At 48.1% G+C, this 141,445-nt stretch overlaps 1 protein-coding gene across 1 annotated transcript; it reads right to left on the reverse strand.

The window, feature by feature from the left end:
• Positions 1–14,772: 14,772 nt before the first annotated feature.
• On the reverse strand, positions 14,773–107,782 carry LOC142312310 (uncharacterized). The gene is made up of 7 exons (XM_075351239.1): positions 107,612–107,782; positions 107,431–107,528; positions 107,140–107,233; positions 83,049–83,933; positions 74,656–74,677; positions 66,625–66,642; positions 14,773–15,941 (listed from the first exon to the last, which is right to left on the reverse strand). Exons 1-7 carry the CDS (start codon positions 107,742–107,744, stop codon positions 15,233–15,235), a joined length of 1,959 nt encoding a protein of 652 aa, XP_075207354.1. The 5' UTR covers positions 107,745–107,782; the 3' UTR covers positions 14,773–15,232.
• Between the last annotated feature and the right edge of the window lie 33,663 nt (positions 107,783–141,445).

The following is a 141,445-nucleotide window of genomic DNA, read 5'->3' on the forward strand; positions in this document are numbered from 1 at the left end:
GAACGGGGCGGAGCTGTGTTCACATTCAGAAAAAAACTACATATAACTGAATAGGATAACTGAAGTGAGCACTAATATATATATATGAGTGCAAGCCAAAAATACATACTATATATAAGAATAAGGCTGCACATCAAACTTAGATATGGCTTGCACTCATATATATATATTAGTGCTCACTTCAGTTATCCTATTCAGTTATATGTAGTTTTTTTCTGAATGTGAACACAGCTCCGCCCCTTTCGGCCATGTTTTTTCCATCTCCTATATAAGAAAGTCCTTAGTTACCCCTCTCCACCCATAGCAGTTTTTAATTGCAATGAGATGACACACAGTTAGGGTCACAGAGCTAGGGACCCCAATATAGAGATGTACCTTGACGAGGTTTTGGGGCTCAGTTACATTGATCAATGCGATTGCTAAATATCTCCTTTTTCCTAATATTCATAGCAGGTATGCAATTCATTATTCACATGTTCAAATTAGCAAGTAGCATTTTTCATTGTATATTCCAACATTTTTCCATATGCTTGAGGCATTATACCATTATCTAAGTTTGATGTGCAGCCTTATTCTTATATATGGTATGTATTTTTGGCTTGCACTCATATATATATATTAGTGCTCACTTCAGTTATCCTATTCAGTTATATGTAGTTTTTTTCTGAATGTGAACACAGCTCCGCCCCTTTCGGCCATGTTTTTTCCATCTCCTATATAAGAAAGTCCTTAGTTACCCCTCTCCACCCATAGCAGTTTTTAATTGCAATGAGATGACACACAGTTAGGGTCACAGAGCTAGGGACCCCAATATAGAGATGTACCTTGACGAGGTTTTGGGGCTCAGTTACATTGATCAATGCGATTGCTAAATATCTCCTTTTTCCTAATATTCATAGCAGGTATGCAATTCATTATTCACATGTTCAAATTAGCAAGTAGCATTTTTCATTGTATATTCCAACATTTTTCCATATGCTTGAGGCATTATACCATTATCTAAGTTTGATGTGCAGCCTTATTCTTATATATGGTATGTATTTTTGGCTTGCACTCATATATATATATTAGTGCTCACTTCAGTTATCCTATTCAGTTATATGTAGTTTTTTTCTGAATGTGAACACAGCTCCGCCCCTTTCGGCCATGTTTTTTCCATCTCCTATATAAGAAAGTCCTTAGTTACCCCTCTCCACCCATAGCAGTTTTTAATTGCAATGAGATGACACACAGTTAGGGTCACAGAGCTAGGGACCCCAATATAGAGATGTACCTTGACGAGGTTTTGGGGCTCAGTTACATTGATCAATGCGATTGCTAAATATCTCCTTTTTCCTAATATTCATAGCAGGTATGCAATTCATTATTCACATGTTCAAATTAGCAAGTAGCATTTTTCATTGTATATTCCAACATTTTTCCATATGCTTGAGGCATTATACCATTATCTAAGTTTGATGTGCAGCCTTATTCTTATATATGGTATGTATTTTTGGCTTGCACTCATATATATATATTAGTGCTCACTTCAGTTATCCTATTCAGTCTCTCTATGACACAGTCGGGGCTACTTGCCTACCTCCTATCCCGCTTTTCCACGTCCACTCCTCTCTTTTGTTCAGTGCACTCTTCCTGTGCCGATTGGCTGTTAGTATATATATTTGATTCGCCACTTCTATCCGCCCTCTCCTTGACACGTTAGGGTTACCCGCCCCTTCTATGACACAGTCTGGGTTATCCGCCCCCTCGATTACACGTGGTATTTGTTATATATTTCCTTCTGAAGTTAATACTCTTACATTCATACTTAAATGCGTGCTTGACTCCCATATATGTTTAAACCCTATATATGAATTTGCTGCAATATATGAAATCTATCTAGTTGGTCTAATCTGTCTTTTCATGCTGCATTTCCACGCCCACTCCTCTGCTTCTGTCCAGTGATTTAGCGGTCGGTTTATGACGCTTTCTGACACACTTTCCCCACGTGACTTATTACATGCAGAACTGACAACGCATGCGCACAGATTCTGTGCTGATTGGTTGCTAGTGTATACTTAATTCCAGGAAATCCCTAATGACTCCACCCCCTGAAGAAGACGCAACGAAACGTGCGCGCGTCGGGGAAGGCGTCACGTTACCCTGAGGAAGCCGAGCTCTCTTACCTATTAGGTGAATTTATTATACCACTATTTAGTGTTACTGCGTGCCGATTCTGACACTTTTTCAATTATGTATGTTTTTTCCTATTATTGGTTGACACTGTCTTGAGCCGTCTCCTCTATGAATTTCACCTGCTTTTGAGGCTTCAGGTTTAGTGTCTTGTGGATTTTTTACTATGATGGTTATCTTGCTGGTTACTATCAGCTGTATAATCATCAGCTGATCTCACTCTAATTCTAGTGGCATGACCTCTGGCCACAACTTCTCAGCACTTGACACTTTAGTTGTGTATTGTGTTTACTTATTTTTTCATCCTGCCTGAATCCTTCTACACTAACCCCTTTGCCTCATATATTTTGTACCATATTTATACATATATGCAGGTTTTCTTGACGCCCCTTTTCTAGTCAATAGCTGTGTTTAATTATGTGTGCCTTTTTTATCATGTATTAATAAAGATATAATATTCTGTGACTATTTTGTTCAGGTTTTTTCTTTTTTGGTATAGTACACAATCATGGGGAAGACTGCTAATGTAGCACCCCTGAGCCATCAGGTGCTACAGGGTATTGCATCTAGTCACAGATGCAGTACTAACCCCGGGGTCCTGGAAGACCAGTGCTGGTAACAACACCCAAACAAACACACAAATCAATGCCTTTTCCCCCCCAGACTGGGTAGCAGGCTAGGGATGGACACAATGGATGGCCACCTAGGGGTGGGACCTATCCTGTCCACTAGTCAACAACTCGGCAGGAGGACGGGTCAGTTAGTGGAGTTGAAAGGAGACAGACTTTGACTTACGGATGGGAGAGTGTAAAAGTGACCTGTCAGGCTCAAGGCGTGTGGTTGCCGGGAGAGTACGGTGAAGTACTCTCGGGACCAAAGTACCGGCGGGGTGCAGAGCCCTAGTTCAGGAAGATGCTTCAGGCTCACCTGATAAATCTGCCCTGTGAGGGGACCATCAAGGACCTCACCGAAGTTAATGTCCGGGGCACAGCAGCAAAGAGGGAACCTGGGAACGGGGACAGAGGTCTGACCCAATAGAGGCTCAGGCTGCCTGATATACGGGTCAAGACCGAGAGACCAGGAGGGGACCCAAAGACGCTTCACTCCACGGGGACCCACCAACCACAGACAGGTGCATGGAACTAAAGCTCACCAGGTCACCACACCGGCACTGGGACCAAAGGAACCAATTGTTAAAAACCAGCACAAGTCGGGTTGCAGCTTCACTTCAGTGAGTAAAGAACGAGTTGCATTGCAGCCCCTTGTGTTGTCTTAATACTTGCTGCACGCCAGTATCACCAATGTACACTATACTACAACCACCATCATTTCCCCCTGGGGCCTAGCCCTACTTGCGGAGGGCCATAACATCCGAGCTGCCAACACCATCAGCCCCAGCAGTGAGAGACTTTGCAACGGTAGCTTCTCCCTTATAGCCGTATACTGCAAGTGGCGTCACAAAAATATTTTTACTTTATTTCCCTGTAAGTACCCCTTTTTAAAGCGACCCCCCCCAGGGTCACGGAACTGGGAACCGGCCATTACACCTGTGACACTTCCCCGTGATACAAGGCCCGGGACCGAATACCGCAAAGCCCTGGGGTGCGTCACTGACTTGACAGATGTCCAGAAAGTAGTCATTGGCAGAGTCCACATGGAGGGTAAGCCAAAAAAGGTCATTGCTATAGAAGCTGGCTGTTCACAGAGTCCTATGTAAAAGCATTTTGATGGAAAGTTGAGTGGAAGCAAAAAGTGTGGTAGAAAAAGGTGCACAAGACTTTTCATTCGGCAACAACATTTCCGAGCTTAAAATAATTTTTTTTAGTTGGTCTTATATAATATTCTAATTTTCTGAGAATTACTTTTGGGCCTTCATTGGCTGTAAGCCATAATCATCAACATCAACAGAAATAAAAACATGAAATACATCAGTCTGTGTGTAATGACTCTATATAACATATGTGTTTCACTTTATGTATTGAATTACTGAAATAAATTAACTTTTTGCTAATATTCCAATTTATTTTATATTCTAATTTATTTATTAAATGAGAAGGCGACCGGCTATATTATTACTGGCCAGTATCTACCACATAAGTGTTGTGACGCTCAGGAGTGCTGGTTAGAGCTGATCGGACTGGCAAAAAAACGGGATCGGCAGATCACTGCTCAATTTAAAGAAAAAACTCTGATCCGCTCCGGAATCTGGTGCCCATATAAGTCAATGGGGACCAGAATCCGGAGATTAAAAATGTTTGTAGAAGGGATAGAGGGGTAGGAGTACACGCGGTGTACTCATCCAGGCTGTGTCATGGCGGCAAACTCCTTCCGGATAACCCTTTTCCCTTCTGGAGCCGACAATTCAATATTCACTGTTTTGCCCGCCCACCGGCGCGTGTAATTGCTTGCAGTTATAATTATCAATGTGAGAAGGGGACCACCCATTGTGATCTCCAGGTACATAATTTGGAGCCGTATAGAAAAAAGAGAAAAGATATACCATATTTTTCGCTTTATAAGACGCACTTTTGTTCCCCCAAACTTTATATATATATATATATATATATATATATATATATATATATATATATATATATATATATATGTGACGCCCTGGGCAAGCCAGGGGTCACAGGTCAAAACACCACCACACCCTACACCCCGGTTAGGAACACCAAGGCTAACCAAAAATCCTTGTTGCCTTCCTCCAGGAGCTGGTGTTCACACCAGGGGGTGGGCCAGGCGGTTGGCTCCGCCCACCGAGGAGTTCACAGCTCTGGAGGCGGGAAAACCAGGCAGATCAGAGTTAAGTTAGGGAGGTGAAGGAGTAAACAGTGAAGTGGTAAAGGAGGACAGTAAGAGTGGTGACAGAAAAGGAACAGTATGTAAAGCCTGAAGTGAGTCCGGGTGTGTGCCCCGGACAGTGACAGCAAGGTCAGCAGACGGCGGTGATAGTCTGCAGGGGGACTGCTCGGAGGTTGCTGGAAGGACCGCGGACGGGTGGTGACCCGGCGGTCTGGAGCAGTATACGAAAAACAGTCAGCACCAGGGCAGTGGCCTTTCGGATCCCGGCAAGGCTAGGAGTCGCCATAATTTGCCAAATCCGTCAGTGAAGGGGACAACTGTCTCCCAACAACCAAGTCCCGATTGAAGGCAACAGTCCAACCGTAACGGAGAGACACTGCCACCGCCAGGGCACCAGTTTCTCAGGGCCAGCGCCTGCGGGCAAAGTAGGGCTCCTCCGGCCCATATCCAAGCCGGGGAGCGGGTTACCGGTGGGAACCCATCGCAACCATCATCATCTTAGGTGCAGGACAAAGGGACCGTCACCGTCAACTACTGGGGAAAAGCAAGTGCAGCCGTCCGTGGGAACCGTCTTTCCAGCCGTGTGTTTTACCGAGAACTGTGTCATCGTCTCAGGCTGAGTGAGTACCACAGTGCCGCAAGGCACAGCGCTGCCCCCGCGTCCCTGTGGCCACCAAGCCCTGCATCTCCCACCTCATCACTGGGCCCCGGGACAACCAACCTCCTACCCACGGAGGGGAGGACTAACATCTAGCTGCTCCATACCATCACTCCCGGGATCCCCACACAGAGCAGCGGTGGTGTCAACAAATCACCACAACCGTGGGTGGCGTCACGGACAATAAACAATCCCCACTCCCAATCACCCCTTTCACTCACGGGCGAGGAGCGCCGCTCGAGACCCCCGGGATCCGGCCCACCGCTCGAGCCACCACAGAGCAGCAGCAGCCGGACCCGAGCAGTGGGGTGAGCGCAGTGCTGACACCCTCCACCCCGCCCACGACATATACACATTGCAGGGTCCAGGGGAGGTAGGGGCAGCTCTGGAGCGCAGTGAACGCTGTGGCGGCAGCATTTGATCTCCTGCTCCCGCTCATATAATATGCACAGCCGCTGTCCATCTCCGTGGTGTTGAAACTGCACCGCAGTGATGGGCTGGGGAGCGGTGCATATTATATGTCTCTGCGCCCCCCTGTGATCACACATGCCCCCCTGTGTTAGATATGACCCCCATGCTGCTGCTCATTCTAAAATAAAAAAGCTTTACTTACCCCTGCAGCGTTTCTCACCGGTCTCCTGCTTCCACTGTGATCAGGCAGGCAGAGATCTCAGGCTGCTGTGCCGATCACATGACCGCACCGAGAACCAGGAAGTAAGGAACAGAAGCACGGAGGGAGACAGGAGGGAGCTCAGCGCTGGAGGAGGTAAGGAAAGAGTCTTTTATTCTACTATGGGCAGCAGCAGGGGGGCGATATCTAACACAAGGTGACTTGTGCAATCTATAGGGGCCATGGGCAGCACTATGGGGGCGATATCTAACACAGGGGGACTGGTGCGATCTATATAGGGGCCATGGGCAGCACCAAGGGGGCGATATCTAACACAGGGGGACTTGTGCGATCTATATAGGGGCCATGGGCAGCACCAAGGGGGTGATATCTAACACAGGGGGACTTGTGCGATCTATATAGGGGCCATGGGCAGTACCATGGGGGCGATATCTAACACAGGGGGACTTGTGCGATCTATATAGGGGCCATAGGCAGCACCATGGGGGCGATATCTAACACAGGGGGATTGATGGATTTTTAATTGGTTTTAAGTTGTCCGTCTGTGTGCTCCTGCTGCTCCTTGAGCCAGGATTTGTCCACATTATTCTAAATAAAGTTTTTCCACTTTCTCAAATTGTTTGGTGATTCCTTTAAGGTATATCTTCTCTCTTTTTTCTATACGGCTCTAATTGCTTGCAGTTAGACGCGCCCTCACCCTGAGTGGCAGCGTGTCAGCTGACTGCAACCAAACACAGGTGCCTGGACAGCTGGTGGGCAGGGAAAGCAGTGCAAGTGTCTGTGGGTCAGTATGGTGAGCGTGCATGTAGACAGAAACACATGCGGCCCGCTCCTGTCAGATGAGTATGCAGCTGTGCCGGTGATGCGATGTCAGACTTGTACAAGTCTGGCATGACATCACCCGGCATGGCCTGCCATTCTCTGAACATGAGCGTGCATATACCTAGAAACACATGCACGCTCCTGTCAGAAGAGTGTGCGGCTGTGCCCGTGATGCGATGTCAGACTCGTGTGAGTCCCTCACAAGTGTGACTCCGGCCTAAGCAAAAAAACGCATGTGGCTTTTTTTCATTGAAATAATTAGAATAAAACAAACAAACAACCTGCGGTCTCCCCTAATTTTGATACCCAGACAAGATAAAGCCAGCTGGGGGCTGGTATTCTCAGCCCACAGCCGCCCCGGTATTGCCGCATCCATTAGATGTGGCAATCCCGATGCTTTACCGGCTCTTCCCGTTTCCCTGGTGCGGTGGCAATTGGGATAATGAGGGGTTAATAACAGCGCACAGCTGCTACTAAACCCTAGGTTAGTAATGGCACAGGCATCTATGAAATACCTGCATCACTAATTTGTACATGAAAGTAAATAAGCACAAACATAGAGAAAAAATCCTTTATTTGGAAAAAAAAAATGCAAAACCCACCCTCCTTCACCATTTTTTTAACCCCAACACCCTGCAGGTCCGACGTAATACACACAACGTCCCACGATGACGCATCCAGCTCTGCTACATCCCACAGCTAGCAGCCATACAAAACGACTGCCGGCTGTGAGTGTAACCTATGAATGAACCGCGATGAGCGATGACTGCAGGCAGATGCTGTCATAAGCTGGGGGCGCGTCTGACTGCAACCAATCACAGACGACAGGATGGTCGGTGGGCGGGGAAAGCACGGAAAGCTGCGCAGTACAGGAAGTAAATGTGCAACCCGGAAGCAGTTTACCGCCATGACACAGAGTCTCGAAAGTACGAGACTCTCACTTAATTCTTGTTTTTTTTATTTTACTTTTACAGTCCGGATCCGCTCAGCCCTAGTGCTGGTACTTTTTTTTTTTTTTTTTTAACTATATTTTTATTCAAATTTTTCAATAACATAACACTGGCATAAGCGAATTCAGCATTGTAAATTCAATTCAAAAACATTACATTGTCATGTTTGATCATCCCAAATTCCATACCAGTTTTTAAAATCAATAACCGTAACATGGCAAGGTAAAGCAAAGGAAAGCAGCATATTTTGAGTTCAGTGTTTACAGTGTGAGGACCACAATTGACTGGAGAGATGGGTGGGTCTGGCCACCTACATACCCCACAAATGGGTGTGTTTTACATGTGTCTGACAGGCCACATGAGAGATTTAATGGAGTCTGTTTGCCACAGGGGGAGAAACTGCATCCAGCAGGGATAGTGCTGGGCTGTAGGAAAGAGCTTCTGGGAGAGGTCCTGTGTAGAGACTGACAGGAGTCAGTGTATGGAGGGCTGCAATGTCCTGGAAAGAAACCTGTGGTCAAGGTAAAGATCTTGGAAGCTGTGTGTAAATACTGGCCGGGGCAAAGGGGATACTAATGTTAAGAACTGTATCTAATTCACTGTGGATGATGCTACAGTTAAACAGACTTGAACACCATGTATGTTCCTTTAAGCCAGATGAGGCCTTGTGTTTATGTTGCAAGAGCAGTATATGTGACTTTTTAAATAAAAATCCTGAACTTCTTAAAAGAGACAGTGTTCCTGAGTCGACCTCACATCGCAGCAAAGTGAGTAAAATCCCCATTATACAGTGTGTGAACTGTTTGCAACATCACATTTTGTGGCTTGAAGCGGGCAAATGCAGTGAGGCCGGCGCAACTGGGTTTTTGGGTTTTTTTGCACTTCTGGCTAGGCAACAGTGTATGTCCTGGGTGAAAGGATTGTTGCAAACCCAGTCTGGGTTATCTGCAGAGATGGAGGCGGCGGTGAAAGCGCCTATGGAGGCCGCTCAACAGCAGCACTTCTTTAATCAAGAGACTACCGGGCGGCAGAAGGAGGCTACTCAGCAGCAGCGCTTATTTAATCAAGAGACTACTCGGTACAGGAAGATTCTACTCAGCAGCAGCAGGAGGCTATCCGGCAGCAACAGATATTTAAACAACAATAGGAGGCTTATCAGCGGCAGCAGGAGACCAACTAGCTGCTGGTACAGCATCTGATGACATCACAGTCTGCAGGAACTCAACCGGTAATTCACGATGCCAGGAAAGCGGTCAGTATGGTGGTCCCCAAAATGGAGGCTCAGCAGCAGTCGTCAAAATGGCGGCAGCAACAGCAGGAGCTGTCAGTCAGCTGAAACAAGGAGTCAGTAGACCAGTTTTTGCGTTCTCTTGTAGGGCCAGTGCGGACACTGGGTGCCCAGGGAGAATGTGTGGAGCTGTATGAACTGGGGCCACAGGATGTACCCCAAAAGGGGTTGTTGCCCAAAAGGGTGTGGAGTCCCAAAAAAAGGTGGTTGCCCAGGAGGGGAGCAGAGTCCCAAAAAGGGGTGGTTGCTCAGGAGGGGGGAAGAGTCCCATAGGCAGGGGACGAGGTGTGCATGCTACACATGCCCGATCTGCAGTGTAGTTTGTCCACTCGACGAAGGGTCAAACGGGTGTTCAGTGGAGGTGAATGGAGAAAGGTTGACTGGACTTTTTGACTCAAGTAACTGGGTGACCCTTATGAGGACCATACCCTATATTTATTATAATGCCCGAAATGAATGTCCGAGTTAACTACATTCATGGGAACACTACAAAATATCCAATGGCCAGTGTTCTTTAAGATGACAAAGGAAAGAAGGACATTTGACATTGGGGTAGTCCCGGACTTATCCTCTCCAATTACAATTGGCTGAGATGTGGGGTGTTTCTGGAACTTACTATGGAAGGAGGGTTATCCTTCTGGTAATATGGTATGTAACAAAGAGTTAATAAGTCCCAAGGTTGACAGTCCTAAGTTAGGGGTGACCAAAGAAAATGGTGGAAGTGCCCAATTTAGAGACTTAACGTTTAAAGAAGTGAACAACAGTATTACTGAACGTTATGTGGTAGCTCCAGGAAAGGGGCACACACAAAGTTAGGTGGCGGCTTGTTGTTCCATGACACCAGGGGACGTGATAATGACTCCATGGTTAACCCTGACTCTAATGCGGTATAAAGTGAATGCAATGCATTTAGAGGTAGGGAATCCTCTGTTAGATCGATGCTGAGGGACACAGTCAAGAAACTCTATAGCTTTTGTGAGAACCCAGAATCAGTCCAGACAGTAGATACTGTACAGAGCAAGAGAATCTTACTACCGGGATAACCGTTGGGGTGGGGAAGGTCTAACAAAGAGGTGACTCAAAGAGATGAAGTGACTGAGTCTGACAGAGCATTGTTCACAAAGAATAATTTGGTGACAGTTACAGACTATTTTCCAGGGGCTGAACCTCAAAGTCGACAGAGAAGGATCTTTCATCTAGTATATCAAGTTGCCAAAGCCCACAGCTTTGGGCAGAGGGGAAGGGAATGTGAGAAGGCGACCGGCTATATTATCAATGGCCGGTATGTACCACATAAATGGTGTGATCCTCAGGAGTGCTGGTACTTTTAGTGCCACATATTTTGCTGTAGTGTTCATAGGGTTAGGATCACAGGTGGCTGGAGATGGGTGGGTGTGGCCACCTACATACCCCACCCATGGGTGTGTTTGACATTTGTCTGGCAGGTCACATGAGAGATTGAATGGAGTCTGTTGTTTGACACAGGGTGAGAAACTGCAGCCAGCAGGGATAGTGCTGGGCTGTAGGAAAGAGCCTCTGGGAGAGGTCCTGTGTAGAGACTGACAGGAGTCAGTCTAAGGAGGGCTGTAATGTCCTGGAAAGAAACCTGTGGTCAAGGTAAAGAGCTTGGAAGTCATGTGTGAATACTGGCCGGGGCCAGGCGGACACTAATTTTAAACATGTATCTAATTGACTGCGCGGCATACTACAGTTAAACGGACTTAATACCATGTATGTTCCTTTAAGCTGGATGAGGCTGTGTATTTATGTTGCAAGACTGGTTTATGTGCCCGTTTAGATAAATCTGCTGGACTTCTTAAAGAGACAGTGTTTCTGAGTTTACCTCGCATTGCAGCAAATTGAGTAAAATAACCAATATACAGTGTGAATTGTGTGCAACATCACAATATATACACATAGATACACACATTTATACAGCTATATAGACACACCGATGTGTCTATACTGCATACTACTATATGGGTGGCACATACTACTGTGTGGGGGCACATAATATAATATAGTATGGGGTGCATAATATAATATACAGAGCTGCATCCTACTGTATAGGGGCACATAATACAATATAGAGGCGCATAATGCAATATGGTGCTGTATCCTACTGTATTGTGGCACATAATACAACATGGGGGCGCATAATACTATATGGGGCGCATATGTGGGACGCATAATGGAATATGGAGGCGCATAATACAATATGGCACTGCATCCTACTGTATTGGGTTGCATAATACAATGTGGGGGGGCATCCTACTGTATGGTGGCACATATTATATTGGGGCACATAATACTATATGGGTCTGCATACTACTATATGGGGGCAACAAATCCTATTTACAAAAAATAGCCATAAAATACTAATATAAAAACATTTTATTAATGACAAAATTAAAAATGTATAAGGCAGGTATATATATATAGTCAGAAAATAACCAAGGAAAATAAGTCTAATAGTTTTAGCAGCAAAAAACATTTTCTATAAAAAAGAACTGTAAAGATCTAAGGACTACTGGCCACGATATAGACACAATGCAAGGTAATATAATTAGACCCAGGTAAATAGAAGATGTTCTCTCACAGCAGAAACAGACAATGACCTCCGTTAATCAAACAGTTGTTTGATATGTATCTTATTTTCTGAGTGATCACTTGCTTCTTGGTCGTTAGGGTACAGTCTCATTAAACAACGTACCAGCAATTCCGACCACGATACGACCTGGTCAGGATCGCTACATGGTCGCTGGTGAGCTGTCAATCAGGCAGATCTCACCAGCAACCAGCCACCAGCGACTCTGCGCTTGGTAACCAAGGTAAATATCGGGTAACTAAGCAAAGCGCTCTGCTTGGTTACTCGATATTTACCTCGGTTACCAGCGTACACCGCTTAGCGCTGGCTCCCTGCACGCGTAGCCAGGGTAAATATCGGGTAACTAAGCAAAGTGCTTTGCTTAGTAACCCGATGTGTACCCTGGTTACGTGTGCAGGGAGCCAGCGCTAAGCGGTGTACACTGGTAACCAAGCAAAGAGCTTTGCTTAGTTACCCGATATTTACCCTGGTTACCAGCGTACACCGCTTAAACAGAGTCGGTGCTCGTTGGTCTCCTGCCGTCAAACACGCCAATGTGTGCTGCACAGCGGGAGAGTAATGAGCAAAAAATGAACCATAACAGTGTGTAACGATCAGCGATTTCACAGCAGGGGCCAGGTCGCTGCTTAAGCCTGCTTTACACGAGTCGATCTATCGTGCGCTAGCACGAGCGATCGTACCCGCCCCCGTCGTTTTTGCGCCACGGGCAAATCACTGCCCGTGGCGCACAAACTCGTTTAACCCCTGTCACACGCACTTACTTTCCGGATGACCTCACTGTGGGCGACGATAATGCCATTTAGTGATAAGGCTATAGTGCCAGTAATAATTATTATTTGCAGCACATTGATAATTGCCATCTGGAGATCAGAATCAAGACTCCTAGTTGCAATGTAAAAAGAGTGACTGATAATGAAATTATAATGCTTTAGTAGAATTTAAATTACCGTAAGTAGAGATTTTTGACAAACTTCCCGACGTTCACCGAATGTTTTGAACCCCATTGGATTCAATGGGAGACCAAACCTAATGCAGGCGTCACATATACGAGTACGAGCGATCGTAAGCGCCCCCGTCGTTTGTACGTCACGGGCAATTAGTTGCCCGTGGTGCACAAAGTCGTTAAACTGCCGTCACACGTATTTACCTGCTGAGCGACATCGCTGTGGGCGGTGAACATCCACTTCCTGAAGGGGGAGGGACGTTCGGCGTCACAGCGACGTCACACAGCGGCTGGCCAATAGAAGCGGAGATGAGCGGGACGTAAATATCCCGCCCACCTTCTACCTTCTGCATAGCCGGCAGGAGCCGCGGGACGCAGGTAAGCTGTGTTCATCGTTCCCCTGGTGTCAAACGGAGCAATGTGTGATGCCACGGAAACGATGAACCACCGGCGCCATTTTAATTAAACAATTTTATGAAACCTAGCAATGAGTACACGACTCACGATTTGTGAGCGATACTGCGTTGCTAGGAGGTGTCACACGAGACGACATCGTGTACGATGCCGGATGTGCGTCACGAAAACCGTGACCCTGACGATGCATCGCACGATCGGTCGTCTCGTGTAAAGCCCGCATTAGTGTCACACACAGCGAGATCGCTGATGAGGTCACTGGTACGTCACAAAACCTGCGACTCAGCAGTGATATCACTAGTGATCTCGCTAAGTACCCCTTAGACATGTTTATCCCTTTTACATGCTGTCACTTTTACTTTACCAACTGGGCTTATAATCTGCAAGCATAGAGTCGACTGTTTACATTGAACATCAGCTATTTACCTGGGTACACTGTAATTATATTACCTTTAATTCTGTCTATATTATGGCCAGTACTCCTTAGTGGTTTTTTTTTTATAGAACACTTTTTTGCTGCTAAATCTATTAGACTTATTTGTGTGCAGAACTGCACAATTTCTTGGTTATTTTCTCACTGTTTCTACAGTGGGGTTCATTTGGGTGATGGCAGGCAGGGAGGGCATATACCTGTGGGAAGATACCTGTGGGACGGTGGGATAAACACTACTGTCCTGATACTGTCATGCTGTCCTGTAATGCTGCTGTCCTGTTTCTCCGCTCTGGTATCCAGCGTCTGTTGTCCAGCTGATTGCGTCCTGCGCTCTGTTACTGAGGGCAGTTTCCACTTCTGTTGTGACCGTGTGGAAAAGTTCTTTTCCCTGAAGAAGGAGACAGTTTGGGGTCTCCGAAACGCGTAGGAATAAAATAAAAAGAATTATCTGTTTGACACCGATGTCTGTGGTCTTCAAGCGCGGCGAAAAACCTGTTTTTTCCTCCAGTTCCCTTTGATGGTCACAACAAGAGCAGAAGATGTGAGGGCGCATGCACCACCCTCACAGCGAAAGCAAGGAAAGCAAAACACGAGATCACACTATCTATACAAAGATGGTGCCGGAGATAAGCGCTATGTACAGGTGCCAACTCCGACGCCATCTTAGTGAAGATATTAGTAAAATTATTCTATAATAGAATTAGCATAAATAAAGTATAGGGGAGGAGGGACGGGCAGGGGGGGGCGGGAATCACTATCAAAACCCAACCCACCTATTAGCTATTCGGCAGCTCCTGACAATCAAAAAGCTGTGCATTTCACAAACTTTACTTGCTTGTATTTCAAAAACTATTTATCCAATCTGACAACTAAAAGTATGTATAGAAGCAGCATGATAGCGCCAGTATAGCACTGGCTTTAGTTTACATAGGAAAATCCTGGTGATTGGTTCCCTTTAATGCCATAATGAGGGAACAGGTTGGGCAACCTCAACCGCAAAAAGGAAATGGAGGAAGAAGAAATGAAGAACATTAGTTTGGATACTCAGACTTTATTGGAAAAAATGTTTTGGGTGTTAGGTTATTGGGACAATTTATTAAGTATTTACAATCCAAGTCCCCTTAGACCCTATAATATGTTTCATATAGTGAATATATAACAATGTGAAATGTTCGATGCACATGGAATTTTGCTTTTTATTTGATTTTTTTTTATTTTTAGAAAACAGACGTCTATTAGTAACTGTACATATTATAATTCTAATGAAACTTCTAACATGCTTTCCCTTTCTTGTTTACTTACTTGCCTTTACTTTTACTGTCAGTTTTGTGTTTTCTTGTTAAGTTTCTCAAATATATGGTTTCCTCCCATGTGAAATTTTCTTAGTGGTCAACAAATTATAATTTTCAAGTAAAACAACATTTGTCACCTTCTGCGTACCATAATGGCTTCTGCCCTTGTGAGTTTTGTGATATTTAAAGATGCCATTTGTGTGTAAAATATTTCCCTCATTCTGAATATGGCAAGGCTTTCTCCCTTGTGTGAATTTTTTTGTGTTTACCAAGACCTGCATGATCTGCAAAATATTTCCCACATTCTGAACATAAAAAAGGCTTCTCTCCTGTGTGACTTCTTAGGTGTCTAACACGAGTTGAGTCATCTGCAAAACATTTCCCACATTCTGAACATGAATATGGCTTCTCCCCTGTGTGAATTCTCTGATGTATAACAAGAGTTGATTTAGCTGCAAAACATTTCTCGCATTCTGAACATGAAAAAGGCTTCTCCCCTGTGTGAATTCTTTTGTGTTTATCAACACTTGATTTTTGTGTAAAATATTTCCCACATTCTGAACATGAATATGGCTTCTTCCCTGTGTGAGCTCTCTGGTGTGTAACAAACTGTGATTTACGGGTAAAACATTTCCCACATTCTGTACATGAAAAAGGCTTCTCTCCTGTGTGAATTCTTTGGTGTCTAACACGACTTGAGGCAGCTGCAAAACATTTGCCACATTCTGAACATGAAAAAGGCTTCTCGCCCGTGTGAGTTCTCTGATGTAAAACAAGACATGATTTATGTGCAAAACATTTTCCACATTCTGAACATGAAAAAGGCTTCTCCCCTGTGTGAATTTTCTGATGTCTAACAAAATGTGATTTTTTCTTAAAACATCTCCCACATTCTGAACATGAAAATAGCTTCTTCCCTGTGTGACTTTTCTGGCAACTAACAGAGTCTGTAGAAAATCTTTTCTGCCTTGTGTGAATTTTTTGATTGATTTTTCCAAATTCTGACGTTGAATATGTCTTCTTTACTGTAAGAGCACTTTGATTTTTAATGCCTCTTTTGTGACATTTATTTTTCTTAATAGTCTGTGAAGTATCAGAAGGTAGGAGTTGTTCAATACAATCAGATGATACATCTTTGTTGTGAAGGGATAATATATCTGGAATAGTGGTAATCACTTCAGTTATATCTTGTGTGATATCAAGGTCATCTGATTTAAACATTGAAGTTGTCAGCTGTGCCTCTAATCTTCTAATACTGTCATCTGCCAAGAATAAAAAGAATTTTTAATAATATATCAAATTTAAGGATATATAAATCATAAAATAGCTTGTAATGTTGTTACCGGCTTCTCCATATTGTCCTGCTTCCTTTCCCCGGAGGGCGCCCTGGCACACTTACCATCCCGATCGCTCAACAGTGGCTTCCGTGTCCTGCTGCCTTCTCCTGCACATGTCACACAGGACTCCAAGGGGTGCGCTTAGGGCACACGCATGTGTGACGCCCTGGGCAAGCCAGGGGTCACAGGTCATAACACCACCACACCCTACACCCCAGTTAGGAACACCAAGGCTAACCCAAAATCCTTGTTGCCTTCCTCCAGGAGCTGGTGTCCACACCAGGGGGTGGGCCAGGCGGTTGGCTCCGCCCATAGAGGAGTTCACAGCCCTGGAGGCGGGAAGAACCAGGCAGTCAGCTCAGGGAAGAGCTTGAGATAAGCTAGGGAGGTGAAGGAGTAAACGGTGAAGTGGAAGTAGAAGGAAGTGAAGTAGTAGTGGAGCTTAGGAGAGAAGCTGAAGTAAAGTGAAAAGTGACAGTGTGTAAAGCCTGAAGTTGGTCCGGGTGTGTGCCCCGGGCTGAGAGACAGCAAGGTCAGCAGACGGCGGCGATTGTCCGCAGGGGTGACTGCTCGGAGGTTGCTGGAAGGACCGCGGACGGGTGGTGACCCGGCGGTCTGGAGCAGTGTACAAGGAACAGTCAGCACCAGGGCAGGGGCCTTTCGGATCCCGGCAAGGCTAGGAGTCGCCATAATTTGCCAAATCCGTCAGTGAAGGGGACAACTGTCTCCCAACAACCAAGTCCCGATAGAAGGCAACAGTCCAACCGTAACGGAGAGACACCGCCACCGTCAGGGCACCAGTTTCTCAGGGCCAGCGCCTGCGGGCAAAGTAGGGCTCCTCCGGCCCATATCCAAGCCGGGGAGCGGGTTACCGGTGGGAACCCATCACAACCATCATCATCTTAGGTGCAGGAAAAGGGACCGTCACCGTCAACTACTGGGGAAAAGCAAGTGCAGCCGTTCGTGGGAACCGTCTTTCCAGCCGTGTGTTTTACCGAGAACTGTGTCATCGTCTCAGGCTGAGTGAGTACCACAGTGCCGCAAGGCACAGCGCTGCCCCCGCGTCCCTGCGCCCACCAAGCCCTGCATCTCCCACCTCATCACTGGGCCCCGGGATCACCAACCCCTACCCACGGAGGGGCAACACAACAACTTGCTGCTCCATACCATCATTCCCGGGATCCCCATACAGAGCAGCGGTGGTGTCAACAAATCACCACAACCGTGGGTGGCGTCACGGACAATAAACAATCCCCACACCCAAACACCCCTTTCACTCACGGGCGAGGAGCGCCGCTAGAGTCCCCGGGATCCGGCTCACCCCTCGAGCCACCGAGCAGCAGCTGGCCGCAGCAGCCGGACCCGAGCAGTAGGGAGAGCGCGGCGTCCCCTCCTCCGCCCGCGACAACTTGGCGTCACGAACAGGATCTTACCGCTCTGCCGTTGGGTAGAGGTGCGCCTTGTGTCCGCCGGAGGTATCCGGCTGAAAAATTTCAGAAGTCGCCATCTTTGGCGCGAAAAGTTCCCGCTCGAGCGTCTTCTCGAGTAGCAGAGGCGCGAAGGCCAAAACCCCGCCCCAATGGAGGAGGGGCCGGAAAGAAGCTAAGGGGGACGCGATGGCGGCTGAACGCATGTGAGGTGGCTATAAACGCAGGGACGCCAGGACCCTGTGGCCATCTTGTTGCTAGTTCCTGGAAAGCACGACTGCCGAGATGTCCGCTCCAATCAATAACAGCGAGACCCCCGCGCCCGGCACGGCGACATGGTTGAGGGACCGGACCGTCCCGCTGAGTAATCGTCTGGAGGCCCATATGCAACTCCTCCTGGAGGAGTGGGAGACCGACATGGCGGACGTGGTGGCTGCTATGTGGAGACGCGAGGTAGAAGAGGATTTGGAGGAGCGGGTAAGCGACCCACGCCCCTGTATTCCTGAGGGATCGGCCATTGGAGCTGAGGGGCCCGGCTGGCTTCCGCTCACCCTGCCTCTCTCCCCGCTACCCGTGATAGCTGCTGCCGCCCCGCCATTAGGCCCGCTACCTGCCCACCCGGTAGCGATACCCTGCCAAGCTGCCTCGGCGGGCGAGGCGGCTGCAGACGTCCAGGACGTCCCTGAAGTGCACCAGGGGGAACCGCTAGGACCGCGGCCCCTTAACAGCATGGTGCCAGAAGTCCCGGCAGTGACTGTGCCAGACCCCGAGCCCGGGACCGTGGCCTGGATGAAGGCCCGGGTGATTCAGTTCCACCAGCGTCAGCAGGAACAAATCCTCCAGATGATGGAGCAGTGGACCAGCGAGGTGGAGAAGCTGATTACAACTGCCCCGATGTACGGAGGGGAAATGGATGTAGCAGAGTCGACTGGTGACCCACGTCCCTATGTCCTACCAGGACCGGCCGCTGCGGCTGAGGGGCCCGGTCTAGTCTCGGCCTATGCATCACCCTTGCCGTTACTTATGGGGCGCCTCAGTGTAAGCTCGCCTAATCTGCTGCTCCGTGCTACCGCAGAAGGGTCTGAAATGCTGGATGCTGGAGACCAGGAGGCTGCGGCAGCTGGCGGCAACCCGCCTGACGCAGGAACAAGAGATGACGACTCCTGCCCCAGCCCCGGGTCCGCTGTTGAGCTTGAGGAGGCAATTGAGCGTTCCCGCTATGTAGGAGCCCCAGTGGTCTTCCATACCCCGCGTACCGGTGGAAATGGGTACCGGGTGCTCCTGTCACAGCAGGCATGTCAGTGCATGTTGGATATGCTGGTGGAGGGGGATGGAGCTGCTCTAGCTGAATATCCGGAGTGAGGGCAGCGGGGCACCGTTGTCCAGTCCCCGTTGGGACCACCACTGAGTTTATGTTGAAAGTTTTGCAAAAATGAAAGTGATGATAACCGTGAAAGTCACCTGATTTTACCGTGATTGAGAGAACCGGCCGTTGCCGGCACCGTTGTCCCCGTGGGGACCGTTTGAAAAGTTGCATAGGGAACTCTCTATGAACAGGCCCGAGAACTTGCAGGGCAACCACAAACGTTGGTGGGATGTAAATAAAAAAATCTTTTGTTGCCGCTACCGTTACCGCCTCCGGAGAGGCAGGTTGGAGGGAGGGCCCGCAGTAGAGCCGGCTGGGGCCCAGCCACCACAGGAACCGGTGGCTACCCTCTGGAGGGGAAGGACAGATCCCGCTCGGGTAACTTGTGCTGGACTTGGGTCAAGGGGTGCTGCCTGGGTTTTAGGGGCAGCATCAGGGCCAGGTTACTTGGGTGGGAGAGAGCGGAGCCGCAACCGTTAAAATGTTTGTTACCGTAACGTTTAAGAACAGAACCTCCCGATGTGGGATGAAGTTATAAGATGTAAATATGTTACCGTTTGACCTTTTTATTTATTTATTTTCAGAAAATAAAACCGGTGTTGGACGGGCAGCCCGCGGACGGTCTGCATTTTGCTAAGAGGGAATGTGACGCCCTGGGCAAGCCAGGGGTCACAGGTCATAACACCACCACACCCTACACCCCAGTTAGGAACACCAAGGCTAACCCAAAATCCTTGTTGCCTTCCTCCAGGAGCTGGTGTCCACACCAGGGGGTGGGCCAGGCGGTTGGCTCCGCCCACAGAGGAGTTCACAGCCCTGGAGGCGGGAAGAACCAGGCAGTCAGCTCAGGGAAGAGCTTGAGATAAGCTAGGGAGGTGAAGGAGTAAACGGTGAAGTGGAAGTAGAAGGAAGTGAAGTAGTAGTGGAGCTTAGGAGAGAAGCTGAAGTAAAGTGAAAAGTGACAGTGTGTAAAGCCTGAAGTTGGTCCGGGTGTGTGCCCCGGGCTGAGAGACAGCAAGGTCAGCAGACGGCGGCGATTGTCCGCAGGGGTGACTGCTCGGAGGTTGCTGGAAGGACCGCGGACGGGTGGTGACCCGGCGGTCTGGAGCAGTGTACAAGGAACAGTCAGCACCAGGGCAGGGGCCTTTCGGATCCCGGCAAGGCTAGGAGTCGCCATAATTTGCCAAATCCGTCAGTGAAGGGGACAACTGTCTCCCAACAACCAAGTCCCGATAGAAGGCAACAGTCCAACCGTAACGGAGAGACACCGCCACCGTCAGGGCACCAGTTTCTCAGGGCCAGCGCCTGCGGGCAAAGTAGGGCTCCTCCGGCCCATATCCAAGCCGGGGAGCGGGTTACCGGTGGGAACCCATCACAACCATCATCATCTTAGGTGCAGGAAAAGGGACCGTCACCGTCAACTACTGGGGAAAAGCAAGTGCAGCCGTTCGTGGGAACCGTCTTTCCAGCCGTGTGTTTTACCGAGAACTGTGTCATCGTCTCAGGCTGAGTGAGTACCACAGTGCCGCAAGGCACAGCGCTGCCCCCGCGTCCCTGCGCCCACCAAGCCCTGCATCTCCCACCTCATCACTGGGCCCCGGGATCACCAACCCCTACCCACGGAGGGGCAACACAACAACTTGCTGCTCCATACCATCATTCCCGGGATCCCCATACAGAGCAGCGGTGGTGTCAACAAATCACCACAACCGTGGGTGGCGTCACGGACAATAAACAATCCCCACACCCAAACACCCCTTTCACTCACGGGCGAGGAGCGCCGCTAGAGTCCCCGGGATCCGGCTCACCCCTCGAGCCACCGAGCAGCAGCTGGCCGCAGCAGCCGGACCCGAGCAGTAGGGAGAGCGCGGCGTCCCCTCCTCCGCCCGCGACAACTTGGCGTCACGAACAGGATCTTACCGCTCTGCCGTTGGGTAGAGGTGCGCCTTGTGTCCGCCGGAGGTATCCGGCTGAAAAATTTCAGAAGTCGCCATCTTTGGCGCGAAAAGTTCCCGCTCGAGCGTCTTCTCGAGTAGCAGAGGCGCGAAGGCCAAAACCCCGCCCCAATGGAGGAGGGGCCGGAAAGAAGCTAAGGGGGACGCGATGGCGGCTGAACGCATGTGAGGTGGCTATAAACGCAGGGACGCCAGGACCCTGTGGCCATCTTGTTGCTAGTTCCTGGAAAGCACGACTGCCGAGATGTCCGCTCCAATCAATAACAGCGAGACCCCCGCGCCCGGCACGGCGACATGGTTGAGGGACCGGACCGTCCCGCTGAGTAATCGTCTGGAGGCCCATATGCAACTCCTCCTGGAGGAGTGGGAGACCGACATGGCGGACGTGGTGGCTGCTATGTGGAGACGCGAGGTAGAAGAGGATTTGGAGGAGCGGGTAAGCGACCCACGCCCCTGTATTCCTGAGGGATCGGCCATTGGAGCTGAGGGGCCCGGCTGGCTTCCGCTCACCCTGCCTCTCTCCCCGCTACCCGTGATAGCTGCTGCCGCCCCGCCATTAGGCCCGCTACCTGCCCACCCGGTAGCAATACCCTGCCAAGCTGCCTCGGCGGGCGAGGCGGCTGCAGACGTCCAGGACGTCCCTGAAGTGCACCAGGGGGAACCGCTAGGACCGCGGCCCCTTAACAGCATGGTGCCAGAAGTCCCGGCAGTGACTGTGCCAGACCCCGAGCCCGGGACCGTGGCCTGGATGAAGGCCCGGGTGATTCAGTTCCACCAGCGTCAGCAGGAACAAATCCTCCAGATGATGGAGCAGTGGACCAGCGAGGTGGAGAAGCTGATTACAACTGCCCCGATGTACGGAGGGGAAATGGATGTAGCAGAGTCGACTGGTGACCCACGTCCCTATGTCCTACCAGGACCGGCCGCTGCGGCTGAGGGGCCCGGTCTAGTCTCGGCCTATGCATCACCCTTGCCGTTACTTATGGGGCGCCTCAGTGTAAGCTCGCCTAATCTGCTGCTCCGTGCTACCGCAGAAGGGTCTGAAATGCTGGATGCTGGAGACCAGGAGGCTGCGGCAGCTGGCGGCAACCCGCCTGACGCAGGAACAAGAGATGACGACTCCTGCCCCAGCCCCGGGTCCGCTGTTGAGCTTGAGGAGGCAATTGAGCGTTCCCGCTATGTAGGAGCCCCAGTGGTCTTCCATACCCCGCGTACCGGTGGAAATGGGTACCGGGTGCTCCTGTCACAGCAGGCATGTCAGTGCATGTTGGATATGCTGGTGGAGGGGGATGGAGCTGCTCTAGCTGAATATCCGGAGTGAGGGCAGCGGGGCACCGTTGTCCAGTCCCCGTTGGGACCACCACTGAGTTTATGTTGAAAGTTTTGCAAAAATGAAAGTGATGATAACCGTGAAAGTCACCTGATTTTACCGTGATTGAGAGAACCGGCCGTTGCCGGCACCGTTGTCCCCGTGGGGACCGTTTGAAAAGTTGCATAGGGAACTCTCTATGAACAGGCCCGAGAACTTGCAGGGCAACCACAAACGTTGGTGGGATGTAAATAAAAAAATCTTTTGTTGCCGCTACCGTTACCGCCTCCGGAGAGGCAGGTTGGAGGGAGGGCCCGCAGTAGAGCCGGCTGGGGCCCAGCCACCACAGGAACCGGTGGCTACCCTCTGGAGGGGAAGGACAGATCCCGCTCGGGTAACTTGTGCTGGACTTGGGTCAAGGGGTGCTGCCTGGGTTTTAGGGGCAGCATCAGGGCCAGGTTACTTGGGTGGGAGAGAGCGGAGCCGCAACCGTTAAAATGTTTGTTACCGTAACGTTTAAGAACAGAACCTCCCGATGTGGGATGAAGTTATAAGATGTAAATATGTTACCGTTTGACCTTTTTATTTATTTTCAGAAAATAAAACCGGTGTTGGACGGGCAGCCCGCGGACGGTCTGCATTTTGCTAAGAGGGAATGTGACGCCCTGGGCAAGCCAGGGGTCACAGGTCATAACACCACCACACCCTACACCCCAGTTAGGAACACCAAGGCTAACCCAAAATCCTTGTTGCCTTCCTCCAGGAGCTGGTGTCCACACCAGGGGGTGGGCCAGGCGGTTGGCTCCGCCCACAGAGGAGTTCACAGCCCTGGAGGCGGGAAGAACCAGGCAGTCAGCTCAGGGAAGAGCTTGAGATAAGCTAGGGAGGTAAAGGAGTAAACAGTGAAGTGGAAGTAGAAGGAAGTGAAGTAGTAGTGGAGCTTAGGAGAGAAGCTGAAGTAAAGTGAAAAGTGACAGTGTGTAAAGCCTGAAGTTGGTCCGGGTGTGTGCCCCGGGCTGAGAGACAGCAAGGTCAGCAGACGGCGGTGATTGTCCGCAGGGGTGACTGCTCGGAGGTTGCTGGAAGGACCGCGGACGGGTGGTGACCCGGCGGTCTGGAGCAGTGTACAAGGAACAGTCAGCACCAGGGCAGGGGCCTTTCGGATCCCGGCAAGGCTAGGAGTCGCCATAATTTGCCAAATCCGTCAGTGAAGGGGACAACTGTCTCCCAACAACCAAGTCCCGATTGAAGGCAACAGTCCAACCGTAACGGAGAGACACCGCCAGGGCACCAGTTTCTCAGGGCCAGCGCCTGCGGGCAAAGTAGGGCTCCTCCGGCCCATATCCAAGCCGGGGAGCGGGTTACCGGTGGGAACCCATCGCAACCATCATCATCTTAGGTGCAGGACAAAGGGACCGTCACCGTCAACTACTGGGGAAAAGCAAGTGCAGCCGTCCGTGGGAACAGTCTTTCCAGCCGTGTGTTTTACCGAGAACTGTGTCATCGTCTCAGGCTGAGTGAGTACCACAGTGCCGCAAGGCACAGCGCTGCCCCCGCGTCCCTGCGCCCACCAAGCCTTGCATCTCCCACCTCATCACTGGGCCCCGGGATCACCAACTCCTACCCACGGAGGGGCAACACAACAACTTGCTGCTCCATACCATCATTCCCGGGATCCCCATACAGAGCAGCGGTGGTGTCCACAAATCACCACAACCGTGGGTGGCGTCACGGACAATAAACAATCCCCACACCCAAACACCCCTTTCACTCATGGGCGAGGAGCGCCGCTAGAGTCCCCGGGATCCGGCTCACCGCTCGAGTCACCGAGCATCAGCAGGCCGCATCAGCCGGACCCGAGCAGTAGGGAGAGCGCGGCGTCCCCTCCTCCGCCCGCGACACATGCACCTACTCTTAAAAGGGCTAGAATGCCCTAACCCAGAAGTGCTTCTCAGCACATGGTTGAGAGGCACTAGGTATTTAGGCCATCTTCCGCTATGGGAGGTGCCTAGGCAACATGGTCTATCCTTAGAGTCGCACTGCCAGTGATCACATAGACCCATTAAAATCAATCGGCCTGCACACACCTCTGTGCGTTCACACGGAAGTGTGTCTGTGTGGAGCTCATGCGTGTACGTGTGCTCCATACAGCGACATGTCCATTTTTCTTCCGGTAGCACTGAGGTTACATGGAACGCACACGTCTTTGAAATACAATGATTTTTTAATACTCACCTATCTCAACAGTCTTCGGAGCTGCTGGCGCTTGCTTCCAGGTCTGTTCATTTCCGTTCATGCATATTCATTGCACCGCGGACCCGGAAGCAGCAGCGCCGGAAACAGCAGCACTAGGGACAGCAATTCCGGGGACAGGGGAGTAAAACGTTCCTGCTCTCTGTGTGCTATCAAAGATAGCACACTGAGAACACACGCGTGCCGAAATCAATGCACATGGATCACATGGATCAATGCATGGCAGCATTTTGCATGGATATGTGAAGGAAGCCGTATGCTGTGCGTGATAACACGTGTCTGTATCCTATTATCCGCTGTGTCCACTGTACCTGCTGCATCTGTAACCACAAGCATAATAATTTACCCTGACCATGGATCCCTCTGACTCCAATACTCCTTAGTTCAGAGGTATGCATCAAGAGATGGTCTGTCAACATGAACAAGACCGGATCCTGAACTACTTGGAGTCAGTGGACACCTGCTTGTCAGCCTTAACACCAATGTCTCCATCTGATACTGTTCAGGCTGTAGTCACCACCCTGGCAGCATATCCCGCTCCAAGCTTCGGTCTTTGTATGTTTGCTTCTCTTTGGTTTGACAGCGACCACAAGCAATGCAGGGGATTCATAAATCAGTGCTCTTTGGACTTTAAACCTTTGTATACCAGTTTGTTTTGGACCAGGCCAAAGTGGCCTTTATGATGTCACACTTGACCAGTGAGGCTCTTCCTTGAACCAATTGAACCAATTCATTATGGGAGAGAAGTGATCCTGTTGTCTTGGACCTGCAAACCTTCCGGGATGCGTTCCACAAGGTATTCAATGATCCGGGTCAAGTTTCCTCTGCAGCATCTTCACTCCTTAGACTTTGCCAGGTAATTCTCACCATAGGCCACTATGCCATCTGTTTCCGCATATTGTTGTCATGAATGTTTCCCATCATTAGGAGACTAGTGACAGGTTTGGGTAAAGGAGTTTCACTTACCCATGTGAGACTATAGATATTAACTTTGTTTTTCTTTCTTTTGGTGCACTAAGGGTTAATATCAGTTTTCGTTGCTAGTAGCTTCTGATTACCTCTCCTCATGTGCAGGGCGGCACGGTAGCTCAGTGGCTAGCACTGCTATCTTGCAGTGCTGGGTTCCTGGGTTCAAATTCCATCAATGATAACGTGTGTAAGGAGTTTGTATGTTCTCCCTGTTTTTGTGTGGGTTTCCTCCAAATTTCGATTGTGAGCCCCAATGGGGACAGTGTTGCTGATACATGTAAAGCGCTGCAGATAATGTTGGCGCTATATAAAAGATTATTATGTGCATCTGGTTTTTGACCACTCCAATCACCTTTAGTCACATGAACCAACAGTTATACAGAACCGCTGGTTATAGAGAATCCATACTTGTATACTTAACACTGAGGAGGAAGATTGCTCTTGTAGCCACTGGACCTTTGCTGCTTCTGCTGCTGGAGCCCCTTGTGTTGGTGAATCCCTGCTGGTACAAGTGTTATATGATACAGTCCTGGTGCATGTCTGCAGCCTAGACATTGGTGTTTATCCGTTTGTTGATCTTTCCTGGTGTTGTTTTAGTGCAGAGTTAGTACTAGTGTCTCTCTCCAACCATCTCACTAGTGAGGGCAAGTGCAGGGCTAGTCAGAGATTAGGTATGCTGCTCGGTGACGGGGGTGAAAAACCCCCCAAAAAAAACACATGTAGGAACTCTAGGGAGAACAGGAAATAGCAAATGGAAGACTGCCTTTAATACACGTGACGGTCACTATGAGTATCAGGTAATGCCATTCGAGCTCAGCAATGTTCTGGCGGTTTTCTACGAATTTGTGAACAAGATCTTCCAAGATCTACTCTACTTATGTGTAGTTGTAGCACCCGTCCCCACCAGGTCCCAAGGGGGGCGCTCTTCCCCTCACCTGCCCAGCTACAACGTCACCCCCACACGCACTCCCGCTCCCAGCCTCCGGCAGCGGCGTCCTTCCTCTTACCTGTCCCACGGCTCTGCAAGCTCTGCTCCTGATTCAGGTCCTGCTGTGGTTTCCTCTCACTCCTGGGTCGGGCGCTCTGCTCCAGAGGCTACTGCAGCTTCTTTCTGCCTCCAGGTCACACACAGATCTGCAGTAAGTGATCATAGGCTGCGCGTGAGGCCACGCCCCTTTCTTAAAGTGGTAGCGTCCCATTACCTGGAAGTGACCTCAGAGGTCACCTGTTACCTAAAGGGTATTTAAGTTCCTGTGCTATACCTGCTGTGGACGTCATACCTGTGCCATACCTGCTGTGGACATGTATTTAGTAAGACCTGGCTCAACTATAAAAAGTAGGGTGCCAGAAACAAAAAAACAAATGCTAGAAAATTAGACTAATTTCGGCACACCAAAAAGGAGAAAGGAGAAAGGTTCTTTGATCAATAACCCGCGTGATTTATTGTCAAAGTATATAAAGAAAAAAAAGTCCAACGTGTCGACCCTTCAGGGGTCTTTTTCAAGGACAATTTAGTCTATAAAAGGTAAGTATATAATTGTATTTTTCCGAGGAGGTATATGTTAAACTGTGAGTTATATACCTTAGGAATAGAAAAAGAAGTTCAACATGTAAATGGACAATGTCCTATCAACCATCCAATACCAATGGTGAAATATGAATCATAAATGATGGATGAGAAGAGGTAGTCACTCGGTCGCGAAGAAGAGTTGGATCCAGGCAAGTATGTAAATTATCTGGTAGGTTGATAGGTAACACACAAAAGAATAATTTCGATGTGCGCCTATAAACTAACGGGCCCGTTTTCCCTCTCCACGTTGACGCAGGCTCATTACAGCCCCCAATGTAGCAACAAAGTAGGAATGGTCCCGCACCACCGCATGCCACTCTGCGGTAACGCACGTGTGCTCGTGGAGGGCTGTAAATTACCGTGTCCTGAGTAGGGGTGCTCGTCCAAAGAAAGAATCCAAGTGCAGATGAACTGGAGAGAAGAATGAAGGACCGCATTCCATCCACTGTGCAGGAATAAGATTTATTTAGCGGTGCAGGGTAAAAAGCCGGAGACGCGCTGTGAGCTGGCTCCCAGGTAAAAGGACGACGGCCGTTTCGCCTAATCAGGCTTCCACGGGTCCATGTGTGGAGCTACACCACCACCCCTTATAAAAGGAGAGCTCACAGGTGCGTCGCTAGCCACATAAAATAACATGGAGAATGTTTATACATATTCAATACACGGAACATACCGTGCAATAATGTAACATAATAAAACATCAATAATACAGGATATTTGTATCCACAAAATAATAGACAAAAGAAAAATAAGTAGAAGACACAGAGGTAATAAGTATAGAGGAAATCTACAGGAACACTGAAAGATCAACGCGATCATTTAACCCCAAAGCCTCTTGTGCTCCATAATCAATAATCAGCCTGGCCTCTGCCTGTAACAAAAGTTGCTGAAGGTTGCCCCCCTTGGAAGGGAGGACAACCCTTTTCAGGCCGGCGAAACGCAAGACATTAGGGTTACCATTATGTTGTTCGCGGATGTGGGTGATCAATCTGGGAGAACCTTTTCCTGACGTTACAGAATTATAGTGCTCTCTAAACCTAATATAAAGGCACCTAATTGTTTTGCCTATGTAAAATCTGCCAGATGGGCAGAAAATCACATAGACAATAAACTTGGTCTTGCAAGAAATAAACTGGTGTACAGAATGAAAATGCGGACCAACCTGCAACGATTGGCCAGTAAGATGCAAGTTACAGAACCTGCAACTGCCACATCGGTAATTCCCCGGTGGGCAGCATCTGTCAAGCCACACCGCGGGGCTAGTAAGTCTATTTTTCACCAGTTTATTCCGCAAGTTACTACACCGTCTGAAAGTGACCAAAGGGTTAGCTTTGGTCATTTCAACCAAAGTAGGATCTCTTTCCAGGATATGCCAATGCCTGCATAAAGTTCTCCGTATAACATGCTCCAACGGCCCAAAACGAAAACTGAAGACAAATCTGTTCAAATCATTAACCCTCTTCTTAGAGGGGCTTACATGGTTAGGACGACAAACATCAGATCTAACCCTCTCAAAAGCAGAAATCAATTTATTCGGATACCCCCTTTGCTGCAGCCTTTCCCTTAACTCACATGACTGCTGGAGAAAAGTTTCCTCAGAACTATTAGCCCTACGTACCCGCAAAAACTGACTATAGGGTAAAGCCGCTTTAGTATGGAGAGGATGTGCGCTCTGGAAATGCAAGAGTGAGTTGGACGCCGTAGGTTTCCTAAACAATTGAGTGTGAATATTGCCATCCCTGATGGAAACCTCAATATCCAAAAAAATTGAGAGTATCTCCACCAAAAGAGGAAGTGAAAGACATATTCATTGTGTTAAAGTGCCACCATATCCTTAACGGCTTGAACCCCCAAACCCTGGGGGATGCGGGTATACAGGCTCTCCACATCAATTGATGTCAATTGAAATCCCTGCTGCCATGTTATACCTTTTAGCAGTGCCAGAAAATCACCGCTATCGCGGACATAAGAGGGAATATGGCTGAGTAACCGTCTCAGCAGCCAGTCCAGATAGTGCGATAAAGGCTCCGTTAAAGAGCCAATACCAGCCACTATCGGACGGCCTGGGGGATTATTTCTGCACTTATGAATTTTAGGTATACAATACCAGCACGCCCTCGTGGGGTAAGGGGGAATCAACTTCTCATCTTGCGCCTGTGAGAGGAAACCTAGGCTTACATATTTGCCCAAAAGCCGCGCCAAAGATTTCTTAAATTCATAGATGCGATTACTAGACAAAGGGGTATAGGTAGCTCTTTACAGCCCCCATTTACCCACATCATGGGATCCTCTTAGTTATTGATATACCTTCTACGGGCCACATATTTCCCTGCAGGCATATCTGCTTATGCAATTATCACACTAAACGCCTCTTATTTTATAGGTGCACATCTGCTAAAATGGGGAATCCGCGTGGTCCCAGCAGCGGCCCCGTTCAGGAAACAGCGGAGAAAAAAGTCATATAGGAAAAAACGGGTTTAATGCCGCACTAAAGGATCACTGATATCAGTAAGATGAAAATCTCTTTTTTTATTTTAGTCAATCCAACGCGTTTCAGAGACAAGGACCGTCTCCTTCTTCAGGGAAAAAAGAAAAAAGAAATCATCATTTCTTTTTTCCCTGAAGGAGGAGACGGTCCTTGTCTGTGAAACGCGTTGGATTGACTAAAATAAAAAAGAGATTTTCATCTTACTGATATCAGTGATCCTTTAGCGCGGCATTAAACCCGTTTTTTTCCTATATGACTTCTTTTGTGTGTTACCGATCAACCTACCAGATAATTTACATACTTGCCTGGATCCAACTCTTCTTCGCGACCGAGTGACTACTGTTATGATCCGGAACCATGGAAGACTACCACAAATCATTGGCAAAAAGGTGACAAGAGCATTGGCAACTAATCTGGCCGCCATCCCCTTACTAACCAACACAACTAGAAGTAGCCGAGGGGTGAACTAACATGCTGTGCACTGCGAACCCAGCCGGAGAACTAACTATCCTAAAGGTAGTAAAGATGAATAACTCTCTGCCTCAGAAAATAGACAAGAATAGCAAGCCCCCCACATTCAAAGACTGCGGTGATATAGGAAAAACACAATACACAGGTAGATGACAGGATTAGCAAAAGGTGAGGCTAAAATAGGAAAGGATAGGAAAGGGACTGATGGTTGCCAGAGAAAAACCCTGCAAAATACCAACTTCCTGATAGTACAAAAAGGCCCTCAGATCGCTCGATCTGAACTCCGTCCTATACCAGGCGCCCTTGTCATACCAATGAACAGAAAACAAGAATCATAAAGTCAACAAGCCACAAACACATGGACCCAAAGGAGCTATACTCCACACAGAACTGCAGGGAGTTCCTCAACAATCCACTAAGGGGGAAAATCCCTGCAAGCAAATAAACTGAAAATAACCACAGCAAAATGACAAACCCAGATAAACAAAAGAACCAGACAATAAATAAAGAGCAAGCACTTATCTGGGGAAGATGTGGTGTAAAGCAGGATCAAGCAGGCTAAAAATACAAAAAACAACTGACATCCGGCAACAGCCTGCAATCAGACCAGGACTTAAATAAGCAGAGAGTTAGGAAAGGAAACACCCACTGCACAACCCACCTGGTCTCTGTCCAAACCCTTCCTGGCCACCAGAGGGAGCCTCCCAGCAGCCAAGACATAACTATCATTCACAACAGTACCCCCCCCCCCCTTGAGGAGGGGTCACCGAACCCTCACCCATGCCACCGGGTCGCTCGGGATGAGCATGATGGAAGGCGCGAACCAACCTGTTCGCATGAATGTCAGAAGCCACAACCCAAGAGTTATCCTCCTGCCCATAACCCTTCCATTTCACAAGGTACTGAAGCTGACGCCGAATGCGACGGGAATCCAGAATTTTTTCGACCTCATACTCCAGATCCCCTTGTACCAAAACAGGGTCAGGAGGCGCTGCTGCAGGAACTGCCGGCTCCACATGTTTCTTCAACAAGGATTTATGGAAGACATTGTGAATCTTAAATGACGCAGGCAGAGTCAAACGGAAAGATACAGGATTAATAATCTCCGAAATCTTATAAGGTCCAATAAATCTGGGCTTAAATTTTAGGAGACGGAACTCTCATAGGAATATTTTTAGAGGACAACCACACCATGTCCCCTACTTTAAACCGGGGACCAACAGTCCGACGCCAGTTGGCAAACTTTTGGGCAGTTTCTTGGGACTGAAACAATTTATCCACTACCTGCCCCCAAATCTGCTGGATTCTGTCAACCACCGAATCCACCCCCGGACAGTCAGACGCCTCAAGCTGCCCTGAGAGGAACCTAGGGTGATACCCAAAATTGCAGAAAAAGGGGGACACCAACGTGGTAGAGCTAGCTCTATTGTTAAGGGCAAATTCAGCCAAAGGCAAAAACGAAACCCAGTCATCCTGATCCGCAGAAACAAAACACCGTAAATAGGTCTCCAGGGTCTGGTTAGCCCTTTCAGTCTGACCGTTGGTCTGAGGATGAAACGCCGAGGAGAAAGACCACTGAACACCCAATTTGCTGCAAAAAATCCTCCAAAACCTGGATACAAACTGCACCCCTCTGTCAGAAACAATGTTTTCAGGAATACCATGCAAACGGACAACATGTTGCAAAAACAAAGGCACCAACTCTGATGAAGACGGCAACTTAGATAGGGGAACCAAGTGGACCATCTTGGAGAATCTGTCACAGATCACCCAAATCACAGTCATTTTCTGAGAGACTGGAAGCTCTGAAATAAAATCCATAGAGATGTGCGTCCAAGGTTTCTTAGGTACAGGCAAAGGCAATAATAGCCCACTAGAACGTGAACAACAGGGCTTGGACCTAGAACAAACTCCACACGACTGCACAAAACGACGGACATCTCGGGACAGGGAAGGCCACCAAAAAGAGCGTCTCACAAGATCCCGAGTACTCCGTCCTATACCAGGCGCCCTTGTCATACCAATGAACAGAAAACAAGAATCATAACAAAGTCAACAAGCCACAAACACATGGACCCAAAGGAGCTATACTCCACACAGAACTGCAGGGAGTTCCTCAACAATCCACTAAGGGGGAAAATCCCTGCAAGCAAATAAACTGAAAATAACCACAGCAAAATGACAAACCCAGATAAACAAAAGAACCAGACAATAAATAAAGAGCAAGCACTTATCTGGGGAAGATGTGGTGTAAAGCAGGATCAAGCAGGCTAAAGATACAAAAAACAACTGATATCCGGCAACAGCCTGCAATCAGACAAGGACTTAAATAAGCAGAGAGTTAGGAAAGGAAACACCCACTGCACAACCCACCTGGTCTCTGTCCAAACCCTTCCTGGCCACCAGAGGGAGCCTCCCAGCAGCCAAGACATAACTAACATTCACAACAGACTACCTCTTCTCATCCATCATTTATGATTCATATTTCACAATTGGTATTGGATGGTTGATAGGCCATTGAGATATTTCGGACATTGTCCATTTACATGTTGAACTTCTTTTTCTATTCCTAAGGTATATAACTCACAGTTTAACATATACCTCCTCGGAGAAAATACAATTATATACTTACCTTTATAGACTAAATTGTCCTTGAAAAAGACCCCTGAAGGGTCGACACGTTGGACTTTTTTTCTTTATATACCTTGCCAATAAATCACGCGAGTTATTGATCAAAGAACCTTTCTTATTTTGGTGTGCCGAAAATGGTCTATTTATTATACCTGCTGTGGACGTCACACCTGTGTCACACCTGGTCCATACCTGCTGTGGACGTCTAAGGGACTATACCTGGCCTTAAAGAGACTATTGCTTCCGGTTCCTGGCTGCCGTGCACTTAGGCCCTTTAGAGGGGGCACCACACAGTCCCTGTATAGGGGTTCGCTGCTGGTCACTTCCTCAAGCGAGTCCGGTGCGCAGTCCAGTGGGTCCACCTCCGGATGCTCGCCGCCCCTCGGTGAGCGTAACAGTTTACTCGGGCCATGGACTCAACCGGGACCAAAGCTACCCCCCTGACTGACATGCAACAGGAGCTCTCTCGCCAACGAGAGACCCAAGCAAAGCTAGTGGCCCACATGAAGTCCGTAGAGTCCAGTCTGGCGTCCATGCAAACCTCTGGATCCTCTGACGGCCCCCAACTTGTCGAACTACAGAGGGAACTATCCCGCCAACACGAGGCTCAGAGACACATGGCCAAATACATGGCATCCATAGATTCCCATCTGTACGCACTGCAGAACCCGGCATCCTCAGCTACCCCTGAATCTGTGGGATTGTCGACATGCATGTACCCTTCCCGCCTGGCCTCTCCACCCATTTATGGAGGTGCCGCGGGTTTTTGAACCAGTGCTCCTTGCTCTTCGAGCTGTCACCTCTGCAGCGAGCGACTGACCACTCCAAGATAGCATTCATCACGTCTCATCTGACCTGTCAGGCTCTGGCATGGTTGAATCCGCTCTGGGAGAAGAATGACCCGACATGTCCGTCTTTTTAGACACCTTAAGCAAGATGTTCGATGACCCAGGCCGTCTCTCTTCCACCGCCTCCTCGCTCATGAGAATCCGCCAGGGGAATTTCACTGTGGGACAGTATGCAATAGAGTTCCGCACTCTATCCTCCAAACTCCGGTGGAACAACGACGCTTTGGTAGCTGCCTTCTGGGAAGGATTATCTGGAAAAATCAAGGAACTGGCCGGGATGTACCTACCACCTTGGAAGATCTGATCTCCCTGGCTACCCATATTGATCTCCGCTTCCAGGAGCGTGCCAGAGAAGTCACCCGTGAGAGGAGAACCTCGCGTCTCGCACCCACCTTCCAGCAACCAATGCTGCCTCCTTCCACTAGGCCTACTGCTCCGCACGAGCCCATGGAGGGCAAATCGTGTCAGAGTCCAGACTGCGACAGAGGAAACGGAGGGCAGCCGGAGAGAGCTTCTACTGCGGAAGCCGAGAAACTACTGAGCCTAGGGTTCATCGGAGAGGCCACCCTAGGTCACGCCAAGTCCTCTTCTTTTCTCCAAGAACCTGTATCCCTGTCCTGCGGTTCCATCCGGTTTTCAGAGTATGCGTTCTTGGATTCAGGCTCTGCCGAGAACTTTATCCAGCAGTCTGTGGTGGATCTACACCAGATTTCTATCCGATGTCTTGCTACTCCCATCAGTGTTTCCTCCGTGGACGGAAAACCGCTTTCTGAATCCATCCAGTATATTACGGAGATCTCTGAAATGCAAGTGGGATTACTGCACTCTGAGGCATTAGCCTTCCACGTGCCCCCTGGTATGGCTCATGCTCTGCTGCTGGGAAAACCCTGGCTTCGGTCACACAAGCCGGTATTGGACTAGGATTCAGGAGATTACTCCAATGGGGAGTGTCTTGCCAGAATAAGTGCCTGATTCCAGTGCATCCTCCGTACCTACCAGTCGAACCGGCCAAGCTTCCCGGGTTGCCCTCCGCCTATTGGTTCTACACCGATGTCTTTGACAAGAAGGAAGCTGAGAAGTTGCCGCCACACAGACCCTATGATTGTCCCATTGACCTTCTCCCCGGGACAAGTCCTCCTCGTGGGCGCATCTACCCTCTGTCGCAGGAAGAGACCCAAGCCATTTCAGACTATATAAAAAGGAGAATTTAGCGCGAGGCATCATCCAAAAGTCCTCCTCTCCTGCCGGAGCGGGCTTCTTCGTCGGGAAAAAGGACGGGGGTCTACGGCCTTGCATTGACTACCGCGGATTGAATAAGATCACGGTGAAGAACAAATACCCGCTACCTCATATACCTGAATTGTTTGATCGCTTTCGATGTGCCAAGATCTTCTCCAAGTTAGATCTTTGGGGCGTGTACAACCTGGTCCGGATTCGGTCGGGGGACGAATGGAAGACTGCGTTCAACACTCGTGATGGGCACTATGAATATCGAGTGATGCCCTTCGGACTTAGTAATGCTCCGGCGGTCTTCCAAGAGTTTATGAACGACGCCTTCTGTAATCTTCTTTACACCTGTGTGGTTGTGTACCTAGACGACATCCTTATCTTCTCACCAGATCTCCCTGCCCACCGAAGACATGTCCGTCAAGTCCTGCGGAGGTTGAGAGAGAACCGCTTTTATGCCAAACTTGAGAAATGCCTGTTTGAGCAGACCTCGCTGCCCTTCCTTGGCTACATAGTCTCTGATACCGAACTGAAGATGGATCCAGATAAGTTGTCAGCCATACTGAAGTGGCCCCGTCCGAAGGGTTGAAGGCTATCCAGCGGATCCTGGGATTCGCCAACTATTACCGGCAATTCATTCCACACTTCTCATCTCTGGTGCGTCCCATATCCTCTCTCACTAGCAAAGGGGAGAACCCGAAGAAATGGACCCCAGAGGCTGAAGACTCTTTCCTGTCTCTTAAACGGGCCTTCGCTTCTGCTCCAGCATTACACAGACCCGACACTAACAAACAGTTAATCCTTGAGGTAGATGCCTCCTCCTCCGGAGACGGTGCTCGGTTTTGGAGAGCAGTCTGCAAGATGATTGATGTTAAATTGGACTTCTCTTCTACCTATCATCCTCAGTCTAATGGCCAAGTGGAACGCATTAACCAAGTCCTGACGAACTATCTTTGCCACTTCGTGGACGAACACCACAGCAACTGGGTCAAACTCCTTCCATGGGCCGAGTTCTCCAATAACAATCACGATAGTGAGTCCTCCGCCGTCATACAAGCTGGGTCCCCGCTTTATGGGTTCCTTTGAGGTGCTCCAACGGATCAACGAGGTGTCCTACAAGTTGAAGCTACCATTTACGCTTCTCATCCCGAACTCCTTCCATGTGTCCCTCCTCAAGCCGGTTGTCCTGAGCCGGTTCCACAATGATCCTGGTACCTCGCCTCCTCCTGTCTGTGGTGACGATTGTCTATGAGGTAAAAGCCATCCTTGTGGCTAAGGAAGTCTGAGGTAAAACCTACTACCTAGGAGATTGGAAGGGGTTCAGTCCTGAGGAGAGGTCGTGGGAACCTGTGGAGAATGTTAATGACCCTCTTCTGCAGACATTCCTGAGGGGGGAGGGGGGTACTGTAGCGCCCGTCCCCACCAGGTCCCGAGGGGGGGCGCTCTTCCTCTCACCTGCCCAGCCCCAGCGTGGCCCCCACATGCACTCCCGCTCTCAGCCTCCGGCAGCGGTGTCCTTCCTCTTACCTGTCCCACGGCTCTGCAAGCTCTGCTCCTGATTCAAGTCCTGCTGTGGTTTCCTCTCACTCCCGGGTCGGGCGCTCTGCTCCAGAGGCTGCTGCAGCTTCTTCCTGCCCCCAGGCCACACGCAGATCTCCAGTAAGTGATCTTAGGCTGTGCGTGAGGCCATGCCTCCTTTCTTAAAAAGTGGTAGCGTTCCATTACCTGGAAGTGACCTCAGAGGTCATCTGTTACCTAAAGGGTATTTAAGTTCGCCTTTACTGACAGAATGCGCCCATGCAATGCTGTTTATAGTGCATTGCTAGTATCCAGGCCCCTGTGCACTATTCTAGTGCATCTTTGCACCCGCTACCCTAGCCTAATCTTTGTCTCGTTCTAATGCCATACCTGCTGTGGACGTCACACCTGTGCCAAACCTGTACCATACCTGCTGTGGACGTCACACCTGTGTCATACCTGGGCCATACCTGCTGTGGACGTCTAAGAGACTATACCTGGCCTTAAAGAGGCTATTGTTTCCGGTTCCTGGCTTCCGTGCACTTAGGCCCTTTGGAGGAGGCACCACACAGTCCCTGTATAGGGGTTTGCTGCTGGTCGCTTCCTCAAGGGAGTCCGGTGCACGGTCCAGTGGGTCCACCTCCGAAGGCTCGCCGCTCCTCAGGGAGCGTAACAGTAGTGATGTATCTGGACGACATTCTTGTATTTTCTCCTGATCTACCAATGCACAGGAGAGTGCATAAGGTTGTAGAGAGGCTGAGGGAGAATTGTTTATTTATTCACCAACTTCGAGAAGAGCCTTTTTGAATGGACTTTCCTTAGATTCCTGGGCTACATAATCTCTGACACTGATTTGAAGATGGATCAGGAGAAGGTGTGGGCTTTTTTCAAGTGGCCTTGTCCTGACAGAGTGCAGGCAATTCAGCAGTTCTTGGTTTTTGTCAATTACTACAGCCAATTAATTCCGCAATGCTATTCCCAGATTCTCCTCATCATGGCCCTGACCCGCAAAGAGGCAAATCTCAAGAAGCTGATAAATGCTCCATCACCCTCAAGCAGGCCTTATTATCGGCTGAGCGCAACTACTCGATTATCGACCGAGAATTGTTGACTATTAAGATGGCTCTGGAGGTGTGGCGATACGTACTGGCAGAAGCATGCATCCCGTTGTCATCTACACAGACCATAAAACTTTGACCTACATACAGTTGACTCAGAGGCTGCATCTGCACCAAGCCCGATGGTTGCTGTTCTTCGTCCGCTTTGACTTTGTTTTACGTTTCCAGCTGGCCAAAAAGAACATCAAGGTGGGTGCACTCTCCAGGTCCTTTCTACAAGCTAACCAGGAGGAAGAGCCTCAACACATTATTGAGCTCTCCAACATTTTCACGGTAACTCCAGTAAGCGTGTCTCAGATACCACCTGGAAAAACATTTGTGGCAGAGGTAGACAGGAAGCGTGTGTTGCAGTGGGGTTACTTCTGTAAGCTGGCTGGTGAGCAAAATACAACTCTGCTCATCTTGCAGCACTACTGGTGGCCAACGCTAAGTAAAGACATCATGGAATTTGTCTCAGCCTTTTTTTTTATATAGCACTAACATATTCCGCAGCGCTTTACATACATCAGGAACACTGTCCCCATTGGGGCTCACAATCTAAATTCCCTAACAGTATGTCTTTGGAGTGTGGGAGGAAATCGGAGTACCCGGAGGAAACCCCGCAAACACGGGGAGAACATAAAAATTCCTTGCAGATGGTGTCCTTGGTGGGATTCGAACCCAGGATCCCAGCGCTGCAAGACTGCAGTGCTAACCACTGAGCCACCGTGCCGCCCGCCTATCCTTTGTGTGGGCGGCACAGACTCCTAAAAAGCTTCCAAATGGGTGGGTGACTACTACCTGTGCTAGCCTCTCATAGCAACACATCAATGGACTACATCACCGACGTGGCGGTATCCTCTGGTTGCTCAGTCATCTGGGTAGTAGTAGACCGGTTCCATAAAATGGCCCACTTCACTCCGTTATCCAGTCTTCCTTCTAAACTCCTGTGCTCACCGAGCACTTCATCTAGCACATCTTCCACCTACACGGCCTAAAGGGTGCTTTACACGCTGCAATCTCGCTAGCGAGCATACCCACCCCTGTCTGTTGTGCGTCACGGGCAAATCACTGCCCGTGGCGCACAACATCGCTTACACCCGTCACACGGACTTACCTTCCCTGCGACGTCGCTGTGGCAGGCGAACCGCCTCCTTTCTAAGAGGGCAGTTCGCGCGACGTCACACAGCAGCCGTCCAATAGAAGCGGAGGGGCGGCGATGAGTGGAACGAACATCCCACCCACTTACTTCTTTCCTCACTGCGGCCTGCCGCAGGTACGAGGTTGTTCCTCGTTCTTGCGGTGTCACACATAGCGATTTGTGCTGCCGCAGGAACGACAAACAACCTCGCTACTGACCAGACAACGATTTTTGGTAAATGATCGATGGATCACAGACCAACGATTTGACTCATTTGGGATCGTTTAAGGTCGCTCATAGCCGTTACACGCTGTGATGTCGCTAACGACGCCGGATGTGCGTCACAAACATCATGACCCCGAAGATATATCGTTAGCGATGTCGCAGCGTGTAAATGGCCCTTAACTCTCCAAATTATGTCCAAGAGAGGCGTCCAATTCAAATCTCGGTTCTGGAGGGCTACCTGTAAGCTGCAGGATATCAACTTGCAGTAATTAGGGAAGGGAGGAGAAGGGATTAGGTGTGTAGATAAAATGTAACTTAGTTAAATTTTAAACTATAATATTTATTTATAAATTAGTCGCAATGTTAGTATTCTACTAGATTGGAGTGGACTTATACCTCATTTTTATGTCCTTATGTAAATTATTGCTGAACAGTATTTGTATGATGCTTATATTACATTTTTTAAATGGTATTGTCACTATCAGTGTTCTTATTATAATGCTTTAGTAGAGTTTAAATTTTCATTATCGGTCACTCTTTTTACATTGCCAGTAGGAGTCTTGATTCTGATTTCCAGATTGCAGTAACCAAAGTGCTGAAAATAAAGCTTTAGTGCCAGTAAAACTTATCACTAAATGGCATTATATTACAGTGCCTACAAGTAGTATTCAACCCCCTGCAGATTTAGCAGGTTTACACATTCAGAATTAACTTGGCATTGTGACATTTGGACTGTAGATCAGCCTGGAAGAGTGAAATGCACTGCAGCAAAAAAGAATGTTCTTTTTTTTTTTTTTAAAATTGTGAAAAAGTTTATTCAGAGGGTCATTTATTATTCAACCCCTCAAACCACCAGAATTCTGTTTGGTTCCTCTAAAGTATTAAGAAGTATTTCAGGCACAAAGAACAATGAGCTTCACATGTTTGGATTAATTATCTCTTTTTCCAGCCTTTTCTGACTAATTAAGACCCTCCCCAAACTTGTGAACAGCACTCATACTTGGTCAACATGGGAAAGACAAAAGGAGCATTCCAAGGCCATCAGAGACAAGATCGTGGAGGGTCACAAGGCTGGCAAGGGGTACAAAACCCTTTCCAAGGAGTTGGGCCTACCTGTCTGCACTGTTGGGAGCATCATCCGGAAGTGGAAGGCTTATGGAACTACTGTTAGCCTTCCACGGCCTGGACAGCCTTTGAAAGTTTCCACCCGTGCCGAGGCCAGGCTTGTCCGAAGAGTCAAGGCTAACCCAAGGACAACAAGGAAGGAGCTCCGGGAAGATCTCATGGCAGTGGGGACATTGGTTTCAGTCAATACCATAAGTAACGTACCCCACCGCAATGGTCTCCGTTCCAGACGAGCCCGTAAGGTACCTTTACTTTCAAAGCGTCATGTCAAGGCTCGTCTACAGTTTGCTCATGATCACTTGGAGGACTCTGAGACAGACTGGTTCAAGGTTCTCTGGTCTGATGAGACCAAGATCGAGATCTTTGGTGCCAACCACACACGTGACGTTTGGAGACTGGATAGCACTGCATACGACCCCAAGAATACCATCCCTACAGTCAAGCATGGTGGTGGCAGCATCATGCTGTGGGTCTGTTTCTCAGCCAAGGGGCCTGGCCATCTGGTCCGCATCCATGGGAAGATGGATAGCACGGCCTACCTGCAGATTTTGGCCAAGGATCTCCGCTCCTCCATCAAGGATCTTAAGATGGGTCGTCATTTCATCTTCCAACAAGACAACGACCCAAAGCACACAGCCAAGAAAACCAAGGCCTGGTTCAAGAGGGAAAAAAAAAAAAATCAAGGTGTTGCAGTGGCCTAGTCAGTCTCCTGACCTTAACCCAATTGAAAACTTGTGGAAGGAGCTCAAGATTAAAGTCCACATGAGACACCCAAAGAACCTAGATAACTTGGAGAAGATCTGCATGGAGGAGTGGGCCAAGATAACTCCAGAGACCTGTGCCGGCCTGATCAGGTCTTATAAAAGACGATTATTAGCTGTAATTGCAAACAAGGGTTATTCCACAAAATATTAAACCTAGGGGTTGAATAATAATTGACCCACACTTTTATGTTGAAAATTTATTAAAATTTAACTGAGCAACATAACTTGTTGGTTTGTAAGATTTATGCATCTGTTAATAAATCCTGCTCTTGTTTGAAGTTTGCAGGCTCTAACTTATTTGCATCTTATCAAACCTGCTAAATCTGCAGGGGGTTGAATACTACTTGTAGGCACTGTAGATGCGCTGTGATTAAATTACTTAAAGCTTAGTACCGGTATATTGCTATGAGCATTCACAGATGGCGCTGTGTGAATGTAGCTCGAGTGATATAATAGCGATGCACACCCTTACATGTGACTGCACGCCTCAATCTTACCACAATATAGAACTCCATCAGTACTCGTAGCTGAACGCCAGCCTTGAGCTATAAGTAGTAGGAACGCAACGCGCCCACATGTACTGCACTTCAACTGCCGCTTGGAAATTCCTCTAGAACTCCTACTGGCACTCGAGCTTCATTCATACAGGGCTATCGGTGAATGCTCATGTGACGCCCTGGCCGGGCCAAGTAGTCACAATGAGGGCCCCACACAACACCCGTCCCTCACAGGTGACATCAGCCAACCTTAAAACCCTAGTCACCCCCTTAGGGCTTGATAGGCATACCAGGGGGCGGAAACAGGCGGTTGGAAGATGCCCACCTAGGAGTTTTAGACAGCCCAGGGCGGGGAAAAGTCAGATGCGTTGTAGAGTTCAAGGAGAGTGGAGGTCAGGCCTGTGTCTGAGGCCTGAAGGAAAACTGACAGGTACCAGGGTAGGAGCCCTGGTGCCTTTTGGCTAGGAGGCAGATGGCGGTCTCCGTCTGCAGGAGCTGGAAAGACGGCTCGGTGGAACTGAGGTGGACCGGGACAGGGTTGTAGCCCGCCGGTACCGACCCGGGGAACCAACTCGGAAACCGGAGCACACAGGGGGGTACTCAGACCCTGAAGCTAGGTCCAGAAGCGACTGGAACTGGTTAATTAACTGATTGCGGCCAGGACTAGAGGTCCTGTCCCACCCAAAGTCCCGATCGAAGGCAACAGCCCACCAAAGGGGATAAGAGGCCACCGCCAGGGCTCAGAGATCCCACGGGTCAGCGTCTGCAGGCAAGGGCTCCTTAGGCCACATCCAGCCGGGAGCGGACTCATGAAGTTGCAAGCACAGGCAGTCCACCGTTCTAAAAAAGGTGCAGAAGAAAGACAGAGACCACCAGCCGGGTGGGGGAACCAGAACGTAGCCAGCTGCGGGCACCGACCACCATCACCTTGGTTTACCAGAGACTCGTGTGTTTTCTTAATAGTGAGTACACCAGTACCCTGCGGTCACCCATCTCCCATCTCCCTGCACCACCAACCCCGGGATCCCCCGGGTCCGGAGACCCTTGAGCCACCCACCAGAAGGTCCAGACCCGAGCAGCGGCAGACTGCTGGCACGGGGGCGGCACACCCTGAAACTTTGGCGTCATGAACAGGATACTTACCCATCCAGTTACCTTGTGGAAGTGCGCCTTGTATTGAAGTCAGCGGTGATCCGTTGAAAAATTTCCAGAAACTGCCATCTTGCCGCCATCTTTTGGCGCGAAGATTCCTGCCCAGGGTCTTCTTCCCTGTGAAAAGGGCGCGAAAGCTGAAGCCCCGCCCCGTGGGAAAAGCAAAGCGGGAAGTCGCAAAACGAAACTGGCCGGCCTGAAAGAGGAGTGCCAGAAAAAGGGGGAGAAGCGGGAAGATGTCCGAGCCTAACCCCGACGGCGGAGTGGCGCCGGCCGCTGTAGCGGTGGCGCCTGCAGATGCGCTTGACGACAGAAATATGGCGGCTCTCGCTCCAGTCGCAGGAACGGTGGACCCCTGGACTCCGGTAGCGACTCCCTGTGTAGCAGCTAGCGGTGACCCGCCTGCCACAGAAAAGATGTCGGCTCCGGCAGTCCGCCCGGCCGCAACGGGAACGGCGCCTAGCTGGGAGACGGATAACAGCGGCTCCAAGGGTGATATGGAGTCCATCTCGGAGGACGAAGCCCCGACTGCCGCTGGGGGTATGATAATACCGATCTGTGGATACTGCAGACAGCTAGGGCACTTAGCCGGTGCATGCCCTGAGAATGGCTGGTTTTGAGGGAGTTCGCCGCAAGTTTAAAAGTTTGCAGTTAAAAAGTTTTTAAGCAAAAGACCCGCTCCTGTTATCCTGACTCCTGACCTTTGTTGAACATCTCCAAGTTCCCCGGGAGATGCCATCCTGCATACAGGGTGGAAGGAAAGGAGGATCTTGTCTGACTTGTTCAACGCCACTGCGGTCAGAGCCCCAGAGGACGCCATCAGGGAGTCGGAGCCCTGGTGGAGGACGACAAGAAGTTGAGTTGGAGTGAGGACAGTTCCATTTACAGAGCCCGGTTTGGAGGAGCAATCGTACCCGCACTGCAGGCAGTGAAAGACAGGGTCTTTATGGACAGTGTTGCCCGTGGAAGATGGTGGCATTGGGGACCCGTGCAGCCCTGTGGTGGACCATGGGACGGTTGCCAGAGGAAGCTGTACCGGCAGTGAGTTGAGTGTTTTAAATGGACCACCCGTTTCATCATGCCGCAGTCTCCGGAGAGACTGGTTGGAGAAACGACCTCGGCCTACTCTGCCGCAGGCCCTATCACCATGGCAACTGGTGACTACCCTCCGGGTCAGGGGTCCCCTGGACGTGGGGCCTCAGAGAGAATGCCGGGTAAGGAACTTATTACCCGGCCCGTGTGGGCAACACCCGGACCTGAACCCGTTTCCTGGACTGGGGAAAAGGGGTGCGCACCAGTGCTTAGCGGTGGCACCAGGGCTAGGTTTGTTTGGGTGGGTTAAAGGGAACCTGTCAGCAGAAATTTCGACTAAAACCTCACAGATTCCCCCTCTGCAGCTCCTGGGCTGCATTCTAGAAAGGTCCCTGTTATTATAGTGCCCCCTTTCTGACCCAAAAAGAGAGTTTATATCGAGGTACCTTTTTGGCTTCTGATTCTCTAAATGTGTCATGGGGGCGGGCTGCCTGATGGCCGTTATTCTGCCCCCTGGTCCTGTATGCCGCCCCCATCGCTGATTTCCATACTTCTGGACGCCGCCCACTGCTCCAGCCATCCCCGCGCATGCCCAGTGCTCATCTCTCGTGGATGAGCACTGTGCCCAGTGTCACCGGTGGTGACGTGCGCGCAGGGTTTAGATTATGGGCGGTGCTGAGATGTTAATTACCAAGCAACCGCCCATAATCGCGGGACCGCGCATTCCCCCTCGGCCTGCTTCTTTCTGCGCAAGCTCGCTGCAGCTGAACTCCTCCTGATCGGTGTAGTCACTGCTCCGCGCTCCTCCCATCTATTTCCTGCCTCAGGGCAAGATGGGAAGGAGGTGACGTGAGTTCAGCTGCAGCGCGCTTGCGCAGAAAGCAGGCCGAGGGGGAATGCACGGTCCCGCGATTATGGGCGGTTGCTTGGTAATTAACATCACAGCACCGCCCATAATCTAAACCCTGCGCGCACGTCACCACCGGTGACACTGGGCACAGTGCTCATCCACGAGAGATGAGCACTGGGCATGCGCGGGGATGGCTGGAGCAGTGGGCGGCGTCCAGAAGTATGGAAATCAGCGATGGGGGCGGCATACAGGACCAGGGGGCAGAATAACGGCCATCAGGCAGCCCGCCCCCGTGACACATTTAGAGAATCAAAAGCCAAAAAGGTACCTCGATATAAACTCTTTTTTTTGGGTCAGAAAGGGGGCACTATAATAACAGGGACCTTTCTAGAATGCAGCCCAGGAGCTTCAGAGGGGGAATCTGTTAGGTTTTAGTCGAAATTTCTGCTGACAGGTTCCCTTTAAGGTGAAAAGGACCCGGTCCCGTCCCGTCTAATAAAAAAAAAAAAAAAGTTTCATGCAACGTTTAAGTAACCCGCCTCTCGTTAAGGGAAGAAAGCAAAAATATTCATGTTATGTAAATATGTTATTATAATTGTATATGTTTTAAAAATCCTTTTATCTTTTTGCAGTTAAACAAAATAAACCGGTGGTGGTCGGACAGCCCGCGGACGGTCTGTGTTTAACCAAGGGGGAATGTGACGCCCTGGCCGGGCCAGGTAGTTACAAATAGGGCACCACACAACACCCATCCCTCACAGGTGTCATCAGCCAACCTTAAAACCCTAGTCACCCCCTTAGGGCTTGATAGGCACACCAGGGGGCGGAACCAGGCGGTTGGAAGACGCCCATCTAGGAGTTTTAGACAGCCCAGGGCGGGGAAAAGTCAGATGAGTTGTAGAGTTCAAGGAGAGTTGAGGTCAGGCCTGTGTCTGAGACCTAAAGGAAAACTGACAGGTACCAGGGTAGGAGCCCTGGTGCCTTTGGCTAGGAGGGAGATGGCGGTCTCCATCTGCAGGAGTCGGGAAGACGGCTCGGTGGAACCGAGGTGGCCTGGGACAGGGTTGTAGCCCACTGGTACCGACCCAGGGAACCGACTCGGAAACCGGAGCACACAGGGGGGTACTCAGACCCTGAAGCTAGGTCCAGAAGCGACTGGAACTGGTTAATTAACCAATTGCGGCCAGGACTAGAGGTCCTGTCCCAGCCAAAGTCCCGATTGAAGGCAACAGCCCACCGAAGGGGATAACAGGCCACCGCCAGGGCTCAGAGATCCCACGGACTAGCGTCTGTGGGCAAGGGCTCCTTAGGCCACATCCAGCCGGGAGCGGACTCCTGAAGTTGCAAGCACAGGCTGTCCAATGTTCTAAAAAAGGTGCAGGAGAAAGACAGAGACCACCAGCCGGGTGGGGGAACCAGAACGCAGCCAGCTGCGGGCACCGACCACCATCACCTTGGTTTACCAGAGACTCGTGTGTTTTCTTAAAATGGTGTACACCAGTACCCTGCGGTCGCCCATCTCCCTGCACCACCAACCTCAACGGGTCCTGGGGCCACCATCCCTGCCCACGGAGGGGTTAACAACTTGCTGCACAACATCTCCCCCAGGTGCCCCGTAACTGCAGCGGTGGTGTCCAATATCACCACATACCGTGGGTGGCGTCACGAACCTAGTACGGCCCAGCCCGTACATATACGTCCACCACCCCCTGACCCTTTTCATTCGGAGTGTCCGCAGGATCCCCCGTGTCTGGAGACCCTTGAGCCACGCACCGGAAGGTCCCGAACCCGAGCAGCGGCAGGCAGCTGGCACGGGGGCGGCACACTCATAGCCATATACCGACACTTAAGCTATATGTAATTTAATCACAGCGCATCTATATGCACTGCATTATAATGCCATTTAGTGATAAGGCTATAGTGCTAGTAATAATTATTATTTGCAGCACATTGATAATTGCCATCTGGAGATCAGAATCAAGACTCCTAGTTGCAATGTAAAAAGAGTGACTGATAATGAAATTATAATGCTTTAGTAGAATTTAAATTCTAAGTAGAGATTTTTGACAAACTTCCCGACGTTCACTGAATGTTTTGAACCCCATTGGATTCAATGTGAGGCCAAACCTAATGCGGGCGTCACATATACGAGCACGAGCGATCGTAAGCGCCCCCGTCGTTTGTACGTCACGGGCAATTAGTTGCCCGTGGTGCACAAAGTCGTTAAACCGCCGTCACACGTATTTACCTGCTGAGCGACATCGCTGTGGGCAGTGAACATCTACTTCCTGAAGGGGGAGGGACGTTCGGCGTCACAGCGACGTCACACAGCGGCTGGCCAATAGAAGCGGAGATGAGCGGGACGTAAATATCCCGCCCACCTTCTTCCTTCCGCATAGCCGGCAGGAGCCGCGGGACGCAGGCAATCTGTGTTCATCGTTCCCGGGGTGTCACACGGAGCGATGTGTGCTGCCCTGGGTACGATGATCAACCGGCGCAAAGAAAAATAAACGACTTTTTAAAAATGAGCGACGTGTCAACGATACACGATTTGCGAACATTCTGCGTCGCTCGTAGGTGTCACACGGGACGACGTCGTAAACGATGCCGGATGTGCGTCACAAAAACCGTGACCCCGACGACATATCGCACGATTGACTTATGCGGGCGTCTCACGAGATGGTCTAAGAAAACACCATGTGGGGGGGTTCAAAAAGCTTACAAAATTATTTGACAGTGGAGCCCCACTGTTGTGGCACAGACATTAGCTTCTTAGACTATTGACATAAGAAACATTGAGGTGGATGAGAGACAGGTGTAGGGCTGGTGCTCCCAGACCCCTGCCAGTACAAACAATACAACTTGAGAGACCCATATAGTCTTTGCATAGCAGTCAGGTATGGTTTATGCAACACACAGGATGTGGCCCGGCAGTTCCATTTTTAAAAAATCAAGAGGTGGATGAGTGACAGGATTAGACCTGTTTTTGCCACACCCTGGCCAGCACAGGCAAGACACAACTTATAGACCCATCTTGTAGTCTTCACAACTCCAAAAATTAAAGGTCAGACAACAGGAAAAGTGTCAACATTGGGCACAGACTACAAATTGTAGTGGGACCGGCCCTGTAACAAGGCCTAAATCAGCATTTTCTACTTTCACCAGAGACAGCAAGATGACAGACAGGTGCAGGGCTGGTGCTCCCAGACCTCTGTCACTACACCTTCACCTTGTCTGCACAGTCTGCTACTGGGGTGGCAAAGTCATTGGACATCCATGACTTGTTCATCTTGATGAAAGTTAGGCGGTCTACACTGTCAGGGGACAGCCGGTTGCGCTTATCCGTCACTACACCACTATCAGTACTGAAGACATGTTCTGAGAGAACACTGGCTGTCAAGCATGCCAACACTTCAAAAGGCGTGACTGGCCACTTTTCCATTTTTGTACTCTTTTCTGCTGGAGAATGCGAAGGTCTAAAAAAAAATGTGTGCCAAACCTCACAGAAATTGCTTCTGCCATTTGAACTGCTGTTATATTTCTGTAATGATGAGACGTTCTCTTGGTTGTAATTCTAGAACTGCGATGCAAACTGTGCCTCAATGCTGTCTTGTGGAAAACTACTGTTAAGCTGGTCTACAAGCTTGTGTCGATACTACAGCAACTGCATCTCCCTTTCTGAGGGGGCACAACCATCTTGGATGGTACTCTGTACCATGGATCTAACAGAGTGGCAACCCAGTAGTCAGCACTATTTCTAATCCTAACAATACGGACATCATATTGTAGATATGAACGACTTCTGGCTGCACTATGTCAGATGATCCCATGAGGTCCAAGTCCCTGTTTCGATGGTGGCGGGGTGACGCTCAAGCTAGCCTCCTCTATTACATACCACCAACCACAGACAACAGAGACAGGATCAATATCTTCTTCATCTCCTGAGTTTTCTGCACCCATCACATCTGTTCCTCTGCTCCTGCAGCTTCACTAACAGTTTGTCTGTTACCATGAACCCGGCTCGATCGATGGACTATACCCTTCCATGATACTTGCCTGTGCGATGACTGTCCGGACCTTACAGAAAAAGAAATTCCATCTGCATCCTACTCCGATTCCACCTCTTCTTCTTGGACCACCACCTTCCCCAGCAGGCTATTCAAAGTATGTTCCAACTTGTATATGACGAGAATAGTGATGCACATGACGGCATTTTCAGCACCAGCCATATTTGTAGCCATTTCAAATCTGTGCAGGAGGGTGCTGAAGTCCTTCATCTGTGCCCACTCCGCAATTGTGATTTGCCCCACATCCGGACTCTTGTGTCCTAGGCTCTTCATTATGACATAGTGCACCCAGTCTCGTTGCTGCTGCCACAGTCGCTGCAATATGTCCACAGTGGAATTCCACCGTGTCAGCACAACGTATATCAACTGGTCAACCGGTTGACAGAAATACTTTTATTGTTAAGCAAGTTGATTAGCCGCTGGGTGCAAACGGTGGATGTGAGCACACAGCGATCGTGCCTTGTGCAGCAGCATATTCAGGCCAGGATAGTGATCTAGATATTGCTGTACAACCAGGTTTAGGAAATGAGCAATGCAAGGCACATGCGCGATGTCACCCAGGTGTAGGGCCGCCGCCAGGTTCGCACCGTTATCGCGCACAGCCCTCCCTCGCTCCAGGTTCAATGAATACAGCAATTGCTAAAACTCGGCCCGTATAGCATTCCACAACTCTGCAGCTGTGTGAATGCATTAGTCAATGCATATTAATTTCAGCACTACCCTATTGCATTGAGCCAAGGCTGCGCAGTAAAAAGGTGGGAGGATTTTCTCTGCACTGTTGGAATGCATGTTACATTAAGGCTGGAGTCACACTTGCGTATGACTCACACGAGTGCAATGTGAGAAAATCTTGCATTGCACTTGGCCCAATGTAAGGCAACGCTGCAGCTCAGATCTGCAACACTGTATCTCTGTACTGAACCCTTTCCCCGGCAGGGACGATGGCACACTTACCCACCCGGTTGTCTAGCGGTGGCTTCACTGTCCCTGCCCCCATCTTCCAAAGCATGCACATGTCACACATCTCCTGGGAACACACGTACGGCGCGTGAACACGTGGTTTTTTAAAAAGGTCCAGCCTACAGTTTAGAGGCACTATTGATTTAAACATCCTCCCCCTACAGATGAGAGATCTGAGCAGAAACAGATATCAGACCAACATAAAGGCGTCCAATGCCCAAAATAATGGGGACAGTTTTGGGTGGAGGAGCATGTGGTGGTCTAGCAGCAGAATGGTGACCACTTGATGTGGCCGGACTACAACCCTGATAAAGCAGCCACAGCCGGTGACTGAGAAGAATCTGTGACTTCTCTGCATTTAGTGGTCACTACTCACCTGGATAGTCATATGTAGGAATTTCTACTTTAAACCACTCATCATCACCCCTCACATATATCTCTGTAGTATTAATATAGGGCAGATCTTCACCCTGAAACAAATATTGTAAAAGTCACAGACAGATGGAGAAGTCCCATCTATGATCAGCTCTAATCCTGCCATCTCCACCGCTCTCATTACACAAGTATAACACATATAATACTGGGGGATAAAACAAGACTGAGCACAAGACCTTCACAGCGTCTACACATCATAGGGAGATTTCATGGCACCTTCTCTCCATCTACCTGATGATCCTGAGGAACATCGGGATCTTCTTGTTTACAGTCCTGTGGGAGAAGAGGACGGGGACATCTCTCTGGTGTTGTCCTCTTACTGGATAGACCTGGAGGAGACACATACAGGGACTGAATTCATTCCTTACATACAGATAATTATAGGCCGTGTGTATTTAGTCCTGTCTATTACCTGGTGATGTGAGGGGCTGGGGAACCTCCATCATGACGTCCTTGTACAGATCTTTGTGTCCTTCTAAATACTCCCACTCCTCCATGGAGAAATAGACGGTGACGTCCTGACACCTTATAGGAACCTGACACATACAATGATACCGTCACCCCCGATCCCTTCATAGCGTTACTGTATAATGTCCCAGCATTCCCAGCAGTGTCACCTCTCCAGTCAGCAGCTCCATCATCTTGTAGGTGAGTTCTAGGATCTTCTGGTCATTGATGTCCTCATGTATCGGGGGGTGAGGTGGAGGCCCCATGATTGGGCTCAGGGGTCTTCCCCATCCCTCAGACACAGGGGCCTGACAGCGCTCACTAGAGGTCTTCTTCACTACTGTGTAATCCTGGTTATGGAGAGACACAGTAAGAAATCTCACTCCAGACATTTCCAGAGTCCTCACCTCTCCAGTTCTGTCCATCTGTTATTCCCATAGATAAGAATGGTGTAATGTGACGTCATCAGAATCTCTCACCTCTCCAGTAAGCCGGAAGAGGATCTCTAGGGTGAGGTGTAATATCCTCTCCGCCATCTTGTCCCTGTCCATATCCATCCTTCACGGGGCAATCAGGAGAATTCTCTTCTATAGAAGATCTCCACTGAGAGGATCCGATATTGTAGGGACCTGAATGGGGAGAAGATGACGATGTAACATCATAGAGAATCCGCTGTAATAATACAATTACTGGAGAGAATAAGGGGAAACATATGAGGAGACAGAACGTGTAGATTGTGTGTGGCGGTAAATATAAGGTTAATATCCGGACAGGACGGATCCTCGGTGATTGAGGTCATAGTGATGTCACCGTCACATGAGATACACCCAATCGAGGGCCACAGTGATCACGTGTCATACATAGTGATATCTCCGCTGTGACCAATGACATGGCTGCAGTGATGTCATCAGAGACTGAAGGAAACAGGAACATCAGCCCGAGAACAACACAACCGCACTCTATAATCCGCCTGCTGCGCCCCCTGTGCACTCTCCACAGCAGAGGATGTCGGGGGAAGGGTCCGGGCTGTCGGATTCTCCACACTCGGATCTTTTACCTCCAGCAGATAAACAGCAGCGAATAGAGAACACAGGAGCCGACAGCCGAGCGTCCCTGTATACGGGAGAAACCACCGAGCGAGCGACTGTTCTCCCCCAGCATCTAATGTGTATGGAGCCTGAGCCCAGTAATGGGGAATCTCCACACACCTCCTCCTGCAGAGCCGCACACTAGATATATGGCTGCTCTGTGCTTCCAGGACCTGTGATGATGTCACATGGAGGGGAGGAGTCAGGGGTCACATGATCAGCTCCTCAGTGTATGCAGGCACTGCTGTGCTGGGTGTCATGGTGCTGGATGAGGGGAAGGTTATGTGTGGGGTCAGGAGGGGTTTACAGTGTGGATGTAGCAGAGCCGTGTGTGTACGAGGTGTTAGGAACGGAGCCACAAGTGTACAAAGTGTGCAGAGGTGGAGAGTTACGTGTATGACATGTACAGAGCAGACCCATGTATTTGACGTGAGCGGAGCCATATGTATACAACGTGTTCAGTGCGGAACTGTGTGTGTATGATGTATACAAAGTAGAGTTGCGTGTGTATTTCTGTCAAGGAGAAATTCCACAGCTTTCGAAAATCTCCTTTAGGCTATGTGCGCACTAGAAAAGTGATTTTTCTCAAGAAAATTTCTTGAGAAACTTCTGGGAGTTGAAGATTTCCGCACCTGCGGAAAAATCCGTGGGAAAAACGCATGCGGATTTACCGCGGATTTACCGCAGGTTGCTCCCTGCGGTTTTGCAATAAATAATATAGATAATCGATAGACAGATAATGGATAGAGTGAAAGATGAATAGATAGATAGGCCCCTTTCACACGTCAGTGATTCTGGGACGTTTGTGCTTTTTTTTTAAAAACGTACCAGAATCCCTGACATACGCAGACCCATTATAATGAATGAGTCTGCTCACACGTCAGTGATTTTTCACGTGTGTGCGTGATTGCCGCACGGAGACATGTCCATTTTTTTCTGGCATCACTGATGTCGTGGTCCGTGAGACACGTGCCAGAAAAAAACGTGCTTTTAAAATAAAAAACATTTTTACTCACCCGGCTTCAGCGGCGCTCTCTGCAGCCCGTGCAGCCTGCTGCTTCTGAGCCGGCTCATTACTGTCGCGCATATTCATGATGCACGACACAGCCGACCCGGAAGCAGCTGCTGCGGAGGTCAGCGCTGGACGGATGCTGCACCGCGGGAGCGATCAGCACCATGGAGAGCGGGAGCGGGCGCAGGTGAGTTGATTTCTAAGTGCAATCACGGGCCACGGAGAACGGAGCCCGGATTGCACTTAGACAACCCACGTGTGCTGTAATTCACGGCACATGCAGGGACATGTGCATGTTTTACACGCCAGTGAAAAACGTCAGTGTTTTTCACTGACGTGTGAAACGGACCATAGATAGATAGATAGATGAGAAAGACCTATAGTGTCCCACCTCCCTGCATTTTCTAAGCTGGCACCCTTTAGTGACTTTCATGTGGCACTAAGGCTATGTGCGCACGTTGCGTACAGTCACTGCAGAAATTTCTGCAGCGATCTGAAGAGCACATGTGCGCTTTAAATCGCTGCAGAAATGTCCATAGTGAAAAAAAAAAAAAAGCCGATTCCATGCGCTCTGCCTGCAGCTCCTGCCATAGACAGAGCAGGAGCTGCCGGCAAAGCGCACGGAAGAAGTGACATGTCACTTCTTAGAATGCAGCGCTTCGGCAGAAGCCGAAGCGCTGCGCTCTAAAACGCCACGTGCGCACGACCCCTGCACAATCTCCATAGACTGTGCAGGGGGCGCAGGACGCATGCAGTTACGCTGCGCAGCGTAACTGCATGTATTTACGCAACGTGCGCACATAGCCTAAAGGGTGCTTAGCCTTGTATTTAGCCATAAAATAAATAAATAATTAAAAAAAAAACGACGTGAGGTCCCCCCATCTTTTGTAGCCAGCTAGGGTAAAGACGGCTGCAGCCTGCAAACCACAGCTGGCAGCTTCACCTTGGCTGATAATCCAAAATAGAGGGCACCCCACGCTGTTATTTTACATTAAATAAATAATTTAAAACAAAAAATGTGAGGTCCCCCCCAAATTGGATCACCAGCCAAGGTAAAGCGGACAGCTGTGGTCTGGTATTCTCAGACTAGGGAGGTCCACTGTTATTGGACACTCCCCAGCCTAAAAATAGCAGGCCGCAGCCGCCCCAGAAGTGGCGCATCCATTAGACGTGCCAATCCTGGCGCTTCGCCCCAGCTCATCCCGCGCCCTGGTGCATTGGCAAACGAGGTAATATATGGGGTTGATGCCAGATGTGTAATGTCACCTGGCATCAAGCCCTGGGCTTGGTGAGGTCAGGCATCTATCAGATACCCGACATCACCAACCCAGTCAGTAAGAAATAAAAAATAGACAACAAAAAAAGTTTTATTTGAAAAAACACTCCCCAAAACATTCCCTCTTTAACCAATTTATTGAAAAGAACAATTCCACGTCCGGCGTAATCCAATAAGGAGGGGGGGCACGGCGATCCATACCATAGTCGCTGTCCCAGTCAATGAAGAACAGAATGTTCCCCATTGGCTGGGAGAGCAATGCAGTGACCTGAGCTAACATCAATAGGTCAGCCCAGGTCACTGCAGGGGATTCCGAGCGCTGCCATCAGGAGCATAGATGAGATCATTACCTTCTGTGATCATCTCCTGTACTGCTGACGTCAGCGCTGTCACTGACTTCTATGCCCGCCGCGTTGTCAGAAGTATCGCGAGAGCCCGTGACGTCACCGCTAGTGACAGTCTCGGGCCGCTCGCGAGACGGGCATAGACAGCAGTGACAGCGCTGACGTCAGGAGGCAGGAGATCGTCACAGCAGGTAATGATCTCACCTCCTGACAGCAGCGATCGTCATCCCCGCGGCTCCCAGCACTGCAGGGTGTCAGTGTCTGTGTCAGTGTCTGCCTGCGCTGCAGCGTGACAAGCTGCTGACACTGCGGGCAGACACTGACACTGCAGGGTGACAAGCTGCTGACGCTGCGGGCAGACACTGACACCCTGCAGTGCAGGCAGCCGCGAGGCCGGAGCAGGACACAGACTGCACGGGCACCTGGAGGTCGCACGGAAGTGCTTCTGTGCGGCGTCCAGGGAGTGTGACGTCTGTGTTTACTCTGCTCCGCTTCCTCTTCCTGGCATAATGACATCGCTTCCTGCAAAACCGCAGGCAGCGATGAGCATTACCGCAGGTAAATCGCGGCTATACCGGGGGTATACCGCACATCATTTGCTACCTGCGGTATACCCCCGGAATTTCGCGATTACATTACAGTGAATGGAGTGAAATTCCGGGGGTATACCGCAGGTACCTGCGGAAAATAATGGACATGCTCATTTTCTCAAGAAAGTTTCTCGAGAAAATTTTCTCAAGGAAATTTCTTGAGAAAAATCCGCACAGTGCGCACAGCTATTTTTTTTTCTCATAGGATTTGCTGGGAAATGTCTGCACAAAGATTGCAGACATTTCTCAAGAATTTTCTGCAGCAAATCCGCGGGTAAATCCGTGGGCAAAACGGCCTAGTGCGCACAGAGCCTTATAACGGCGAATGTCTGCTGAAATCTCAAATCAAGCGTTACTGAATGCTAGCAAGGAGGAGTTCAGACCAAACAATACGTCGCTGGTATAAGCTCCTCGTTCAGTAGTATGAGGAGGTGCACACCCGAGTGCATTATTTTTTTTTTATTACACAAGTCTTTGTAGATCTCAATGGCGGGTTGGTTTCTTAGAAAAACTCCCAACAGTAGGCCATTGGTAAAACTAGAAGCACATGCAAAAGCATATGAGGTGTATATCCATATTTGGGAACTTCCTCTTCTGCTCTCTATAACTCAATAGTCCTTATCACGCAGAGCTTTTGGCACATAGCTGCACAGTCAGTCTTTATTATCCACATCTGCATTCTGTTCCTTTGTATCAGTTTTCAGCTGGTGACCTTGGTATACACATACTTTTCTTGATATGCTGCGGTAATCAGAAAACAGACTCTTCCTTGTATCAGACATCAGCTGCAGGCTTTTAAACTCCATCTTGCTCCTCATATACAAAAGAAAACTTGGTTTCAGAAAGCATATAGAAGAAAATATATACTATATATATATATATATATATATATATATATATTGTACTCTCACAGTAGAAAAGCATATAGAAAAATATTTTGTATTCTCACAGACCCCCTAAACGACTTTGTTATCTGATTCCTTAAGTCTATCCCTACCTGAATTACCTTTGAATCAGACTAATCTTCACTGGCTTGAGATTAATGATCCCTTTTGGAGCACTCCCCTTTGTACTCGGATTTCTCAGGACCAGAGGATTCTCATTATCCTTGTTAGTTCCTTGTACTGTCATCATTTTCCTATGGCATCAATATAAACATGGGGGTCTAAATTTCCCTTGATTTCTACTTCCCTTCTATTTCTATCCGTAGATCATGAGGCTCCTGCTCCCTCAGAGGCTATGTGAAATGGCATGGGAACCTTGGCCAGGGTACACTGTCCTACCCTTGGAGGCCACCCAAACAGAATCTCATAGGGAGTTAGCCCTGTAGATTGGCGCGGAGTGTTTCTGTCTGAGTACAGGGCTATGGGCAATATCTCAGGCCAGGGAAGAGACAGTTCCTGACTGTCTTTTAGGATTTTATTCTTCAGGGTCTCATTGAGTCTTTCAACTTTGCCACTACTCTGGGGTGGTAGGGTGTGTGAAGACCTAAGTGTGCTCCCACTAGGGACCAGAGTGCTCTGGTCACATCTTCTGTAGAGGCAGGGCGTTGATCGCTCGCCATAACTTCTGGGATTCCAAAGCTGCAGACTAAAGGGTGCTTTACACGCTGTGACATCGCTAGCGATTGCTAGCAATGTCACGAGCGTTAGCACCCGCCCCCGTCATTGGTGCGATATGTGGTGATCGCTGCCGTAGCGAACATTATTGCTATGGCAGTGTCACACGCACATACCTGTTCTGCGACGTCGCTTGTGCCCGCCGAACAATCCCTCCTTCAATGGGGAAGGGCATTCGACGTCACAGTGAAGTCACAAAACCACCGTCCAATAGCAGAGGAGGGGCGGAGATGAGCGGGCCAAACATCACGCCCACCTCCTTCCTACCTCATTGCCGGCGGGACGCAGGTACGGTGAGTTTCCTCGTTCCTGCGGTGTCACAGACAGCGATGTGTGTTGCCGCAGGAACAACAAACAACCTCGCTACTCACCTGTCAACGATTTTTGGTGTTGGAGCGACCTCTCCAATACAAACGATTTTTACCTCTTTTGCGATCGTTTTAGGTCGCTCAGAGGTGTGACATGCTGCGATGTTGCTAACGACGCCGTATGTGCGTCACAAACACCGTGACCCCGACAATATATCGTTAGCGATGTTGCAGCGTGTAAAGCACCCTTAAGTCTGTAAGCAATTTCTTGATAGTTGTTTTGGCTGTAATGTTGGAGACGGGGTGGGCCTCGGGCCATGCTGAGAACATATCTGTTACCACCAGTACATACTCATTTTCCCCCGGTCTTGGGTAACTGCACATAGTCAATTTGGATCCTTTGGAATGGGTATAGTGGTTTGACCAGATGTTTAGCCGGTGTCTTCACTGATCCTCCCGAATTACACATCTGACAGTCCTGTACAAGTTGGTTAATGATTGAAGATATCCCTGGTGCCAGACAGAGACCTGTGATTGCCGAAAGTGTTTGATTCCTTCCTCACTGGGTAATCCCATGAGCCCACTGTGATACCTTATGACACAGACCCCTTGGTAGGCAGACTTTCTTCCCTTTTCTCCAAATCCTGTCTGTGTCTTGCTCAGCACCTTTCTCTTTCCATTGAGTTGTTTCTTCAGGTAAAGCCTTGTCTTGGAAGATCTTGAATTGATGTATTCCTCAGACATATTCTTGTTTGTTCTGTTCATCTTTCTTTTGCTGTCTTGTCATGACATAGATTCCTGCTTCCTCTTGAATGTCATAAATGGCTGCTTGTTTGGCTGCTTAATCTGCTAGCTGATTTGTGGTGCCCCTGAGGCTTTTGGTCGCCACAGGGTACTGCAACTCATTTAAGGTGCAATATCCATCCCGGGTATGGAAAGGGTTAATGTCTGGTGTCTCTCACTTAGGCTAGTTTCACACTTCCGTTGGGTTAAATCCGCTGGGTCCGTTGCTGCATCGTTTTCATGCATCCACTATTTTTAAGGTGCAAACGGAAGCAACAGATCCGTTATTTCACAGGAATCCGTTAGCAGTTTCCTGTGAACAAACGGATGCGTTGCATCCGTTATGCGTCCGTTAAACGGAATCCATCAGATCCTTTTTTGGGGTTTTTTTTGTTTTGTTTTTCCTCTTCTTTTTCTTTGGGACAGCCCAATGGGAGTGCCACACAATTTGGAGACGTATATAAAGTGTGTTCTGACCGGCCATCTGTAGAGGTTGCCACACAAAGAAGAAATATGGATGTTATTACCGGGAGGATTGTACAAGCATACATCGACTTTTCGTATCAAGCAAATGTTTTTGCGTTTAACATTGCTGAAAAGGAGCAGCAACGTATGAGGCATCGGCTTCGCTGTTTCTGGGTCCACCCCATCAATGATATTCGTGTATCCCATGGCGTTTTTACCACACTCTATTTAGAGTTAAGGAGCCATCCGGACAAGTTTTTCCGATACGTTAGAATGTCTGCGGCGATGTTTGACAACTTGGTGGAGCAGGTGGAGCCTCTCATCCGACGCAACGACACATTTTGCCAGCTGGCAATAACTCCTGCAGAGAGCGTCTCATGATCACTCTCAGGGGTCATTCCGTGTCAAGTGGACCAGTTTTAAAAATCGTCCCCACTCGACATTCTCCGATTTTGCTGAAAATTTATAAGGATGTACATGTATGTTTGAAAAGAGGTTCTGTAAATTTTTATGGCCAGATCTCAAATATATTGGGCACTGTTGACCTTTCACTGGAGGCCCCCCCCCAAGCCTGCGGCTTCAGCTAAGAGGATTTTGCAAACTTTGGCACATAGCCATTAGAGTTCTATACTGGCTATGATGCTGAAATTTGGCATACTAGCTCAACTTTTGCTGCTAAACGCGATAAAATTATTACCGGCTATGACAAAACAATATTTCGGCCGCAATTTTGTGTCAAAGTAGCTTGCAAAACGCCTCGCATAAAATTTATGCCAAACTTTGCCCATATATAACTCAAGACCAAAAACCAATAGGAACTGGTGCTTTACCCTGTACAACAAACATCTTCATGACTTTACATTGCTGCAATATCACGGTCAAAGCATATGTATTTGTGGAAATATTCACACCCACATATGATGAAAAACTTAAAAAAAACGAATTTTACCTATTTTTAGGTCAAATTTCCCAAAAAGGGTACCCCTAAAATATATTAATTCTGTTATCATTTGAAAGAGCACATTTTTCTCTACAAGGATCATTGGGGTTTTTTTTGGAGTCTCTCCATAAAAATAGGTAAAATTCGTTTTTTTTAAGTTTTTCATCATATGTGGGTGTGAATATTTCCACAAATACATATGCTTTGACCGTGATATTGCAACAATGCAAAGTCATGAAGATGTTTGTTGTACAGGGTAAAGCACCAGTTCCTATTGGTTTTTGGTCTTGAGTTATATATGGGCAAAGTTTGGCATAAATTTTATGCGAGGCGTTTTGCAAGCTACTTTGACACAAAATTGCGGCCGAAATATTGTTTTGTCATAGCCGGTAATAATTTTATCGCGTTTAGCAGCAAAAGTTGAGCTAGTATGCCAAATTTCAGCATCATATCCAGTATAGAACTCTAATGGCTATGTGCCAAAGTTTGCAAAATCCTCTTAACTGAAGCCGCAGCCTTGGGGGGGGCCTCCAGTGAAAGGTCAACAGTGCCCAATATATTTGAGATCTGGCCCTAAAAATTTACAGAACCTCTTATCAAACATACATGTACATCCTTATAAATTTTCAGCAAAATCGGAGAACGTCGAGTGGGGACCACTGGTCCACTTGACACGGAATGACCCTCAGGTAAAAATCAAAAATTGTATTGTTCTACCCATCATGTGATGTAATTGTTGTTTTTTGGGACTGATAATTAATTGTTATGTTTTTATTTTACAGATTTTTGGCCACTGGGGAGTCTTATTCTTCGCTGCATTACCAGTTCCGTGTAGGAATCTCAACTATTTCCGGCATCATAACCACCACTTGCCGTGCATTATGGGATTCCTTAAATGCTGAATATATTCCGCAACAAACGTCACAACTCTGGATGTCCACAGCAGCTCAGTTTTATGAAATCTGTGACTTCCCCAATTGCTGCGGTGCGGTGGACGGAAAGCATGTTCGGATAGTGAAGCCAGCAAACACCGGATCCGCACACTTCAATTATAAGAAGTTCTTTTCAGTTGTCCTGATGGCTATTGCCACTGCAAAATATAAATTCCTGGCAGTGGACATAGGAGCCTATGGCAGAAGTAATGACTCACTGGTTTTTAAAACCTCTATCATGGGCCGCAATCTATATGGAGAACAATTCAGCTTCCCACCACCAAGCCCACTTCCCCAAACATCTGGTCCACCCCTACCTTTTGTCTGCCTTGGCGACGAGGCATTCCAGTTGGATACACACCTTCTCAAACCCTACTCAAGTCGTGGGTTGTCATACGAGCAGAAAATATTCAACTACCGATTGAGTCGTGCAAGGCACATGGTTGAGTGTGCGTTTGGCCTCCTTACGGCTAAGTGGCGAGTTATGACCACTGCAATAAATGTATAAGTCGACACCGTGGATGATATCATCAAAGCCTGCATCGTGTTACATAATTATCTATTAACCAATGGAGTGACTCCAGTCGAAGATGAACTGTCCAATAGTAATCTGCCAGACTACGCAAACATTACCTTCCGCAGTGGTAGGGTATTAATTGCAATCTGCAACAAATTTGCTGCCTATTTTATCTCTGAAGAAGGGTGACTTGAGTGGCAGGACAGAATGATCTGATTTTCTTTTTTTTTTTTTTAATTTTACACGTTTTTCAGGCATTCATAGTGGTAAAAATTGCAATAATTCCAATTGGAGATTTTATTAAAATTGTAAGAGTGTATTTTATACTTGATTATATTGTTTGTCAAGCGTTATGTCATGAAAACCACATGTTAATGTTAATAAAGACAAATGTTGAACAAATATGTTAGTTCATTAAAAACCAGAGACAAAATATAAGTGAAATAAAACAGAATTTATTAAATTAAAATAGACATGATATAAAATAAATTTATAAATTAAAGTATTTATGTGGGGTGGAGATATCGCTGGAGTTGCTCGCAGGACTGACCCTTTCAACATGCGGTGTATTAAGTGAGGATGGGGAAGGAGAAGGTTGGGTTACGGTTGCAGTAGGTGAGGGAGTGGAAAAAAGCAAGGGAAGTAGTGGAATAAAATGGTGTACTTACAGAAGATGACAGAGGGCTAGGAGATGGCTGAGGGCTGGGAGATGGCTGAGGGCTGGGAGACGGGTGATGTACGGAAGGGGTATAGGTGGGTATGGCAAAAGATGGTTGGGTTTGGATTAAGAGGGGTGAAGAAGTGGAATGCTGGTATGGGGAATGGAGTGAAGGTGTAGAAGACAGTGAGGAAGGACATGGACTTGTGACAGGCATGACATGAGGAGACAGGGAATGAAGGGATGTTTGGACAGGGTAAGTATGCTGGGAAGGGATTGTGTGCTGGGTGGGTAGTGAAGAGTGGTAATAATGGGGAGGTGGCTGGTAATGGGCAGGGGGCAGAATCGGGGCAGGGGGTGGAGGAGGAGGTGCTGTGGGATGAGATGGTGCAGTGGTGGTAGGGGGTAGTGGATTCAGTAGCATAATAGCATTCTGGAAAGCCCTCATCACATGTACAGTTAGGTCCAGAAATATTTGGACAGTGACACAATTTTCGCGAGTTGGGCTCTGCATGCCACCACATTGGATTTGAAATGAAACCTCTACAACAGAATTCAAGTGCAGATTGTAACGTTTAATTTGAAGGTTTGAATAAAAATATCTGATAGAAATTGTAGGAATTGTACACATTTCTTTACAAACACTCCACATTTTAGGAGGTCAAAAGTAATTGGACAAATAAACCAAACCCAAAAAAAAATTTTTATTTTCAATTTTTTGTTGCGAATCCTTTGGAGACAATCACTGCCTTAAGTCTGGAACCCATGGACATCACCAAACGCTGGGTTTCCTCCTTCTTAATGCTTTGCCAGGCCTTTACAGCCGCAGCCTTCAAGTCTTGCTTGTTTGTGAGTCTTTCCGTCTTAAGTCTGGATTTGAGCAAGTGAAATGCATGCTCAATTGGGTTAAGATCTGGTGATTGACTTGGCCATTGCAGAATGTTCCACTTTTTTGCACTCATGAACTCCTGGGTAGCTTTGGCTGTATGCTTGGGGTCATTGTCCATCTGTACTATGAAGCGCCGTCCGATCAACTTTGCGACATTTGGCTGAATCTGGGCTGAAAGTATATCCCGGTACACTTCAGAATTCATCCGGCTACTCTTGTCTGCTGTTATGTCATCAATAAACACAAGTGACCCAGTGCCATTGAAAGCCATGCATGCCCATGCCATCACGTTGCCTCCACCATGTTTTACAGAGGATGTGGTGTGCCTTGGATCATGTGCCGTTCCCTTTCTTCTCCAAACTTTTTTCTTCCCATCATTCTGGTACAGGTTGATCTTGGTCTCATCTGTCCATAGAATACTTTTCCAGAACTGAGCTGGCTTCATGAGGTGTTTTTCAGCAAATTTAACTCTGGCCTGTCTATTTTTGGAATTGATGAATGGTTTGCATCTAGATGTGAACCCTTTGTATTTACTTTCATGGAGTCTTCTCTTTACTGTTGACTTAGAGACAGATACACCTACTTCACTGAGAGTGTTCTGGACTTCAGTTGATGTTGTGAACGGGTTCTTCTTCACCAAAGAAAGTATGCGGCGATCATCCACCACTGTTGTCATCCGTGGACGCCCAGGCCTTTTTGAGTTCCCAAGCTCACCAGTCAATTCCTTTTTTCTCAGAATGTACCCGACTGTTGATTTTGCTACTCCAAGCATGTCTGCTATCTCTCTGATGGATTTTTTCTTTTTTTTCAGCCTCAGGATGTTCTGCTTCACCTCAATTGAGAGTTCCTTAGACCGCATGTTGTCTGGTCACAGCAACAGCTTCCAAATGCAAAACCACACACCTGTAATCAACCCCAGACCTTTTAACTACTTCATTGATTACAGATTAACGAGGGAGACGCCTTCAGAGTTAATTGCAGCCCTTAGAGTCCCTTGTCCAATTACTTTTGGTCCCTTGAAAAAGAGGAGGCTATGCATTACAGAGCTATGATTCCTAAACCCTTTCTCCGATTTGGATGTGAAAACTCTCATATTGCAGCTGGGAGTGTGCACTTTCAGCCCATATTATATATATAATTGTATTTCTGAACATGTTTTTGTAAACAGCTAAAAAAACAAAACTTGTGTCACTGTCCAAATATTTCTGGACCTAACTGTATATCTGATTATTGGCAAAGTCCTCTGTATCTCTCTTAAATTTTCTTTCTTTAACTGCGGTGATTGCATCTTCAAGTTTGGATAAATTCACATTGATCTTAGGCTATGTGCGCACTAGAAAGTGCTATTTTCTTAATAAAAAAACGGACCCTCTGAAAGAATCCCGCGCCCGGGGTAAAAACCGTGGTAAAACCGCACCTGCGTTTTTTCCGCGATTTGTCGTGGTTTTGCCGCGGATTTTCCACAAGTTGGTCCCTGCAGTTTCTACCATTATCTATGGCAAAAAACGTTGGTACCTGCGGAAATGAAGTGACATGCACATTTTCTCAAGAAATTCTGCACAAAGAATGTTCTTGAGAAAAAAACGCAGTGTGCACACAGCTATATTTTTTTCCCATATGTTTTGCTGGGAAATGTCTGCAGAAAGGGTACAAACATCTCTCAAGAAATTTCTGCAGGAAAACCGCAGGTAAAACCGCTGGTAAAAATGCAGTGTGCGTACAAGGCTTTAATCTTCAGATCTTTAAATACTATGTTATCCGAAAATTTAATGTGATCAGTCTCGATTTTTTTGATATCTCCATCCAATTCTTGGAGCTTCAACATTTCCTTATCCACAATAAGCTTGATTAATTTGAGAGAACAGTCAGATAAAATATTCCATGCTTGTGTAAATTCCTGGTCATACTCGTTAGTTGGTCTTTTTCTGATCCTAAGACCCTTGGGAATTAACCCATTATTAATAGATGCTTGTAGGGTTTTATGGTCATCAGTTTTTCAAGATTACACATCAAGGAGTGTAAATTGAATCAGAAAGCTGGGGGCGCGTCTGACTGCAACCAATCACAGACGACAGGATGGCCGGTGGGCGGGGAAAGCACGGAAAGCTGCGCAGTACAGAAAGTAAATGTGCAACCCGGAAGCAGTTTACCGCCATGACACAGAGTCTCGTAAGTATGAGACTCCCACTTAATTCTTGTTTTCTTTATTTTTTGTTCAAATCAAAGTTTATTAGAATAGAAGAAGATAATCAAACAATTGCGCAGCACGCAGGCTGAGGGTATATCCCAAGCTAGTTGCTAAAAACATCACAGTTCTTTGACTACACCTGCGCCACTGGCGACCAAAAATAACAAGTACAATTCGTATGTGTGTGAGATAGGAAGAACAAGTTGAAAAATAAAGAGATAAAGAAGAGGAGGTGGAAGAAGAATTTAGAGACAGTAAAGACAACAGAAACGTGGGAAAGTAAGATGAAAGGGGAAGGGTACAAAGGGTTCCCACCCGAATGGACGCGCCCTCCTACATCAAAACCACATTTTCAAGGCTAACCTTCTAGGTACAGAAATAAGAGAATGGAAAATTACCTACATACCTGCCCCCCGTGAATCCATAGACCCATATCCAGTGAGTCCCTGAACATGATCCACGGGGCCCACGTAGCATCAACTTTGTCCTTGTTGCCGAGTGTCTGACCTATCAAGGCCTCCATCCTGAGGATCTCGTTGCACTCTGCTATGATTTCATCCCGTGATGGGATTCTAGTTTGCTTCCAATATCTTGGAATTAGGTTTCTGGCAGCTGTTAAAAAATGTCTTAATAAACCTTTCCTAAACCCTGAAGCAGAAATATTCCCGAGGGACAGGAGAGCTAACTCTTTTGTGGGCTGGATCTACCTCAAGGATAGTTTATTGAGTAACTGGAAAATGCTCTCCCAGAATGATCTCACCGGGGGACATGACCACCAGATATGAGTGAGGGTTCCCCTCTCCTTTTGGTATCCTCAGCACACATCAGAGGCTGATGGATAGGCAGCATGGATACTCACAGGACACCTATACCACCTAGATAGGATCTTGTAGCACCTCTCCTGTGATATCACATTCAGCGAAGTTTTACCAATAAAGAGAAGGATTTTCGTCCGCTCCTCAGCCGAGAATGACCTCCCCCACTCTCTCTCCCATTTCCCAAAGAACCTAGGCAAGCCGTCCCTCACACCTCTGCATCTGAGAAACAAGTCATACAAGGTCGAAATGGTATGGCCTGGAGGATCCTTCTCTAGGCAAAGGGTCTCAAAGGGTGTGAGTGCCCTATAGATGTCTACCCTCCTAGCCATAGACACTATAAAACTTTTCAGCTGTTCGAAGAAGAACCACATATCTTGAGATTTGTTGATATCTGAAGAGTAATTATGTAGAGGTTTAATACCTGTGTCTGAGTTAAAGTCACGAATAATAGGATGGTCACTCTTCCTTTTATGGAGGAATGTTGATCTATGGAAACCCGCCTGAAAATCTGAATTACTTTGGACCGGTGTCAATGGGCCTGGAATGGAGGACAAGTCAAGATATTTATTACCTCGGGACATAAAATTCCGCAATTGCTTAGTGATAAAGGGTACTGTGATAGAGCTGGAGCTGGGTGGTGCTCTGGTCCAAATAACTACCTTCGGATCAACATCAGATTGCACGCTTTCGGCTTCCACCCATCTTTTCGTTTCCCCTGAGTTAAATAGATCCAGAACGCACGTCCCTAAAGAGGCGTAGCTATACAAAAGGAGAATAGGGAGTCCAGTTCCTCCCATATCCCTTGATCTACTCAATGTTTTGTGGGAAATACGTGGGCATTTATGTGACCAGACAAATTTGGTTATGCTAGATTTCAGACATGAGAAAAAAAGAGGCCGGCAATACTAAGGGGATGGTTTGGAAGTAATAAAGCAGCTTTGGTAACAGGTCCATTTTGATCGCATTTATCCTTCCAAACCATGAAAGCTGGAGTTTGCTCCAGCTATTGAGGTCTAATTCTAATTTCCTGGAAATGTGGTGGTGATTTGATTTAAAGAGGTCAAGGGGATCTGCCGTCAGTTTAATTCCTAGGTATGTCAATGAATCCACCTGCCATTTGAAGGGGAGAGAGGCTTTGAGCTGAGTCACCAGCATTGGAGGAAGAGATATATTCAGTATTTCGGATTATGAGTATTTATTTAAAATTACTCAGAGATCCGAACCTCCGCAATTCAGCCATTATGTTGGGTAGAATAATGAGTGGAGAGGTAACGTACAGGAGCAGATCATCTACGACTAAAGCTAATTTATGGTCCTGTTTGTGAAATGTAACCCCTTTAATTGATATATTGCTCCTCAATGCCACCGCCAGATGTTCCATGATCAGAATATATAATAATGGGGAAAGGGGGCACCCTTGTCTTGTTCCATTACATATTGTAAAGGAATCTGAGAGGGAGCCATTTATTTTGATTCGTGCTGTGGGCGAAGAGTAGAGTGCTGTAACTCTGTTCATCATGTGCTCTCCCAACCCTATGTTTTTAAGGACCTGAAACATGAAACCCCAGTGCACCCTGTCAAATGCCTTCTCTGCATCTACCGACAGGATGCACATGGGGATCCTGTGACATCTTGCGCCGTCAATCAGGGAGATGGTCCTCAGGGTGTTGTCCCTGGCTTCTCTTCTGGGCACGAAACCCACCTGGTCTGGATTTACCAGTCTGGGAAGAAGGTCTCGTAACCTATTTGATATCATTTTAGAATAATGCTTGATATCTAGATTTATGAGCGAGATCGGTCTATAGTTGCAACAAAGAGATGCGTCCTTCCCTGGTTTGGGTATAACTGTGATGTCGGCCATCAACGCCTGGGGATGGAACGCACCCCCTGCAGATATATATCTACAGACCGATAGGAACAGTGGATTTAGAAGTTTTGAAAATTGTTTCTAGAAACCCGCTGAGAACCCGTCTGGACCTGGGCTTTTCCCTTACTTCAAATCTGAGACTACCGCGTTGACCTCCTCCAGGGAGAGGTCCTCTTCCAGCTCCAGTAAGGTATCATTTGAGATGGAAGGGAGATTATGGGATTTCAGGTAAGGTTTAACATCATCTTGAGTCCCATATGTCGCTATGTGTCCCGATTGTCCTCTAATATCATAAAGCGCCTTGTAGTATGTGCGGAAGCCTGCTAAAATGTCCTGGTTGCTATGCAAATGACCACCACTTCCTGGGTCTTTTATGAAAGGGATGTAAGTATTCATGGAGCGAGGATGGAGGGCCCTTGCAAGAAGCTTCCCACTTCTATTGCCCAGTTGATAAAAGCGGCTTTTGAGACGTTCTCTTAAGCCCCTGGATTTCTGGTCTAATACCTCTAGTAATTTATGTCTGGTTGTAGAGAGTTGTGCGTAGGTTGTGGGAGATGAGTCCCATTTTTGTTTGGTTTCTAGTGAGGTAATCTGGTTAGATAACTGCGTTATTTCAATGGCTCTTTCTTTTTTCAGGCGGGTACCATGCGAGATTAAAATGCCCCTTAATACACATTTCAGTGATTCCCACTGGATTGCAGGAGAAGTGGTATCACATTCATGATCTCTAATAAAGTTATGAATTGACTGGGTAAGGTCCGCTTTGCATAACTGATCCTGTAATAGGTTTTCATTCAGTCGCCAGGTGAAATTTGATTTGACACGAGGCCCTAACTGAATCGATAAGTAAATGGGAGCGTGGTCTGACCATAGTATATTACCTATGGTCGCTTCTACTGTCATATCTAGGAGGGCATAAGAAATGTGGAAGGAGTCAATTCTGCTATAGACAGAATGGACCGAGGAATAGAAGCTGTAATCTTTGGTGTCCGGATGAAGAATCCTCCATATGTCCACCAATCTTAGACCATGCATGTGCTTTTTGACCCCTTGTATGACTGAGGCCGGTTTGGACGACTTACCCGAGGACACATCGAGGGCCGGGTTCATTGGCAGATTAAAATCACCTCCTAATATCACCAGAGAGGAGTCCGCAAAATCTTCCAGAATTTTCCTCCCGTCTGCACAGAATCTGTCCTGCCCCTGGTTAGGAAAGTACATGTTAGTAATAACAAAGATATTGGTTTTCCAAGACAGCTTTAAGAAAATATATCTTCCCTTGGGGTCGTTACAGGAGTCTAACACCTCTGGTATGAAGGACCTATGAAACGCCACGGAAACCCCCTTACACTTAGCATCAGGATTCGAGCTATGGTGCCAAATCGGGTAGTAAACCGAGGCACACTTAGGAATTGCATCTGACCTAAAGTGAGTTTCCTGAAGCATCAACATGGCCACCCGTTGCTTATGACAGGAATATGTTATCTGTTTTCTTTTTTCAGGGACATTCAAACCTTTAACGTTGAAGGAGCAAAACTTGACACTATCCATAATGCAGGTCAGCTGGAAGCATGATGTGGTATCTGGGGGCTGGTCCAGTCAGGTGAGAGGGAAGGATAGAGAAGAAAGAAAGACAGAGAAAAGAAAGAGCAAGGTTTAGGTCAAAGGACCTAAAAGGTGGGTAAGGAACCCTAATATTAAGTGGTGCAAAATTTCCATGGCAATGGATTGCCATTTGCACTAGGGGGGGTTAGAGGAAGCCAAGAACGGCAGCGAGTCCGTCCCTTACCCCCCCACCTCTAATACAATATGATATATCATTATAAAGCGCACTAACTATATGATCCCGCTAAAACTTTATCATCTAAAGAAAAGTAAACATCATAACAGGCTATTACTCTAGGCATTGACCCCAATCAGCATTCCCGGTAGGTGAGCAAAGTGTTCAGATCAGGGACAAGATTCTAGTAATTGTAAAAAACAAGAAAATCACATGGGTCTCCCAGGCTTATTTCTCAAAAGGCCCAGATCTTCGCTTCTAGATGGTCCAGCCCCACAGGGTCCGGTCAGTAAAGGCTAGGGGAAGACACTCCCAACCAGGTCCACCAGGTGGAGGGTCCAAGTGGATCTATAACACAATCAGTTTACTTCTTCCTCCTATGAGGTTTAAGTAGTACTTGACCCAATGTCAGAACCTCTGATAACACCTGTGAAATAACACAATGCTAGTCTGGAAAGAAGCAATATTAGGTGACAGGAGAAAGACTTTCAACAAATCACAGTAACTTGCAACAATGCCTTTGGTGCAGTTTCATGGAAAGGCCCTCCCCTGTGGCTCCAGGGATAATTGGCTATCATGCCGGAAGGGCCCATGAAGGTTATCTCCAGTAGGAAACAGGTGTGCTACACAGGACCACTACCCTGTCGGATTGTTCTGGTCAGGACCTCTTTGTTTCCCATGGCAACGGACTGGCTGCCATACTGGGGGTTCCACAGGGAGTTGGGGGCCTGAGGGCCAATCTGGCAGTGCCACCATAGGAAGCTCGAAAGTCCCCAAGAACTTAGCCAGATCTTCGAGTTTGCGGAAGATTGCCGATTTCCCATTGTCGCGGGCGGAGGAGGGGACGCTGCGCTCTCCCACTGCTCGGGTCCGGCTGCTGTTGCTGCTGCGGCTGCTGCTGCTCGGTGGTGGCTCGAGCGGTGGGCCGGATCCCGGGGACTCGAGCGGCGCTCCTCGCCCGTGAGTGAAAAGGGGATATTTGGTTGTGGGGGTTTTGATTATGGATATTGTCCATGACGCCACCCACGGTTGTGGTGATTTTGGTGACAACACCGCTGCTCTAGACGGGGATCCCGGGAGCAGTGACTGGGAGCAGCTTTGTTGTTATTTCTTCCCTCCGTGGGTAGGGGGGTTGGTTGTCCCGGGGCCCGGTGATGGGGAAGGGATGGATGGCAGGCAGGTTACGGGGCCTGGGAAGGTGCAGGGTCGCGGGGGCAGCGCTGTGCCGCACGGCACTGTGGTACTCACTCAGCCTAATGATGAAGACACAGTTCTCGGTAAAACACACGGCTGGATGGACAGGTCCCACAGACGGCTGCGGTGTTGTTGCTCCCAGCGGGTTGGTGGCAACTGCCTTTCCCTGCACCTAAGATGTCGGTACGGTTCCAATGGGTTCCCACCGGTAACCCGCTCCCCGGCTTGGATATGGGCCGGAGGAGCCCCTTTTGCCCGCAGGCGCTGCCCCTGAGAAACGGTTGCCTTGGCGGTGGCGGTGTCTCTCTCACTCGGTTGGACGGTTGCCTTCTGTCGGGACTTGACTGTTTGGAAACCCAGGAGGTCCCCTTCACTAACGGATTTGGCAAATTCACGGTGACTCCTAGCCTTGCCGGGGTCCGAAAAGCCCCTGCCAGTTGGTGCTGGCTTCTCTTTGTGTACCGGTCTGGTACCGCCGGGCCACCGCCCGTCCACGGTCCTTACGGTAGACTCCAATCAGCCACTCCTGCAGACGGTCACCACCGTCTGCCAACCTTGCTGATCTATCCGGGCCACACACCCGGACCAACTTCAGGCTGCTCAACTCCTACTTCCTTCTGCTCACTTTCACTTCCAAACTCTATCTCTGCTCTGCACTCAAGCTCTGCCTGAGCTAAACTGACCACAGTTTCCTGCCTCCAGGACTGTGAACTCCTCGGTGGGCGGGACCAACCGCCTGGCCCACCCCCTGGTGTGGACATCAGCCCCTGGAGGAAGGCAACAAGGGTTTTGTGTTTTGGCTTCGGTGTGCCTGCTGGGAGTGTGGGGTGTGTGGGTGTTGTGCTCTGTGGCCCCTGGCTTGTCCAGGGCGCCACACCATCCTTATGCGTTGTCAGCTGGAAGGGGAAACCCCATCTTTATGGAATGTTTCTGCCCTGGAGGTGTTGGAGCAGGGGTTTTAATGCTCTTCGCAGCTGCAGAGTGCGTCTAGCCAGATCCGGTAATATCTGGACCTGGGACCTCTGGAAGTTGATGGATCCTGTCTGCCGCACAGCAGACATGATGGAGTCCTTCACCTCATAAAAATTGGCTTCTACATATTATGTCCCTTGGACGTGAATCTGGAGGGGATTTGGGACCCAGGGCCCTATGTATGCGATCTAACTCAATCGGCCCAGAGCTTTGTTCTCCCAGAATTTGAGCAAAGAGCTTCTGTGCCATGGCCTCCAGTTCAGGCGGGCCAATACTTTCAGGGATGCCACGGATACGGACATTATTTCGCCGAATGCGGTTCTCTAAGTCTTCTTGACCTGAAATGAGCTCATCAATCTTTGCGGAGTGGCTAAAGGTGGCTTTACACACTGCAACATCGCAAACGACATCGCTGTAACGTCACCGGTTTTGTGACGTAATAGCGACCTTCCCAGCGACATTGCAGTGTGTGAAACACATCAGCGACCTGGCCCCTGCTGTGAAGTTGCTGATCGCTACAAATCGTTCAGGACCATTCTTTGGTCCTTTGTTTCCCGCTGTGCAGCAAAGTCTCAGTGTGTAAAGGGGACTTAAAACACTGGAAACGAGTGATGTCACAATATCTGTCAATCACTATTCTCTGTCAGTCGGTCTCTCCCTCTCGGTCTCTATTCTCTCTCTGTCGGTCCGTCACTATCTCTGTCCCTCTCTCACAGTCTGTCGGTCATTTTCCCTCCTCTCTCATACTCACCGATCCCCGGCGCGGCACTGCACGGCATTCACACTGCTGCGGCGGCTTTTCCTCTTTTGAAAAAGCCGGCCGCTCATTAAACAATTTCTTATTCCCTACTTTCCCCGCCCACAGGCGCCTATGATTGGTTGCAGTGAGACACGCCCCCACACTAAGTGACAGGTGTCTCAGGGAGAGACCGACTGACAGAACAGTGATTGACAGATATTGTGACACATCACTCGTTTCCAGTGTTTGACTAGCTAGGTCGTTCTGCAGGTCCGGATCGCTCTTGCGTCGTTGGCCAGGTTTGCCTGTTTGACAGCTCACCAGAGACTCACCAGAGACTTTGTAGCGATCCCGGCCAGGTTGGGATCGCTGGTGGGATCGCTGAAAGTCTCAGTGTGTAAAGGGGCCTTAAGTAATATTTTCCTTTGTAGGGACAACTCAGCAGTGATGGCTTCCTGGGACTTCTCCACCTCCTCTACCCTGTATATGAATTCAGATTTCAGTGCCTGCAGCTCTTTCTTATAAGTATTCTCAAGCCTGCTAGCAAATCTGTCCAAATCTTTTTTTGTAGGCAAAGCCTTGATAGATTTGCTTATCTCATGTAGATTAGGCAGACCCTCATTGTTCTCCTAGCTGGAGAAGTCCTGCTGAGGCTAAAGGTCCAGTCACACTAAGCAACTTACCAGCGATCCCAACAACGATAGGGATCGCTGGTAAGTTGCTAGAAGGTTGCTGGTGAGATGTCACACTGCGACGCTCCAGCGATCCCACCAGCAACCTGACCTGGCAGGGATCGCTGGAGCGTCGCTACACGAGTTGCTGGTGAGCTCACCAGCAACCAGTGACCAGCCCCCAGCGCCGCGTGGAAGATGCTGCGCTTGGTAACTAAGGTAAATATCGGGTAACCAACCCGATATTTACCTTGGTTACCAGCGCACGGAGCTACACGTGCAGAGAGCAGGGAGCAGCGCACACTGAGCGCTGGCTCCCTGCTCTCCTAGTTACAGCACACATCGGGTTAATTACCCGATGTGTGCTGCAGCTACATGTGCACAGAGCAGGGAGCAGCGCACACCGCTTAGCGCTGGCTCCCTGCTCTCTTAGCTACAGCACACATCGAGTTAATTAACCCGATGTGTCCTGCAGCTACATGTGCACAGAGCAGGAGCCGGCACTGACAGTGAGAGCGGCGGAGGCTGGTAACAAAGGTAAATATCGGGTAACCAAGGACAGGGCTTCTTGGTTACCCGATGTTTACTGTGGTTACCAGCCTCCGCAGAAGCCGGCTCCTGCTGCCTGCACATTAGTTGTTGCTGTCTCGCTGTCACACACAGCGATCTGTGCTTCACAGCGGGACAGCAACAACTAAAAAATGGCCCAGGACATTCAGCAACAACCAACGACCTCACAGCAGGGGCCAGGTTGTTGCTGGATGTCACACACAGCAACATCGCTAGCAACGTCACAAAAGTTGTTCATTAGCAGCGATGTTGCTAGCGATGTTGCTTAGTGTGACGGGCCTTAAGGCCCCGTCACACTACGCAACATCGCTAGCAACATCCCTGCTAACGAACAACTTTTGTGACGTAGCAGCGATGTTGCTAGTGATGTTGCTGTGTGTGACATCCAGCAACAACCTGGCCCCTGCTGTGAGGTCGTTGGTTGTTGCTGAATGTCCTGGGCCATTTTTTAGTTGTTGCCGTCCCGCTGTGAAGCACAGATCGCTATAGCTGGGTTTACACACTGAAACTTTCTAGCAATCCCACCAGCGATCCCAACCTGGCCGGGATCGCTACAAAGTCTCTGGTGAGCTGTCAAACAGGCAGACCTGGCCAACGACGCAACAGCGATCCGGACCTGCAGAACGACCTAGCTGGTTGTTGGGGACGTGTCAAAGCAGCTATTTGAAAGGGAAGTTGCTGTAAAGTCCCCTTTACACACTGAAACTTTCTAGCGATCATGCTGCACAGCGGGAAACAAAGGACCTAAGAATGGTCCTGAACGATTTGTAGCGATCACAACTTCACAGCAGGGGCCAGGTCGCTGATGTGTTTCACACACTGCAATGTCGCTGGGGAGGTCGCTGTAACGTCACAAAACCGGTGACGTTACAGCGATGTCGTTTGCGATGTTGCAGTGTGTAAAGCCACCTTATGTGTGACAGCGAGACAGCAACAACTAAATGTGCAGGCAGCAGGAGCCGGCTTCTGCGGACACTGGTAACCACGGTAAACAGCGGGTAACCAAGAAGCCCTGTCCTTGGTTACCCGATATTTACCTTCGTTACCAGCCTCCGCCCCTCTCACTGTCAGTGCCGGCTCCTGCTCTGTGCACATGTAGCTGCAGTACACATCGAGTAATTAACCCAATGTGTGCTGTAACTAGGAGAGCAAGGAGCCAGCGCTAAGCGGTGTGCACTGCTCCCTGCTCTGTGCACATGTAGTTGCAGCACACATCAGGTAATTAACCCGATGTGTGCTGTAACTAGGAGAGCAAGGAGCCAGCGCTAAGCGGTGTGCGCTGCTCCCTGCTCTCTGCACGTGTAGCTGCGTGCGCTGGTAACCAAGGTAAATATCGGGTTGGTTACCCGATATTTACCTTAGTTACCAAGCGCAGCATCGCTTCAGTGCGTCGCTGCTGGCTGGGGGCTGGTCACTGGTTGCTGGTGACAGCTCACCAGCAACCCGTGTAGCGATGCTCCAGCGATCCCTGCCAGGTCAGGTTGCTGGTGGGATCGCTGGAGCGTCTGACTGTGTGACCTCTCACCAGCAACCTCCTAGCAAGTTACCAGCGATCCCTATCAGGTTGTATCGTTGTTGGGATCGCTGGTAAGTTGTTTAGTGTGACGGTACCTTATGTGGGGGGAAGTTCAGGACAGAGCTCCCAGCATGTGCGACTCTGCCATCAGCAAGCCACGCCCCCCGTTTTCTTTATTTTTTAATTAATTTCCCCACTGCCAGATCCGGATTATGCACCCGGAATCCTGGACCCGGGTCTGGTGTCGCGGGCGGAGGAGGGGACGCCGCGCTCTCCCACTGCTCGGGTCCGGCTGCCGCGGCTGCCGCGGCCTGTTGCTGCTCGGTGTTTCGAGCGATGGGCCGGATCCCGGGGACTCTAGCGGCGCTCCTCGCCCGTGAGTGAAAGGGGTTTGGGTGTGGGGATTGTTTATTGTCCGTGATGCCACCCACGGTTGTGGTGATTGAGTGTACACCACCGCTGCTCTGGCTGGGGATCCCGGGAGTGATGGTGTGGACCAGCCAGTTGTTGTGTTGCCCCTCCGTGGGTAGGGGTTGGTGATCCCGGGGCCCAGTGATGGGGTTGGGATGTTGGACAGGCGGCCTATGGGCCTGTGGAGGTGCAGGGGCGCAGGGGCAGCGCTGTGCCGCACGGCACGGAGGTACTCACTCAGCCAGTCAACACAACACAGTTCTCGGTAAACAAACGGCTGGTTGGACGGGTCCCTCAGACGGTTGCACTGTTGATATCCCATGCAGGCGACGGTGACGGTCTCTTTCCTGCACCTATGTGTTGTTGTTTGGTTGCGATGGGTTCCCACCGGTAACCCGCTCCCCAGCTTGGATATGAGCCGGAGGAGCTCCACTCTTGCCCGCAGACGCTGGCCCTGGGAAACTGGTGCCTTGGCGGTGGCGGTGTCTCCCCTCTATGGTCGGACTGTTGCCTTCAATCGGGACTTAGTTGTTGAGAGACAGTCATCCCCTTCACTGACGGATTTGGCAAATTATGGCGACTCCTAGCCTTGCCGGGATCCGAAAGGCCCCTGCCCTGGTGCTGACTAATCTTCGTATACCGCTCCGGTACCGCCGGGTCACCACCCGTCCACGGTCCTTTCGGCAACCTCCAATCAGTCTCGCCTGCAGACGGTCACCGCCGTCTGCCAACCTTGCTGTCTCAGTCCGGGGCACACACCTGGACTAACTTCAGGCTTCTTGCTGTCACTACTCCTACTTTCCTCCTTTACCACTTCATTCCCTTTCACTTTCAACTCTAACACTCATCTGCTTGTTTACTCCTTCACTTCCCTAGCTTAACTGCCTGGTTTTCCCGCCTCCAGAGCTGTGAACTCCTCGGTGGGTGGAGCCAACCGCCTGGCCCACCCCCTGGTGTGGACACCAGCTCCTGGAGGAAGGCAACAAGGTATTTTGTTTGACTTAGGTGTACCTGCAGGGAATGTGGGGTGCGTGTGGTGTTGTGACCTGTGACCCCTGGCTTGCCCAGGGCGTCACACTGGCACCCGGGCATCTTTGAAACCGTGTGGATCCGGACTTTAACAGTCCGGATCCGCTCAGCCCTAGTGCTGGTACTTTTAGTGCCACATATTTTGAGTTCAGTGTTCACAGTATGAGGATCACAATTGGCTGGAGAGATGGGTGGGTCTGGCCACCTACATACCCCACAAATGGGTGTGTTTTACATGTGTCTGACAGGTCACATGAGAGATTTAATGGAGTCTGTTGTTTGCCACAGGGGGAGAAACTGCAGCCAGCAGGGATAGTGCTGGGCTGTAGGAAAGAGCTTCTGAGAGAGATCCTGTGTAGAGACTGACAGGAATCAGTGTATAGAGGGCTGCAATGTCCTGGAAAGAAACCTGTGGTCAAGGTAAAGATCTTGGAAGCTGTGTGTAAATACTGGCCAAGGCCAAGGGGATACTAATGTTAAGAACTGTATCTAATTCACTGTGGATGATGCTACCGTTAAACGGACTTGAACACCATGTATGTTCTTTTAAGCTGGATGAGGCCTTGTGTTTATGTTGCAAGAGCAGTATATGTGACTTTTTAAGTAAAAATCCTGAACTTCTTAAAGAGACAGTGTGACGCCCTGGACTAATCAGGTCGTCCCAGGTAGTCCCATGCACACACACTCCCTCCCTAAAAAGGTGACAGCAGCCAAACTTCAAAACCCTTGTCACCTCCCTCCAGGTTTGATGTCCACACCAGGGGGTGGAGCCAGGTGGTTGACTCCGCCCACCGAGGAGTTCACAGGCCTGGAGGCGGGAAAACAGAGAGTCTAGAGAATCTAAAGAGTCTAAAGAGTAGCTTTGACGGTGGAGGAGACAAGTTGAGTTCAAGGGCAGACCTGTAACCAGGCCTGCCAATAGTCTACTCAGGTGTCTGGGTTGGCAGCCCCCCGAGGAAGCATTCTTGCGAAACGCGTCGGTGCTTCCCCCTTTCTCTACAGGACTCTCGACTCAGCACATTGCACTTGCACTTTACTATGGGTAAGCGTTGTCCCATGCTACTTCACAGGGCATGGAATTTTCCTTAAGTACATGCCCTTTAGGGCTATTTTTACAATCGCTTCCCTGTGTATTTTGTTTTTGATGTAATGCATGGGACTGCTTTGTATATTTATACATGCTGTCGAGGTCCTAGTTAGGGAAACCTCTGACTCTTTGTATCTCCATTCACTGTTGTTTTTTTTATCAATTCCATATACTATAATATGACAGTGCCACTATTTGTAACTTTGAATTTTCAATAAAAAGTTTATATATATGATATAGTTGCACTCTCGATATTCTCTTATTATGTACGGCCATATAAAACTCAGTTTTTTCCTTTTTCTATGTACCCTTATATTGAGTGGCCATTTACATGCTGTTAGAACTCCATCTGTTGCTTTTTCTTCTTGTTCAAAGAAAATGGTGGAAGTGCCCAACTTAGCGACTTAACGTTTAAAGAAGTGAGCAACAGTATTACTGAACGTTATGTGGTAGCTCCAGGAAAGGGGCACAAACAAAGTTAGGTGGCGGCTTGTTGTTCCATGACACCAGGGGAAGTGATAATGACTCCATGGTTAACCCTGACTCTAATGCGGTATAAAGTGAATGCAATGCATTTAGAGGTAGGGAATCCTCTGTTAGATCGATGCTGAGGGACACAGTCAAGAAACTCTATAACTTTTGTGAGAACTCAGAATCAGTCCAGACAGTAGATACTGTACAGAGCAAGAGAATCTTACTACCGGGATAACCGTTGGGGTGGGGAAGGTCTAACAAAGAGGTGACTCAAAGAGATGAAGTGACTGAGTCTGACAGAGCATTGTTCACAAAGAATAATTTGGTGACAGTTACAGACTATTTTCCAGGGGCTGAACCTCAAAGTCGACAGAGAAGGATCTTTCATCTAGTATATCAAGTTGCCAAAGCCCACAGCTTTGGGCAGAGGGGAAGGGAATGTGAGAAGGCGACCGGCTATATTATCAATGGCCGGTATGTACCACATAAATGGTGTGATCCTCAGGAGTGCTGGTACTTTTAGTGCCACATATTTTGCTGTAGTGTTCATAGGGTTAGGATCACAGGTGGCTGGAGAGATGGGTGGGTGTGGCCACCTACATACCCCACCCATGGGTGTGTTTGACATGTGTCTGGTAGGTCACATGAGAGATTGAATGGAGTCTGTTGTTTGACACAGGGTGAGAAACTACAGCCAGCAGGGATAGTGCTGGACTGTAGGAAAGAGCCTCTGGGAGAGGTCCTGTGTAGAGACTGACAGGAGTCAGTGTATGGAGGGCTATAATGTCCTGGAAAGAAACCTGTGGTCAAGGTAAAGAGCTTGGAAGTCATGTGTGAATACTGGCCGGGGCCAGGCGGACACTAATTTTAAACATGTATCTAATTGACTGCGCGGCATACTACAGTTAAATGGACTTAATACCATGTATGTTCCTTTAAGCTGGATAAGGCTGTGTATTTATGTTGCAAGACTGGTTTATGTGTCCATTTAAATACATCTGCTGGACTTCTTAAAGAGACAGTGTTTCTGAGTTTACCTCGCATTGCAGCATATTGAATAAAATCCCCAATATACAGTGTGAATTGTGTGCAACATCACAATATATACACATAGATACACACACATTTATACAGCTATATAGACACACCGATGTGTCTATACTGCATACTACTATATGGGTGGCACATACTACTGTGTGGGGGCACATAATATAATATAGTATGGGGTGCATAATATAATATACAGAGCTGCATCCTACTGTATAGGGGCACATAATACAATATAGAGGCGCATAATGCAATATGGTGCTGTATCCTACTGTATTGTGGCACATAATACAATATGGGGGCGCATAATACTATATGGGGCGCATATGTGGGACGCATAATGGAATATGGAGGCGCATAATACAATATGGCACTGTATCCTACATCCTACTGTATTGGGTTGCATAATACAATGTGGGGGGGCATCCTACTGTATGGTAGCACATAATATTATATTGGGGCACATAATACTATATGGGTCTGCATACTACTATATGGGGGAAACAAATCCTATTTACAAAAAATAGCCATAAAATACGAATATAAAAACATTTTATTAATGACAAAATTAAAAATGTATAAGGCAGGTATATATATAGTCAGAAAATAACCAAGGCAAATAAGTCTAATAGTTTTAGCAGCAAAAAACATTTTCTATAAAAAAGAACTGTAGACCTTCCATGAACACTTTAATCAGTTTCATCCCACCATCAACCTAACACTGAACTACTCCTGCACGGAAATCAACTTCTTGGACACCATCATTAAACTACGGAACAATGAAATAGAGACATCCCTGTACAAGAAGCCAATTGACCGTCCAACATACCTGAAATGGAACAGTTTTCATCCAAAACGCATAAAAAAAAACTCTATTGTATACAGCCAGGCTATCAGGTACAATCGGATATGTTCCAACAGTACAGATAGAGACAATCACCTTGAGGGCCTCAGAAAGACCTTTCTGAATCAAGGCTACCACCCAAGAGCAATTGAAAACCAGATTACAAGAGCCACCAGAATATCAAGAAACCATCTCCTACATAATAAAACTAAAGAAGAAAACAACCGGGTCCCTCTTGTAGTCACCTACAATCCACATCTGGAGGTGTTTAGAGGAGCTGCACGGAAACTACAACCATTACTGCAAAAAGATGCCCGGTTAAAATCTATTTTTCCAGACCCCCCACTTCTGTGTTTTAGGCACCCCCGAATCTAAGAAGCATCATTGTCAGAAGCTCCCTGTCCTCTCCAACACCAACAGGAACATTTCCCTGCAACCAGAAAAAAATGCAAGACCTGTCCATTAATACTGACAACGGACAAGAAAAAGATTCCCAGATCACATCAGGACTACAAGATCCCAGGTACCTTCAGCTGCACCACAACCAATGTGGTGTACTTAATTATATGTACCAAATGTCCAACTGGGAATCTGTATGTAGGGGAGACCGGACAACAGCTCAGGACAAGGATGAATTCTCACTGCCACACAATTAGAGAAAAAAGGATGGATCTACCTGTGGCCAAACATTTTTGTAACTCAGACCACAGCATCATGGACATGAAATTGCTGGTATTGAAAGGAAATTTCAAGTCCCAGAGAGATAGGAGACTATGGGAGTACAAACTTATGATGACCTTTGACACATTCAGAGCAGGAATGAATGTGTCTCATGGATTCATGTCTTTTTACATCAGTTAAGAGATGTGCTCCTCTGACCATCCGAGCGTGTCACAGCCAGGACCAGACCCTTATCAAAGGACAATAAAACTTTCACACTGAACTGCAGCAAAATTTATGGCCACAACAGTTTGCCCCCCTGCCATAGAGTTCTGTTTTATATAACTTGTTTTTGTTGTTTTGTTTTTTTTGTTTGTTTTTTTTACTGCACTTTTCTATGTCCTGTTGTGTATAAATATGTGACTCTTCAGATTTTGTGTTATATCATGCCTGATGAAGAGACCTGAGTAGTCTCGAAAGCTTGCAATTATTACCATCTTTTCAGTTAGCCATTAAAAGGTATCAACCACTGAGGACTTCGGTTCTTTTAAACAATTTTTTTTTTGTAAAGATCTAAGGACTATTGGCCACGATATAGACACAATGCAAGGTAATATAATTAGACCCAGGTAAATAGATGTTCTCTCACAGCAGAAACAGACAATGACCTCCGTTAATCAAACAGTTGTTTGATATGTATCTTATTTTCTGAGTGATCACTTGCTTCTTGGTCGTTAGGGTACCGTCTCATTAAACAACGTACCAGCAATTCCGACCACGATACGACCTGGTCAGGATCGCTACATGGTCGCTGGTGAGCTGTCAATCAGGCAGATCTCACCAGCAACCAGCCACCAGCGACTCTGCGCTTGGTAACCAAGGTAAATATCGGGTAACTAAGCAAAGCGCTCTGCTTGGTTACTCGATATTTACCTTGGTTACCAGCGTACACCGTTTAGCGCTGGCTCCCTGCACGCGTAGCCAGGGTAAATATCGGGTAACTAAGCAAAGCGCTTTGCTTAGTAACCTGATGTGTACCCTGGTTACGTGTGCAGGGAGCCAGCGCTAAGCGGTGTACACTGGTAACCAAGCAAAGAGCTTTGCTTAGTTACCCGATATTTACCCTGGTTACCAGCGTACACCGCTTAATCAGAGTCGGTGCTCGTTGGTCTCCTGCCGTCAAACACGCCGATGTGTGCTGCACAGCGGGAGAGTAATGAGCAAAAAATGAACCATAACAGTGTGTAACGATAAGCGATTTCACAGCAGGGGCCAGGTTGCTGCTTAAGCCTGCTTTACACGAGTCGATCTATCGTGCGCTAGCACGAGCGATCGTACCCGCCCCGTCGTTTTTGCGCCACGGGCAAATCACTGCCCGTGGCGCACAAACTCGTTTAACCCCCGTCACACGCACTTACTTTCCGGATGACCTCACTGTGGGCGACGAACGTTTACTTCCTGAAGTGGGAGGGACGTTCGGCGTCACAGCGACGTCACACGCAGCCGGCTAATAAAAGCAGAGGGGCGGAGATGAGCGGGATGTAAACATCCCGCCCACCTTCTTCCTTCCACATAGCCGGCGGGTGCCGTGGGACGCAGGTAAGCGGTGTTCATCGTTCCCGTGTGTCAAACGGAGCGTGTGATGCCACGGAAACGATGAACCACCGGTGCCATTTTAATTAAACAATTTTATGAAACCTAGCAACGAGTACACGACTCACGATTTGTGAGCGATACTGCGTCGCTAGGAGGTGTCACACGAGACGACATCGTGTACGATGCCGGATGTGCGTCACGAAAACCGTGACCCCGACGATGCATCGCACGATCGGTCGTCTCGTGTAAAGCCCGCATTAGTGTCCCACACAGCGAGATCGCTCATAAGGTCACTGGTACGTCACAAAACCTGTGACTCAGCAGCGATCTCGCTAGTGATCTCGCTAAGTACCCCCTAGACATGTTTATCCCTTTTACATGCTGTCACTTTTACTTTACCAACTGGGCTTATAATCTGCAAGCATAGAGTCGACTGTTTACATTGAACATCAGCTATTTACCTGGGTATACTGTAATTATATTACCTTTAATTCTGTCTATATTGTGGCCAGTACTCCTTAGTGTTTTTTTTTTACAGAACACTTTTTTGCTGCTAAATCTATTAGACTTATTTGTGTGCAGAACTGCACAATTTCTTGGTTATTTTCTCACTGTTTCTACAGTGGGGTTCAATTGGGTGATGGCAGGCAGGGAGGGCATATACCTGTGGGAAGATACCTGTGGGACGGTGGGATAAACACTACTGTCCTGATACTGTCATGCTGTCCTGTAATGCTGCTGTCCTGTTTCTCCGCTCTGGTATCCAGCGTCTGTTGTCCAGCTGATTGCGTCCTGCGCTCTGTTACTGAGGGCAGTTTCCACTTCTGTTGTGACCGTGTGCTCCCATGGTCACAACAAGAGCAGAAGATGTGAGGGCGCATGCACCACCCTCACAGCGAAAGCAAGGAAAGCAAAACACGAGATCACACTATCTATACAAAGATGGTGCCGGAGATAAGCGCTATGTACAGACGCCATCTTAGTGAAGATATTAGTAAAATTATTCTATAATAGAATTAGCATAAATAAAGTATAGGGGAGGAGGGATGGGCAGGGGGGGCGGGAATCACTATCAAAACCCAACCCACCTATTAGCTATTCGTCAGCTCCTAACAATCAAAAAGCTGTGCATTTCACAAACTTTACTTGCTTGTATTTGAAAAACTATTTATCCAATCTGACAACTAAAAGTATGTATAGAATCAGCATGATAGCACCAGTATAGCACTGGCTTTAGTTTACATAGGAAAATCCTGGTGATTGGTTCCCTTTAATGCCATAATGAGGGAACAGGTTGGGCAACCTCTACTCCAGCAAAAAGGAAATGGAGGAAGAAGAAATGAAGAACATTAGTTTGGATACTCAGACTGTATTGGAAAAAATGTTTTGGGTGTCAGGTTATTGGGACAATTTATTAAGTATTTACAATCCAAGTCCCATTAGACCATATAATGTTTCATATAGTGAATATATAACAATGTGAAATGTTCGATGCACATGGAATTTTGCTTTTTATTTGATTTTTTTTTTTTTTAGAAAACAGACGTCTATTAGTAACTGTACATATTATAATTCTAATGTAACTTCTAACATGCTTTCCCTTTCTTGTTTACTTACTTGCCTTTACTTTTACTGTCAGTTTTGTGTTTTCTTGTTAAGTTTCTCAAATATATGGTTTCCTCCCATGTGAAATTTTCTTAGTGGTCAAGAAATTATAATTTTCAAGTAAAACAACATTTGTCACCTTCTGCGTACCATAATGGCTTCTGCCCTTGTGAGTTTTGTTGTGATATTTAAAGATGCCATTTGTGTGTAAAATATTTCCCTCATTCTGAATATGGCAAGGGTTTCTCCCTTGTGTGAATTTTTTTGTGTTTACCAAGACCTGCATGATCTGCAAAAGGTTTCCCACATTCTGAACATAAAAAAGGCTTCTCTCCTGTGTGACTTCTTAGGTGTCTAACACGAGTTGAGTCATCTGCAAAACATTTCCCACATTCTGAACATGAATATGGCTTCTCCCCTGTGTGAATTCTCTGATGTATAACAAGAGTTGATTTAGCTGCAAAACATTTCTCGCATTCTGAACATGAAAAAGGCTTCTCCCCTGTGTGAATTCTTTTGTGTTTATCAACACTTGATTTTTGTGTAAAATATTTCCCACATTCTGAACATGAATATGGCTTCTTCCCTGTGTGAGCTCTCTGGTGTGTAACAAACTGTGATTTACGGGTAAAACATTTCCCACATTCTGTACATGAAAAAGGCTTCTCTCCTGTGTGAATTCTTTGGTGTCTAACACGACTTGAGTCATCTGCAAAACATTTGCCACATTCTGAACATGAAAAAGGCTTCTCGCCCGTGTGAGTTCTCTGATGTAAAACAAGACATGATTTATGTGCAAAACATTTCCCACATTCTGAACATGAAAAAGGCTTCTCCCCTGTGTGAATTTTCTGATGTCTAACAAAATGTGATTTTTTCTTAAAACATCTCCCACATTCTGAACATGAAAATAGCTTCTCCCCTGTGTGACTTTTCTGGCAACTAACAGAGTCTGTAGAAAATCTTTTCTGCCTTGTGTGACTTTTTTGATTGATTTTTCCAAATTCTGACGTTGAATATGTCTTCTTTACTGTAAGAGCACTTTGATTTTTAATGCCTCTTTTGTGACATTTATTTTTCTTAATAGTCTGTGAAGTATCAGAAGGTAGGACTTGTTCAATACAATCAGATGATACATCTTTGTTGTGAAGGGATGATATATCTGGAATAGTGGTAATCACTTCAGTTATATCTTGTGTGATATCAAGGTCATCTGATTTAAACATTGAAGTTGTCAGCTGTGCCTCTAATCTTCTAATACTGTCATCTGCCAAGAATAAAAAGAATTTTTAATAATATATCAAATTTAAGGATATATAAATCATAAAATAGCTTGTAATGTTGTTACCGGCTTCTCCATACTGTCCTGCTTCCTTTCCCCGGAGGGCGCCCCGGCACACTTACCATCCCGATCGCTCAACAGTAGCTTCCATGTCCTGCTGCCTTCTCCTGCACATGTCACACAGGACTCCTAGGGGTGCACTTAGGGCACACGCATGCACCTACTCTTAAAAGGGCTAGAATGCCCTAACCCAGAAGTGCTTCTCAGCACATGGTTGAGAGGCACTAGGTATTTAGGCCATCTTCCACTATGGGTGGTGCCTAGGCAACATGGTCTATCCTTAGAGTCGCACTGCCAGTGATCACATAGACCCATTAAAATCAATCGGCCTGCACACACCTCTGTGCGTTCACACGGAAGTGTGTCTGTGTGGAGCTCATGCGTGTACGTGTGCTCCATACAGCGACATGTCCATTTTTCTTCCGGTAGCACTGATGTTACATGGACCGCACACGTCTTTGAAATACAATGATTTTTTTATACTCACCTATCTCAACCACTGCTGTCTTCGGAGCTGCTGGCGCTTGCTTCCAGGCCTGTTCATTTCCGTTCATGCATATTCATTGCACCGTGGACCCGGAAGCAGCAGCGCCGGAAACAGCAGCACCAGGGACAGCTACTCCGGGGACAGGGGAGTAAAACGTTCCTGCTCTCTGTGTGCTATCAAAGATAGCACACTGAGAACACACGCGTGCCGAAATCAATGCACATGGATCATGGATCACATGTATCAATGCATGGCAGCATTTTGCATGGATATGTGAAGGAAGCCGTATGCTGTGCGTGATAACACGTGTCTGTATCCTATTATCCGCTGTGTCCACTGTACCTGCTGCATCTATATTTACCAGCTGTGACTACCGTACCTGTTGCATCAATCTATACCAGCTGTGCCTGCCATATCTGCTGCACCTGTCGTATCAGCCGTATCCTCAGCACCCACCTACACTATCAGTGACTGTCACTACAGCATACAATGCCCGACCCCTGGGGCCAGCTTTCGCAGTACCAGGACTCTTTGTAGCACCTGGCGGCTAAATTCCAGCACCAGCCTATCCTCACCATCAGAGGCTCTAGTGAAGCCCAGATTGTCACTTAGTTACACCCCTCCTGGTTGAGTCGATGCTGCAGCCTAGTGCGTCCACTCCCATTTGTAACCACAAGCATAATAATTTACCCTGACCATGGATCCCTCTTACTCCAATACTCCTTAGTTCAGAGGTATGCATCAAGAGATGGTCTGTCAACATGAACAAGACCGGATCCTGAACTACTTGCAGTCAGTGGACACCTGCTTGTCAGTCTTAACACCAATGTCTCCATCTGATCCTGTTCAGGCTGTAGTCACCACCCTGGCAGCATATCCCGTTCCAAGCTTCGGTCTTTGTATGTTTGCTTCTCTGCGGTTTGACAGCGACCACAAGCAATGCAGGGGGATTCATAAATCAGTGCTCTTTGGACTTTAAACCTTTGTATACCAGTTTGTTTTGGACCAGGCCAAAGTGGCCTTTATGATGTCACACTTGACCAGTGAGGCTCTTCCTTGAACCAATTCATTATGGGAGAGAAGTGATCCTGTTGTCTTGGACCTGCAAACCTTCCGGGATGCGTTCCACAAGGTATTCAATGATCCGGGTCAAGTTTCCTCTGCAGCATCTTCACTCCTTAGACTTTGCCAGGTAATTTTCACCATAGGCCACTATGCCATCTGTTTCCGCATATTGTTGTCATGAATGTTTCCCATCATTAGGAGACTAGTGACAGGTTTGGGTAAAGGAGTTTCACTTACCCATGTGAGACTATAGATATTAACTTTGTTATCCTTTCTTTTGGTGCACCAAGGGTTAATATCAGTTTTCGTTGCTAGTAGCTTCTGATTACCTCTCCTCATGTGCAGGACGGCACGGTAGCTCAGTGGCTAGTACTGCTATCTTGCAGTGCTGGGTTCCTGGGTTCAAATTCCATCAATGATAACGTGTGTAAGGAGTTTGTATGTTCTCCCTGTTTTTGTGTGGGTTTCCTCCCAATTTCGATTGTGAACCCCAATGGGGACAGTGTTGCTGATACATGTAAAGCGCTGCAGATAATGTTGGTGCTATATAAAAGATTATTATGTGCATCTGGTTTTTGACAACTCCAATCACCTTTAGTCACATGAACCAACAGTTATACAGAACCGCTGGTTATAGAGAATCCATACTTGTATACTTACCACTGAGGAGGAAGATTGCTCTTGTAGCCACTGGACCTTTGCTGCTTCTGCTGCTGGAGCCCCTTGTGTTGGTGAATCCCTGCTGGTACAAGTGTTATATGATACAGTCCTGGTGCATGTCTGCAGCCTAGACATTGGTGTTTATCCTTTTGTTGATCTTTCCTGGTGTTGTTTTATTGCAGAGTTAGTACTAGTGTCTCTCTCCAACCATCTCACTAGTGAGGGCAAGTGCAGGGCTAGTCAGGGATTAGGTATGCTGCTCGGTGACGGGGGTGAAAAAAAACACACATGTAGGAACTCTAGGGAGAACAGGAAATAGCAAATGGAAGACTGCCTTTAATACACGTGACGGTCACTATGAGTAGCAGGTAATGCCATTCGAGCTCAGCAATGTTCTGGCGGTTTTCCACGAATTTGTGAACAAGATCTTCCAAGATCTGCTCTACTCATGTGTAGTTGTAGCACCCGTCCCCACGAGGTCCCGAGGGGGGCGCTCTTCCCCTCACCTGCCCAGCTACAACGTCACCCCCACACGCACTCCCGCTCCCAGCCTCCGGCAGCGGCGTCCTTCCTCTTACCTGTCCCACGGCTCTGCAAGCTCTGCTCCTGATTCAGGTCCTGCTGTGGTTTCCTCTCACTCCTGGGTCGGGCGCTCTGCTCCAGAGGCTACTGCAGCTTCTTTCTGCCTCCAGGTCACACACAGATCTGCAGTAAGTGATCTTAGGGGCGTGGCCTCACACGCAGCCTTTCTTAAAGTGGTAGCGTCCCATTACCTGGAAGTGACCTCAGAGGTCACCTGTTACCTAAAGGGTATTTAAGTTCCTGTGCTATACCTGCTGTGGACGTCATACCTGTGCCATACCTGCTGTGGACATGTATTTAGTAAGACCTGGCTCAACTATAAAAAGTAGGGTGCCAGAAACAAAAAAAACAAATGCTAGAAAATTAGACTAATTTCGGCACACCAAACAGGAGAAAGGAGAAAGGTTCTTTGATCAATAACCCGCGTGATTTATTGTCAAAGTATATAAAGAAAAAAAGTCCAACGTGTCGACCCTTCAGGGGTCTTTTTCATAATAATATAATAATAATATATAATTGTATTTTTCCGAGGAGGTATATGTTAAACTGTGAGTTATATACCTTAGGAATAGAAAAAGAAGTTCAACGTGTAAATGGTCAATGTCCGAAATATCTCAATGGCCTATCAACCATCCAATATCAATGGTGAAATATGAATCATAAATGATGGATGAGAAGAGGTAGTCACTCGGTCGCAAAGAAGAGTTGAATCCAGGCAAGTATGTAAATTATCTGGTAGGTTGATAGGTAACACACAAAAGAACAATTTCAATGTGCGCCAATAAACTAACGGGCCCGTTTTCCCTCTCCACGTTGACGCAGGCTCATTACAGCCCCCAATGTAGCAACAAAGTAGGAATGGTCCCGCACCACCGCATGCCACTCTGGGGTAACGCACGTGTGCTCGTGGAGGGCTGTAAATTACCGTGTCCTGAGTAGGGGTGCTCGTCCAAAGAAAGAATCCAAGTGCAGATGAACTGGAGAGAAGAATGAAGGACCGCATTCCATCCACTATGCAGGAATACGATTTATTTAGCGGTGCAGGGTAAAAAGCCGGAGACGCGCTGTGAGCTGGCTCCCAGGTAAAAGGACGACGGCCGTTTCGCCTAATCAGGCTTCCACGGGTCCATGTGTGGAGCTACACCACCACCCCTTATAAAAGGAGAGCTCACAGGTGCGTCGCTAGCCACATAAAATAACATGGAGAATGTTTATACATATTCAATACACGGAACATACCGTGCAATAATGTAACATAATAAAACATCAATAATACAGGATATTTGTATCCACAAAATAATAGACAAAAGAAAAATAAATAGAAGACACAGAGGTAATAAGTATAGAGGAAATCTACAGGAACACTGAAAGATCAACGCGATCATTTAACCCCAAAGCCCCTTGTGCTCCATAATCAATAATCAGCCTGGCCTCTGCCTGTAACAAAAGTTGCTGAAGGTTGCCCCCCTTGGAAGGGAGGACAACCCTTTTCAGGCCGGCGAAACGCAAGACATTAGGGTTACCATTATGTTGTTCGCGGATGTGGGTGATCAATCTGGGAGAACCTTTTCCTGACGTTACAGAATTATAGTGCTCTCTAAACCTAATATAAAGGCACCTAATTGTTTTGCCTATGTAAAATCTGCCACATGGGCAGAAAATCACATAGACAATAAACTTGGTCTTGCAAGAAATAAACTGGTGTACAGAATGAAAATGCGGACCAACCTGCAAGGATTGGCCGGTAAGATGCAAGTTACAGAACCTGCAACTGCCACATCGGTAATTCCCCGGTGGGCAGCATCTGTCAAGCCACACCGCGGGGCTAGTAAGTCTATTTTTCACCAGTTTATTCCGCAAGTTACTACACCGTCTGAAAGTGACCAAAGGGTTAGCTTTGGTCATTTCAACCAAAGTAGGATCTCTTTCCAGGATATGCCAATGCCTGCATAAAGTTCTCCGTATAACATGCTCCAACGGCCCAAAACGAAAACTGAAGACAAATCTGTTCAAATCATTAACCCTCTTCTTAGAGGGGCTTACATGGTTAGGACGACAAACATCAGATCTAACCCTCTCAAAAGCAGAATCAATCAATTTATTCGGATACCCCCTTTGCTGCAGCCTTTCCCTTAACTCACATGACTGCTGGAGAAAAGTTTCCTCAGAACTATTAGCCCTACGTACCCGCAAAAACTGACTATAGGGTAAAGCCGTTTTAGTATGGAGAGGATATGCGCTCTGGAAATGCAAGAGTGAGTTGGACGCCGTAGGTTTCCTAAACAATTGAGTGTGAATATTGCCATCCCTGATGGAAACCTCAATATCCAAAAAAATTTAGAGTATCGCCACCAAAAGAGGAAGTGAAAGACATATTCATTGTGTTAAAGTGCCACCATATCCTTAACGGCTTGAACCCCCAAACCCTGGGGGATGCGGGTATACAGGCTCTCCACATCAATTGATGTCAATTGAAAGCCCTGCTGCCATGTTATACCTTTTAGCAGTGCCAGAAAATCACCGCTATCGCGGACATAAGAGGGAATATGACTGAGTAACGGTCTCAGCAGCCAGTCCAGATAGTGCGATAAAGGCTCCGTTAAAGAGCCAATACCAGCCACTATCGGACGGCCTGGGGGATTATTTCTGCACTTATGAATTTTAGGTATACAATACCAGCACGGCCTCGTGGGGTAAGGGGGAATCAACTTCTCATCTTGCGCCTGTGAGAGGAAACCTAGGCTTACATATTTGCCCAAAAGCCGCGCCAAAGATTTCTTAAATTCATAGATGCGATTACTAGACAAAGGGGTATAGGTAGCTCTTTACAGCCCCCATTTACCCACATTATGGGATCCTCTTAGTTATTGATATACCTTCTACGGGCCACATATTTCCCTGCAGGCATATCTGCTTATGCAATTATCACACTAAACGCCTCTTATTTTATAGGTGCACATCTGCTAAAATGGGGAATCCACGTGGTCCCAGCAGCGGCCCCGTTCAGGAAACAGCGGAGAAAAAAGTCATATAGGAAAAAACGTGTTTAATGCCGCGCTAAAGGATCACTGATATCAGTAAGATGAAAATCTCTTTTTTATTTTAGTCAATCCAACGCGTTTCAGAGACAAGGACCGTCTCCTTCTTCAGGGTAAAAAGAAAAGAAAAAAGAAATCATCATTTCTTTTTTCCCTGAAGAAGGAGACGGTCCTTGTCTCTGAAACGCGTTGGATTGACTAAAATAAAAAAGAGATTTTCATCTTACTGATATCAGTGATCCTTTAGCGCGGCATTAAACCCGATTTTTCCTATATGACTTTTTTCATAGGTGCACATCGAAATTATTCTTTTGTGTGTTACCGATCAACCTACCAGATAATTTACATACTTGCCTGGATCCAACTCTTCTTCGCGACCGAGTGACTACTGTTATGATCCGGAACCATGGAAGACCACCACAAATCATTGGCAAAAAGGTGACAAGAGCATTGGCAACTAATCTGGCCGCCATCCCCTTACTAACCAACACAACTAGAAGTAGCCGAGGGATGAACTAACATCCTGTGCACCGCGAACCCAGCCGGAGAACTAACTATCCTAAAAGGTAGGAAAGATGAATAACTCTCTGCCTCAGAAAATAGACAAAAATAGCAAGCCCCCCATATTCAAAGACTGCGGTGATATAGGAAAAAACACAATACACAGGTAGATGACAGGATTAGCAAAAGGTGAGGCCCCCGCTGACTAAAATAGGAAAGGATAGGAAAGGGACTGATGGTTGCCAGAGAAAAACCCTGGAAAATACCAACTTCCTGATAGTACAAAAAGGCCCTCAGATCGCTCGATCTGAACTCCGTCCTATACCAGGCGCCCTTGTCATAGCAATGAACAGAAAACAAGAATCATAACAAAGTCAACAAGCCACAAACACATGGACCCAAAGGAGCTATACTCCACACAGAACTGCAGGGAGTTCCCCAACAATCCACTGAGGGGGAAAATCCCTGGAAGGAAATAAACTGAAAATAACCACAGCAAAATGACAAACCCAGATAAACAAAAGAACCAGACAATAAATAAAGAGCAAGCACTTATCTGGGGAAGATGTGGTGTAAAGCAGGATCAAGCAGGCTAAAGATACAAAAAACAACTGACATCCGGCAACAGCCTGCAATCAGACAAGGACTTAAATAAGCAGAGAGTTAGGAAAGGAAACACCCACTGCACAACCCACCTGGTCTCTGTCCAAACCCTTCCTGGCCACCAGAGGGAGCCTCCCAGCAGCCAAGACATAACTAACATTCACAACAGACTACCTCTTCTTATCCATCATTTATGATTCATATTTCACAATTGGTATTGGATGGTTGATAGGCCATTGAGATATTTCGGACATTGTCCATTTACATGTTGAACTTCTTTTTCTATTCCTAAGGTATATAACTCACAGTTTAACATATACCTCCTCGGAGAAAATACAATTATATACTTACCTTTATAGACTAAATTGTCCTTGAAAAAGACCCCTGAAGGGTCGACACGTTGGACTTTTTTTCTTTATATACCTTGCCAATAAATCACGCGAGTTATTGATCAAAGAACCTTTCTTATTTTGGTGTGCCGAAAATGGTCTATTTATTATACCTGCTGTGGACGTCACACCTGTGTCACACCTGGGCCATACCTGCTGTGGACGTCTAAGGGACTATACCTGGCCTTAAAGAGACTATTGCTTCCAGTTCCTGGCTGCCGTGCACTTAGGCCCTTTAGAGGGGGCACCACGCAGTCCCTGTATAGGGGTTCGCTGCTGGTCACTTCCTCAAGCGAGTCCGGTGCGCAGTCCAGTGGGTCCACCTCCGGACGCTCGCCGCCCCTCGGTGAGCGTAACAGTTTACTCGGGCCATGGACTCAACCGGGACCAAAGCTACCCCCCTGACTGACATGCAACAGGAGCTCTCTCGCCAACGAGAGACCCAAGCAAAGCTAGTGGCCCACATGAAGTCCGTAGAGTCCAGTCTGGCGTCCATGCAAACCTCTGGATCCTCTGACGGCCCCCAACTTGTCGAACTACAGAGGGAACTATCCCGCCAACACGAGGCTCAGAGACACATGGCCAAATACATGGCATCCATAGATTCCCACCTGTACGCACTGCAGAACCCGGCATCCTCAGCTACCCCTGAATCTGTGGGATTGTCGACATGCATGTACCCTTCCCGCCTGGCCTCTCCACCCATTTATGGAGGTGCCGCGGGTTTTTGAATCAGTGCTCCTTGCTCTTCGAGCTGTCACCTCTGCAGCGAGCGACTGACCACTCCAAGATAGCATTCATCACCTCTCATCTGACCGGTCGGGCTCTGGCATGGTTGAATCCGCTCTGGGAGAAGAATGACCCGACATGTCCGTCTTTTTAGACACCTTAAGCAAGATGTTCGATGACCCAGGCCGTCTCTCTTCCACCGCCTCCTCGCTCATGAGAATCCGCCAGGGGAATCTCACTGTGGGACAGTATGCAATAGAGTTCCGCACTCTATCCTCCGAACTCAGGTGGAACAACGACGCTTTGGTAGCTGCCTTCTGGGAAGGATTATCTGGAAAAATCAAGGAACTGGCCGGGATGTACCTACCACCTTGGAAGATCTGATCTCCCTGGCTACCCATATTGATCTCCGCTTCCAGGAGCGTGCCAGAGAAGTCACCCGTGAGAGGAGAACCTCGCGTCTCGCACCCACCTTCCAGCGACCAATGCTGCCTCCTTCCACTAGGCCTACTGCTCTGCACGAGCCCATGGAGGGCAAATCGTGTCACAGAGTCCAGACTGCGACAGAGGAAACGGAGGGCAGCAGGAGAGAGCTTCTACTGCGGAAGCCGAGAAACTACTGAGCCTAGGGTTCATCGGAGAGGCCACCCTAGGTCACGCCAAGTCCTCTTTTCTCCAAGAACCTGTATCCCTGTCCTGCGGTTCCATCCGGTTTTCAGAGCATGCGTTCTTGGATTCAGGCTCCGCCGAGAACTTTATCCAGCAGTCTGTGGTGGATCTACACCAGATTTCTATCCGATGTCTTGCTACTCCCATCAGTGTTTCCTCCGTGGACGGAAAACCGCTTTCTGAATCCATCCAGTATATTACGGAGATCTCTGAAATGCAAGTGGGGTTACTGCACTCTGAGGCATTAGCCTTCCACATGCCCCCTGGTATGGCTCATGCTCTGCTGCTGGGAAAACCCTGGCTTCGGTCACACAAGCCGGTATTGGACTAGGATTCAGGAGATTACTCCAATGGGGAGTGTCTTGCCAGAATAAGTGCCTGATTCCAGTGCATCCTCCGTACCTACCAGTCGAACCGGCCAATCTTGCCGGGTTGCCCTCCGCCTATTGGTTCTACACCGATGTCTTTGACAAGAAGGAAGCTGAGAAGTTGCCGCCACACAGACCCTATGATTGTCCCATTGACCTTCTCCCCGGGACAAGTCCTCCTCGTGGGCGCATCTACCCTCTGTCGCAGGAAGAGACCCAAGCCATGTCAGACTATATAAAAGGAGAATTTAGCGCGAGGCATCATCCAAAAGTCCTCCTCTCCTGCCGGAGCGGGCTTCTTCTTTGTCGGGAAAAAGGACGGGGGTCTACGGCCTTGCATTGACTACCGCGGATTGAATAAGATCACGGTGAAGAACAAATACCCGCTACCTCATATACCTGAATTGTTTGATCGCTTTCGATGTGCCAAGATCTTCTCCAAGTTAGATCTTTGGGGCGTGTACAACCTGGTCCGGATTCGATCGGGGGACGAATGGAAGACTGCGTTCAACACTCGTGATGGGCACTATGAATATCGAGTGATGCCCTTCGGGCTTAGTAATGCTCCGGCGGTCTTCCAAGAGTTTATGAACGACGCCTTCTGTGATCTTCTTTACACCTGTGTGGTTGTGTACCTAGACGACATCCTTATCTTCTCACCAGATCTGCCTGCCCACCGAAGACATGTTCGTCAAGTCCTGCGGAGGTTGAGAGAGAACCGCTTTTATGCCAAACTTGAGAAATGCCTGTTTGAGCAGACCTCGCTGCCCTTCCTTGGCTACATAGTCTCTGATACCGAACTGAAGATGGATCCAGATAAGTTGTCAGCCATACCGAAGTGGCCCCGTCCGAAGGGTTGAAGGCTATCCAGCGGTTCCTGGGATTCGCCAACTATTACCGGCAATTCATTCCACACTTCTCATCTCTGGTGCGTCCCATATCCTCTCTCACTAGCAAAGGGGAGAACCCGAAGAAGAAATGGACCCCAGAGGCTGAAGACTCTTTCCTGTCTCTTAAACGGGCCTTCGCTTCTGGTCCAGCATTACACAGACCCGACACTAACAAACAGTTTATCCTTGAGGTAGATGCCTCCTCCTCCGGAGACGGTGCTCGGTTTTGGAGAGCAGTCTGCAAGATGATTGATGTTAAATTGGACTTCTCTTCTACCTATCATCCTCAGTCTAATGGCCAAGTGGAACGCATTAACTAAGTCCTGACGAACTATCTTTGCCACTTCGTGGACGAACACCACAGCAACTGGGTCAAACTCCTTCCATGGGCCGAGTTCTCCAATAACAATCACGATAGTGAGTCCTCCGCCGTCATACAAGCTGGGTCCCCGCTTTATGGGTTCCTTTGAGGTGCTCCAACGGATCAATGAGGTGTCCTACAAGTTGAAGCTACCATTTATGCTTCTCATCCCGAACTCCTTCCATGTGTCCCTCCTCAAGCCGGTTGTCCTGAGCCGGTTCCACAATGATCCTGGTACCTCGCCTCCTCCTGTCTGTGGTGACTATGTCTATGAGGTAAAAGCCATCCTTGTGGCTAAGGAAGTCTGAGGTAAAACCTACTACCTAGGAGATTGGAAGGGGGTTCAGTCCTGAGGAGAGGTCGTGGGAACCTGTGGAGAATGTTAATGACCCTCTTCTGCAGACATTCCTGAGGGGGGAGGGGGGTCTTTAGGGGAGGGGGGTACTGTAGCGCCCGTCCCCACCAGGTCCCGAGGGGGGCGCTCTTCCTCTCACCTGCCCAGCCCCAGCGTGGCCCCCACATGCACTCCCGCTCTCAGCCTCCGGCAGCAGTGTCCTTCCTCTTACCTGTCCCACGGCTATGCAAGCTCTGCTCCTGATTCAAGTCCTGCTGTGGTTTCCTCTCACTCCCGGGTCGGGCGCTCTGCTCCAGAGGCTGCTGCAGCTTCTTCCTGCCCCCAGGCCACACGCAGATCTCCAGTAAGTGATCTTAGGCTGTGCGTGAGGCCATGCCTCCTTTCTTAAAGTGGTAGCGTTCCATTACCTGGAAGTGACCTCAGAGGTCATCTGTGACCTAAAGGGTATTTAAGTTCGCCTTTACTGACAGAATGCGCCCATGCAACGCTGTTTATAGTGCACTGCTAGTATCCAGGCCCCTGTGCACTATTCTAGTGCATCTTTGCACCTGCTACCCTAGCCTAATCTTTGTCTCGTTCTAATGCCATACCTGCTGTGGACGTCACACCTGTGCCAAACCTGTGCCATACCTGCTGTGGACGTCACACCTGTACCATACCTGCTGTGGACGTCACACCTGTGTCATACCTGGGCCATACCTGCTGTGGACGTCTAAGAGACTATACCTGGCCTTAAAGAGGCTATTGTTTCCGGTTCCTGGCTTCCGTGCACTTAGGCCCTTTGGAGGAGGCACCACACAGTCCCTGTATAGGGGTTTGCTGCTGGTCGCTTCCTCAAGGGAGTCCGGTGCACGGTCCAGTGGGTCCACCTCCGAAGGCTCGCGGCTCCTCAGGGAGCGTAACAGTAGTGATGTATCTGGACGACATTCTTGTATTTTCTCCTGATCTACCAATGCACAGGAGAGTGCATAAGGTTGTAGAGAGGCTGAGGGAGAATTGTTTATTTATTCACCAACTTCGAGAAGTGCCTTTTTGAATGGACTTTCCTTAGATTCCTGGGCTACATAATCTCTGACACTGATTTGAAGATGGATCAGGAGAAGGTGTGGGCTTTTTTCAAGTGGCCTTGTCCTGACAGAGTGCAGGCAATTCAGCAGTTCTTGGTTTTTGTCAATTACTACAGCCAATTAATTCCGCAATGCTATTCCCAGATTCTCCTCATCATGGCCCTGACCCGAAAATCTCAAGAAGCTGATAAATGCTCCATCACCCTCAAGCAGGCCTTATTATCGGCTGAGCGCAACTACTCGATTATCGACCGAGAATTGTTGACTATTAAGATGGCTCTGGAGGTGTGGCAATACGTACTGGCAGAAGCATGCATCCCGTTGTCATCTACACAGACCATAAAACTTTGACCTACATACAGTTGACTCAGAGGCTGCATCTGCACCAAGCCCGATGGTTGCTGTTCTTCGTCCGCTTTGACTTTGTTTTACGTTTCCAGCTGGCAAAAAATAACATCAAGGTGGGTGCACTCTCCAGGTCCTTTCTACAAGCTAACCAGGAGGAAGAGCCTCAACACATTATTGAGCTCTCCAACATTTTCACGGTAACTCCAGTAAGCGTGTCTCAGATACCACCTGGAAAAACATTTGTGGCAGAGGTAGACAGGAAGCGTGTGTTGCAGCACTACTGGTGGCCAACGCTAAGTAAAGACATCATGGAATTTGTCTCAACCTTTTTTTTTTCTTTTTTTTTATATAGCACTAACATATTCCACAGCGCTTTACATACATCAGGAACACTGTCCCCATTGGGGCTCACAATCTAAATTCCCTAACAGTATGTCTTTGGAGTGTGGGAGGATATCGGAGTACCCGGAGGAAACCCCGCAAACACGGGGAGAACATAAAAATTCCTTGCAGATGGTGTCCTTGGTGGGATTCGAACCCAGGACCCCAGCGCTGCAAGACTGCAGTGCTAACCACTGAGCCACCGTGCCGCCCGCCTATCCTTTGTGTGGGCGGCACAGACTCCTAAAAAGCTTCCAAATGGGTGGGTGACTACTACCTGTGCTAGCCTCTCATAGCAACACATCAATGGACTACATCACCGACGTGGCGGTATCCTCTGGTTGCTCAGTCATCTCGGTAGTAGTAGACCGGTTCCATAAAATGGCCAACTTCACTCCGTTATCCAGTCTTCCTTCTGAACTCCTGTGCTCACCGAGCACTTCATCTAGCACATCTTCCACCTACACGGCCTAAATGGTGCTTTACACGCTGCAATCTCGCTAGCGAGCATACCCACCCCTGTCTGTTGTGCGTCACGGGCAAATCACTGCCCGTGGCGCACAACATCGCTTACACCCGTCACACGGACTTACCTTCCCTGCGACGTCGCTGTGGCAGGCAAACCGCCTCCTTTCTAAGAGGGCAGATCGCGCGGCGTCACAGCGACGTCACACGGCAGCCGTCCAATAGAAGCGGAGGGGCGGAGATGAGTGGAACGAACATCCCGCCCACTTACTTCCTTCCTCATTGCGGCCTGCCGCAGGTACGAGGTTGTTCCTCGTTCTTGCGGTGTCACACATAGCGATTTGTGCTGCCGCAGGAACGACAAACAACCTCGCTACTGACCAGACAACGATTTTTGGTAAATGATCGACGGATCACAGACCAACGATTTGACTCATTTGCGATCGTTTAAGGTCGCTCATAGCTGTTACCCGCTGCGATGTCGCTAACGACGCCGGATGTGCGTCACAAACATCATGACCCCGAAGATATATCGTTAGCGATGTCGCAGCGTGTAAATGACCCTTAACTCTCCAAATTATGTCCAAGAGAGGCGTCCAATTCAAATCTCGGTTCTGGAGGGCTACCTGTAAGCTGCAGGATATCAACTTGCAGTAATTAGGGAAGGGAGGAGAAGGGATTAGGTGTGTAGATAAAATGTAACTTAGTTAAATTTTAAACTATAATATTTATTTATAAATTAGTCGCAATGTTAGTATTCTACTAGATTGGAGTGGACTTATACCTCATTTTTATGTCCTTATGTAAATTATTGCTGAACAGTATTTGTATGATGCTTATATTACATTTTTTAAATGGTATTGTCACTATCAGTGTTCTTATTATAATGCTTTAGTAGAGTTTAAATTTTCATTATCGGTCACTCTTTTTACATTGCCAGTAGGAGTCTTGATTCTGATTTCCAGATGGCAGTAACCAAAGTGCTGAAAATAAAGCTTTAGTGCCAGTAAAACTTATCACTAAATGGCATTATATTACAGTGCATGTACAGTGCCTACAAGTAGTATTCAACCCCCTGCAGATTTAGCAGGTTTACACATTCAGAATTAACTTGGCATTGTGACATTTGGACTGTAGATCAGCCTAGAAGAGTGAAATGCACTGCAGCAAAAAAGAATGTTCTTTTTTTTTTTTTTTTTAAATTGTGAAAAAGTTTATTCAGAGGGTCATTTATTATTCAACCCCTCAAACCACCAGAATTCTGTTTGGTTCCCCTAAAGTATTAAGAAGTATTTCAGGCACAAAGAACAATGAGCTTCACATGTTTGGATTAATTATCTCTTTTTCCTGCCTTTTCTGACTAATTAAGACCCTCCCCAAACTTGTGAACAGCACTCATACTTGGTCAACATGGGAAAGACAAAAGGAGCATTCCAAGGCCATCAGAGACAAGATCGTGGAGGGTCACAAGGCTGGCAAGGGGTACAAAACCCTTTCCAAGGAGTTGGGCCTACCTGTCTCCACTGTTGGGAGCATCATCCGGAAGTGGAAGGCTTATGGAACTACTGTTAGCCTTCCACGGCCTGGACAGCCTTTGAAAGTTTCCACCCGTGCCGAGGCCAGGCTTGTCCGAAGAGTCAAGGCTAATCCAAGGACAACAAGGAAGGAGCTCCGGGAAGATCTCATGGCAGTGGGGACATTGGTTTCAGTCAATACCATAAGTAACGTACTCCACCGCAATGGTCTCCGTTCCAGACGAGCCCGTGAGGTACCTTTACTTTCAAAGCGTCATGTCAAGGCTCGTCTACAGTTTGCTCATGATCACTTGGAGGACTCTGAGACAGACTGGTTCAAGGTGCTCTGGTCTGATGAGACCAAGATCGAGATCTTTGGTGCCAACCACACACGCGACGTTTGGAGACTGGATAGCACTGCATACGACCCCAAGAATACCATCCCTACAGTCAAGCATGGTGGTGGCAGCATCATGCTGTGGGTCTGTTTCTCAGCCAAGGGGCCTGGCCATCTGGTCCGCATCCATGGGAAGATGGATAGCACGGCCTACCTGGAGATTTTGGCCAAGGATCTCCGCTCCTCCATCAAGGATCTTAAGATGGGTCGTCATTTCATCTTTCAACAAGACAACGACCCAAAGCACACAGCCAAGAAAACCAAGGCCTGGTTCAAGAGGGAAAAAAAAAAATCAAGGTGTTGCAGTGGTCTAGTCAGTCTCCTGACCTTAACCCAATTGAAAGCTTGTGGAAGGAGCTCAAGATTAAAGTCCACATGAGACACCCAAAGAACCTAGATAACTTGGAGAAGATCTGCATGGAGGAGTGGGCCAAGATAACTCCAGAGACCTGTGCCGGCCTGATCAGGTCTTATAAAAGACGATTATTAGCTGCAATTGCAAACAAGGGTTATTCCACAAAATATTAAACCTAGGGGTTGAATAATAATTGACCCACACTTTTATGTTGAAAATGTATTAAAATTTAACTGAGCAACATAACTTGTTGGTTTGTAAGATTTATGCATCTGTTAATAAATCCTGCTCTTGTTTGAAGTTTGCAGGCTCTAACTTATTTGCATCTTATCAAACATGCTAAATCTGCAGGGGGTTGAATACTACTTGTAGGCACTGTAGATGCGCTGTGATTAAATTACTTAAAGCTTAGTACCGGTATATTGCTATGAGCATTCACAGATGGCGCTGTGTGAATGTAGCTCGAGTGATATAATAGCGATGCACACCCTTACATGTGGCTGCACGCCTCAATCTTACCACAATATAGAACTCCATCAGTACTCGTAGCTGAACGCCAGCCTTGAGCTATAAGTAGTAGGAACGCAACGCGCCCACATGTACTGCACTTCAACTGCCGCTTGGAAATTCCTCTAGAACTCCTACTGGCACTCGAGCTTCAATCATACAGGGCTATCGGTGAATGCTCATGTGACGCCCTGGCCGGGCCAAGTAGTCACAATGAGGGCCCCACACAACACCCGTCCCTCACAGGTGACATCAGCCAACCTTAAAACCCTAGTCACCCCCTTAGGGCTTGATAGGCATACCAGGGGGCGGAAACAGGCGGTTGGAAGATGCCCACCTAGGAGTTTTAGACAGCCCAGGGTGGGGAAAAGTCAGATGCGTTGTAGAGTTCAAGGAGAGTGGAGGTCAGGCCTGTGTCCGAGGCCTGAAGGAAAACTGACAGGTACCAGGGTAGGAGCCCTGGTGCCTTTTGGCTAGGAGGCAGATGGCGGTCTCCGTCTGCAGGAGCTGGAAAGACGGCTCGGTGGAACTGAGGTGGACCGGGACAGGGTTGTAGCCCGCCGGTACCGACCCGGGGAACCAACTCGGAAACCGGAGCACACAGGGGGGTACTCAGACCCTGAAGCTAGGTCCAGAGCTAGGTCCAGAAGCGACTGGAACTGGTTAATTAACTGATTGCGGCCAGGACTAGAGGTCCTGTCCCACCCAAAGTCCCGATCGAAGGCAACAGCCCACCAAGGGGGATAAGAGGCCACCGCCAGGGCTCAGAGATCCCACGGGTCAGCGTCTGCAGGCAAGGGCTCCTTAGGCCACATCCAGCCGGGAGCGGACTCATGAAGTTGCAAGCACAGGCAGTCCACCGTTCTAAAAAAGGTGCAGAAGAAAGACAGAGACCACCAGCCGGGTGGGGGAACCAGAACGTAGCCAGCTGCGGGCACCGACCACCATCACCTTGGTTTACCAGAGACTCGTGTGTTTTCTTAATAGTGAGTACACCAGTACCCTGCGGTCACCCATCTCCCATCTCCCTGCACCACCAACCCCGGGATCCCCCGGGTCCGGAGACCCTTGAGCCACCCACCAGAAGGTCCAGACCCGAGCAGCGGCAGACTGCTGGCACGGGGGCGGCACACCCTGAAACCTTGGCGTCATGAACAGGATACTTACCCATCCAGTTACCTTGTGGAAGTGCGCCTTGTATTGAAGTCAGCGGTGATCCGTTGAAAAATTTCCAGAAACTGCCATCTTGCCGCCATCTTTTGGCGCGAAGATTCCTGCCCAGGGTCTTCTTCCCTGTGAAAAGGGCGCGAAAGCTGAAGCCCCGCCGCGTGGGAAAAGCAAAGCGGGAAGTCGCAAAACGAAACTGGCCGGCCTGAAAGAGGAGTGCCAGAAAAAGGGGGAGAAGCGGGAAGATGTCCGAGCCTAACCCCGACGGCGGAGTGGCGTCGGCCGCTGTAGCGGTGGCGCCTGCAGATGCGCCTGACGACAGAAATATGGCGGCTCTCGCTCCAGTCGCAGGAACGGTGGACCCCTGGACTCCGGTAGTGACTCCCCGTGTAGCAGCTAGCGGTGACCCGCCTGCCACAGAAAAGATGTCGGCTCCAGCAGTCCGCCCGGCCGCAATGGGAACGGCGCCTAGCTGGGAGACGGATAACAGCGGCTCCAAGGGTGATATGGAGTCCATCTCGGAGGACGAAGCCCCGACTGCCGCTGGGGGTATGATAATACCGATCTGTGGATACTGCAGACAGCTAGGGCACTTAGCCGGTGCATGCCCTGAGAATGGCTGGTTTTGAGGGAGTTCGCCGCAAGTTTAAAAGTTTGCAGTTAAAAAGTTTTTAAGCAAAAGACCCGCTCCTGTTATCCTGACTCCTGACCTTTGTTGAACATCTCCAAGTTCCCCGGGAGATGCCATCCTGCATACAGGGTGGAAGGAAAGGAGGATCTTGTCTGACTTGTTCAACGCCACTGCGGTCAGAGCCCCAGAGGACGCCATCAGGGAGTCGGAGCCCTGGTGGAGGACGACAAGAAGTTGAGTTGGAGTGAGGACAGTTCCATTTACAGAGCCCGGTTTGGAGGAGCAATCGTACCCGCACTGCAGGCAGTGAAAGACGGGGTCTTTATGGACAGTGTTGCCCGTGGAAGATGGTGGCATTGGGGACCCGTGCAGCCCTGTGGTGGACCGTGGGACAGTTGCCAGAGGAAGCTGTACCGGCAGTGAGTTGAGTGTTTTAAATGGACCACCCGTTTCATCATGCCGCAGTCTCCGTAGAGACTGGTTGGAGAAAGGGCCTGCGGCAGAGTAGGCCGAGGTCCCATCACCATGGCAACTGGTGACTACCCTCCGGGTCAGGGGTCCCCTGGACGTGGGGCCTGAGAGAGAATGCCGGGTAAGGAACTTATTACCCGGCCCGTGTGGGCAACACCCGGACCTGAACCCGTTTCCTGGACTGGGGAAAAGGGGTGCGCACCAGGGCTAGGTTTGTTTGGGTGGGTTAAGGTGAAAAGGACCCGGTCCCGTCCCGTCTAATAAAAAAAAAAAAGTTTCATGCAACGTTTAAGTAACCCGCCTCTCGTTAAGGGAAGAAAGCAAAAATATTCATGTTATGTAAATATGTTATTATAATTGTATATGTTTTAAAAATCCTTTTATCTTTTTGCAGTTAAACAAAATAAACCGGTGGTGGTCGGACAGCCCGCGGACGGTCTGTGTTTAACCAAGGGGGAATGTGACGCCCTGGCCGGGCCAGGTAGTTACAAATAGGGCACCACACAACACCCATCCCTCACAGGTGACATCAGCCAACCTTAAAACCCTAGTCACCCCCTTAGGGCTAGATAGGCACACCAGGGGGCGGAACCAGGCGGTTGGAAGACGCCCATCTAGGAGTTTTAGACAGCCCGGGGCGGGGAAAAGTCAGATGAGTTGTAGAGTTCAAGGAGAGTTGAGGTCAGGCCTGTGTCTGAGACCTAAAGGAAAACTGACAGGTACCAGGGTAGGAGCCCTGGTGCCTTTGGCTAGGAGGGAGATGGCGGTCTCCATCTGCAGGAGCCGGGAAGACAGCTCGGTGGAACCGAGGTGGCCTGGGACAGGGTTGTAGCCCACTGGTACCGACCCGGGGAACCGACTCGGAAACCGGAGCACACAGGGGGGTACTCAGACCCTGAAGCTAGGTCCAGAAGCGACTGGAACTGGTTAATTAACCAATTGCGGCCAGGACTAGAGGTCCTGTCCCAGCCAAAGTCCCGATTGAAGGCAACAGCCCACCGAAGGGGATAACAGGCCACCGCCAGGGCTCAGAGATCCCACAGACCAGCGTCTGCGGGCAAGGGCTCCTTAGCCCACATCCAGCCGGGAGCGGACTCCTGAAGTTGCAAGCACAGGCAGTCCAATGTTCTAAAAAAGGTGCAGGAGAAAGACAGAGACCACCAGCCGGGTGGGGGGAACCAGAACGCAGCCAGCTGCGGGCACCGACCACCATCACCTTGGTTTACCAGAGACTCGTGTGTTTTCTTAACATGGTGTACACCAGTACCCTGCGGTCGCCCATCTCCCTGCACCACCAACCCCAACGGGTCCTGGGGCCACCATCCCTGCCCACAGAGGGGTTAACAACTTGCTGCACAACATCTCCCCCAGGTGCCCCGTAACTGCAGCGGTGGTGTCCAATATCACCACATACCGTGGGTGGCGTCACGAACCTAGTACGGCCCAGCCCGTACATATACGTCCACCACCCCCCGACCCTTTTCATTCGGAGTATCCGCAGGATTGCCCGTGTCTGGAGACCCTCGAGCCACCCACCGGAAGGTCCCGAACCCGAGCAGCGGCAGGCAGCTGGCACGGGGGCGGCACACTCATAGCCATATACCGACACTTAAGCTATATGTAATTTAATCACAGCGCATCTATATGCACTGCATTATAATGCCATTTAGTGATAAGGCTATAGTGCTGGTAATAATTATTATTTGCAGCACATTGATAATTGCCATCTGGAGATCAGAATCAAGACTCCGAGTTGCAATGTAAAAAGAGTGACTGATAATGAAATTATAATGCTTTAGTAGAATTTAAATTCTAAGTAGAGATTTTTGACAAACTTCCCGACGTTCACCAAATGTTTTGAACCCCATTGGATTCAATGTGAGGCCAAACCTAATGCGGGCGTCACATATACGAGCACGAGTGATCGTAAGCGCCCCCGTCGTTTGTACGTCACGGGCAATTAGTTGCCCGTGGTGCACAAAGTCGTTAAACCGCCGTCACACGTATTTACCTGCTGAGCAACATCGCTGTGGGCAGTGAACATCCACTTCCTGAAAGGGGAGGGACGTTCGGCGTCACAGCGACGTCACACAGCGGCTGGCCAATAGAAGCGGAGATGAGCGGGACGTAAATATCCCGCCCACCTTCTTCCTTCCGCATAGCCGGCAGGAGCCGCGGGACGCAGGCAATCTGTGTTCATCGTTCCCGGGGTGTCACACGGAGCGATGTGTGCTGCCCTGAGTACGATGAACAACCGGCGCAAAGAAAAATAAACGACTTTTTAAAAATGAGCGACGTGTCAACGATACACGATTTGCGAACATTCTGCGTCGCACGGGACGACGTCGTAAACGATGCCGGATGTGCGTCACAAAAACCGTGACCCCGACGACATATCGCACGATTGACGTATGCGGGCGTCTCACGAGATGGTCTAAGAAAACACCATGTGGGGGGTTCAAAAAGCTTACAAAATTATTTTACAGTGGAGCCCCACTGTTGTGGCACAGACATTAGCTTCTTAGACTATTGACATAAGAAACATTGAGGTGGATGAGAGACAGGTGTAGGGCTGGTGCTCCCAGACCCCTGCCAGTACAAACAATACAACTTGAGAGACCCATATAGTCTTTGCATAGCAGTCAAGTATGGTTCATGCAACACACAGGATGTGGCCCGGCAGTTCCATTTTTAAAAAATCAAGAGGTGGATGAGTGACAGGATTAGACCTGTTTTTGCCACACCCTGGCCAGCACAGGCAAGACACAACTTGCAGACCCATCTTGTAGTCTTCACAACTCCAAAAATTAAGGTCAGACAACAGGAAAAGTGTCAACATTGGGCACAGACTACAAATTGTAGTGGGACCGGCCCTGTAACAAGGCCTAAATCAGCAAGATGACAGACAGGTGCAGGGCTGGTGCTCCCAGACCTCTGTCACTACACCTTCACCTTGTCTGCACAGTCTGGGACTGGGGTGGCAAAGTCATTGGACATCCATGACTTGTTCATCTTGATGAAAGTTAGGCGGTCTACACTGTCAGGGGACAGCCGGTTGCGCTTATCCATCACTACACCACTATCAGTACTAAAGACATGTTCTGAGAGAACACTGGCTGTCAAGCATGCCAACACTTAAAAAGGCGTGACTGGCCACTTTTCCATTTTTGTACTCTTTTCTGCTGGAGAATGCGAAGGTCTAAAAAATGTGTGCCAAACCTCACAGAAATTGCTTCTGCCATTTGAACTGCTGTTATATTTCTGTAATGATGAGACGTTCTCTTGGTTGTAATTCTAGAACTGCGATGCAAACTGTGCCTCAATGCTGTCTTGTGGAAAACTACCGTTAAGCTGGTCTACAAGCTTGTGTCGATACTACAGCAACTGCATCTCCCTTTCTGAGGGGGCACAACCATCTTGGATGGTACTCTGTACCATGGATCTAACAGAGTGGCAACCCAGTAGTCAGCACTATTTCTAATCCTAACAATACGGACATCATATTGTAGATATGAACGACTTCTGGCTGCACTATGTCAGATGATCCCATGAGGTCCAAGTCCCTGTTTTGATGGTGGCGGGGTGACGCTGAAGCTAGCCTCCTCTATTACATACCACCAACCACAGACAACAGAGACAGGATCAATATCTTCTTCATCTCCTGAGTTTTCTGCACCCATCACATCTGTTCCTCTGCTCCTCTGCTCCTGCACCTTCACGAACAGTTTGTCTGTTACCATGAACCCGGCTCGATCAATGGACTATACCCTTCCATGATACCTGCCTGTGCGATGACTGTCCGGACTGTACAGAAAAAGGAATTCCATCTGCATCCTACTCCGATTCCACCTCTTCTTCTTGGACCACCACCTTCCCCAGCAGGCTATTCAAAGTATGTTCCAACTTGTAGATGACAAGAATAGTGATGCTGATGACGGCATTTTCAGCACCAGCCATATTTGTAGCCATTTCAAATCTGTGCAGGAGGGTGCTGAAGTCCTTCATCTGTGCCCACTCCGCAATTGTGATTTGCCCCACATCCGGACTCTGGTGTCCTAGGCTCTTCATTATGACATAGTGCACCCAGTCTCGTTGCTGCTGCCACAGTCGCTGCAATATGTCCACAGTGGAATTCCACCGTGTCAGCACAACGTATATCAACTGGTCAACCGGTTGACAGAAATACTTTTGTTGTTAAGCAAGTCGATTAGCCGCTGGGTGCAAACGGTGGAAGTGAGCACACAGCGATCGTGCCTCGTGCAGCAGCATATTCAGGCCAGGATAGAGACCTAGATATTGCTGTACAACCAGGTTTAGGAAATGAGCAATGCAAGGCACATGCGCGATGTCACCCAGGTGTAGGGCCGCCGCCAGGTTCGCACCGTTATCGCGCACAGCCCTCCCTCGCTCCAGGTTCAATGAATACAGCAATTGCTAAAACTCGGCCCGTATAGCATTCCACAACTCTGCAGCTGTGTGAATGCATTAGTCAATGCATATTAATTTCAGCACTACCCTATTGCATTGAGCCAAGGCTGCGCAGTAAAAAGGTGGGAGGATTTTCTCTGCACTGTTGGAATGCATGTTACATTAAGGCTGGAGTCACACTTGCGTATGACTCACACGAGTGCAATGTGAGAAAATCTTGCATTGCACTTGGCCCAATGTAAGGCAACGCTGCAGCTCAGATCTGCAACACTGTATCTCTGTACTGAACCCTTTCCCCGGCAGGGACGATGGCACACTTACCCACCCGGTTGTCTAGCGGTGGCTTCACTGTCCCTGCCCCCATCTTCCAAAGCATGCACATGTCACACATCTCCTGGGAACACACGTACGGCGCGTGAACACGTGGTTTTTTAAAAAGGTCCAGCCTACAGTTTAGAGGCACTATTGATTTAAACATCCTCCCCCTACAGATGAGAGATCTGAGCAGAAACAGATATCAGACCAACATAAAGGCGTCCAATGCCCAAAATAATGGGGACAGTTTTGGGTGGAGGAGCATGTGGTGGTCTAGCAGCAGAATGGTGACCATTTGATATGGCCGGACTACAACCCTGATAAAGCAGCCACAGCCGGTGACTGAGAAGAATCTGTGACTTCTCTGCATTTAGTGGTCACTACTCACCTGGATAGTCATATGTAGGAATTTCCACTTTAAACCACTCATCATCACCCCTCACATATATCTCTGTAGTATTAATATAGGGCAGATCTTCACCCTGAAACAAATATTGTAAAAGTCACAGACAGATGGAGAAGTCCCATCTATGATCAGCTCTAATCCTGCCATCTCCACCGCTCTCATTACACAAGTATAACACATATAATACTGGGGGATAAAACAAGACTGAGCACAAGACCTTCACAGCCGTCTACACATCATAGGGAGATTTCATGGCACCTTCTCTCCATCTACCTGATGATCCTGAGGAACATCGGGGTCTTCTTGTTTACAGTCCTGTGGGAGAAGAGGACGGGGACATCTCTCTGGTGTTGTCCTCTTACTGGATAGACCTGGAGGAGACACATACAGGGACTGAATTCATTCCTTACATACAGATAATTATAGGCCGTGTGTATTTAGTCCTGTCTATTACCTGGTGATGTGAGGGGCTGGGGAACCTCCATCATGACGTCCTTGTACAGATCTTTGTGTCCTTCTAAATACTCCCACTCCTCCATGGAGAAATAGACGGTGACGTCCTGACACCTTATAGGAACCTGACACATACAATGATACCGTCACCCCCGATCCCTTCATAGCGTTACTGTATAATGTCCCAGCATTCACAGCAGTGTCACCTCTCCAGTCAGCAGCTCCATCATCTTGTAGGTGAGTTCTAGGATCTTCTGGTCATTGATGTCCTCATGTATCGGGGGGTGAGGTGGAGGCCCCGTGATTGGGCTCAGGGGTCTTCCCCATCCCTCAGACACAGGGGCCTGACAGCGCTCACTAGAGGTCTTCTTCACTACTGTGTAATCCTGGTTATGGAGAGACACAGTAAGAAATCTCACTCCAGACATTTCCAGAGTCCTCACCTCTCCAGTTCTGTGCATCTGTTATTCCCATAGATAAGAATGGTGTAATGTGACGTCATCAGAATCTCTCACCTCTCCAGTAAGCCGGAAGAGGATCTCTAGGGTGAGATGTAATATCCTCTCCGCCATCTTGTCCCTGTCCATATCCATCCTTCACGGGGCAATCAGGAGAATTCTCTTCTATAGAAGATCTCCACTGAGAGGATCCGATATTGTAGGGACCTGAATGGGGAGAAGATGACGATGTAACATCATAAAGAATCCGCTGTAATAATACAATTACTGGAGATAAACAGGGGAAACATATGAGGAGACAGAACGTGTAGATCAGACCTGGGCAAGGGGCGGCCCGCGGGCCACATCTGGCCCGCCTACTCTCTGTGACCGGCCCGCCTGGCTCAGGGCGTCCTTGCTGGCCAGTCACTGATGAGAGCAATCTGACCTGTTGTTCGGAGCTCCAGGCTCCGGGAGGCGCGTGGTCAGATTGCCCTCATCAGTGCCCGGGCAAATGCCGGGGCCCTGGAGAGCCGGGGGGGCCCACTCGGCCTCGTCAGTTCTGGTGACCCTTGGCCAGGACCCACTCGCCTTAGTTCTGCTGCCCCCCGGGCCGAGTAGGAATCTGCAGCGCCGTCCCTTTAAGGAGCAAAGACTTCCTGGCTGAACTTAATCTGTGGGCGGAGCTACCGGCCGGCGTCCTGCTCATCCCACAGATGAGAGTTGCAGTGCCAGCCAGCGACCCCCAGCACAGTGCTTCTTTCCGGCTCTGTGTGGGCCCCCTCTCCACCGTGACCTGAGCGGTATGTGCCCTCCCCACCGCCCGATTTATGGGCCCTGGTGAGCTGTATGGGCTCTTCTCCCCCCTAGGTGTATTCCCTGCAAACCCCCCCCCCCCCACCCCCCGGTGCCGTATGTGCTGGGCCCCAGAGCCGCGTGTGTGTCTGTCTGTATGTACATATGTAGCAGAGCTATGTGTGTATGTATGTAGCAGAGCTATGTGTGTAAGTATGTAGCAGAGCTATGTGTGTATGTAGCAGAGCAATGTGTATGTATGTATATATGTAGCAGAGCTATGTGTGTCTGTATGTAGCAGTGCTATGTGTGTATGTAGCAGTGCTATGTGTGTATGTAGCAGTGCTATGTGTGTATGTATGTAGCAGAGCTATGTGTGTATGTAGAAGAGCAATGTGTATGTATGTATATATGTAGCAGAGCTATGTGTGTCTGTATGTAGCAGTGCTATGTGTGTATGTAGCAGTGCTATGTGTGTATGTATGTAGCAGAGCTATGGGTGTAGCAGAGCTATGTGTGTCTGTATGTAGCAGTGCTATGTGTGTATGTAGCAGTGCTATGTGTGTATGTATGTAGCAGAGCTATGTGTGTATGTAGCAGAGCAATGTGTATGTATGTATATATGTAGCAGAGCTATGTGTGTCTGTATGTAGCAGTGCTATGTGTGTATGTAGCAGAGCTATGTGTGTCTGTATGTAGCAGTGCTATGTGTGTATGTAGCAGTGCTATGTGTGTATGTATGTAGCAGTGCTATGTGTGTATGTAGCAGTGCTATGTGTGTATGTATGTAGCAGAGCTATGTATGTAGCAGAGCTATGTGTGTATGTATGTAGCAGAGCTATGTGTGTATGTATGTAGCAGAGCTATGTGTGTATGTATGTAGCAGAGCTATGTGTGTATGTATGTAGCAGAGCTATGTGTGTATGTATGTAGCAGAGCTATGTGTGTATGTATGTAGCAGAGCTATGTGTGTATGTAGCAGAGCAATGTGTATGTATGTATATATGTAGCAGTGCTATGTGTCTATGTAGCAGTGCTATGTGTGTATGTAGCAGAGCTATGGGTGTAGCAGAGCTATGTGTGTCTGTATGTAGCAGTGCTATGTGTGTGTAGCAGTGCTATGTGTGTATGTATGTAGAAGAGCTATGTGTGTATGTATGTAGCAGTGCTATGTGTGTATGTAGAAGAGCTATGTGTGTATGTATGTAGAAGAGCTATGTGTGTATGTATGTAGCAGAGCTATGTGTGTATGTATGTAGCAGAGCTATGTGTGTATGTATGTAGCAGAGCTATGTGTGTATGTATGTAGCAGAGCTATGTGTGTATGTATGTAGCAGAGCTATGTGTGTATGTATGTAGCAGAGCTATGTGTGTCTGTAGCAGAGCTATGTGTGTCTGTAGCAGAGCTATGTGTGTCTGTAGCAGAGCTATGTGTGTCTGTATGTATGCAGCAGAGCTGTGTGTCTGTAGGCATGTATAATGTGTATCTATGTATGTCAGTGTATATGGCTGTATAGATGTGTCCGTTCTATATGTATTTTTGTGAGTTTGTCTTTAAATATGTATGTGTACGTATGTGTGTCTGCGTGTTGATGGGGCCCACTGGGACTCTTCCGCCCGGGGCCCACAAAAACCTGGAGCCGGCCCTGACCCTCATCACACGCTGCGTGTCGGGCAGGAAACAGAGGACAGATCCTGAAGCTCCGCACAGTGTAGGCAGCGGAACGCAGGAATCTCTCCTCTGTTCCTTGCCCGACACTTTTCTCTGTGACACACACGCGCCCTGATATCGTCAGTACGGCGCGCGTGTGTCATTTGAAAAGTTCCTGCCCGGAAGGAGAAGCTGCAGAGGCGGGGGCCGTATGGAGAGAGGCAGCGGCGGGGGCTCCTAGGAATACAGCGTCGGCGCAGCCTGGCCATGTGACGGAGAAGCAGCTCAGCGGGGGGCTCGTACGGAGGTGTCTGAGGACGGGAACGATAAAAAGAGAGGTGAGTGGTTACTAGTAACCTGCGGGGACAATGGGGGCGGGCAGGCGGGGGGCTGGGGGAGAGGGGTAACTTTTGACAAATATTTGGGGTGTAGTGGTTTAGTATATGGGAATGTAGTTTTACAGGTGTGGTATATGGGGGGGGTGTAGTGGTGTAGTGTTATAGGTGTGTAGTGGTGTAGTATAATACAGGTGTATATAGGAGTGTAGTATAATACTACACCCCTATATACACCTGTATTATACTACACCACTACACCCCTATATACACCTGTAATATACTACACCTCTATATACACCTGTATTATACTACACCCCTATATACACCTGTATTATACTACACCACTACACCCCTATATACACCTGTATTATACTACACCCCTATATACACCTGTATTATACTACACCCCTATATACACCTGTATTATACTACACCACTATATACACCTGTATTATACTACACCACTACACCCCTATATACACCTGTAATATACTACACCCCTATATACACCTGTATTATACTACACCCCTATATACACCTGTATTATACTACACCACTACACCCCTATATACACCTGTATTATACTACACCCCTATATACACCTGTATTATACTACACCACTATATACACCTGTATTATACAGGTGTATATAGGGGTGTAGTAGTGTAGTATATTACAGGTGTATATAAGGGTGTAGTGGTGTAGTATATTACAGGTGTATATGGGGTGTAGTGGTGTAGTATATTACAGGTGTAGTGGTGTAGTATAATACAGGTGTAGTATATTGGAGTGTAGTATAATACAAGTGTAGTATATAGGGGTGTAGTGATGTAGTATAATACAAGTGTAGTATATAGGGGTGTAGTGATGTAGTATAATACAAGTGTAGTATATAGGGGTGTAGTGATGTAGTATAATACAAGTGTAGTATATAGGGGTGTAGTGATGTAGTATAATACAAGTGTAGTATATAGGGGTGTAGTAATGTAGGTTATCACAGGTGTAGTATATAGTGATGTGCTGCAGTTTATTACAGGTGTAGTATATAGTGATGTAGCATATTACAGGTGTATATAGGGGTGTAGTGATGTAATATATAGTGGTATAGTATATAGAGGTGTAGTTTATTACAGGTGTAGTGTATACTGATGTATATTACAGGTGTAGTATGTGGCGGGTGTAGTGATGTAGTTTATGGGGATTGTGTGTGTGTGTGTGTATGTGTATATATATTATACACGCACAGTATATATGCGTGTTTGTGTGTATATATATATATATATATATATATATATATATATATATATATATATATATATATATATATATATAACCGAGTTAATTATATTAGTCCGGCCCTCTAAAACCATCCCAATTTCTCATGCGGCCCCATGGGAAAATTAATTGCCCACCCCTGGTGTAGATTGTGTGTGGCGGTAAATATAAGGTTAATATCCGGACAGGACGGATCCTCGGTGATTGAGGTCATAGTGATGTCATCGTCACATGAGATACAGTCAATCGAGGGCCACAGTGATCACGTGTCATACATAGTGATATCTCCGCTGTGACCAATGACGTAGCTGCAGTGATGTCATCAGAGACTGAAGGAAACAAAGGAGCATCAGCCCGAGAACAACACAACCGCACTCTATAATCCGCCTGCTGCGCCCCCTGTGCACTCTCCACAGCAGAGGATGTCGGGGGAAGGGTCCGGGCTGTCGGATTCTCCACACTCGGATCTTTTACCTCCAGCAGAAAAACAGCAGCGAATAGAGAACACAGGAGCCGACAGCCGAGCGTCCCTGTATACGGGAGAAACCACCGAGCGAGCGACTGTTCTCCCCCAGCATCTAATGTGTATGGAGCCTGAGCCCAGTAATGGGGAATCTCCACACACCTCCTCCTGCAGAGCCGCACACTAGATATATGGCTGCTCTGTGCTTCCAGGACCTGTGATGATGTCACATGGAGGGGAGGAGTCAGGGGTCACATGATCAGCTCCTCAGTGTATGCAGGGCTCTGCTGTGCTGGGTGTCATGGTGCTGGATGAGGGGAAGGTTATGTGTGGGGTCAGGAGGCGTTTACAGAGTGGATGGAGCAGAGCCGTGTATGTACGAGGTGTTAGGAGCGGAGCCGTGTGTGTATGAGGTGTACGGAGCAGAGCCGTGTGTGTACGAGGTGTACGGAGCAGAGCCGTGTGTGTACGAGGTGTACGGAGCAGAGCCGTGTATGTACGAGGTGTGCGGAGCGGAGCCACAAGTGTACAAAGTGTGCAGAGGTGGAGAGTTACGTGTATGACATGTACAGAGCAGACCCATGTATTTGACGTGAGCGGAGCCATATGTATACAACGTGTTCAGTGCGGAACTGTGTGTGTATGATGTATACAAAGTAGAGTTGCGTGTGTATTTCTGTCAAGGAGAAATTCCACAGCTTTCGAAAATCTCCTTTAGGCTATGTGCGCACTAGAAAAGTGATTTTTCTCAAGAAAATTTCTTGAGAAACTTCTGGGAGTTGAAGATTTCCGCACCTGCGGAAAAATCCGTGGGAAAAACGCATGCGGATTTACCGCGGATTTACCGCAGGTTGCTCCCTGCGGTTTTGCAATAAATAATATAGATAATCGATAGACAGATAATGGATAGAGTGAAAGATGAATAGATAGATAGGCCCCTTTCACACGTCAGTGATTCTGGGACGTTTGTGCTTTTTTTTTTAAAAACGTACCAGAATCCCTGACATACGCAGACCCATTATAATGAATGAGTCTGCTCACACGTCAGTGATTTTTCACGTGTGTGCGTGATTGCCGCACGGAGACATGTCCATTTTTTTCTGGCATCACTGATGTCGTGGTCCGTGAGACACGTGCCAGAAAAAAACGTGCTTTTAAAATAAAAAACATTTTTACTCACCCGGCTTCAGCGGCGCTCTCTGCAGCCCGTGCAGCTTGCTGCTTCTGAGCCGGCTCATTACTGTCGCGCATATTCATGATGCACGACACAGCCGACCCGGAAGCAGCTGCTGCGGAGGTCAGCGCTGGACGGATGCTGCACCGCGGGAGCGATCAGCACCATGGAGAGCGGGAGCGGGCGCAGGTGAGTTGATTTCTAAGTGCAATCACGGGCCACGGAGAACGAAGCACGGATTGCACTTAGACAACCCACGTGTGCTGTAATTCACGGCACATGCAGGGACATGTGCATGTTTTACACGCCAGTGAAAAACGTCAGTGTTTTTCACTGACGTGTGAAACGGACCATAGATAGATAGATAGATGAGAAAGACCTATAGTGTCCCACCTCCCTGCATTTTCTAAGCTGGCACCCTTTAGTGACTTTCATGTGGCACTAAGGCTATGTGCGCACGTTGCGTACAGTCACTGCAGAAATTTCTGCAGCGATCTGAAGAGCACATGTGCGCTTTAAATCGCTGCAGAAATGTCCATAGTGAAAAAAAAAAAAAAGCCGATTCCATGCGCTCTGCCTGCAGCTCCTGCCATAGACAGAGCAGGAGCTGCCGGCAAAGCGCACGGAAGAAGTGACATGTCACTTCTTAGAATGCAGCGCTTCGGCAGAAGCCGAAGCACTGCGCTCTAAAACGCCACGTGCGCACGGCCCCTGCACAATCTCCATAGACTGTGCAGGGGGCGCAGGACGCATGCAGTTACGCTGCGCAGCGTAACTGCATGTATTTACGCAACGTGCGCACATAGCCTAAAGGGTGCTTAGCCTTGTATTTAGCCATAAAATAAATAAATAATTAAAAAAAAAACGACGTGAGGTCCCCCCATCTTTTGTAGCCAGCTAGGGTAAAGACGGCTGCAGCCTGCAAACCACAGCTGGCAGCTTCACCTTGGCTGATAATCCAAAATAGAGGGCACCCCACGCTGTTATTTTACATTAAATAAATAATTTAAAACAAAAAATGTGAGGTCCCCCCCAAATTGGATCACCAGCCAAGGTAAAGCGGACAGCTGTGGTCTGGTATTCTCAGACTAGGGAGGTCCACTGTTATTGGACACTCTCCAGCCTAAAAATAGCAGGCCGCAGCCGCCCCAGAAGTGGCGCATCCATTAGACGTGCCAATCCTGGCGCTTCGCCCCAGCTCATCCCGCGCCCTGGTGCATTGGCAAACGAGGTAATATATGGGGTTGATGCCAGATGTGTAATGTCACCTGGCATCAAGCCCTGGGCTTGGTGAGGTCAGGCATCTATCAGATACCCGACATCACCAACCCAGTCAGTAAGAAATAAAAAATAGACAACAAAAAAAGTTTTATTTGAAAAAACACTCCCCAAAACATTCCCTCTTTAACCAATTTATTGAAAAGAACAATTCCACGTCCGGCGTAATCCAATAAGGAGGGGGGGGCACGGCGATCCATACCATAGTCGCTGTCCCAGTCAATGAAGAACAGAATGTTCCCCATTGGCTGGGAGAGCAATGCAGTGACCTGAGCTAACATCAATAGGTCAGCCCAGGTCACTGCAGGGGATTCCGAGCGCTGCCATCAGGAGCATAGATGAGATCATTACCTTCTGTGATCATCTCCTGTACTGCTGACGTCAGCGCTGTCACTGACTTCTATGCCCGCCGCGTTGTCAGAAGTATCGCGAGAGCCCGTGACGTCACCGCTAGTGACAGTCTCGGGCCGCTCGCGAGACGGGCATAGACAGCAGTGACAGCGCTGACGTCAGGAGGCAGGAGATCGTCACAGCAGGTAATGATCTCACCTCCTGACAGCAGCGATCGTCATCCCCGCGGCTCCCAGCACTGCAGGGTGTCAGTGTCTGTGTCAGTGTCTGCCTGCGCTGCAGCGTGACAAGCTGCTGACACTGCGGGCAGACACTGACACTGCAGGGTGACAAGCTGCTGACGCTGCGGGCAGACACTGACACCCTGCAGTGCAGGCAGCCGCGAGGCCGGAGCAGGACACAGACTGCACGGGCACCTGGAGGTCGCACGGAAGTGCTTCTGTGCGGCGTCCAGGGAGTGTGACGTCTGTGTTTACTCTGCTCCGCTTCCTCTTCCTGGCATAATGACATCGCTTCCTGCAAAACCGCAGGCAGCGATGAGCATTACCGCAGGTAAATCGCGGCTATACCGGGGGTATACCGCACATCATTTGCTACCTGCGGTATACCCCCGGAATTTCGCGATTACATTACAGTGAATGGAGTGAAATTCCGGGGGTATACCGCAGGTACCTGCGGAAAATAATGGACATGCTCATTTTCTCAAGAAAGTTTCTCGAGAAAATTTTCTCAAGGAAATTTCTTGAGAAAAATCCGCACAGTGCGCACAGCTATTTTTTTTTCTCATAGGATTTGCTGGGAAATGTCTGCACAAAGATTGCAGACATTTCTCAAGAATTTTCTGCAGCAAATCCGCGGGTAAATCCGTGGGCAAAACGGCCTAGTGCGCACAGAGCCTTATAACGGCGAATGTCTGCTGAAATCTCAAATCAAGCGTTACTGAATGCTAGCAAGGAGGAGTTCAGACCAAACAATACGTCGCTGGTATAAGCTCCTCGTTCAGTAGTATGAGGAGGTGCACACCCGAGTGCATTATTTTTTTTTTTATTACACAAGTCTTTGTAGATCTCAATGGCGGGTTGGTTTCTTAGAAAAACTCCCAACAGTAGGCCATTGGTAAAACTAGAAGCACATGCAAAAGCATATGAGGTGTATATCCATATTTGGGAACTTCCTCTTCTGCTCTCTATAACTCAATAGTCCTTATCACGCAGAGCTTTTGGCACATAGCTGCACAGTCAGTCTTTATTATCCACATCTGCATTCTGTTCCTTTGTATCAGTTTTCAGCTGGTGACCTTGGTATACACATACTTTTCTTGATATGCTGCGGTAATCAGAAAACAGACTCTTCCTTGTATCAGACATCAGCTGCAGGCTTTTAAACTCCATCTTGCTCCTCATATACAAAAGAAAACTTGGTTTCAGAAAGCATATAGAAGAAAATATATACTATATATATATATATATATATATATATATATATATATATATATTGTACTCTCACAGTAGAAAAGCATATAGAAAAATATTTTGTATTCTCACAGACCCCCTAAACGACTTTGTTATCTGATTCCTTAAGTCTATCCCTACCTGAATTACCTTTGAATCAGACTAATCTTCACTGGCTTGAGATTTATGATCCCTTTTGGAGCACTCCCCTTTGTACTCGGATTTCTCAGGACCAGAGGATTCTCATTATCCTTGTTAGTTCCTTGTACTGTCATCATTTTCCTATGGCATCAATATAAACATGGGGGTCTAAATTTCCCTTGATTTCTACTTCCCTTCTATTTCTATTTCTATCCGTAGATCATGAGGCTCCTGCTCCCTCAGAGGCTATGTGAAATGGCATGGGAACCTTGGCCAGGGTACACTGTCCTACCCTTGGAGGCCACCCAAACAGAATCTCATAGGGAGTTAGCCCTGTAGATTGGCGCGGAGTGTTTCTGTCTGAGTACAGGGCTATGGGCAATATCTCAGGCCAGGGAAGAGACAGTTCCTGACTGTCTTTTAGGATTTTATTCTTCAGGGTCTCATTGAGTCTTTCAACTTTGCCACTACTCTGGGGTGGTAGGGTGTGTGAAGACCTAAGTGTGCTCCCACTAGGGACCAGAGTGCTCTGGTCACATCTTCTGTAGAGGCAGGGCGTTGATCGCTCGCCATAACTTCTGGGATTCCAAAGCTGCAGACTAAAGGGTGCTTTACACGCTGTGACATCGCTAGCGATTGCTAGCAATGTCACGAGCGTTAGCACCCGCCCCCGTCATTGGTGCGATATGTGGTGATCGCTGCCGTAGCGAACATTATTGCTATGGCAGTGTCACACGCACATACCTGTTCTGCGACGTCGCTTGTGCCCGCCGAACAATCCCTCCTTCAATGGGGAAGGGCATTCGACGTCACAGTGAAGTCACAAAACCACCGTCCAATAGCAGAGGAGGGGCGGAGATGAGCGGGCCAAACATCACGCCCACCTCCTTCCTACCTCATTGCCGGCGGGACGCAGGTACGGTGAGTTTCCTCGTTCCTGCGGTGTCACAGACAGCGATGTGTGTTGCCGCAGGAACAACAAACAACCTCGCTACTCACCTGTCAACGATTTTTGGTGTTGGAGCGACCTCTCCAATACAAACGATTTTTACCTCTTTTGCGATCGTTTTAGGTCGCTCAGAGGTGTGACATGCTGCGATGTTGCTAACGACGCCGTATGTGCGTCACAAACACCGTGACCCCGACAATATATCGTTAGCGATGTTGCAGCGTGTAAAGCACCCTTAAGTCTGTAAGCAATTTCTTGATAGTTGTTTTGGCTGTAATGTTGGAGACGGGGTGGGCCTCGGGCCATGCTGAGAACATATCTGTTACCACCAGTACATACTCATTTTCCCCCGGTCTTGGGTAACTGCACATAGTCAATTTGGATCCTTTGGAATGGGTATAGTGGTTTGACCAGATGTTTAGCCGGTGTCTTCACTGATCCTCCCGAATTACACATCTGACAGTCCTGTACAAGTTGGTTAATGATTGAAGATATCCCTGGTGCCAGACAGAGACCTGTGATTGCCGAAAGTGTTTGATTCCTTCCTCACTGGGTAATCCCATGAGCCCACTGTGATACCTTATGACACAGACCCCTTGGTAGGCAGACTTTCTTCCCTTTTCTCCAAATCCTGTCTGTGTCTTGCTCAGCACCTTTCTCTTTCCATTGAGTTGTTTCTTCAGGTAAAGCCTTGTCTTGGAAGATCTTGAATTGATGTATTCCTCAGACATATTCTTGTTTGTTCTGTTCATCTTTCTTTTGCTGTCTTGTCATGACATAGATTCCTGCTTCCTCTTGAATGTCATAAATGGCTGCTTGTTTGGCTGCTTAATCTGCTAGCTGATTTGTGGTGCCCCTGAGGCTTTTGGTCGCCACAGGGTACTGCAACTCATTTAAGGTGCAATATCCATCCCGGGTATGGAAAGGGTTAATGTCTGGTGTCTCTCACTTAGGCTAGTTTCACACTTCCGTTGGGTTAAATCCGCTGGGTCCGTTGCTGCATCGTTTTCATGCATCCACTATTTTTAAGGTGCAAACGGAAGCAACAGATCCGTTATTTCACAGGAATCCGTTAGCAGTTTCCTGTGAACAAACGGATGCGTTGCATCCGTTATGCGTCCGTTAAACGGAATCCATCAGATCCTTTTTTGGGGTTTTTTTTGTTTTGTTTTTCCTCTTCTTTTTCTTTGGGACAGCCCAATGGGAGTGCCACACAATTTGGAGACGTATATAAAGTGTGTTCTGACCGGCCATCTGTAGAGGTTGCCACACAAAGAAGAAATATGGATGTTATTACCGGGAGGATTGTACAAGCATACATCGACTTTTCGTATCAAGCAAATGTTTTTGCGTTTAACATTGCTGAAAAGGAGCAGCAACGTATGAGGCATCGGCTTCGCTGTTTCTGGGTCCACCCCATCAATGATATTCGTGTATCCCATGGCGTTTTTACCACACTCTATTTAGAGTTAAGGAGCCATCCGGACAAGTTTTTCCGATACGTTAGAATGTCTGCGGCGATGTTTGACAACTTGGTGGAGCAGGTGGAGCCTCTCATCCGACGCAACGACACATTTTGCCAGCTGGCAATAACTCCTGCAGAGAGCGTCTCATGATCACTCTCAGGGGTCATTCCGTGTCAAGTGGACCAGTTTTAAAAATCGTCCCCACTCGACATTCTCCGATTTTGCTGAAAATTTATAAGGATGTACATGTATGTTTGAAAAGAGGTTCTGTAAATTTTTATGGCCAGATCTCAAATATATTGGGCACTGTTGACCTTTCACTGGAGGCCCCCCCCCAAGCCTGCGGCTTCAGCTAAGAGGATTTTGCAAACTTTGGCACATAGCCATTAGAGTTCTATACTGGCTATGATGCTGAAATTTGGCATACTAGCTCAACTTTTGCTGCTAAACGCGATAAAATTATTACCGGCTATGACAAAACAATATTTCGGCCGCAATTTTGTGTCAAAGTAGTGTTGTAGCTGTTCTGTTTTGTCACAAGTCAGCTTATGGGATCACCAGTGAGGTTCTCTTGAGTTAGGCCTCTTCAGACCTAATCAAGATCGAGCGCTCGGAGAGAAAAGACCAGCATCCATGTGGGCATGATCAATTTCTTCTGTTTATTTCATCAAAGTACAGTTTATTTATACCATTTACAGATCAATGTGATATTGCAAAAGAAAAAGAAAAAAACTTCGAGCTGAACTTTACTAATTGTTCATATGACCTTTAAGTTTTAGCAAAACAAAAATGTAGAGTCATGCATATGAGATAAGAAGAACATTTAGAAACCATAATAATCCTTGAGTCTGTCTCTTATTCCGTAGGCTCCATAATGACTATGAACTACCATCAGATATACTTACTAATAACAATAAATCTTTAATGAAGAAATAGAGAAACTATTAACCCTTCTATATCAATTTCCCCCTTTTGTAAATGGTATAACCTTCACTACACGGTCAGTAGGCGTCCAAACAGGAGCTGCTGGCTCATGGGCCTAGTACCCATGAGGGGTCTTCCTACCACTTCACCCATCCACCCTCAGTGTGGACACCTACTCCCGGTCAGCAGAGGCCATTTGGGGTCCGTAGTAAACTACAGAGGGTTCAATGCTGGGACTCTTAGAACATACATTATTCAATAGTTTAGGTAATGCATATATCAATGTTTTTACAGCTATATAAAGCAGTAGACAGAACAACAATATTTGCATACAGGTTTGTATAATGCCAGAAACCCAACCTGCTATGCCTTTAAACCAATTGGCTGGATTCATAAAAGAAAATGTATTTCCCCACCAGGAGTCCTTGTTGGCATCGTGCTCTTTTAACCATTTATCCCTAAGTTCACTTGTTTTCTGTATATCTGCTCTAACCTGGAGGTTGCCTGCAGGGTCAATGTAATGGCAACAGGCAGGACCAATTATTTGACACATTCCGCCGTCTTTTGCTGTCACAAAGTCTAGCACTATAGTATGCTGGTTAGTGACTACAATTAATTGTTTTTGTATAGCATTGGTAGCATTTAGAATCTCAAGAACCCGAAAAATTTGATCATCCAGGTAGTCAGTGGACTCTACTAGCTTGTCCCACATTTGCATTAAGAAAGGGTGTATGAAAATAGCACTAAATACCTTATTTGCTTTTCCCAATTCTACTACATGAGGCCTACCATTTGGCCGGGGTTTATTATCTGCTGCTCGTTTATACAAGGTATGAATTGGGACAGCTGCTACATCTACTTCACTATGAGGAACTATGAAAGTGGCTGGTGTAAGTCTGGCAAGTGTGCAGACCCCTCTCATGTCAGGGCTCACCCACTTGTGAGCACGATTCCCACAAACCAAAAACACTCCCTCTGGGAAAATACAAAAGTGAGTTTGACTTTGTACACAATAAAGCAGATTCAGAAGCCCCTTCATGACTTTATGAGCACACCACGTATTGTTCATTTGTTTTCCGGTCATACCCGAGATACAGCTACCCCGCTCCCTCCTAAAAGTCCGTCTAATAAATGATGATGTACAGCCCTCAATACCCTTCTGATATACTGTCTCATTGTCCTTGGTTGAGTCATGTGTATGTATATAGAAACAGTTATTGTCTTCTCCACAATTTCCAACACCATTGTATTGAAGACTGAACCATAATCCATCATGGGGAATGGGGCCCGAATGAGGAATCTTAGTCTTTATTTTGGCAATTATGCCCATGTCTGAATCGTATTCCATCCACCACGAGTATCCATCGGGTCGAGTGATATTTAGCTGGAACCAGGGTTTAGTGACCCATCCAACTATAGTCAATGTAGCAGATACATCACGAGGTACATCTTCTCCCAAAAATCTAGATTGAGTCCAGGTTTCATTGTGTATACAGTCTGGTACCAATACCTCCTGTGGTTCCAGAGGTAAGGCTAAATAAGGCATAGTCTTTGAAGAAATAGGACTGTGTGTGCAGATCCAACAGTCTTTTGGCTTTTCTCCCTCCATGTCCTCAGTAAGAGAAATATGGTGGCGAATGAGTTTATTATCCCAGTCCGTATTAAAAAGTTCGCTCAGTGTCTTTGTTTGTTGCAGCAACCCTGCTACACCTAGCAGGATAATTAGCAAGACTGTCATTCTGCCGGTGGAGTGACCTTTTTACAGTGACTGGCGTGGATCCAGGTGGGTTTTCCCTCAAGTTTCACTGAGGTGGATGTGGTCAGCTGGACTTGGAATGGGCCATCAAAGCGTGGATCTAGGCTCCTTCTCACGTGTCTGCGCACGACCACCCAATCACCTGGATTCAGCTGATGCACATCTGCACTTGCATTGGGATCTGGAATGGATGAAAAGACATGTTTATGCACCACATTAAGTCTTTCCTGTAAGGCCTGGACGTAGGCTGTCATAGTGCCGTGTTGCATCTGTAACACTTGTGGAAAGTAGAGACCTGTTTTTGGGGCACTACCAAAAAGGACTTCAAAAGGAGACAAGCCTGTCTTCCTATTTGGAGTGTGTCTGACTGAAAAGAGTGCCAGGGATAAGCACTCTACCCAATTCTTTCCTGTCTCTGCCATGGCCTTTTGAATTTTTAGTTTAAGTGTCCCGTTTAATCTCTCTACTTTTCCACTGCTCTGTGGATGATAAGGGGTATGGAATGCCTGCTCTATTCCCAGGGCCTGCATAATGTCCCTCATTATTTCTCCAGTGAAGTGTGTACCCCTGTCACTTTCTATGGCTTCTGGGATGCCATACCGACAGACTAGTTCCTTCATCAGTTTTTCTGCAGTTGTTTTAGCATTTGCACATTTTACTGGATAGGCCTCAACCCATCCTGAGAAGAGATCTACACATACCAGGACGTATTCATACACTCCTACCTTGGGTAGTTGTATGTAGTCTATCTGCAGTCGTTGAAACGGATAGAGCGGTTTGGGTGTTGCTTTCTTAGGGACTTTTACTGTTTTACCTGGGTTGTGTTGTGCGCAGATAATGCAGGATTGTACGTGTTTGGAGGCTACATAACTGAAGCCAGGAGCGATCCAGAAGGCATTCACCTGGTTACACATGTGACTTTTTGAGGCGTGAGTGGGGCCATGTGTTGCTTGTGCCATCATAGGGAACAGGGACCTTGGTAAACACAACCTGTCCTTACTTTCCCATACTCCATTCGAATTCAGCCCAGCTCCCATTTTCCCCCAGTGTTCCTTCTCTGTTTGGGCAGCCTGATGCTGGAGGGATTTCAGGACATCCAGACTCACTGTGGCTGGGACTTGCTGGCTCCCTGCCACTATCCTCTGATCCCTAGGCCTCTTTGCTGCTGCTTTCGCAGCCGCATCCGCCCTTCTATTGCCCGCTACCTCCAGTGAGTCACCTTTTGTGTGTGCTTTCACCTTAATGATGCCAACCTGGACTGGTAACATTAGTGCCTCCATTAACTGTTTTACCAATTCTGCATTTTTAATAGGCTTACCAGCTGACGTAAGAAAAGCTCTACTTCTCCAGATAGGGCCAAAATCATGACAGATCCCAAATCCATACTTTGAGTCTGAATAAACATTAATTTTCCTACCTGACCCCGCTCTACACGCCTCAATGAGCGCTGTTAGCTCCGCCTCCTGCGCGGACATGTGCGGCGGGAGTGGTTCAGCTCGGATTACCTCATGTGAGGATACTACAGCATATCCAGTGTAGAATCTCCCATCCAGGTGGTATCTGGAGCCATCTACAAAAAACTCAAAATCTGCATTAGTAATAGGTGTATCATAGACATGTGGAAAACCTGCTGTCTCCTGACTCATCAGCTCTATGCAGTCATGCTCGTGCGTCATGTCAAAGTATTCATCCTCACTTGCTACCATTGTCACCAATTCCCCCTTTTCTGAATCTACTGGCAAAAGGGTGGCTGGATTCAGAACATTACACCTCTTGAGGGTGACATACTCAGGAATCAGAAGGGCACATTCAAGTCTGAGCTGTCTGGCCATAGACAGGTGTTTTGGTTGGACTTGCACAAGTATAGCATGAATGTCATGCGGGGAGTAAATTGTTAAGGGAAATGTCAATGTGATCTAGCAAGCTTTCCCTAGCAGTACTGCAGCAGCCGCTACAGCACGGACACACGTGGGTGACCCTCTGACAACTGGGTCCAATCGCGCTGAGTAGTAAGCTATTGGTCTTTGTTTGTCACCATGTTGCTGTGTGAGGACGGCTGTCGCATGCCCTCCCTGTTCTGTGCAAAACAAGAAAAATGGTTGATCGTAATTTGGAATACCCAGGGCCGGGGCAGATACAATGAGTAGTTTAAGGGAATGAAAGGAGTCAATAGCTTCCTGAGTGAGGTCAAAGGGGTCAGATGCCAGACAATCATAGAGGGGTTGCATCATTTGCGAGGCAGACCTTATCCAAGGCCTGCAGTATGACACTAAGCCCAAAAAGGTGCGCAGTTGCCGGTGGGACCTGGGTAAGGAGAGATTTTGGACTGCTTGTTTTCTCTCCTCAGTCAGGTGTCTCGTACCTTCAGAGATACAGTGACCCAAAAATGTTACCTTTTGCTTACAGTACTGTAATTTTTCACGTGAAACTTTGCAACCATTCTCTGCCAGAAAACACAACAAAGAAATTGTGGCTTCCTTGCAGGACGTCTGGTCTGGACAGCAGAGCAAAAGGTCATCCACGTACTGCAATAGCGTAACCTATGGATGAGGCGGTTGCCACTGCTCCAGAATTCCTGCCATAGCTGTAGAATAAATGGTAGGTGAATTCATTCCTCCTTGCGGGAGGACTGTCCACATGTACTGTTTCCCCTCATGTGTGAAGGCAAAAAGATACTGACAGTCAGGGTGTAGAGGCACTGAGAAAAAGGCATTTGCCAAATCAATTACTGTAAAACATTTGGAGGTCCCTGGGATTTGTGACAGTAAGGTATGTGGGTTTGGAACAATTGGTGTTACACTCTCAGTGACAGCATTGACAGCTCTCAAATCATGCACCATTCTGTACGTGTCAGGGGAACCTTTGGGCCCTTTTTTCTTGATTGGATACAAGGGAGTGTTACACGGGGAGGACCTTTGTACTAGAGCCCCTGCTTCCACATATTCTCTTATATCTCTGGTCAGGGCCATTGATTTGGCTGGACTTAAGGGATACTGTTTTAAACAAGGAGGAGTGGAGCCTTCTTTTAATTTTATCATGACTGGGGGAATAGGAAGCCGACCAACATCAGTTTTTCCCTTTGCCCATACAATGTCTGGAACTTGTTGCATTGCTATGTCTTCACTAGTTCTGGTATCGGACACTCTCGCAGATTTGGACATGTACACCATTGCTGCAATCTTGCACAAGTGTTTGTCAGAGAGGGGACTTGTGACTGTAATACCTTCTGGGGTGTATTGTATGGTAGCCTGGATAGCACTTAACACATCAGCCCCCAGCAAATTCATAGGAGTGTTTTCACTAACAATAAGCTTTGTGAGAATTTCCTGGCTATCTTGTAATCTCAGCTTCATCTGTTTTGTCAAGGGAGTTTCAGACACCAATCCCTCCACCCCAACACACTCCACAGTCTCGTCAGTGATCATATCTGGCTTTATCAGGTCTTTATGTACCACAGTGCCGGCTGCCCCAGTGTCAATTAAAAATTCTGCCTCTTTCCCCCCTGGCATGGTTATGGTCGTAAGTAAGGTGGGACCAGGTCCTGAGGGAACGAAAACAGGGTACACATTTGTCACTGGGTTGCCAGTTTCCTAGGTCAGAGGCAAGGGAGGAGGGAAATCAGTCTGCTCACTCTCCTTTTTGGAGTTTTTGCACTGTCTGGCATAATGTCCATTCTGTCCACAATTCCAGCACTGTACGGTCGCTCGGTCACCTGGTGCCCCCCCCCTCTGTTTCCACTGTCTTCCTTGTGCTCTAGCACACATAACTGTTTCCGGCATCATAACCACCACTTGCCGTGCATTATGGGATTCCTTAAATGCTGAATATATTCCGCAACAAACGTCACAACTCTGGATGTCCACAGCAGCTCAGTTTTATGAAATCTGTGACTTCCCCAATTGCTGCGGTGCGGTGGACGGAAAGCATGTTCGGATAGTGAAGCCAGCAAACACCGGATCCGCACACTTCAATTATAAGAAGTTCTTTTCAGTTGTCCTGATGGCTATTGCCGATGCAAAATATAAATTCCTGGCAGTGGACATAGGAGCCTATGGCAGAAGTAATGTTTCACTGGTTTTTAAAACCTCTATCATGGGCCGCAATCTATATGGAGAACAATTCAGCTTCCCACCACCAAGCCCACTTCCCCAAACATCTGGTCCACCCCTACCTTTTGTCTGCCTTGGCGACGAGGCATTCCAGTTGGATACACACCTTCTCAAACCCTACTCAAGTCGTGGGTTGTCATACGAGCAGAAAATATTCAACTACCGATTGAGTCGTGCAAGGCGCATGGTTGAGTGTGCGTTTGGCCTCCTTACGGCTAAGTGGCGAGTTATGACCACTGCAATAAATGTATAAGTCGACACCGTGGATGATATCATCAAAGCCTGCATCGTGTTACATAATTATCTATTAACCAATGGAGTGACTCCAGTCGAAGATGAACTGTCCAATAGTAATCTGCCAGACTACGCAAACATTACCTTCCGCAGTGGTAGGGTATTAATTGCAATCTGCAACAAATTTGCTGCCTATTTTATCTCTGAAGAAGGGTGACTTGAGTGGCAGGACAGAATGATCTGATTTTCTTTTTTTTTTTTTTAATTTTACACGTTTTTCAGGCATTCATAGTGGTAAAAATTGCAATAATTCCAATTGGAGATTTTATTAAAATTGTAAGAGTGTATTTTATACTTGATTATATTGTTTGTCAAGCGTTATGTCATGAAAACCACATGTTAATGTTAATAAAGACAAATGTTGAACAAATATGTTAGTTCATTAAAAACCAGAGACAAAATATAAGTGAAATAAAACAGAATTTATTAAATTAAAATAGACATGATATAAAATAAATTTATAAATTAAAGTATTTATGTGGGGTGGAGATATCGCTGGAGTTGCTCGCAGGACTGACCCTTTCAACATGCGGTGTATTAAGTGAGGATGGGGAAGGAGAAGGTTGGGTTACGGTTGCAGTAGGTGAGGGAGTGGAAAAAAGCAAGGGAAGTAGTGGAATAAAATGGTGTACTTACAGAAGATGACAGAGGGCTAGGAGATGGCTGAGGGCTGGGAGATGGCTGAGGGCTGGGAGACGGGTGATGTACGGAAGGGGTATAGGTGGGTATGGCAAAAGATGGTTGGGTTTGGATTAAGAGGGGTGAAGAAGTGGAATGCTGGTATGGGGAATGGAGTGAAGGTGTAGAAGACAGTGAGGAAGGACATGGACTTGTGACAGGCATGACATGAGGAGACAGGGAATGAAGGGATGTTTGGACAGGGTAAGTATGCTGGGAAGGGATTGTGTGCTGGGTGGGTAGTGAAGAGTGGTAATAATGGGGAGGTGGCTGGTAATGGGCAGGGGGCAGAATCGGGGCAGGGGGTGGAGGAGGAGGTGCTGTGGGATGAGATGGTGCAGTGGTGGTAGGGGGTAGTGGATTCAGTAGCATAATAGCATTCTGGAAAGCCCTCATCACATGTACAGTTAGGTCCAGAAATATTTGGACAGTGACACAATTTTCGCGAGTTGGGATCTGCATGCCACCACATTGGATTTGAAATGAAACCTCTACAACAGAATTCAAGTGCAGATTGTAACGTTTAATTTGAAGGTTTGAATAAAAATATCTGATAGAAATTGTAGGAATTGTACACATTTCTTTACAAACACTCCACATTTTAGGAGGTCAAAAGTAATTGGACAAATAAACCAAACCCCAAAAAAAATTTTTATTTTCAATTTTTTGTTGCGAATCCTTTGGAGACAATCACTGCCTTAAGTCTGGAACCCATGGACATCACCAAACGCTGGGTTTCCTCCTTCTTAATGCTTTGCCAGGCCTTTACAGCCGCAGCCTTCAGGTCTTGCTTGTTTGTGAGTCTTTCCGTCTTAAGTCTGGATTTGAGCAAGTGAAATGCATGCTCAATTGGGTTAAGATCTGGTGATTGACTTGGCCATTGCAGAATGTTCCACTTTTTTGCACTCATGAACTCCTGGGTAGCTTTGGCTGTATGCTTGGGGTCATTGTCCATCTGTACTATGAAGCGCCGTCCGATCAACTTTGCGACATTTGGCTGAATCTGGGCTGAAAGTATATCCCGGTACACTTCAGAATTCATCCGGCTACTCTTGTCTGCTGTTATGTCATCAATAAACACAAGTGACCCAGTGCCATTGAAAGCCATGCATGCCCATGCCATCACGTTGCCTCCACCATGTTTTACAGAGGATGTGGTGTGCCTTGGATCATGTGCCGTTCCCTTTCTTCTCCAAACTTTTTTCTTCCCATCATTCTGGTACAGGTTGATCTTGGTCTCATCTGTCCATAGAATACTTTTCCAGAACTGAGCTGGCTTCATGAGGTGTTTTTCAGCAAATTTAACTCTGGCCTGTCTATTTTTGGAATTGATGAATGGTTTGCATCTAGATGTGAACCCTTTGTATTTACTTTCATGGAGTTTTCTCTTTACTGTTGACTTAGAGACAGATACACCTACTTCACTGAGAGTGTTCTGGACTTCAGTTGATGTTGTGAACGGGTTCTTCTTCACCAAAGAAAGTATGCGGCGATCATCCACCACTGTTGTCATCCGTGGACACCCAGGCCTTTTTGAGTTCCCAAGCTCACCAGTCAATTCCTTTTTTCTCAGAATGTACCCGACTGTTGATTTTGCTACTCCAAGCATGTCTGCTATCTCTCTGATGGATTTTTTCTTTTTTTTTCAGCCTCAGGATGTTCTGCTTCACCTCAATTGAGAGTTCCTTAGACCGCATGTTGTCTGGTCACAGCAACAGCTTCCAAATGCAAAACCACACACCTGTAATCAACCCAGGACCTTTTAACTACTTCATTGATTACAGATTAACGAGGGAGACGCCTTCAGAGTTAATTGCAGCCCTTAGAGTCCCTTGTCCAATTACTTTTGGTCCCTTGAAAAAGAGGAGGCTATGCATTACAGAGCTATGATTCCTAAACCCTTTCTCCGATTTGGATGTGAAAACTCTCATATTGCAGCTGGGAGTGTGCACTTTCAGCCCATATTATATATATAATTGTATTTCTGAACATGTTTTTGTAAACAGCTAAAAAAACAAAACTTGTGTCACTGTCCAAATATTTCTGGACCTAACTGTATATCTGATTATTGGCAAAGTCCTCTGTATCTCTCTTAAATTTTCTTTCTTTAACTGCGGTGATTGCATCTTCAAGTTTGGATAAATTCACATTGATCTTAGGCTATGTGCGCACTAGAAAGTGCTATTTTCTTAATAAAAAAACGGACCCTCTGAAAGAATCCCGCGCCCGGGGTAAAAACCGTGGTAAAACCGCACCTGCGTTTTTTCCGCGATTTGTCGCGGTTTTGCCGCGGATTTTCCACAAGTTGGTCCCTGCAGTTTCTACCATTATCTATGGCAAAAAACGTTGGTACCTGCGGAAATGAAGTGACATGCACATTTTCTCAAGAAATTCTGCACAAAGAATGTTCTTGAGAAAAAAACGCAGTGTGCACACAGCTATATTTTTTCCCCATATGTTTTGCTGGGAAATGTCTGCAGAAAGGGTACAAACATCTCTCAAGAAATTTCTGCAGGAAAACCGCAGGTAAAACCGCTGGTAAAAATGCAGTGTGCGTACAAGGCTTTAATCTTCAGATCTTTAAATACTATGTTATCCAAAAATTTAATGTGATCAGTCTCGATTTTTTTGATATCTCCATCCAATTCTTGGAGCTTCAACATTTCCTTATCCACAATAAGCTTGATTAATTTGAGAGAACAGTCAGATAAAATATTCCATGCTTGTGTAAATTCCTGGTCATACTCGTTAGTTGGTCTTTTTCTTATCCTAAGACCCTTGGGAATTAACCCATTATTAATAGATGCTTGTAGGGTTTTATGGTCATCAGTTTTTCAAGATTACACATCAAGGAGTGTAAATTGAATCAGAAAGCTGGGGGCGCGTCTGACTGCAACCAATCACAGACGACAGGATGGCCGGTGGGCGGGGAAAGCACGGAAAGCTGCGCAGTACAGAAAGTAAATGTGCAACCCGGAAGCAGTTTACCGCCATGACACAGAGTCTCGTAAGTATGAGACTCCCACTTAATTCTTGTTTTCTTTATTTTTTGTTCAAATCAAAGTTTATTAGAATAGAAGAAGATAATCAAACAATTGCGCAGCACGCAGGCTGAGGGTATATCCCAAGCTAGCTGCTAAAAACATCACAGTTCTTTGACTACACCTGCGCCACTGGCGACCAAAAATAACAAGTACAATTCGTATGTGTGTGAGATAGGAAGAACAAGTTGAAAAATAAAGAGATAAAGAAGAGGAGGTGGAAGAAGAATTTAGAGACAGTAAAGACAACAGAAACGTGGGAAAGTAAGATGAAAGGGGAAGGGTACAAAGGGTTCCCACCCGAATGGACGCGCCCTCCTACATCAAAACCACATTTTCAAGGCTAACCTTCTAGGTACAGAAATAAGAGAATGGAAAATTACCTACATACCTGCCCCCCGTGAATCCATAGACCCATATCCAGTGAGTCCCTGAACATGATCCACGGGGCCCACGTAGCATCAACTTTGTCCTTGTTGCCGAGTGTCTGACCTATCAAGGCCTCCATCCTGAGGATCTCGTTGCACTCTGCTATGATTTCATCCCGTGATGGGATTCTAGTTTGCTTCCAATATCTTGGAATTAGGTTTCTGGCAGCTGTTAAAAAAATGTCTTAATAAACCTTTCCTAAACCCTGAAGCAGAAATATTCCCGAGGGACAGGAGAGCTAACTCTTTTGTGGGCTGGATCTACCTCAAGGATAGTTTATTGAGTAACTGGAAAATGCTCTCCCAGAATGATCTCACCGGGGGACATGACCACCAGATATGAGTGAGGGTTCCCCTCTCCTTTTGGTATCCTCAGCACACATCAGAGGCTGATGGATAGGCAGCATGGATACTCACAGGACACCTATACCACCTAGATAGGATCTTGTAGCACCTCTCCTGTGATATCACATTCAGCGAAGTTTTACCAATAAAGAGAAGGATTTTCGTCCGCTCCTCAGCCGAGAATGACCTCCCCCACTCTCTCTCCCATTTCCCAAAGAACCTAGGCAAGCCGTCCCTCACACCTCTGCATCTGAGAAACAAGTCATACAAGGTCGAAATGGTATGGCCTGGAGGATCCTTCTCTAGGCAAAGGGTCTCAAAGGGTGTGAGTGCCCTATAGATGTCTACCCTCCTAGCCATAGACACTATAAAACTTTTCAGCTGTTCGAAGAAGAACCACATATCTTGAGATTTGTTGATATCTGAAGAGTAATTATGTAGAGGTTTAATACCTGTGTCTGAGTTAAAGTCACGAATAATAGGATGGTCACTCTTCCTTTTATGGAGGAATGTTGATCTATGGAAACCCGCCTGAAAATCTGAATTACTTTGGACCGGTGTCAATGGGCCTGGAATGGAGGACAAGTCAAGATATTTATTACCTCGGGACATAAAATTCCGCAATTGCTTAGTGATAAAGGGTCCTGTGATAGAGCTGGAGCTGGGTGGTGCTCTGGTCCAAATAACTACCTTCGGATCAACATCAGATTGCACGCTTTCGGCTTCCACCCATCTTTTCGTTTCCCCTGAGTTAAATAGATCCAGAACGCACGTCCCTAAAGAGGCGTAGCTATACAAAAGGAGAATAGGGAGTCCAGTTCCTCCCATATCCCTTGATCTACTCAATGTTTTGTGGGAAATACGTGGGCATTTATGTGACCAGACAAATTTGGTTATGCTAGATTTCAGACATGAGAAAAAAAGAGGCCGGCAATACTAAGGGGATGGTTTGGAAGTAATAAAGCAGCTTTGGTAACAGGTCCATTTTGATCGCATTTATCCTTCCAAACCATGAAAGCTGGAGTTTGCTCCAGCTATTGAGGTCTAATTCTAATTTCCTGGAAATGTGGTGGTGATTTGATTTAAAGAGGTCAAGGGGATCTGCCGTCAGTTTAATTCCTAGGTATGTCAATGAATCCACCTGCCATTTGAAGGGGAGAGAGGCTTTGAGCTGAGTCACCAGCATTGGAGGAAGAGATATATTCAGTATTTCGGATTATGAGTATTTATTTAAAATTACTCAGAGATCCGAACCTCCGCAATTCAGCCATTATGTTGGGTAGAATAATGAGTGGAGAGGTAACGTACAGGAGCAGATCATCTACGACTAAAGCTAATTTATGGTCCTGTTTGTGAAATGTAACCCCTTTAATTGATATATTGCTCCTCAATGCCACCGCCAGATGTTCCATGGTCAGAATATATAATAATGGGGAAAGGGGGCACCCTTGTCTTGTTCCATTACATATTGTAAAGGAATCTGAGAGGGAGCCATTTATTTTGATTCGTGCTGTGGGCGAAGAGTAGAGTGCTGTAACTCTGTTCATCATGTGCTCTCCCAACCCTATGTTTTTAAGGACCTGAAACATGAAACCCCAGTGCACCCTGTCAAACGCCTTCTCTGCATCTACCGACAGGATGCACATGGGGATCCTGTGACATCTTGCGCCGTCAATCAGGGAGATGGTCCTCAGGGTGTTGTCCCTGGCTTCTCTTCTGGGCACGAAACCCACCTGGTCTGGATTTACCAGTCTGGGAAGAAGGTCTCGTAACCTATTTGATATCATTTTAGAATAAAGCTTGATATCTAGATTTATGAGCGAGATCGGTCTATAGTTGCAACAAAGAGATGCGTCCTTCCCTGGTTTGGGTATAACTGTGATGTCGGCCATCAACGCCTGGGGATGGAACGCACCCCCTGCAGATATATATCTACAGACCGATAGGAACAGTGGATTTAGAAGTTTTGAAAATTGTTTATAGAAACCCGCTGAGAACCCGTCTGGACCTGGGCTTTTCCCTTACTTCAAATCTGAGACTACCGCGTTGACCTCCTCCAGGGAGAGGTCCTCTTCCAGCTCCAGTAAGGTATCATTTGAGATGGAAGGGAGATTATGGGATTTCAGGTAAGGTTTAACATCATCTTGAGTCCCATATGTCGCTATGTGTCCCGATTGTCCTCTAATATCATAAAGCGCCTTGTAGTATGTGCGGAAGCCTGCTAAAATGTCCTGGTTGCTATGCAAATGACCACCACTTCCTGGGTCTTTTATGAAAGGGATGTAAGTATTCATGGAGCGAGGATGGAGGGCCCTTGCAAGAAGCTTCCCACTTCTATTGCCCAGTTGATAAAAGCGGCTTTTGAGACGTTCTCTTAAGCCCCTGGATTTCTGGTCTAATACCTCTAGTAATTTATGTCTGGTTGTAGAGAGTTGTGCGTAGGTTGTGGGAGATGAGTCCCATTTTTGTTTGGTTTCTAGTGAGGTAATCTGGTTAGATAACTGCGTTATTTCAATGGCTCTTTCTTTTTTTCAGGCGGGTACCATGCGAGATTAAAATGCCCCTTAATACACATTTCAGTGATTCCCACTGGATTGCAGGAGAAGTGGTATCACATTCATGATCTCTAATAAAGTTATGAATTGACTGGGTAAGGTCCGCTTTGCATAACTGATCCTGTAATAGGTTTTCATTCAGTCGCCAGGTGAAATTTGATTTGACACGAGGCCCTAACTGAATCGATAAGTAAATGGGAGCGTGGTCTGACCATAGTATATTACCTATGGTCGCTTCTACTGTCATATCTAGGAGGGCATAAGAAATGTGGAAGGAGTCAATTCTGCTATAGACAGAATGGACCGAGGAATAGAAGCTGTAATCTTTGGTGTCCGGATGAAGAATCCTCCATATGTCCACCAATCTTAGACCATGCATGTGCTTTTTGACCCCTTGTATGACTGAGGCCGGTTTGGACGACTTACCCGAGGACACATCGAGGGCCGGGTTCATTGGCAGATTAAAATCACCTCCTAATATCACCAGAGAGGAGTCCGCAAAATCTTCCAGAATTTTCCTCCCGTCTGCACAGAATCTGTCCTGCCCCTGGTTAGGAAAGTACATGTTAGTAATAACAAAGATATTGGTTTTCCAAGACAGCTTTAAGAAAATATATCTTCCCTTGGGGTCGTTACAGGAGTCTAACACCTCTGGTATGAAGGACCTATGAAACGCCACGGAAACCCCCTTACACTTAGCATCAGGATTCGAGCTATGGTGCCAAATCGGGTAGTAAACCGAGGCACACTTAGGAATTGCATCTGACCTAAAGTGAGTTTCCTGAAGCATCAACATGGCCACCCGTTGCTTATGACAGGAATATGTTATCTGTTTTCTTTTTTCAGGGACATTCAAACCTTTAACGTTGAAGGAGCAAAACTTGACACTATCCATAATGCAGGTCAGCTGGAAGCATGATGTGGTATCTGGGGGCTGGTCCAGTCAGGTGAGAGGGAAGGATAGAGAAGAAAGAAAGACAGAGAAAAGAAAGAGCAAGGTTTAGGTCAAAGGACCTAAAAGGTGGGTAAGGAACCCTAATATTAAGTGGTGCAAAATTTCCATGGCAATGGATTGCCATTTGCACTAGGGGGGGTTAGAGGAAGCCAAGAACGGCAGCGAGTCCGTCCCTTACCCCCCCACCTCTAATACAATATGATATATCATTATAAAGCGCACTAACTATATGATCCCGCTAAAACTTTATCATCTAAAGAAAAGTAAACATCATAACAGGCTATTACTCTAGGCATTGACCCCAATCAGCATTCCCGGTAGGTGAGCAAAGTGTTCAGATCAGGGACAAGATTCTAGTAATTGTAAAAAACAAGAAAATCACATGGGTCTCCCGGGCTTATTTCTCAAAAGGCCCAGATCTTCGCTTCTAGATGGTCCAGCCCCACAGGGTCCGGTCAGTAAAGGCTAGGGGAAGACACTCCCAACCAGGTCCACCAGGTGGAGGGTCCAAGTGGATCTATAACACAATCAGTATACTTCTTCCTCCTATGAGGTTTAAGTAGTACTTGACCCAATGTCAGAACCTCTGATAACACCTGTGAAATAACACAATGCTAGTCTGGAAAGAAGCAATATTAGGTGACAGGAGAAAGACTTTCAACAAATCACAGTAACTTGCAACAATGCCTTTGGTGCAGTTTCATGGAAAGGCCCTCCCCTGTGGCTCCAGGGATAATTGGCTATCATGCCGGAAGGGCCCATGAAGGTTATCTCCAGTAGGAAACAGGTGTGCTACACAGGACCACTACCCTGTCGGATTGTTCTGGTCAGGACCTCTTTGTTTCCCATGGCAACGGACTGGCTGCCATACTGGGGGTTCCACAGGGAGTTGGGGGCCTGAGGGCCAATCTGGCAGTGCCACCATAGGAAGCTCGAAAGTCCCCAAGAACTTAGCCAGATCTTCGAGTTTGCGGAAGATTGCCGATTTCCCATTGTCGCGGGCGGAGGAGGGGACGCTGCGCTCTCCCACTGCTCGGGTCCGGCTGCTGTTGCTGCTGCGGCTGCTGCTGCTCGGTGGTGGCTCGAGCGGTGGGCCGGATCCCGGGGACTCGAGCGGCGCTCCTCGCCCGTGAGTGAAAAGGGGATATTTGGTTGTGGGGGTTTTGATTATGGATATTGTCCGTGACGCCACCCACGGTTGTGGTGATTTTGGTGACAACACCGCTGCTCTAGACGGGGATCCCGGGAGCAGTGACTGGAAGCAACTTTGTTGTTATTTCTTCCCTCCGTGGGTAGGGGGGTTGGTTGTCCCGGGGCCCGGTGATGGGGAAGGGATGGATGGCAGGCAGGTTACGGGGCCTGGGAAGGTGCAGGGTCGCGGGGGCAGCGCTGTGCCGCACGGCACTGTGGTACTCACTCAGCCTAATGATGAAGACACAGTTCTCGGTAAAACACACGGCTGGATGGACAGGTCCCACAGACGGCTGCGGTGTTGTTGCTCCCAGCGGGTTGGTGGCAACTGCCTTTCCCTGCACCTAAGATGTCGGTACGGTTCCAATGGGTTCCCACCGGTAACCCGCTCCCCGGCTTGGATATGGGCCGGAGGAGCCCCTTTTGCCTGCAGGCGCTGCCCCTGAGAAACGGTTGCCTTGGCGGTGGCGGTGTCTCTCTCACTCGGTTGGACGGTTGCCTTCTGTCGGGACTTGACTGTTTGGAAACCCAGGAGGTCCCCTTCACTAACGGATTTGGCAAATTCACGGTGACTCCTAGCCTTGCCGGGGTCCGAAAAGCCCCTGCCAGTTGGTGCTGGCTTCTCTTTGTGTACCGGTCTGGTACCGCCGGGCCACCGCCCGTCCACGGTCCTTACGGTAGACTCCAATCAGCCACTCCTGCAGACGGTCACCACCGTCTGCCAACCTTGCTGATCTATCCGGGCCACACACCCGGACCAACTTCAGGCTGCTCAACTCCTACTTCCTTCTGCTCACTTTCACTTCCAAACTCTATCTCTGCTCTGCACTCAAGCTCTGCCTGAGCTAAACTGACCACAGTTTCCTGCCTCCAGGACTGTGAACTCCTCGGTGGGCGGGACCAACCGCCTGGCCCACCCCCTGGTGTGGACATCAGCCCCTGGAGGAAGGCAACAAGGGTTTTGTGTTTTGGCTTCGGTGTGCCTGCTAGGAGTGTGGGGTGTGTGGGTGTTGTGCTCTGTGGCCCCTGGCTTGTTCAGGGCGCCACACCATCCTTATGCGTTGTCAGCTGGAAGGGGAAACCCCATCTTTATGGAATGTTTCTGCCCTGGAGGTGTTGGAGCAGGGGTTTTAATGCTCTTCGCAGCTGCAGAGTGCGTCTAGCCAGATCCGGTAATATCTGGACCTGGGACCTCTGGAAGTTGATGGATCCTGTCTGCCGCACAGCAGACATGATGGAGTCCTTCACCTCATAAAAATTGGCTTCTACATATTATGTCCCTTGGACGTGAATCTGGAGGGGATTTGGGACCCAGGGCCCTATGTATGCGATCTAACTCAATCGGCCCAGAGCTTTGTTCTCCCAGAATTTGAGCAAAGAGCTTCTGTGCCATGGCCTCCAGTTCAGGCGGGCCAATACTTTCAGGGATGCCACGGATACGGACATTATTTCGCCGAATGCGGTTCTCTAAGTCTTCTTGACCTGAAATGAGCTCATCAATCTTTGCGGAGTGGCTAAAGGTGGCTTTACACACTGCAACATCGCAAACGACATCGCTGTAACGTCACCGGTTTTGTGACGTAATAGCGACCTTCCCAGCGACATTGCAGTGTGTGAAACACATCAGCGACCTGGCCCCTGCTGTGAAGTTGCTGATCGCTACAAATCGTTCAGGACCATTCTTTGGTCCTTTGTTTCCCGCTGTGCAGCAAAGTCTCAGTGTGTAAAGGGGACTTAAAACACTGGAAACGAGTGATGTCACAATATCTGTCAATCACTATTCTCTGTCAGTCGGTCTCTCCCTCTCGGTCTCTATTCTCTCTCTGTCGGTCCGTCACTATCTCTGTCCCTCTCTCACAGTCTGTCGGTCATTTTCCCTCCTCTCTCATACTCACCGATCCCCGATGCGGCACTGCACGGCATTCACACTGCTGCGGCGGCTTTTCCTCTTTTGAAAAAGCCGGCCGCTCATTAAACAATTTCGTATTCCCTACTTTCCCCGCCCACAGGCACCTATGATTGGTTGCAGTGAGACACGCCCCCACACTGAGTGACAGGTGTCTCAGGGAGAGACCGACTGACAGAGAATAGTGATTGACAGATATTGTGACACATCACTCGTTTCCAGTGTTTGACTAGCTAGGTCGTTCTGCAGGTCCGGATCGCTGTTGCGTCGTTGGCCAGGTTTGCCTGTTTGACAGCTCACCAGAGACTCACCAGAGACTTTGTAGCGATCCCGGCCAGGTTGGGATCGCTGGTGGGATCGCTGAAAGTCTCAGTGTGTAAAGGGGCCTTAAGTAATATTTTCCTTTGTAGGGACAACTCAGCAGTGATGGCTTCCTGGGACTTCTCCACCTCCTCTACCCTGTATATGAATTCAGATTTCAGTGCCTGCAGCTCTTTCTTATAAGTATTCTCAAGCCTGCTAGCAAATCTGTCCAAATCTTTTTTTGTAGGCAAAGCCTTGATAGATTTGCTTATCTCATGTAGATTAGGCAGACCCTCATTGTTCTCCTAGCTGGAGAAGTCCTGCTGAGGCTAAAGGTCCAGTCACACTAAGCAACTTACCAGCGATCCCAACAACGATAGGGATCGCTGGTAAGTTGCTAGAAGGTTGCTGGTGAGATGTCACACTGCGACGCTCCAGCGATCCCACCAGCAACCTGACCTGGCAGGGATCGCTGGAGCGTCGCTACACGAGTTGCTGGTGAGCTCACCAGCAACCAGTGACCAGCCCCCAGCGCCGCGTGGAAGATGCTGCGCTTGGTAACTAAGGTAAATATCGGGTAACCAACCCGATATTTACCTTGGTTACCAGCGCACGGAGCTACACGTGCAGAGAGCAGGGAGCAGCGCACACTGAGCGCTGGCTCCCTGCTCTCCTAGTTACAGCACACATCGGGTTAATTACCCGATGTGTGCTGCAGCTACATGTGCACAGAGCAGGGAGCAGCGCACACCGCTTAGCGCTGGCTCCCTGCTCTCTTAGCTACAGCACACATCGGGTTAATTAACCCGATGTGTCCTGCAGCTACATGTGCACAGAGCAGGAGCCGGCACTGACAGTGAGAGCGGCGGAGGCTGGTAACAAAGGTAAATATCGGGTAACCAAGGACAGGGCTTCTTGGTTACCCGATGTTTACTGTGGTTACCAGCCTCCGCAGAAGCCGGCTCCTGCTGCCTGCACATTAGTTGTTGCTGTCTCGCTGTCACACACAGCGATCTGTGCTTCACAGCGGGACAGCAACAACTAAAAAATGGCCCAGGACATTCAGCAACAACCAACGACCTCACAGCAGGGGCCAGGTTGTTGCTGGATGTCACACACAGCAACATCGCTAGCAACGTCACAAAAGTTGTTCATTAGCAGCGATGTTGCTAGCGATGTTGCTTAGTGTGACGGGGCCTTAAGGCCCCGTCACACTACGCAACATCGCTAGCAACATCCCTGCTAACGAACAACTTTTGTGACGTAGCAGCGATGTTGCTAGTGATGTTGCTGTGTGTGACATCCAGCAACAACCTGGCCCCTGCTGTGAGGTCGTTGGTTGTTGCTGAATGTCCTGGGCCATTTTTTAGTTGTTGCCGTCCCGCTGTGAAGCACAGATCGCTATAGCTGGGTTTACACACTGAAACTTTCTAGCAATCCCACCAGCGATCCCAACCTGGCCGGGATCGCTACAAAGTCTCTGGTGAGCTGTCAAACAGGCAGACCTGGCCAACGACGCAACAGCGATCCGGACCTGCAGAACGACCTAGCTGGTTGTTGGGGACGTGTCAAAGCAGCTATTTGAAAGGGAAGTTGCTGTAAAGTCCCCTTTACACACTGAAACTTTCTAGCGATCATGCTGCACAGCGGGAAACAAAGGACCTAAGAATGGTCCTGAACGATTTGTAGCGATCACAACTTCACAGCAGGGGCCAGGTCGCTGATGTGTTTCACACACTGCAATGTCGCTGGGGAGGTCGCTGTAACGTCACAAAACCGGTGACGTTACAGCGATGTCGTTTGCGATGTTGCAGTGTGTAAAGCCACCTTATGTGTGACAGCGAGACAGCAACAACTAAATGTGCAGGCAGCAGGAGCCGGCTTCTGCGGACACTGGTAACCACGGTAAACAGCGGGTAACCAAGAAGCCCTGTCCTTGGTTACCCGATATTTACCTTCGTTACCAGCCTCCGCCCCTCTCACTGTCAGTGCCGGCTCCTGCTCTGTGCACATGTAGCTGCAGTACACATCGAGTAATTAACCCAATGTGTGCTGTAACTAGGAGAGCAAGGAGCCAGCGCTAAGCGGTGTGCACTGCTCCCTGCTCTGTGCACATGTAGTTGCAGCACACATCAGGTAATTAACCCGATGTGTGCTGTAACTAGGAGAGCAAGGAGCCAGCGCTAAGCGGTGTGCGCTGCTCCCTGCTCTCTGCACGTGTAGCTGCGTGCGCTGGTAACCAAGGTAAATATCGGGTTGGTTACCCGATATTTACCTTAGTTACCAAGCGCAGCATCGCTTCAGTGCGTCGCTGCTGGCTGGGGGCTGGTCACTGGTTGCTGGTGACAGCTCACCAGCAACCCGTGTAGCGATGCTCCAGCGATCCCTGCCAGGTCAGGTTGCTGGTGGGATCGCTGGAGCGTCTGACTGTGTGACCTCTCACCAGCAACCTCCTAGCAAGTTACCAGCGATCCCTATCAGGTTGTATCGTTGTTGGGATCGCTGGTAAGTTGTTTAGTGTGACGGTACCTTATGTGGGGGGAAGTTCAGGACAGAGCTCCCAGCATGTGCGACTCTGCCATCAGCAAGCCACGCCCCCCGTTTTCTTTATTTTTTAATTAATTTCCCCACTGCCAGATCCGGATTATGCACCCGGAATCCTGGACCCGGGTCTGGTGTCGCGGGCGGAGGAGGGGACGCCGCGCTCTCCCACTGCTCGGGTCCGGCTGCCGCGGCTGCCGCGGCCTGTTGCTGCTCGGTGTTTCGAGCGATGGGCCGGATCCCGGGGACTCTAGCGGCGCTCCTCACCCGTGAGTGAAAGGGGTTTGGGTGTGGGGATTGTTTATTGTCCGTGATGCCACCCACGGTTGTGGTGATTGAGTGTACACCACCGCTGCTCTGGCTGGGGATCCCGGGAGTGATGGTGTGGACCAGCCAGTTGTTGTGTTGCCCCTCCGTGGGTAGGGGTTGGTGATCCCGGGGCCCAGTGATGGGGTTGGGATGTTGGACAGGCGGCCTATGGGCCTGTGGAGGTGCAGGGGCGCAGGGGCAGCGCTGTGCCGCACGGCACGGAGGTACTCACTCAGCCAGTCAACACAACACAGTTCTCGGTAAACAAACGGCTGGTTGGACGGGTCCCTCAGACGGTTGCACTGTTGATATCCCCTGCAGGCGACGGTGACGGTCTCTTTCCTGCACCTATGTGTTGTTGTTTGGTTGCGATGGGTTCCCACCGGTAACCCGCTCCCCAGCTTGGATATGAGCCGGAGGAGCTCCACTCTTGCCCGCAGACGCTGGCCCTGGGAAACTGGTGCCTTGGCGGTGGCGGTGTCTCCCCTCTATGGTCGGACTGTTGCCTTCAATCGGGACTTAGTTGTTGAGAGACAGTCATCCCCTTCACTGACGGATTTGGCAAATTATGGCGACTCCTAGCCTTGCCGGGATCCGAAAGGCCCCTGCCCTGGTGCTGACTAATCTTCGTATACCGCTCCGGTACCGCCGGGTCACCACCCGTCCACGGTCCTTTCGGCAACCTCCAATCAGTCTCGCCTGCAGACGGTCACCGCCGTCTGCCAAGCTTG

This window comes from Anomaloglossus baeobatrachus, chromosome 5 (assembly GCF_048569485.1).
Source record: "Anomaloglossus baeobatrachus isolate aAnoBae1 chromosome 5, aAnoBae1.hap1, whole genome shotgun sequence".
In the NCBI taxonomy this organism is placed as follows: Eukaryota; Metazoa; Chordata; class Amphibia; order Anura; family Aromobatidae; genus Anomaloglossus; species Anomaloglossus baeobatrachus.

Coding starts and splice junctions, on each gene's coding strand:
- LOC142312310 (XM_075351239.1), bottom strand. CDS start 107,744: ATGTGTCAGGTTCCTATAAGGTGTCAGGACGTCACCGTCTATTTCTCC. Junction 107,529..107,611: donor CCAGCCCCTCACATCACCAG/GTAATAGACAGG, acceptor TGTCTCCTCCAG/GTCTATCCAGTAAGAGGACA. Junction 83,934..107,139: donor TCCTACATATGACTATCCAG/GTGAGTAGTGAC, acceptor TATTCTTGGCAG/ATGACAGTATTAGAAGATTA.